The sequence below is a fragment of the Rhinolophus hipposideros genome, assembly GCF_964194185.1.
Source record: "Rhinolophus hipposideros genome assembly, chromosome: 20".
NCBI classification, from domain to species: domain Eukaryota; kingdom Metazoa; phylum Chordata; class Mammalia; order Chiroptera; family Rhinolophidae; genus Rhinolophus; species Rhinolophus hipposideros.
The window spans coordinates 12458533-12600468 of record NC_138066.1 but is presented as its reverse complement, the minus strand read 5'-3'; the positions used below and the strand labels follow the sequence as shown (position 1 = coordinate 12600468).

General features: G+C 44.5%; 6 protein-coding genes and 2 pseudogenes across 16 annotated transcripts; 4 read left to right on the top strand and 4 right to left on the bottom strand.

The window, feature by feature from the left end:
- Positions 1-12670: 12670 nt before the first annotated feature.
- On the top strand, positions 12671-42350 carry SLC13A5 (solute carrier family 13 member 5). 5 transcript variants are annotated; one of them, XM_081028344.1, is made up of 12 exons: positions 12671-13358; positions 17299-17427; positions 17704-17840; positions 20382-20569; positions 21606-21774; positions 23287-23409; positions 28154-28369; positions 28771-28871; positions 29762-29880; positions 31833-31994; positions 35430-35567; positions 36741-42350. In XM_081028344.1, the coding sequence occupies exons 1-12, from the start codon at positions 13257-13259 to the stop codon at positions 36870-36872; spliced, it is 1716 nt and encodes a 571-aa protein (XP_080884470.1). In that variant the 5' UTR covers positions 12671-13256; the 3' UTR covers positions 36873-42350. The 5 variants fall into 5 exon arrangements, with proteins under 5 accessions (XP_080884470.1, XP_080884474.1, XP_080884471.1 ...); XM_081028345.1 differs by lacking the exon at positions 12671-13358 and adding an exon at positions 13390-13512; XM_081028346.1 differs by lacking the exon at positions 12671-13358 and adding an exon at positions 15891-16435.
- Positions 42351-49938: 7588 nt separating this feature from the next.
- LOC308488852 (uncharacterized protein C17orf100) lies at positions 49939-66303 on the bottom strand. The gene is made up of 4 exons (XM_081029077.1): positions 65356-66303; positions 61984-62167; positions 60478-60605; positions 49939-50891 (listed from the first exon to the last, which is right to left on the bottom strand). Exon 1 carries the CDS (start codon positions 66044-66046, stop codon positions 65669-65671), a length of 378 nt encoding a protein of 125 aa, XP_080885203.1. The 5' UTR covers positions 66047-66303; the 3' UTR covers positions 49939-50891; positions 60478-60605; positions 61984-62167; positions 65356-65668.
- Positions 66304-66411: 108 nt separating this feature from the next.
- MED31 (mediator complex subunit 31) lies at positions 66412-74736 on the top strand. Its single transcript, XM_081029078.1, has 4 exons — positions 66412-66544; positions 67388-67465; positions 67806-67902; positions 72219-74736. Exons 1-4 carry the CDS (start codon positions 66517-66519, stop codon positions 72409-72411), a joined length of 396 nt encoding a protein of 131 aa, XP_080885204.1. The 5' UTR covers positions 66412-66516; the 3' UTR covers positions 72412-74736.
- TXNDC17 (thioredoxin domain containing 17) lies at positions 72282-76049 on the bottom strand. Its single transcript, XM_081029076.1, has 4 exons — positions 75571-76049; positions 74937-75018; positions 74437-74512; positions 72282-73809 (listed from the first exon to the last, which is right to left on the bottom strand). Exons 1-4 carry the CDS (start codon positions 75917-75919, stop codon positions 73741-73743), a joined length of 576 nt encoding a protein of 191 aa, XP_080885202.1. The 5' UTR covers positions 75920-76049; the 3' UTR covers positions 72282-73740.
- Positions 76050-76109: 60 nt separating this feature from the next.
- Positions 76110-133792, top strand: KIAA0753. Of its 5 annotated transcripts, none has more exons than XM_081029068.1 (19): positions 76110-76151; positions 81505-81667; positions 88394-89000; positions 91576-91682; positions 92875-92937; positions 94322-94537; positions 96487-96697; positions 107102-107334; positions 108608-108774; positions 110641-110760; positions 111844-111933; positions 112167-112256; positions 114542-114620; positions 115917-116000; positions 118838-119023; positions 120175-120256; positions 123227-123347; positions 123818-124042; positions 132265-133792. In XM_081029068.1, exons 2-19 carry the CDS (start codon positions 81572-81574, stop codon positions 132380-132382), a joined length of 2895 nt encoding a protein of 964 aa, XP_080885194.1. In that variant the 5' UTR covers positions 76110-76151; positions 81505-81571; the 3' UTR covers positions 132383-133792. The 5 variants fall into 5 exon arrangements, with proteins under 5 accessions (XP_080885194.1, XP_080885195.1, XP_080885196.1 ...); XM_081029069.1 differs by lacking the exon at positions 76110-76151 and adding an exon at positions 76512-76650; XM_081029070.1 differs by lacking the exon at positions 76110-76151 and adding an exon at positions 76778-76796.
- On the top strand, positions 76361-80045 carry LOC308488855 (uncharacterized protein). The gene has a single exon (XM_081029079.1). It carries the CDS (start codon positions 76450-76452, stop codon positions 79915-79917), a length of 3468 nt encoding a protein of 1155 aa, XP_080885205.1. The 5' UTR covers positions 76361-76449; the 3' UTR covers positions 79918-80045.
- On the bottom strand, positions 93642-94130 carry LOC308488853 (transcription factor BTF3 homolog 4-like; annotated as a pseudogene). Its single transcript has one exon. The product of its transcript is annotated as a transcription factor BTF3 homolog 4-like (transcript).
- On the bottom strand, positions 102734-103733 carry LOC308489242 (large ribosomal subunit protein eL8-like; annotated as a pseudogene). The gene is made up of 2 exons: positions 103442-103733; positions 102734-103278 (listed from the first exon to the last, which is right to left on the bottom strand). The product of its transcript is annotated as a large ribosomal subunit protein eL8-like (transcript).
- Positions 133793-141936: the final 8144 nt, after the last annotated feature.

The following is a 141936-nucleotide window of genomic DNA, read 5'->3' as shown; positions in this document are numbered from 1 at the left end:
AAATTCCTCTGCTTCCATCTTGAGGTGTTCACAGTGTTGTCTTTCTTATTCATATCCCGCTCCTGTCAAGACTCGCTCACTCCATTCCAGCCACACTGGCCTCTTTGCTGTTCAATGAACTAAAACCATGCACACCTCCACTACAGGTGGGCATTGGTATTAGCTGTTCAATAATGGAAGCCTAGAAGTCTCTTAGCCCAGGAATCAGCTCCTTCACTTCTTTCAGGTTTTTTTCTTAAAAGACACATCTCAGTCAGACCTTTCCAGACCACCCCATAAAACATTTCTGCTCCATTCCATGACATTTCGTATTTTACTTCCATGCTTTGTTCCCCCCCCAATCACCCTATATATTTGATGCATTTTTTTTATATATCTTTTTTTCAACTAAAGTATAGTTCTATAAAGGAAGGCATTTTTGTCTTTTTTGTTCACTACTGTATCTCCAGTGACTAGAACATTGCATAGGACGTGTTAGGCACTCAGCACTTATTAAATGAATGAGTGAATGAATGTATGCTGTCATCAATATCCCACAAGAAGCATCTTTGTTGTTGCATTTCCCTCTCCGCCAAATCAGCTATTCCTCCATCATTCAAAATTGCTTTGCTTTCTTTTCTCTGCCCCTATTTGTACTTGTGCGTTCATACCATTTCTGTATTGTATTTCTATCATTTTAATAGGAGTTGAGGAAGGCACAGAATTAAATACCTGTGTTCAATTCACCATATTTAACCAGAAATCCAAGTTGTTCATCCCGTTTTCACCTTTTACTCAGTATTTTTCTTAGCTTGTTTGGAAGCATTTCATTGTCCTAATAATTTAAATACCGATTTAACCAAAATGTTGATATACTACATTGAGAAGATATGGGGAAGTGAAGGAGAAATGGGTGGTTGCAATGTGGTAGGATTTGTGCAAGAGGTCTGGATACTTACCTTTTATTATAGGACGTCAATAAATAGTTGCTAAAATTGGCAAGTTACGAAATAGCAGTTTAATTATTTTATTTAGAAATGTGGTGATAAATACTGGCAGAAAGTGCTCCTAGTACTGTTGCGAGTATGTGCCTCTGGGGAATGGGAAGAGGTAGGGTAATGCACTTGTTGTTAAAATAATCTGTTTAGTGCTGTTGAATATCTTGCTATAGTTTCTTCTTAGGACCGTCTCAACCCTGTGTAGTGGTACAAAGGGGCAGGGAGAGCAGCAGAGAGAACAGGCTGCCACAATGATGGTCATTAATAGCTAGATTAGAAATGTCATTAGGAGAATGAATTCTGTCATCTTTCATTCTGGGGGCACTTCCATGTAGAGATGCTGATGGGAGAAGCAAGTAAGGCAATGCTGATCAGACTACACTGGCTCATTTTACCCTGACAGTAATCTGTTGCTGGGAAGAAGTACCAGATGTTGCACGTAATCAGGACATTCTAGGGCACGTGGTTGGGAGAACACGCACATTTATACGCAATCCCAAACTCCCCCTCTCTGTCTCCTTCTTTCTCTACCCATACTTCCAGGGGGTCATCTGAACCATCCCCAAGGCAGATGAAAAGTACTGCACATATCAATTCCAAATTACGTTCCTATATCCACTCTTTGGGGATTATAATAAGGGAAATCATTTTAGTGTACTAAGAAACATTCCCTCTGCTTGCACAATTTCCCCTCTGTTGCAATTCTTTCTTGATTATTTTTTCGTAAAATCATGTTCAGGGCACTGAACCAAAAGTTCCTTTTTGGTTGAAATTAAGCAAAACTAGGTTATTTATTATACTTACTCATATCTTGTAAGTGACAGCTAAGGTTTTGTTGATATGTTCTCTGCTGTCCTTGGGTTTTTTCTTTTTTTCTTTTTTTTGGCTAACATTTCTAAGCAGAGACCTCACTTTCTAGGTTCCCTATTTCTATTTTAAATAAAATTTGATCTTTCTATAAACTTTAAGTTTAGTTTTTGACCTAATTCCCTCACTATTTTTATATAAAAAAACATTATTATGAATTTTTTAAAAATATCAAAACTAAAAAAAGAATATCTGTTCATCCGCTACTCAGCTTAAGAAAGAAAATATTAAAAAATAACAGCTGAGGTCTCCTGTGTATCCTAATTCTGTTTCCCTGCCTCCACATATATAACTACTCTCCTGAATTTGGAGTTTATTATTCCCTTGCATAATTTTTAAACATTTGCTACATATGCATGGACCCATAAACAATATGTAATTTTGTTTATGCGTATTGTTAAAATGTACACATATTTTAAATGGAGTTAAAATATTTCTATAGCTTACTACCCCCCACCAGCATTATGTCTTTGAGATTTATCCACATTCAAACATGTAGGTCTAGTTTATTTATTTTAATTGCTGAAAGGTGTCTAATTGTATAACTATGCTCCAAGTTGTTAAACCATTCTCTTGTGAATTAAGATTTATAACTTTCCATTTTTTTGTCATTAGAAATAATATCATAATGAAAAGTCTTCAAAAGAACTGACATTAATATACTCAGAAAGATTTTTTAAAAGATACTTTCTGAAACAAGAAGAGAATGATATAAAAAAGACTATTCAAAAAACAAAAAATTTTAATTAAATTTCCTTTTAATTTAAAAGGCAATTAAAAATGTAATAGCAGAAATTAAAAAAAAAACACAACTCTATAGAAATCTTGGAAAGTAGAGGTGAGAACACTTCCCCAAAATAAAGCAGAAAGACAAACAGAAAGGAAATTAGGAGAGAAATAATAAGAAAATTAGATTATCAGTTCAGGAGATACAACATCCAAATAATAGGAATTCCAGAAAGAGAATAGAGAAATTGGAGAGGAAGAAATAATCAAAGAAATAATTTAGTAAATGTTTCCAGAACTTGCTCAGCACAAGAAAAGTCAACATCGTGATAAAAAAGCATTTAATATGAAATTTCAGAGCAGTGGGAACAGGGGAAAATCCTGTGAATTTCCAGAGAGGATTTCCACAGATTTCCTTTAAAAAAAAAAAACAAAGAGCAAGAATGGATTTAGACTTTTTAATAGTGACACTGGACATTAAAAGACAATAGAGAAATGCCTTTAAATTTATGAGGGAAAAGTGATTTTCAGCATAGAATTCTATATTCAACCAAATTTGATTAAGGATGGAGTAGAATAAAGACATTTTTGATGCTCTGCTGGTTGTCCTGATAAAAAGTGTCTTTTCCTTTTATGAACTGCCCTTGTCTGGTTTTGGTGTTGAGGTTATGTCAATCTCATAAAATAGTACATGTTTCTATTTTCAGGAACAATTGTACATAAGATTGGACTTATCTACTCTTTCAACTTTTTCCTTTGTTTAAAAATGTTCACAATAAGCTGATTGGAGAATAATTAGAGCAAAGGGGAAAATTAGAATCCTCACTCAGCCCAGAGGAATCTGTGATTTGCAGCCAGTCAAGGCCTTTATTACTATTTTGTGACACAAAACTTTGGACCCAGCACTAATTTGGAAAAGGGATCAAAGCTCACATTTTAATTCAGACATCATTTATATACACAGTGATCAAAAGATACTCGTACTTGCCTAACTTAAAAACACACAGTACAGCTTTTCCATCCCTGTGCTGTTTTCTCTTAGTCTTTAACTACTCCACTCCCCCATAATATTCACCATATTTTTACCATAATATGATAACCATCTCTGTATTCATACCCAGCTAAAATAATAAAGCATTTCAGATATAGGTAAAGTCCTCTCTCTAATCACAGGCCTCCTCCCTACCATGTTAAAACTAGACTAAATTTGGTATTTACTTATATTGATATTCTTTATACTTGTACTACTTCATTTGTATCCCTAAGCAAAATGTAGTATTATATGGCATGTTTTAAATTTAGAAACATTAACACACTCTAAGTATTCTTCTGTAACTTATTTCTTTCACCAGATATTGTAAGCTTTCACCAAATACTCAAAAGCTTCATTCATATTTATGTGTATGCCTCTAATTCCTTCATTTTTTATGTTATATAAAAATTTGGCATGAAAATATTCCAATTCATTTATTCATTTTCCTGTTATTGGACGTTTCCAATTTTTTGTTCTTGCAAACACTATTACCATAACTTCCTTTTATACGTCTCCTTGTACATATGTGCAAGAGAAGATTTTTTTTTTAGGGCAGTGATCTTTGAAATTCTTGGCTCATGTGCGCCCTAAGATAATGTTGGAAAGCTTAGGTATCTCTTTCCACATTTTTAAGTTGGCATCTAAAAATTTTTTTCCATAAATTTAATTATTATTTTAACCACATGAATGCTTTATTTGTAAGTTGAAAATGGTTGAATATTAATCATTTCGTATGGTTAAAACTAATAGTTGCAAAGAATGTCATGTCTGGTTATTATAAATATTATTTTAAAAGAAAATAATCACTTTTTAACATGCATCCAATGGAATCTGTGTATCAGAGTAACTTGATACTTGCTATTATATCCACTTAAAAAAATACTCAAACTCTTCCTTAACAGACCAAAATTTTACATACTTTCCCCATGTATCTTATATTTCCATTCTATTTAGCTCATAAAACCTCTCAACATATTTTTCATTTGAAGTCTTCTATTGGCCTTCTAATCTTATTTCTCTGCATAAAAATTTGTGTATCAATTGAAATAGTCATGTTTTCAAGTTTCTTATAACAGACTCTAAGTGTTAACGTTATCTTCTGTTTTGAATTATGACAACAACAATTATTAGTGTACATTTGACCAAAGCAACGTAAATGTAACATAGCTTTTGATAATTATAATACATAAAAAGTAAAATTTGATTGGAAAGGCAACACAATAAGTTGATAGGGATTTTTTGTTGTCAATTATCGAAGGATGAATGCTACTTATATACCTGGATAAAGCAGGATTCAACATTGATTCTATTCTTATTTTCTGTTACAGATGTGAACTCTGAGCAACTTTGTTCATATGAATGAACAGATAGAAATAGAAGATTTTTAAAGATCAGTTTCTTAATTCTATGAACTTTTCCCCAGTTACACCAAATTCACCAAAAATCATGTAATGATTTATCACAGAAAATTATGTTTGCTGTTGTATCAGTTGACAGCTTGATGGGGTCCTCACTCAATTTTGCTGACAGCAAAGAATTGGAAATCACCTAACTCAGAAAAACATTTGTTGCTGAGACTTTTAGGGTTCTTTTTTGGTTCAACTTTCAAAAAGTACACCAAAAAGTCTATTAGGATTTTCAAATGATCATTAAATATATCTTTCATATAGAGGCATTGTTAAAGACCCAACATAATTAGAAAGAATTGGGAAAATGAAAATATTGTTAATTTCAATACATCTGACAGAATAGAAAATGTTCTGTTAATCATGTGCTTTAAACTATACTTGTGTCACAATGTTTGAGCTGCAAATTTAGCTCATTTGGCTTATGGGAAGCATCCTCTATATAACCTAATTGGCAAAGTGAGTCTTTAAAAAATTGTTTTTAATTAACTTTATTGGGGTAACATTGATATATGTACCCCTATGTTCATTGCAGCACTATTCACAATAGCCAAGACGTGGAAACAAACTGTCCTTTGAAGGATGATTGGATAAAGAATATATATATAATGGAATACCACTCAGCCATAAAAAAATATTGCCATTTGTGACACCATGGATGAATCTTGAGAGTATCATGCTAAGTAAAACAAGTCAGATGGAAAAGGACAAGAACCATATAATTTCACTCATCTATGGGGTATAAAACAAAACTCAACAAATTAACAAATAAGCAAAGTCAGTCTTTAATGTTGATTAAAGCGAACTGGCATTTTAAGCAAATTGACCAGGCAGTTGGGAGGTCTGTGGCTGGAGCTGGGCTTCCTGTGACTCTTTAGTCCTGACTTCCTGTTAAACTTTATGGTTCTAACTTCCTCTGTGGGGGTGTGGGGGTGTGTGTGGGGGGGGGGGTTATGAGGGGGGGTGGGGGGGTTTTGGGGGTTGGGGGGATGTATATAAGGGAGCCATCTTGAGAGATCGCTCACTTTTGCACGTTGAGGGTCTTCCGGAAATTTTTTGTTCCCACACTGCTGTGGTGGTTTTTTCTTTTCCCGAATAAACCCTCTTTCTGATGAACTATCTAAAACGTTATTTTTGTCTAATTCACAATGTCAACTTAACCATCCAAATCAGACTTACTTTCTGTCAAAAAAAAGTCCGATCTCAATTTTCCAATTTGCATAGCTATGTTAATTTGCTTCCCTGTAATAACCAGCTCACTTCTGAATTCACGTAACTCAAGTACCCAAGCTCATGTACCTTACATAATTTGATAGTGTTTCCACAACATCACTTTAAAAGATGTAAGTGCCTTGGTCTTAATAATATTTATCATGTGTGGTAGGTCATATTATTTGCACACAATTCCCTCCCCACCTTTGCAATCCTTTCCCGTAGACAGAGTACATTTCCCCACCCCAGGGACTTTGGACTTGGTCATGTGACTTGCTGTGGCTGGCTGGTAGAAGGTGAGCATTGCATGTATGGTATGCTGTACCTGAGCAGAAGCTTTAGAGGTGCTGTAAGGTTCACCAGCCCTCTTGTTCCTACTCTCCACCAGGAGAACAGCATGTCCTGAAGGTGTCTGCTTGCTCAGTCTGGGTTTCAGAATGAGACAGCATGTGAAGCAGAACCACAGTCCAGAATGAGGATGGAGCTGCCCAGGCAACCCACAGCCAGGAGCAGAGTTGCAAAACCACAGACAGACAGCCGACTTGCAGCTGGGAGTAAATATTTATTGTTGCAAGCCTAACCTAGTGAAAACTGACCAATGCTCTCTTTGAATGGCAACATCCAGTACTCTGAGCAAATCAGGCCCTGACTTGTTAGTAACCCAACCTTGTTTACAAATAAAACTGTTCCCAAATTAAAGTGTGCAAACAAATGACGCCAGTCTTGTAACCAATCGTTAGAGCAGACCTATGGTAGAAACACTTAGTACCCTGCCCAAATACGAACAAAAAGACTCAAAAGTATCCAAAGTCCAAGAAATCTATTCAACAGCTGCCTTCCTAGACATCCCTTATTCATATCACAGTTTCAGGGTAATACCCCTTTCTTTGCTACAGTATCAGCCATAAAATATGAACTTGGAGAGGCTGGATTTATCAGTATAAAGTGTATATTTTTATTTACTACAGTTTAAAAATCATTTTTAATTTTAGCATCATAAGGAGTTTTAAAAATAGTACAGAGAGTTCCTATATACCAGTTCTCCAGGTCTCCCCAATACAGCATTCCACATAACCACAGAGCAGTATTCAAAACTGGAAACTGACATTAGTACCAACTCAACTACAGACTTTGTTTAGATTTAATGATTTTTACATGCACAATTTGTGTGTGTATGTGTGTGTCTCTGTGTGTAATTCTACGGAATGTTATCACATGGAGATTAGGGTATCCATCACCACAATTACGATATAAAAATGTTTACTCACTTTTTTATAGTCATAGTCTCCCCCAATCCTAACCCTTGGCAATTACAGGTCTGTTCTGCCTCCCTCTAATTTTTTTCACTTGCAAAATGGTGTATAAATGGAATAATACCGTATGTTGCCTTTTGAGGCTGGCTTTTTTTCACTCAGTATAATGCCTTTGGGATCCCTCCAAGTATGTTCTTTTTTTACTGCTGAGTAGTGTTCTACTCTATGGATGGACTGTATAGTCTGTTTATCTACTCATGTGTTGAACGACATGTGAATTGTTTCTAGCTTGGGGCTATTATAATCAAATTGCTATGAACATTCACATACAGGTTTTTGTATGAACATGAATTTTCATTTCTCTAGAATAAATACCCAGGAGTATGATGATGGGCTGTATGGTAAATGTATGTTGAACTTTATAAGAAACTGTCAAACTGTTTTTCAGAGTATCTGTGCTATTGTCTATTCCCATCACCAATGTATAAGAGATCCAGTTGCTACACAGCCTCATCAGTACTTGGTCAATATTTTTTATTTTAGCCATTCTAGTAGGTGTGCATATGCACACCTGAACAAATTTTCCTGAATAATGAATGTCTTCCCCACTTCATTCCCTCTATGAAGTGCAGTAGTATCTGCTAGGAAATAAATTTAATTGAAGAAATGAACTTGACATTCGACATCTAATTAGCATCAAAAGTATAACAGCTATGAATATTTTTAAGAGTAATCTATGATTTCTTAGTCTTTGCACTAATTTGTATGAGTTTTCCAAAGTTAACTTTGATGATCACGTGAAAATGGTAAGTTTATTTAACTTCTTACTAGTATTCTCATAAAGATTAATTGGTGTAAGTAATCTTGAGAAAGGAGAACAATGATGGAAGAATCACATTTCCTGATTTGAAACATATTACAAAGCTGTAGTAATCAAAACAGTATGGTATTGGTATAAAAACAGACACATAGATCACTGGAACAGAACAGAGAGCCCAGAAATAAATCCACACATGTATGGTCAATTAATATACAACAAAAGAGGAAAGAATATACAACAGGGTAAGGACAGTTTGGCATTGGGAAAACTAGACAGTCACTTATAAAAGAATGAAACAGGACCACTATCTTATGCCATACATAAAATTTAACTCAAAATGGATTAAAGACTTGAATGTTAGACCTGAACCCGTGAAACGCCTAAGAAGAAAACATAGGTGGTAAAACTCCTTGACATTGATCTTAGCAATGATTTTTTTTGGACCTGACTCCAAAGGCAAGGGCAACAAAAGCAAAAATAAACAAATTGGACTACATCAAAAAAGCTTCTGCACAGCAAAGGAAACCCATTAGCAAGTGAAAAGGCAACCTACCGAATGGGAGGAGATATTTGCCAATCATATTTCTGATAAAAAGTCAATATTTATAACATATAAAGAACTCATACAACTCAATAACAACAAGAAAACATCCAATTAAAAAATGAGCAGAGGGTCTGAATAGACATTTTTCCAAAGACGGCATACAGATGGCCAATAGACATGTGAAAAGATGCTCAATGTCACTGATCAGGGAAATGCAAAACAAAACCACCATGAGATACCACCTCACACCTGTCAAAGTGGTTATTATCAAAAAGAAAAATTGTAAGTGTGGGTGAGGATGTGGAGAAAGGGGAACCCTTGTGCACTGTTGGTGGGAATGTAAGTTGGTGCAGTCATTGTGGAAAACAGTATGGATCTTCCTCAAAAAATTATTAAGTAGAAGTATCATAGTGAGCAATTTTAGTTCTGTGTATTTAGCTGAAGAAAATGAAAATACTAATTTGAAAAGATATGTGCGCCCCTATGTTCATTGCAGTATTATTTACAATAGACAAGGTATGGAAACAAGCTAGTGTCTATTGATATAAACATGGAGATAGAAGACAATCTTGCCATTTGTGACAACGTGGATGGAGCTTGAGGATATTATGCTAAGTGAAATAAGGCAGACAGAGGAAGAAAAATACTATAGAATCTCACTTATATGTGGAATTTTTAAAAAATGACTCATAGACACAGAGAACAGATTGCTAGAGGCAAGGGTGGGAGGTTGTGTGAAGTGGGTGAAGGGAGTCAAAAGGTACAAACTTCCAAATAAGTCAAGGGGATGTAACATGGTGACTGCGCAAATACTGAATTGTGTGTTTGAAAGTTGCTAAGAGAGTGGATCTCATAAATTCTCATCACAAGAAACATTTTTTTTTGCAATGTTGATGGATAACTACACTTACTGTGATCATTTCGCAATGTGTACACACAGAAGAATCTGACACTAATGTCATGTTTTAAGCTAATTATATCTCAATAAAAAGCAGGTGTATTTTTAGAGGTGTATTTTTTTAGAGGTTTCGTAAATCGAAGCTTTTGCTCAATCGATGGTTTTGTAAATCAATGACTTTGCTATAGAGATGGCATATTGGACTCAGCACTGATTTGGTTTTTCTTGGATTTTGTGGAGTTGAAAACCTTTCCTATATTTGTATCTTGTCTGGAGTCTGTTTTGTTGAAAAATACATCTGCCACCTTACTGTATCCCAGAGAATTCTCATCTCTATTTTCTTTAACATCCCCATTTTCTATTTATTAGAAATTCATCCATAGGCTGCTAAGTTTTCAAAAATGTAAATTGTACACAACGCTAATTCTGACTAGAAAGTAACAACTACATATTGAAACAGAGGTCAAATTGCTAAAACACATCTAATTAAAAATGTTTATACCAAAAAGTAGACTTTCACTACCTTAGTTCTAAGATGAAAATTCTATTAAATTATTAAGATGAGGATAAGAGTCGCATCACACAATTGCATATTATGTATCATTATAAGTAAAATTCCAAAATAATTTTGGTTTTACATATGTCCCTATTTTCAGTTGGAGACAAGAAATGCCTTGTAATGTTTGGATTCATATTTTTGAGGAATACTATTTTTAAAACCCAATAAATAAAATATAGACTGCACCTTGATGTCAGGTTCCTAAAAGCAGCCCCATCGAGGTAAAATGCTTGATACATAATCCATTTTATGATAAGCTATCAATACAAGATATAAATTGATAGGCTCTTTTTCATTACTTCATTTGTTTTCATGCAATGCAATATGTGGCTAAAATTCTAAGTTATTTGTGAAGTTGGGAGTATGATTAAAAAGCAGAGCATTTCTCTGGTAAATAAATTGGCATGCATAAATTGAACTCTCATTTCAGCTTTTGGGAATAATGACTCGAATTTAAAAAGCAGAAATAACTTTATTAATTTATTACATATCATGATCAAACTTTTCTTCTGTGTTTAACACATTTAGTGAAAGAAAAATGTCTCTACTGCTGAAACCTAATTGGTCCAGCAACTGCCAGTAGGCATCAAAATAGTCTGCGCAATCTCTCTTCTATATCAAGTTTCCACGTAAGCCTGGGTCTATTTCTAGGCTCTTTATTCTGTGTTACTGATCTATTTTTCTATCCTCTTGCCAACATTTAATAATTACATTAATTACTATAATGTCGTGAGTCTTGAATTCTGATAGGCAATTTCCTCCCACTTCTCCAGAAGTGTCTTAACTATTCTTGGCGCCTTGCAAAAGTTTGAATTTTTTGATTTAGCTTGTCAAATAAAAATTCTGTTGGAACTTTAATTAGAATTTAAATGAATTTATAGATGAATTTGAGAGGCACGAATATCTTGACAATGTTCAGTTTTCCTACCTATGAACTTGGTCTAATCTCTACACTTATTTAGCTTTTGTTTGTTGTCGTTGCACTTTAGTCTCTAGTATGCCTGAATTATCTTGGGATTTCTCGCAACAATTTCAGTACTTTCTCATTCATTGGTGATTTTGACTAGCCACCAATGCTGTCTGGCAAATTTTACTTAGCGTTGAAGTCTCAGTTCAAATGCCACCTCCTCCGTGAAGACTTCCGCATTTGCTTTTGAGACTCAGAGTATTTTTGGATTTAATTGCAAAAGCAAGTACTTACTGATTGCTTACTATATGCCAGAGCATTGTGTTAAGCACTCTCTGAGCATTAACTTACATAATCTTTAAAGCAACCTTTTGAAGCCATAGTTGGTGTTATTATATCCATTTATGAAAAAAATAAGCTCAGAGAGGGCAACTTGTCTAAGGCACACAGCCAGGATGCCATAGGGCCAAGCAGTCTGGCTCCAGAGCCCATGTCCTAATTATGTTATACTCCCTTTCAAGCAGTTGTATTATTGTACTGAAATGGTGTACATGCATTCATTCATACGTCCCAGGGAAAACGTTGTTTTGTGTGCACACACTGCATCAGGCACTGTAAAAGGTGCGGGTTGAACATATGGTGTTGAATAAAAGACATTAAATAAAAATTACACCAATGACTATGTAGGCAGATTAGTGCTGAGTGCCCTGGGATGGGGCAGGGGCACCCAGGGTTAGATAATTGAGAATTCCAAAGGGGAGAGGGCATAAGGCAGGAAGGGTCTGGGGGAATATGTGTCCTTAAGTGGAAGTCACAGGAAGAGTCACGAACTTGATTAGGATGTGTTGAGTTTTAGGGCCTGAGGTACACCCAGGTTGGAAAAGGTCGGAAATGTGGGGCTCTGGGACTCCCGCACATGGCTGGGTTGAAGACAGAGGGTGGTAATTACTGAGAAGCAGGCTGTGGTTAAAACTCCGGCAGGGTTAAGAGTCTTCAAAAGAAAGCTGCAGAATAAGAAAACAAGCCGGCAGAGGAGGAGAAGGGAGGAAAGAAAACAGGGACAGATGGCGGTGGCGGTGTCTGCGTCCTTGGACCTCCAGCGCCCAGAACAAGGCTCAGCACAGAACTGGTGCTCAGTGCGCGTTGGCAGGAGTTCTGCCAAATGAATGAACGGCGCTCTGTGTGGTCTGGGTTAAGTCCCTTCCTCGCCGGATCCCCGTTTCCCGCAGTAAAATAGCAGTAGTTGCTTGGGTCGGGCGGGCGGCGGGCGTCTGAGACCCAGCAAAGTCAGAGCCCGTCGGCGGGTTGCGCGGGTGTCCGCTGGGGGGCAGACGGCGCTCAGATGACGGAGGACAGTGGCCTCGCCGCCTCCGCGATTGCCCAGGAGCGCCCGGGAAGCGCTGGGTGGGAGGGGACACGCGCGGGGAAAGGGGTCCTGGGCCCAGAGCAGCGCGGACGCGGCGGAGAAGCCAGGAGCGACCCGGGAGGGGGCGGCCGTCCTGAGGGTGCGGGGCGTGGTCATCACCTCTGCCAGAGACCCCTCCGGGATGCGGGTGCGAGGGGAGGCAGTAACGAGGCGAAAGGGAGCGAGATTCGGGAGCGGGATCCGCAAGACCGAGAGGCCGGTGGGGGCTTTCAGCTGGGACCCCTGCAGGGCCCGGGAAGGGCAGGTGCGCACACGGGAGGCCCGCCTGCCACCGCAGGCAGAATGAATGGCCGCTCGCACCCCGCCTGGCGGCCCCGGCCATGCCTGTGTCCAGGACGGTGGGGAAAGGCTTGCAGAGTCCTGAGGCGCCCGGGCCCCAGCCGCTCCTGGCGGGCCGGTCTCCAGCGCTGGAATCCGCAGGCGCCTCGGGCAGCCGCCGGGGGGCAGAGTTGGGGGTAGGCGCGCCCCACCGACCCCGCCCAGGGGCCGCGCGGAGGCCCCGCCGTGGGGGGGCGGAGTTGCCGCTGCCCCCCCCCCCCGCATCCCCGGGGACTGTGGCCCCTTCTTAAGCCCGCGGAGCCTCTGGCTGCCCCTCACTGGCCTCTCCAGTCGGTCTCCCTCCCGCGCGATGGCCTCGGCACTGAGCTATGTCTCCAAGTTCAAGTCCTTCGCGATCTTGTTCGTCACCCCGCTACTGCTGCTGCCACTCATCATTCTGATGCCCGCCAAGGTCAGTTGCGTCTCCCGGCAGCCCCGTGGACTCCAGGCGCCTGGTCCCAGCAGCGGGCACCGAACCCGGGAGCGCTGAGTTGGAGTGCACAGACTCCCGGGTGGGCACAGCTCTCCTGGGGGCGCGCGCACTTGGGAGCGCCGGGTGCCAGATGGTAGGTGCCCTGTGAAGAATTCCGAGGGGCACGGAGACCCCGAGGCGCACCGACCTTGGGGTTCACAGATCCCAGGGTGCAAGAACGGTCCCAACAAGCACAGAAACGTAGAGGTTAGCTCAGATCTCGGCCACACAGCACATCCATAGGCTCAGCCCAGGGCGCAGAATCTCCCTAGAGTGCATAATCTCATTCCCTCTCCCTCTCACCCACCCTAATACCACCCATGAGGACAGAGAGCCTGGGCGCTCGTCTTTTCCCCCTTCTGGCTCCGGTCTCTTCCATTAGCGATTGGGGACTTCTCAGCTGTAGGTGGCTCGCCGTCAGTTAGGGACCTACAGAAAAAAAATCATCATCTAAGTGGATCCTGAGTGCCGTTCTGCCACTCTCTGGCCCTTCTTTGAGCCTTGCTTTCCCTACCTATGGTCCACATGTCTATGCATCTCTGAAACCTAGGAAGCCACAGCTGAGTCAAAATCCTGCTCCAGCTGAAAAGCAGGTCAGGATTGGCCTGCTTCGCTCACTGCCCTGCTGTGGCTGTGGCAGGAGACAGACATGTTCCCAGGACTCACGCCTTGGGTGGCACCACCCAGGGCTGCAGGGAAGCGGTGTCCCATGCCCTGGCCTCCCACTGCTTCTGGGAGGGAGGCAGAGAATGAATGGCCTTGGCCACGGGGTGGAGGCGGTGCTGGGAGCCCTGGCCCAAGCTGTGCTGGGCTGTGTGAAGCATATTTGGCAGAGGCCCGAGGTCTTTGAAGCCTTTTGTGGCTGCTGGCTGCTCCTTCCTCATTCCCTCTTTCAGCCCTTTCACTCTAAGCCCAGACAGGAAACCCCCGGCTTGCCCCCCACCTCCCAGGCAGGTTTGGCAAACAGGATACTCTAGGGGCAGTCCTGGAGGAGTGGGGTTGTACAAGGGTTTCAGAAAGCCAACTGTATGAGAGAACTGGACTTCCTCTATTCACTCATCGTTGTGATTTTAGCAAAGCCCCTGCGTTTTCTGGGCCTTGATGTTCTCGTCTGTACAATGGGGCAAGGTGGTTTGGTTCTGATATCTTATGGTTTGGGGTGCCCAAAGGAATGATACTGGTTCCTAGGATGTGGAAGGGGGAGGCTGAGAGGAACTTTTGGGTGGGCTGAGCACAGGCCCTGGATGGGCCAAGGACAGCAGATCCAACTGCGATGGCCCTTCAGTTGCCATACCAACTGTGAGCAGCCATACTTCCTCTGTAGAAAGAGATTTGGGGCTGTTATTGTCTGTGAGAGGCAGCCAGGCGGGAGAGCTGTGATTTTGGTTCTGCGGGGGGCAGGGGGAGTGATGTTCCCTGGAATAATTATAGTAGCTTGGCTGAACTTCCTGTTCCAGGAGAGTATGACTGAGACCCCACTCCTACCCTGGCCCCACCCCCACCCCCACGCACATGGATGGTCCTGGGCTGGGACCCCCAACTCAGGGTGTATATACATGTCATTAACCTGACCTGGGAGTGAGGATCGGGTAAGGGAAGAGACGACATCCGTGAAAGTCCTTCCAAAGTCTGCCTTCACGTGCTTTCCCTCCCACTGGGGCAGGTGACTGGGAGCCTGGATGCCTGTCTTGGTGTTTTCTCCCTTTGTGTCTCTGTTTAGTCACCACTGACGAGCTCCCTGACCCTGCCCCCCTACCCCCAAAGCCACATCATTGTGCCAGGACACCCAGAGATATTGGCATGGGGCAGAGCTACGGGGAGGCCAGGGAAAGCTTGGCAGCCTGGCTAGTACTGTCCAAGTGGGGCAGTGACTCCGTGCACGCCACCCTCTGCCGGTGCCCTGGCCCCTCTCCTGCAGGCTTCCTTCTTTTCTTCCTCTCCGCCACCTTGCTGCATTCCTGGCTTCATCTCTGTTCCATTTTTTCTACCCTTTCTCTGAGTGCATTTTTTTAAAAATAGCTTTTTAATGATACGTTTTTTTGTATCATTTATTTTATTAAATTTGTTTTCAAAATCTTATTTTTAAAGTCTGTAAAGTATAAAGTAATAATGAAAATACTCTCAATTGCCATAATTTACTATAATTTTGATGGCCTTCTCTCCAGAAATCAATCTCATCTCTTCTCTTCTCTTCTCTTCTCTTCTCTTCTCTTCTCTTCTCTTCTCTTCTCTTCTCTTCTCTTCTCTTCTCTTCTCTTCTCTTCTCTTCTCTTCTCTTCTCTTCTCTTCTCTTCTCTTCTCTTCTCTTCTCTTCTCTTCTCTTCTCGCCTCGCCTCGCCTCGCCTCGCCTAAGTTTAGATAATAAAAATTCACCGAGCACTTTATGTATGCTATGTGTTAAAAATGGGTACTCTTAAATCCTCAATTTACAGGTGAGGACATGGAACAAGCAGGGGGGCCAGGGTTGGGAGTGAGAGGAGTATTTTATCAGTGACATTGTTGAGGGACCGTTGAAGGCCAGACAATGGCAGACAGTGGACACTGATCAGGTCTGCCTGGTGGCACAGCCTGGGCTTCTACCACACTGTTGTCCTGCCTTGAGTCTGGTGGCTTCAATCAGCATTGATATCTGCAACCCCCAAGCAGGGGACTGGAGACATTTTTTGTTGTCACAACTGGAGAAAGTGCTACTGACATCTCGTGGTGTGGAGGATCCTGCCAAACATCCTACCATAGGACAACCATCCCCACAACACGAAGAATCATCCGAAAATGTCCATCGTGCTGAGGCGGAGAAACACTGTGCTAAACGGGAGGGAGATGTCCTGGGTGCTCATGGGATACAGAAGGAAGATTTATTTTTTATGACTCAGTTCAAACAAAGACTGTCTAAGTCTTCATGCAATGTTTCATGCGTCTAATATGTGCCCTTTGGGTGATGATAAGCAGTGACAGCGTGCAGGTACATCTTCACGGCAGTGCTGTTGTAGCCCCTGCTGTGCTGGCCCATTCCTCTAGTAGGTATTTACTGAGCGTCTCCTAAGTGCCAGGCCTGTGCTGGGTGCTGAGGACAGAGTGAATCCACAAACACTGGCTCTCCCCTCAAGGTGCTCGCTGTTTGGTCGTGGTAGTGGGGAGACCGTCCAGGAAACAAATGATGACAACCCAATGTGCAAATTGCCGAGGGTCTGGGTGGGGAGGAAAACACAGAGGGAGGCCACAGACCCAGTCTGTGGGGGAGGTGGGGACAGGTGCCCAAGGAGAAATGCTGAGCTGAGCCATGGGGGGCGGTGTGTGTAAGAGTAAGAGCTTCGGTTATTGCCAGTGCTCTGGGGTAGCTGGAACTCGGGGTGTAAGTGGGCTAGGAGATGCGTTTGGAGGGGTCTGCAGGGCCTGCTCCATTGCACTAGGTCTCCTAAATCATGCTAAGGCATGTGGGTTTTGTCCTGGAAGCAAGAGGCTTTTAAACAGGGAGTGATATGATCAGATTTACAAAAGAGAAAGAAGGAGCAGCAATGTGGTGTGATACAACTAGAGAGATCAAATTAGAAGATAGTTGTAGCCATCTAGGCAGGAGGAGATGTGGCCTGAGCCAAAGCCGCGGCCGTGGTGGGTGAAGGGGGGAAGGGGAAGAGGCCAGAGAATGAAGGTCTAGAAGCAGTAGGTCTTGGTGACTAGGTTGGGATGAGAGAGAGGGCAGAGTTAATAATAGAGACAGAGAGGTGGTTAATAAAAGGACAGAGAGGTGGTTAATAATGATTATAATAAAAATGCCGATGAAACATTAAACAACCTAGGGACGTGGATATTATTATCCACATTTAACATATGATGAGACTGAGGGCAGCAGCGTGCCGAGGCCTCAGGGCTGTCTCTTCAGTTTGTCAGATGTGCCTACGTCATCATCCTCATGGCCATTTACTGGTGCACAGAAGTCATCCCTCTGGCTGTCACCTCCCTCATGCCTGCCTTGCTCTTCCCACTCTTCAAGATTCTGGACTCCAAGCAGGTGAGCAGACCCAGGGGGTCCTGGTGGATTCCTTTTCCTCCCCTTTGCTCATTCTCCAAGCCCCTCTCTGAGCTGCCGAGGCCCCAGGGGACCAGGTAAGCCCACCATGGATTCTTTTTGGCAGACACACCACTTGACCCTCCATCCCCACGCCAAGCTGTCCATGAAGTCAGCATCTGGTCTGCTTGCCTGTCTCTGGGGACTTGGGTGGCCATGGGCCCAAGCGGTATGTGGCCAAGAGACAACCCTGATGGAGCCTCCCTGTCCCCCCTCCAGGTGTGTGTCCAGTACATGAAAGACACTAACATGCTGTTCCTGGGCGGCCTCATCGTGGCCGTGGCTGTGGAGCGCTGGAACCTGCACAAGAGAATCGCCCTGCGCACGCTCCTCTGGGTGGGGGCCAAGCCTGCACAGTAATTACACCTTCCCTTTCTTGCCACAGGGCTCTCTGTGGGCCCCAGGGCTAGGGAGGAGCTGTAGCAGAAACCGAGCACCCTTAGGTGAGGGCTGGCTGTAGGATTACCTGGGTTTGGCGGGCAGGTGGACCTCTGGGTGGGCATGTGACAATCTTAGCAGGGGATACCAGATGCATGGGCAGTGGTGGGAGCCCGTGGTGACAGCAGTGGGTAAGGGTTCTCTGAATCCAGGGGACACTGGTTAGCAAGGGTCCCTGGATGTTTAGAGGACTTCCTGGAGGAGGGCTGCAGAGTTCCACAGGGAACAAGGTGGGGGGAGGCTGGGTCAAGCCATGCCTGATGGGCATTTGTGGGGAAAGCGAGCCAGAGGGGGTTCAACCACCCAGCTCAGGGGGAAGCAGAAAGGTCATCCTTCCAAAGCTGGCACATCTCGTCCCTCTGTAAGGAAGCTTCTGACTTCATTTCCTCTCATGTCACTTAGGAGCTCAGCTTCTCCCTCCTCTCTCAGATCTCCCCCACCAATCCCACCCACCCATGGAGTTGGCGTAATCAGAATCACCTGGGTATTCTGAGCATCTGCCACGCCCCAGGCATGAATAAGAGTTTATTGATCCCCTCGTTTTACCTCTCACAACTCTTGAGAGTTGGGTATTATTCCTACGACCCATGTTCTGTACACGAGGAATTTGAGATAGAGGTTAAATGATATGCTGACAGTCACTTGGGGAGCATCGCATGAGACGTGGCCCGTATGATGAGGCCTTCCCCTGCCTAGTCAGGAACTCAGGATGCACCTTTGTTTTGAGGCAACGCGCTCCCTAAGTGACGGTGTGTCCCCCACTCGCAGCCCACCCAGCCCAGCCCTGGGAAGGCAGCAGTTCGTTAGTTCAGAGCAAATCCCCCCTGAGATGTCCATGTGTCAGGAAGCGTGTGGGGCCCTGAGCTCGCAGACCCTGGGCTGCCCTCTGAGAGATGTTACCTGGTCCCTTGGTGTCTCAGGCTCCCCTGAGAAGAAAGCTTTTTGACTGGTCTCTGTTACCTTTTATGGTAGCAAGCCCATCCAGTGATTGGTTTGTAGGTCAAATCAAAAGCCATTGCATTTTTCTAGAAATGTGAGACCTCGGGGGCCTCAGAATTCTTGTTCTCAGGATGCTTTGAGTGGCCAGCTTTTCTCCATTAGCAGGTGGGCCTCGTTCTGAGAGTACTGAAGCGTTTTTGCTCCCAAATCCAGGAAGTTCGCACATGCGTCTCTGCTCCTTTCTGCCACCTGGCTTCTTCTCTGAGCTTGGCTTCCAGCTGTCCATGGCACTGCCTGCCCCGAGGGTGACCTTCATGTTGAGGCCCCTTGGTGCCTTGGGACATCATGTCAAAGCCTTATTCATGCAAACTCGGGCTCTTCTCCCAGCCTGGATCCTAGCCTTTGTTCTTACGGGTCCATGAGGCCAACCCACATGGACACCGGCTTGGACGTTGGTGCAATGCAGCCATTAGGCAAATTAGTGGCCATGGGGAGAAGCCTGACTGCAGAGGGCCATGGAGACCGAGAGCAGTTGCTTTCCATCCAGCCAGCCATCCCTCGGTGCCTTCTGTTCCTGGCCTTGTGCTGGGGTGCTTGGAAGCCATGCAGAAAAATCAGACCCTTCCCCTGCTCACCATCTGAGGAAAGAACAGACAAGGAAACAGGTCCTCTGAGGCCAGCCAGTGCTTAGTGTTGAAGGGAGGATGGAGGAGGGTGTGTTCAGCCATGCCTGGTCTGACCGGGAGGGAAGCCACAGAGGAGGGACCTTATCTGACAGGTTTTTGAAGGACACTGAAGAATGTTCTAGGCAGATGGCCGATGTGGGACAGAGGTGGAAGACAGGTGTTACACATGAAGGGAACATGTTTTCTGAATATTGTTTGTTTGATCTGATCCATTGCAGAGTGGAAGGGGTACAAAGTGTGTGTGTGCAGAGAGAGGCAGCGAGGGTAGGGGTGTCGGCCGCTCCCATGAGGGAGATTCCACTTCCCCAGGCTCCACCCAGGCTTGCCCTACCCCTGAAGGCTACTCTGCAAGCCCTTCTGAACTTAGGGGAGAACAGGCTCTGGGGTGGGATGTTGGAGCTACCTGCATGTAGGGCTGCTCCAGCACATCCTTAGGTCACACAAGGGCCAGCTCTTCACATCTGGATGTCTGTGATGCCCCTGCTAGATGGGCCTCCTTAGAACCATGACTGGGGCTGAGAAAGGCCTCTTGGTGACCCTGAGAGCCAGCAGACTAGATATCAGTAATGTCTGTGGGAGAGACGTAGAAAGGAGAAAAGAAGGAAGGAAGTGGAGAAAGGAGGGGAAGAGGGAGGTAGGGAGGTGGGGGAGGGAAGCAGGTACTACAAGTACGATGCTCTCCCGGACTTCCGGGTCTTGAACTGGCCTCAGCACCTTGGCCTTGACCTCTGGCATCCCTGCAGGGGGACCTCGCTCCCGTTGCTCCCTAAAGGCTGGGGAAGGAGGTGGGTGGGGTAGGATTCTCCCGCTCTCCTTTCTGCTCCTCCTCTGCAGGCTGATGCTGGGCTTCATGGGTGTCACAGCCTTTCTCTCCATGTGGATCAGCAACACGGCCACCACAGCCATGATGGTCCCCATTGTGGAGGCCGTGCTGCAGCAGATGGAGGCCACGAGCACAGCCACCGAGGCCGGCCTGGGGGCCCTGGAGCTAGCAGACAAGGGCAAGCCCAGTGAGCTGCCAGGTGAGCCCCTGGCCAGATGCTGCCAGGGTCCACGGTAGCAGCCTTTCCCTCTGTTGCCAAAAAGCTTTGGCCACCTCCCCAACTCCTGGAACCCACTTTTGAACAGACATATAAGAGAAATACTTAGAAAACGCTATTTTCATAAGTTTTAGGGATGTAATTATTGCACAAAAATTAGATCCTTTAGTAGAACTTACAGCAAGTTCCACCGTCAGTTCCCGCCAATCACAGAAATCAGTGCATGATCATTTGATTATTCATTTGGGCATCTTTTGAGCACCTACTGGGTGCCCCTGAACCCTTCCTTTTCTTACTCATCCTCAGGGAGGCCTCCCCTGAACAGTTCAAACCGCTCATCCACTCTCTGCTCCCACAGATATTGGGGTGGTTGTCCCATGTGGCTTCCCCAGTAGGGGCCGAGCTCAGGGAAGTCAGACGGTGCCTGTTTTATTTTCTGCCTTGTTTGCTACACCATCCCCAGGGCGCAGCACAGGGGGGCTTGACCCATGCCGATGGCCTGATGGCCAGACCCTGGGCCTGCTGAGATGATGCCGACACATCCATACTTTGGACCCATGGAGCCCAGTGGGGCAGGGTAATGAGGCCCCACGTGCAGTTCTTCTGACTTGGGGAAGCCACGGGGTGCCACAAACCAGACACTGAGGGAGCTCAGACAAGGAAGAGGTCTTGCCAGAAGGAGAGGACATTTGAGGTGGATTTGGACCCCCCGCCACACACACACACACACACGGAGTGACCAGCTGGAGCAATAGCAAAGAGGCAGGAAAGAAAGGCGTGTGTCTGAAGTTGCTGAATTTGCACAGGGCATCAAGGAGCCTTGAGGAAGCCATGGGAAGGGACTGCGGGAAGACAGATAGGGCCAGACTACAACTTTGGGCTGGAGGCTGAGGAAAACCTGTGGAGGGAGCCAGCATAGCTGGCATGTCCCCATCCTCAGGTCAGCAGCAGAGTGAAGCGTTAGAGCTGAGCCGATGGCCTCCAGGGTGGCTCGGCTCATGGAGCTGTGTCACTACAGGGAGCCAAGTGATTTTTGAAGGCCCTGCTCTGGGGCAGCGGGAGAATTGTGACAGGAAGAGCATGTGCAAAGCCATGACCCTGTGCGTGTGCTACGCCGCCAGCATCGGAGGCACTGCCACCCTGACCGGGACAGGACCCAACGTGGTGCTCCTGGGCCAGATGCATGAGTGAGTCACTGGCCACGCCCTCTGGGGCCCTGGGATTGGAGGGACCGCCCACCTCCCCATCCTCCTCAGCTGGGCCCTGGAGCTGGGGCCTGGCAGAGGTGGGAGCATGTGCCCCCATCAGCCTCTGGGTCCCAGCACTGTTGCAGCTGCTCAGGACCCATCAGGGGTGGGAGCTGATGACCGTCCTCAGACCTGGTTGCTTTCTGTCCTGGGGTAAGTCCCGCCTTTCTTTCCTGGGCTCAGGATTCTCACTTGGACAGGTCAAATGATCAAACTCTACCACTAAAATCATGGGAAAGGACAACGTCGTCCCAGATGTTGGGTCCTTGGTTAAAATTTGGGGAAAACACGCACACCTACAGATGTCCCCCTCAAAGCTGGCTCACCGACCTTGGTTGTAAATGGTGAAGGTCCTTTGCGATTGGGGATCTAGAGATGGTACAAACATTAGAGGTTAGGTCACTCACTTTGTCACCAGCTCATTCAATATAGTTCCTCGGATTGCCCTTGATGTGACCAGTGCCCTTGTGAGGCCCCAAGTAGACCACAGGGGTGGTCTGTGGTCTGGAACTTTCTTTGGCCACAAAGGGACACAGGGCTTGAGGACCCAGTTCTGTGCCTGGCCTTGTGTCGGGTGAGGCTGGCATCACAGAAGTGAGGGAATCCTGGGCCCTGTCCATGGGATATTCATGGTCAGCTGAGGTTAGCAGACACCTGGAGAGTTCTAGGTGGGTCATGTAAATGCATTAATGAACGTAAGTACAAACTGTAGTGGGCACGGAGGGAAGGAACTTAAATATCATGGTGCCTGTCCTGGGCATACAAGAGCCCTGGACAGGTGGGGAGGGCAGCTAGGAGGTGGGAAGGACAGGCCTGGAGCCTGGCTGGGCACACCTGAGATCCAACAAACAGACTATTTTGACCCTGTGACTGTTTTCTGTAATGATAGCCTTACAGTTCTCCCTGGAGTTCCTTTGAGAAAAAAAGGAGCTGTCAGGGCTGAGTGCAGAAAGCTCAGCTTTTACTTTGACACCCTTGGGCTAAAAGGGAGCAGCTCTTAGGAGAGGGAGGCAGAGCCTGCAGTGGAATTGATCTTCCTCCAGCCCCAGACACATCTTCTGGTCCCACCCAGGCAAGCTTTGAGATTTGCTTTCCTACGGGGACCCTTCCTTTGCAGAAGCTCACAGAACGAAGGTTCTGAGGCTCAGTGGACCATCTGAAGCGGTTGGTCAAGTTATGTGTGTATAACGGTGTATTTTTCTGGAGGGAAGGGCCATGACTTGCATGAGATTTTCAGCAGGGTCTGGACCCCTAGGAAGGTCAGTTGGTCACTCCTTAGGCTTGTCTTGTGTGTAGCCATGTTCTGAGGCCCCCCCACCTGATTGGGGATATTACCAGGTGGTGGACTTGGGAGGCTGGACCTCAGGAAGAGGAGGTCCCTGCTCCAGACTGTCTCGTGGGGTCCACTGCTCAGCGTCTGGTAGAGATGTGGACCTGTATTTCTCCCTTCAGATTGTTTCCTGACAGCAAAGATACCGTGAACTTCGCCTCTTGGTTTGGATTTGCCTTCCCCAACATGGTGATAATGCTGCTGCTCGCCTGGTTGTGGCTCCAGTGTATTTATATGGGATTCAAGTAAGTTCGAGCTGCTTCCAGAATAGTGTCTAATCTGCCATGCGCCTGCAGAAGAATCCTCAGACTCAGTAGGCAACTCCACAAAGTTCTTCCTGTCTGGTTCTGACTGTTTCTCCAGCTCCACTACCTGTGTTTACTTTGACACCCTTGAGCCAAAGCGAGCAACTCCTAAGGGTGGGAGGCCACCTCAGGCTGCTCACTGAGCCTTTTCACATGCTGCTCCCTCTTCCTGGAATGCCCTACCTTCCTGCCTTCCAAGCACCTCAGCCTCCCAGGCCAGCTCAAATGCTGCTTCCTCAGGGACACCTTTCCCGACTTTCCCTCACCCCCGTCCTGGAATTCCATCATGGAAGAATTCCTTGCTTCTCCTCTGGGCTGGCCTGGGCACCTCATAGCCCTGTCCCCCAGTACCTGTAGTCACGTTCCAAGGCTGCTTCTGCCCCCGTCCGAGGCAACTCTGGGGCCTGTGGTAAGCCCTCTCTGTCCCTGGCACCCCGCCTGGCTCCTGACCCAGGGAGAAAGAGCAGGTGTGCCATCAACGTGAGTCAAAGCAATTCAAGGGAATCTTGTCCCCATGTGCAAATCGATACTGCTGGACAAACTTCCACTTGGCTGTATGTGTCCATTAGGTCAGGTCACAGCAGACTACTGACAAGGTCCAAACAATCCAAACCCACACCTTTACTGAATGCCCACAATGTTCCCAGTGGTGTGCGGGTTCTGGAAAGTTCACCTTCCTCTTCCCAGCACACTGGCAAGTTCACCAAGAGTCAACCTTGACAGCAGCCAGACTTTGGACAGAAACCATGAGGTGTGCCTGGCACATATCTAAAAAAGCTGTTGTGATTTTAAAAGGCGCAAATTTATCTGTGGCACAAAGGTGACCCTGTCACCCTGGGATGGAAAGGACTTAGCTATGAGCCATGTGCTCTGGGCCCTCGTTCATGGGCAGCTGGAGCCAAATGAAAGACAGGGGCCTAAGTGGCCAGCGCAATGAACTCTCAGAGGTGGGAGGCAAAAGTGCCCGCCCAAACCTGTGAGTTAATGGGGAAAATCGGGCAATCTTGTAAGTTTTCTCCTAGAGGAGGGACTGTTTTGAAAACTGCTAGTAAAAAAATCTCTGTCCATAATCAAAGTAGTCATAGCAACGACATAAGAATAGTCGTAACTATCCCTCACATGCCACAACCCTGTGCAGGCCGCCCGTGAGAGGCAAGCTGCTCCCATGGGCGCTTGGGGCACAGCTTGGTTTTGATCGAAGCTCTTTGCCCTGCTTCTTGCACCTGCTTCAGCACGTCCTCACGTCCATCAGCGGGCCTCAGGAAACCTGCCCCAAACCTTGCAGGCTGCTTGTGGGTGTTGGTGTCTCCTCGTGGGACAACAGTAATAATAATGACCCACGTCTAGCGAGTGCTTATTAAATGTCAGGTAAGATTTGAAATACTCTGCATATGTTGATTAATCTTCATATCAATCTGTGAGGTAGGTACTCTTATTATTCCCAATTTACAGATAAGGCCACTGAGGCAACCAAAGGGGAAATGGTCTATGCAGGGTTGTAAAACTTGGACGTCATGGGACTGACATTTGAATCCAGGCAATTTGGCTCTAGAGCCTGTGCGCGCTGCCCTAGATCCCTGTCTCAGTCAGCCCTGGCTGCCATAGCAAAATGCCACAGATTGGGTGGCTTAGACCACAGGCATTTATTTCTCACAGTTCTGGAAGCTGGAAGTTCAAGATCAAGGTGCCAGCAGATTTGGTTCCTGGTGAGAGCTTTCCTCCCGGCTTGCAGAAGGCCACCTTCTCACTGTGTCCTCACATGGGGGAGAGAGAGAAAGAGAGAGAATGAGCGTTCTAGTGCTTTCCTTTTCGTATAAAGGCACAAGTCTCAATCATGAGGCCCCATGCTCATGACCTCATCTAAACCTAATTTAGGCAAACCTCCTAATAGTGTCACACTGGGGGTTAGGGCTTTGACATAGGAATTTGCAGGGACACAGGTCAGTCCATAACAGCCCCCTCTTGGGAAGGCTGAGGGTTGCTGCCCTTGACTCCCCGGGGCCTAGGTACAGCCGGGTGTCAGAGGTACCAGCTGTAGCCTCCCCCCAGGCTGGGGTTGGCAGGGGCCTAGAGCCCTGAGGCCCACTGAGTTCCCTGGCAGAGCAAGCAGAGGGGATCTGGCCTCGCCCCGTGCCCACAGGACACCACCCGCCTCTAGAAGTGGACACCATGCCCCTGGGAACTCACAGCCAAGGACCTGAGCTGCGGCTCACTCACCTGGCAGAGCCTCCAGCAGCCTGGAGACGTCTGGAGTCTGCCTGTGGTTGGTTCAGGCTTGCCACCCCTCCCACCCCTTCCTGGCACGCTGCTGCAGCTCAGGCGCCCTCACCAGCTAGACGCGTAGGGAGGTGGTGGTGGTGGTGGCGGTGGGGAGGGTGGGGGCGTGGCTCACAGGTAGCCTTGTGTGGACAGCTTTTTACAATCAGCTTGAATGACAGAACAGCAGGAGATGTCGTCCGGCCCAGGGCATGTCCTCCCGTGTACCGGGACGTGCCTCCGTGCCTCCTGGACCACCTCACCTGAAGCAGGGGGAAGCATGTCTGCTGTGCCCTCACTCACGTCCCTTATCTAAATGGTCATGGAGAGCCATGTTAGGGCCATTGCCTTTGGCCTAATCCAGAAAAACTGTGCTTGTCTCTTCCTGAGTTTATGGGTGACCTCCTTGGCCACGTCCAACCAAGGGAGCCACAGACCCTCCAGGACCCCCCAGGACTAATGGAGTATCACTGCTGGCTTATACCCAACTTTCCTAACCAGGCTGATCCCTGGATTAGGGTGGGGGTTCTTCTGGACCCCTGCCACAGCAGGGGCACGTGGGGGCTTAGGGTCCTTCACCTCTCCTTGGCTCTGCAGCACATCACCATGTTGATCGGCATTGTCCTGAAAGCCATTCTGCTGTAGGAGGACACTGGCACCCACCCCAGTCTCAGGCTCCCACAGGCAAACTGGATCCATTTGCCTGCATCTCGTGCCAGCCCAGCAGTCACCAGACGGGATTAACCCAGAGATGAGGATGAAACTGTTTAGCGTAAGAGGGTCCTGAAGGCTTGGCTAGCTGTGGGGGGCCAGCACTGGATAACTGCGTATGCAATGCTGCCCCAGAGTCCACAGCCATTGTGGGGTCAGGACGTGTCACCAACATCAGACGTGGGCTCTGCAGCTGAGAGGACCAGACAGCCTTTATCCTGGGACCCTGAAGTCTCGGGCCCAGCCTCAGAGTCTAGAAAACGACAGCTGGCAGGCAGCAGAGGTGTGCTTGGTAGAACACGGACTCCCATGCCAAGGGGGCGAGGCCACTGCCCACACTGGCAGAGTCACCTCATGCCAGGAGATCATGGAGGGTGTACCCAGAAGGTGACCTTTGGGATGCATGGCCTTGCCCCTTGTCCAGCACGAGATCCTGGCAGGCTGGGCAGAACGGAAGCCCCATAACTGCTGCTTCCTTTCCCAAGCCCTGAGCACCCTGGGAGACTATGTCCTAACATCCTGTGTCCCATGTTTAGGCCCGACCCCCTCACAAGCGTGGCCCTCACCCTTTTACGGGCAGTTCACATCCAGCCCTGGCTTCAGGCTTTGGTGTGTGGCACCCATTCCCACATGCCCTGCCCTCCTATGAAGTCTGTCTTAGGCCCCAGGAAGGACACCCACATCTCTAGGAACCATCCTCTTGGCCTGGCCCACCACCTTCAGGCTGACAGGGACTGGACTATGGATGGAATCCTCAGACAAGTCCTCCAGGCCTGAATCCTGGGCCCCAGTGGCCCCACTTCGTCCCTCCTCATGGCTGAGTTACCCTCCACACCTCCTCCAAGAAGCCCTCCTTCCTGCCCCCTCTTGCCAGAACCCTCCAGAGGAGGTCCTGCAGTGCACCCTGGGTAGGCCGTGTTGGCCAGTGGGCACTGGTCTCTCGGGAGCCCATTCACAAGCAGGGCCAGGGCTGGCTTCCTTTTCCATAGCCATGCCTGCTGCGAGCTCCAGAGTCTCCTGGATCCCAAATTTTACCTCTCCAGCTCCTTGGAATGCAAGCACCCACCCTGCTCCTGCTCCGCCCTGTCTCCTTGTTCCTTGTGTCCTCTTGTGCTGGCATCCCAGGACCGTCAAAGGCAGCTCCAGGCAGCTCAGAAGAGAAAGACTTAGGAAGCATGTGGCAGAGCCCTGGACCCACCTCAAGCCAGCTGCAGAGCGCATGGCCTTCCCCTAGATGACGGGAACAGCGGTCTTCCAGGCGACTGGGCACCTGCTGGGTCACCAGCGGTGGCCTCAGTTCTGCTTATTTCTGCCTCTGATGCTCCCGCCCTCCTCCCCATTCCCGTCCCCATCCGCCCTGTCCTGCTCAGCCTCCAACCTTCCCGTCTGCCATCTCCTTTCTTGTCTCCACTGTCCTGAGGCCACTGGCCACTGGCCACTCCACCTGTGCCATTTCTAGCCTCCTCGGGGAATACTGAGGCACCCGGGGGCATGTGCTGGGCACACATAACAAAGACTTCCCCTCTGTGTCCTGTGAGGTAGGGGAGGCAGAAGACAGAAATGAGGAGCAGGGAAGGGACTTGCTCAATGTCCTTGCAGGTGGCAGGCGGCACCATAAGCCTTTATGCCAAGTTCTGCCGCCCAGTCCGGCTTCCATCCGACCAGCCCCTGACCTAACCAGCTTGCCCTGCCATTCTCTTGTGTTTGCATCCTCTAGTTTTAAAAAGTCCTGGGGCTGCGGGTTGGAGAGGAGGAATAATGAGAAGGCCGCTTACGAGGTGCTGCAGGAGGAGTACAGGAAGCTGGGCCCCTTCTCCTTCGCCGAGGTCAACGTCATGCTCTGCTTCTTCCTGCTGGTCAGCCTGTGGTTCTCCCGGGACCCCGGCTTCATGCCTGGCTGGCTGTCGATCGCCTGGGCTGAGGGCGACACACAGTAAGTCAGTCCTTCTGCAGCGTTCTCCACGGCACTGCTGGGTTCCGTAGTTGAGTTCTGGGCTGTTCTATTGGTTCCACGACTCATTTTTTTCTCACCAATCTTCATGACAAAGCCCCAGATGTATTCCTGTGGCTCCTCCTGCCTCAGCACAGGCTGTGAGAGGCAAGGGAGCTGTTCAGGGTCCTCCAGCGTTGGTGGCAAAGCCAGGCCAAGAATGAAGGTGCCTTGGTTTCCAGCCAGAATTCAATCTACTGCCTGATCTGGGTCTTTGGGGTTCCAGTTTTCATACCCAGCTAAGCCCTTTTCTTCACACAGGAGCATTTAGACTCAGTACAGGTTTGTTGCGTGACAGCCACGGCCACTGAGCTGGCTCATCCTGTGTGCTCTCCCCCACCTAGATATGTCTCCGATGCGACTGTGGCCATCTTCGTGGCCATGTTGCTATTCGTTGTGCCTTCGCAGAAGCCCAAGTTCAACTTCTGCAGCCAGACGGAGGAAGGTAAGGCTCCTGTCCTGGCCTCCCATTTATCAGGGTTGGGACCCTGGCGGCAAAGGCTCTCTGTGGGAGCCCCTGGGCTCAGGAGGGAGAAAATCCCACCCTACTGAAGAGGATTGGCGAGATTACAAAGTCTGGATAGAGGGGGTGATTCAAACCTTCCTTGATATTGTGGAGTGCAAAATCTCTTCTCTTTTGCTTTTGAAAACCCTTGAAATCTTATTAATATCATAACTGGAACAGAAAAATAGTTCCCATTTCCCATAATGTCGTCAGTATTTCTGAGTTTCTCTCTCCCTCCGACACTTTATCAATATGCACACATGATATATGGCTGTAATCAAAACACACAATTTGAATCCTGTTCCTTTGTTGTTTTCGTTTTCGTGGTTTTGCTTGGGGTTCCAAAACTATTTCGTGCTATTGCCGCAGTCTTCAAATTTATTGTTTCTAATAACAGCATTGTATTGCGTCGGGGGACTAGAACCGTTTTCCCGGTGATGGAACACTCTGGCTGTTTTTGAATTTTTCATGATCATAAATTAATGTGTTCATGTGTATAGCTTTTTCTTGGAGGGTGTTTCTTCTTTGGGATACGTTTCTAGGAGTGATGTTGCGGGGATGAAAAGAGTCTGTATGTCTTAATGACTCTTAAATGTGTTGCCAAATTGCTTTTCAAAAAGATTATACCAATTTATAAGGCCACCCGGGGTGTGTAATAGCTTTACCATGTCTTCACCAGCAATGGGTGTAGTAATTATTGTAAATTTTAGCTAATTTACAGATATGAGATGGTACTCATTGTCCTTACAGGCTTTAATTCCCCTTTGTTAGATCTCCTTTGCTTTCAAATGCTGCTCTGTGGATGTGTGTGTTTTATTGTTTCTTTTCAGAAAGGAAAATTCCATTTTATCCCCCTGCACTGCTGAATTGGAAGGTGACTCAGGAGAAAGTTCCCTGGGGCATTGTGCTGCTACTGGGGGGCGGATTTGCTCTGGCAAAAGGATGTGAGGTAACTTCTCTAGCTGTGAGCTGCTCACAGGGTCCCCTTCTTTCACCACGAGGGCGGCCAAAGAACCGTGTCCCTCCAGCTCTGCAACCCTGGGCTGGTTCTACTAACTGTACATTTCTTGAGGACAGGGACTTTGTCTTGTCATGTATAATATGACTAGAAACTCTGCACCACAAGTAGTGCCTGGAATAGAGAAAGTACTCTGAGTGACTGCAGAAATGAGTGAATTTAAGTGACCCTGGTGACCCAAGATAGGCAGAGGACACTGTGAGGTCTCCTTCGGGGTTTGGTAATAAGGATCTTTGCTCTGATTTAGTCTAGGGAAATCTTTCTTTCAAGGCCTTGTGGATATTTTCACCATTACCTTTGTTTGGTTCTCCTCCTTGCTGAACTCTTTGTTGACATGGTTGCCATTTAAAATTTTTTCTCTAGCAAAGTATGTAGCAGTATAGAAGGGGAGGAACAGCTTTTGTGGGGAAACGCCCCAAAATGTAACTTTCTTACCTCCCATCTTCCCTGATAGGAAAGATGAGCTACAGGGAGGGATGAGCCAGATGGATGCTGCTATCCTCTACCCATCCATCTGTCCATCTGTCCATCCATCCAGGAATAGAATGTAATCGATAGGTCTATCTTGTCACTGTTGTTTCCTCAGCATCTAAGACAGAGCCTGGTGCATGGTGGGTGTGTAACTATTTTGTGGGTGAGCAAATCCATCCAGCTAGTCACTTTTCCATCCAGTCATTCATTCATTCATCAAAGATTTCTATTATGTCCATGTGAGGCCACGCTCGGGAATGACAGAGGAGATTGAAATATAGTCCCTGTTCTCGAGGACTTCACAGTCAGGAGAGGGGGACACATATAGAAGAGCATTTCAGGAAGAAGTGACACATGAGTAAAGGAGTAAGTGTGTGGTGTAGAGCCGAAGGACAAGATGAGGCAGGTGAAGCTAACAGAAGCGACTTCACAGAGGGTCTGGAATTCAAGAGAGGGAGTATGGACTTTATTCTGAAGGCAGTGGGCAGCCACGGAAGAGTTGAGGCCCGAGCGTGACGTGGTCAGACCTGCACTTGGGGAACATCACTCTGATGTCTGGAGTAGAGGCGTGGGCAGGGCAGTAGTTGAGGGAGACTCAGTAGACACTCTACAGCCTTCATCTCACTCCATCTCAGAACACTGGACTCCAGGAACCATTCTCTCCTTGAAGCTCCCTTCTCCTTTGGCTCCCAAGACACCATTCTCTCCTGGTTTCCTTTTAACTCTGACTGTTCCTGTTCAGCCTCCTTTGCTGACTTGTCCTCTGTTCTCCCTTAAATATGTGTGTTCCCCAAGGCTCTGTCCTGGGCCTCTTCTCTGTTTACTTTTCACTCTCTTCCTGGACAATCTCTTCTCAGCCCAAAGCACCAAATCCAGATTCCCAATTCCTGGCTCAAATCACTCCCCAGAGCTTCTAGAACTGTGGGAGACTGAGAGGAGACAATGGACATGAGATGTTTGGGGTGACTGATTGGATGGAAGGAATGAGGGGGGCAGAGACCCCCAGGATGACTCCCACTTTTCTAGGTTGGATAGCAGGTCGATGATGAGTCCATTCACTAAGCTGGGGAGCCCAGGGAGAGCAGTAGAATCTGGGCTAGAGAGGATGACTGAAGGTTGGGGTATGCTGAATCTGACATGCTCACAGGACATCTGGATGGAAATTTCTAGAAGGAATATGGATGTTTAAATCTGGATAGTAGACCAGCTGGGCTTGAAATACAGATTTAGGAGACAGTAGAGTGAGGATGGAGATTGAAACGACAGGCATAGATGAGATCACCTATGGCAAATATGCAGAGAATTGGAAGTGGGGGATGAGCTGAGCTCCCTACAGAAAGAGGAGGGTCCCTTCTGGCCCTGGAGGAACTGTAACCTAGTTGCCCTGTGATTGCCCTCCTGGTGCTTCGCAGGTCTCGGGGCTGTCCGAATGGATGGGGAAGCAGATGGAGCCCTTGCACGCTGTGCCCCCAGCAGCTATCACCTTGATCTTGTCCTTGCTTGTTGCTGTGTTCACTGAGTGCACAAGCAACGTGGCCACCACCACCCTGTTCCTGCCCATCTTTGCCTCCATGGTAAGTAACACTGCTGGGGGCAACTGTTAGTGCCCATTTCATAGGAAGCTGTTCACCCGCAACTGTGTTGTAGGACACTAAAGTGGCAGTGAAATCAGGGACCAGAGCCTGACCAGGCTTTGGGGACCTTGGTCTCGCCCTGGCTCTGATAGGATGTGTGGGCCCTTGATGACCCTGGGCCTGCCCTCAGTGCTTTGCTTGTTCTTCTTTGTATCCTCTGTGCTAGCCAAAGCACTAAGCATGAATCAGGTGCTCAAAATTTATTTATAAATGTAACTGACCATTTCTCTAGATGGAGAGACAGGATTTGCAGCAAGGAGGAGTGGACTAATGCCATGGGGGAATGATAGAGGGTCTCTGAATATGTAGCACTGGTGTGCAGAGATGGGGACGCCACTGGCTGGGACCCACCAGGAAGAGGTCTTGGGGAAGATGGGGCTTGGGAATGGTCGTGGGGAGAGGATGTCTGGGAAGATGGAAAGCCCGAGGAAAGGAAATGGGGGGCATGACTGAAAGCTCCCAGAAGCCTTGGGCGGTGAGCCCAGGGATCAGGAATGAGTGTGAGCTGAGCCCAGAGAGGTAGTGGGTCGTGGTGGAGGGGGGATGCTGAGTGCTATGCCAGGCTAAAGAGTTTTGTTCTATGGGCAAGCATGGTTTTGCGTTGGGACTGAGAAGAAAGCAGAGCTTATAGGAAAATCAGCTGTGATGTTTTCTTGGATTTCCATCTGTTATTTATCACATGGGAATACTGACCTCAAGGTGGTACAGGAAGAGCCCTGGGTTTGGAGTCAGAAGACCTGAGTTCAAGTTGTGGGATCCTCGAATGTGTCACTTAAGTTCTTTGCTCCTACACTTGTGCTGAGGGTCGAGTAAGATGAGGGCGATGAAAATCCTCTGTATACTGCAAAATGAGCCTGGGAGAGGTTGTGGTTGTCTCTCTGGAGTTGGGAAACAGACTTACTAAGGACTGAACACAGTGTTGTCGTTTGTAAATTTCCATTTGGCTGCCGGGGTATCCATGTGTTTACAAAACAAACCCAATGGTTTCTCCTTCTAGTCCAAGAGAAGATGAAAAGTGTTAGAAATAGTAAGGTGGCCCATCTCCCCCTCCCCTAAGCAGGCTGCCCAATCCGATGCAGCATGGAACATCTTTTGATGCTGGGTGTGTGGTGAGTCCTTTCCCCACCCCCAGCAAAGGCCTGGCTTTGTCACCTGTAGCCCCAGCAGTGAGCCCTGAGGGCTCCAACCAGAGAAATGGAGGTCTTAACTCAAGGGGGTGGCCAGGCCCTTTGAAAACAAGCTTTTCTAGAACCAGAAACCCCAAATAAGATTTCTCAGTTATCTCCAAGCCCACTCACACTCCTGCCTCAGCACCCACCTGTGGGAAAAGAAAAGGTAGTGACCCTTCCAGCTGGGTCACAGAGCCACATGGCGTGCATACACCATGTATGCCTAAGGCCAGGACAAATGGGGGAACCAGGAAATAGACACTCCCAGAGGGAGTGTAACTGGGTGCAAACTCCCCTCCCCCAATCTACTGCGCCTCTCACATTGTACATATCTGTTACAATTCCATTGACTCCATTCCCTATGCTGTACTCCGTATCCTGTGACTACATATATTAAATTATAGTTGACATTCATTGTTATTCAGCTTCAGCTTCAGATGTACACTGCAGTGGTCAGGCATCTACACTGTCCCTGAAGTGGTCTCCCTAATAAGACAAGTGCCCATCAGACACCCTACAAGCCTTTTAAGAGACCTGTTTACCCACAGGAACCGTAACCTAAAACCTGCTCATATCCTATCACTCAGCAATTTCACGGCTGCAAATATGTCCTAGGAAATCATCAGAGATGCCTATAAGCATATGCAGTTGACACTTGAACAACGCGGGGGTTCGGGGCACAGACCCCTCGCACTGTTGAAAATCCCCGAATAGCTTTGACTCCCCCAGAATTTAACTGCAGTCCCACAGTCCCTGGGGAATTGGTTCCAGGACCTCCCTTGGATAACAAAATCCACAGATGCTCAAGTCCCTTATATAAAATGGCACAGAACAATACATACAGTTGGCTCTCTTCATCCACAGATTCCCAATTATGGCTGGAAAAATGTTTTCAATCCATGGTCGGTTGAATCTGCAGGTGGGAAACCTGGGGATATGTAGGGCTGACTGTATGTTTATTGAAAAAAGTCTGGGTGTAAGTGGACCCACACAGGTCAAACCTGTGTTATCCAATGGTCAATTGTGTTATAAAGATGGACAGTAAAGAATTATTTAGTATAAAATATTTCTATACTATAAAGCTATTAACAATCAGTTTTGAAGAGCGTTTAATAAAATGGGAACGTGTATCATGTTTTAAAGTTGAAAACGTAATACATACATGTGGCTTAAAATGTCTAATACCAAAGAGTATAGATCTTAACCCTCTAGAATCCTCCCTAGAGACTTCTGCTATTAATTTCTTAGGTATCTTTCTGGATGTATTTTACACACACACACACACACACACACACACACACACGCACACATTCTCTCTCTTTTTAAACAAATGATATTAGTCTGTGGTCCTGTTCTGCCTCTTAAATTTTTTAAAAATCTGACTATAGATCTTGGAGTTCTTTCCGTGTTAGCACATAAATCCTACTCCGTTCTTCTTTCCAGCTACCAACTATTCCATTGTTTGCATACACGTATTTTATTTCACCATTCTGCTGTTGATGGCCGTGTAGTCTGTTTCCTGTGTGTTTTGCTATTATAACATCACCGTGAACATCTTTGTATATATGTCTGCCCTCATGTGCATGTAAATCTGCATGCTAGATTATTAATTTTGATAGATATCGACAGACAGTATGAATGACATCATTTATTCAATAAATATTTAATGAGTGTCTGTCTACTCTGTGCTGGGTGCCGTTACATGTGGCTCAATTTTAAGCTGTACAGTAAAAAAGATGGATCCCAAATTCCATGTTTAAAATGATCCCCAAATGTGTACATAAAAACATGCATACATAGAAGCATCCATAGGTGAGAATACATGGTCCCTACCCTCTAGGCTCTCGGTCTGTGGCAGGACGGAGAGATGTATGCACACGTGGGCTGCAGGAACCCGGAAGATTCATTGCAGTCTAAGTGGCCAGCATGGTCTGTGGCACATAGTAGGTGCCCAAGAAATAGATGTTGAATGAATTAGGGGGTTTAGAAAGGCCCCTTGGAGGGATGGCTCTGAACTCAGCCCCTGGAGTCCAGCAGCGTTATCACCCAGAGACATGGCAAAAGGTAGAAAACCCTGAAGGACAAAGGCACAGAGGTGGGAACGTGCACAGTGCATTAGAGGAATGCTTTTCAGAATAATGGTCCCCGGGAGCTTTTGTTTTCCGTATGTGTGACGCTGACGCTGCAGTGCTGTGTTTTCCCCCAGTCACGCTCCATTGGCCTCAATCCACTGTACGTCATGCTCCCCTGTACCCTGAGTGCGTCCTTTGCCTTCATGCTGCCCGTGGCCACTCCGCCTAACGCCATCGTGTTTGCCTATGGACACCTCAAGGTTTCTGACATGGTAACGCAGCCGCTTTTATTTGCTCCTATCAGCTTTGATGCTTTTGCCATGAGCGATGCCCCGTTTATTAATGACGTGTGAAGTCATACAATTTGGGAATACCACCGAACATCCAAACCTATCCTCATTATTTGCACTTAGATGCAGCTTTTCTTCTTTTTTGAAATGATCTCAGATTTCATACTGCTCTGTCTCCCAAAGCTGAGAGGTGGGTTATAGAATCTCCCTCCTGGAGGCGCTCGAGTAGTCAGCAGGGGAGCTCTCGCTGAGCCCTTGGAAGGGGTGAGGGTGGGGGTCCCAGATGGCCAAGAGTGACTTCACAAACTAGCAAGAACCCATGATATGGTCAGGAGGGGCAAGGCAGAGATGTGCGTGGGGTCGGGGTGTGTGGAGGGGTGCTAATGACGGCCAAAGAGATTGTCAGAGGCATCTACAGACGTAGAAGCAGGGAGGGGAAGAGAGGGACCACCGCCTGGGAACAGAAGATGCCTCTTCAGTTCTGCTTTGCTTTGAGGCCTCTGACAGGAGAAGGAGAGCAGATTTGCAGCTCTGGGAGGGGGAGAAGCAAATGCATGAGCAGGGCAGGCCAGAAATGAAGGTCCCTACCTCAGCCTAATCTCGTGTCAGTTATCTCAGAGCCTCTGCTGGGTATCTCTGGGACTCCATGGAACATTCTCGCAAAGAGGGTGGATTCCAGACTGCAAACTCAATTCCAACAGGAATGGTTAACGAGCATGAGGAGGCATCAGAAAGAGCCAGAGGAAGTTCTTGGGAAGCCAGTAGGTGCTGGTGGGGCGGTAAAGGTGCTGGGTGAGCACAGGACCTAGAGTCAGACCCAGTCTCCCCCAGTAACTCCCTGAATGGCAGGTGGGGGGAGGTTTGCCTCACATCGCCTCCCCTCCCAGAGGCCCAGTTTTCCAAATGCTCAAGTGGGAACAGAGGACCCACCATCTGCCTGTTTCCCAGGGATGCTTTGAGCACTGGTGATACTTACTGGGCATGAAGTTGCTTTGTCTGGGGGTGGGGTGAGCACAGAGCATGGCCCAGGGACAGGAGGCCCAGCAAACTAGATTTTGTCTCCTCCTCTGCGAAGACTAAGTGTCTCATTCACCTTGGTTCTGACAGCCCGGCTAACCGAGGATGCTTGCTGACTCTGGCCCTTTGTTTTTCCAGGTGAAAACAGGACTAATGATGAACGTAATTGGAGTCTTCTGTGTATTTCTGGCAGTCAACACTTGGGGACGGGTCATATTTGATTTGGATCATTTCCCGGACTGGGCAAATGTGACACATATTGAGACTTAGGAAGAGCCACAAGACCACAACACAGCCCTGCCCTCCTGAGGATTCCCGAACCTTCTGGCACACCTTATCGCAGAGCTTTGGGGCTCACACCCCAAAGTGACACAATGATGCCCACACCCCATGGAGACCCAGGCCCAGGTCATAGCTGGGGTTGGGCAGCTGGAGGGAAGTGAAGGGAGCCTCCCAAGGGGCTGATGGCATCCATCTTTCCCAGGGGCCTGCCATCATCTCTGGGACACGCAGGCTGCAGAAGTACCAGGATGCAGGCTCCTTCCCCACTCAGCCTCAGACTGGCCCCACACTGGGCTCCGGTATCCACTTGCTTAGTTCCAGAGTCATCTAAATGGGAATCAGATCCCAGCGTGAGAGGTGAGAAAACTACCTTCCAGAGCCCATGCCTCTGTTGCCGATTTGGGGCTGCCTCGGATCACTCCTGTCACTTGGAAGGGACAACCCAGCCCCGGGACAGAACATCTGGTCCTGGGCAGCTTCCCACTGCCGGAGTAAGGGTGGGAATCAGAGCCTCCTGGAACCACAAGGAGCACAGTGCCACCACCAAAGGATGCGGAGTTTGAGTTGGTAACTTATGGACATCACCCACAGCACACCATGGGCGAAACTGCTCCCCTCTTTACCTCGCTCTGTTTTCACTGACAGTTTAGAGCCGTTTCCCATCTTTCCAGTGCACCTCCTTCCACTCCTAGGGCCCTTTGTTGTCTGGGCCAATATTTGCTGGGATACCCTGGCTTGGGCCCTCTGGCACCCTCTTTTCTCCCAGGAAGGTCAGTTGGCTCTTCTGGACGATGCTTTTCCTGCCACCCCACACAGCTGGGATCACACTCCAAGTATGGGCAGCAATGGCTCCTTTGGGGCCTCGGGGTTCCTCCCTTACCTGTAGGCCCAGGGTGGACACAGCAGTTAATCACCAAGAGCAGGGTCCTTTAGAGTTTATTCTGTCCTGCCAGAGTTCAAGCTCTCCCAGGGAAAGCCTTCCCTTCGCTGACTGGCTTTCGCAGTCATGCTGGTGGTGACAGCATTGTTGAGAAGGAGCAGTGCTTGGTGGTCCCTGAACTGACAGCTCCTGCCCATGAGTGAATCTACCTGAAGTTGCTGGAGCAAAGACCCCAGAGTGGCTGTGGGAACCCTCAGAACCCCTCGGAGAGATACATCAGCAACACCTAGGCTTTTGCCCATCAACTCCATTTTCCTTTTGTGGTGCTCTGGAAGAGAGGCAGTAGCAGATACATGAGGTCCATGGATGACATTTTCCAGGGCAGGGGAAAGTATGGGAACCCAAGGGAATCCCCTCGAGGACCGAGCGTGTACCTGGCTCTCTGGGTGGGAGGATTCTTGACTGCCCGTTTACCTCCCATGGAAAGGTGCATTGCACTGTCTCCGGCTTTCTGGGGTGGGGGGCAAGGGCAGGCAGATAAATGGACACTTACTCACTGGCCACCTTCTGTGTGCCAAGCCTCTCTGTACCTGGTGCATTCACTACTTATCTCATTTGACCTCAGCAGCCCCGTGAGATAGGCAGGTGTTATTCTCCTTCTCTGTCTTTCGAGAATACTGAGGCTAGAGGCCAAGTCACGTGTCCAAAGTCACATATCATGTGAGTGGCACTTAGGGTGGCAATCCAGATTTTTGGCCTGCATGTCCACTGCTCCTTCCTCATTAAGGGTCTGGGCCTTATAGGACCTATAGGGAAAAGTGACTGGCCAAGAGAAAGTCCGCCCAAGGCCCTTCCTGCTCAGGGAAAATTGTTAAACAAGAGCCCCTTTTGCTGCCTTCTTTAAGATGGGCTCAGGACAATGTGGGAGCAGACAGGGCTGACGTGTGCCTGAAGAAGCAAAGCATTTGGTTGGAGACAGAAGTACGGAAATGGCTCTCGATACCAACGTCACACCGATGCAGCACTCGGTCACAGCTCTTCACACTGCAGCTGTGGATGTGTGTGCCACAGCCATCTGCGGGTGCCCCAAGGCTTTGCACCGCCTGCTGGGTCCGGTGCCAGCGCTAGGACTGACCCAGAGCAGGACACTCTAAGTGTGGTTGCTAAATAAAGAAGTGATCAGCGTGGTCAATTAGATGCGTCCCTCGTGGTAGTGAGCAAGGTCGGTGAAGGTCATCCAAGGTGGGCACTACAGATGAGTAGGTCTGGCCAGGCTGATGAAGGAGGATGTAATGGGTAGAGGACTCTACCAGACTCCATGGGGTTGAGGGCTGACCAGAAAGCTGGGTGGGGGCTTCCGGGGAGCAGACGCCACAGTTGAGGGGGCTGAGCAAAGGCTGTTAGTATACAACTTCTCTCGAAGTCGGCTGGAGTTGGGCTAACATGTATGGCCAGTGCCAGTCAGGGTTGCTTTTAGCTGCCAGGAAGAGAAAACCCAGCAAACAGTAGTTGAAACCATCAGGACAGTTAATGTCCACTTAACAAGAAGTCTGGAAGTAGACAGCTGCCGGATTTGGTCCAGCCTCTCTCTCAGGCCGTCAAGAACTTGGGCTCTACCCTCTACTCTGCCATCCTGAGGGTGCCTTGCCTTTCTCTATGCTCATGCTCTTCCCTCATACTACATCTACATTGACATTGAAGGCAGGAAGAAGGCAGTGTGGGGTGGGGTGCGGGCCTGCTGGTGCCTGCTTCAGCTTTCCCGTTTATTAGGAAAGCAAAAGCTTTCCCGGAAGCCCCTACAGACTTCCCTTTATGTCTCATTGGCCAGAACTAGTTCATACAGCCACCTTTAGGCCAATCATGAACAAAGGGCAATTGGAATTCTATTGGAATACCATGAGACCAGTTAGGGCCCATCTCTTGGGCTTGGGGGATTGGCCTGTGTTTCCTGAAAGGAAGAGATTTCCACCCACTGCAAAATCTGGGTTCTGGCAGGAAAAAAGAGAGGGGAGCTATTGGGTAGGTGATGACCAGGGACTAGTGTTATGACCCTTTCAGAGGGCTGCCCTTACTCCAGGCTACTTGAGTGGCTATGTTTCCATGGAATGCAGTCGAAATAGGTTTATAGATAGGAAGAGAGTATGGTTGTCTGGTCAAGGGCTCAGTTCTGCTTTTGCTTCTCCTTCTTCCAGGAGACCCACTGGATTGGGAGGCTAACGTCTGACACTGAACAAGTCAGTCCACTTTCTGGCCCTCAGTTTCCATTAGGAAGGGGCTGGACCAGAGGATCTCTAAGGGCCTGGCCCCAGAGTCGTGGAGCCTCTTACCCCACCTGATCCTTCTTCATTTGCTTGGGCCAGATGCAGTCCCCTCCATCCCCCACCCCCGCCCCCATTCTCCATGCTGTCTCATCTTGGAGTCTATTACACAGCCTATATCCGTTCGCATCTGGGTCTCAGATCTTTTCCCCATCTGTATTTTGCCTCTTACGTTTTGTAAAGAGATCCTACCCAAGACCCCTGAGTCCTCTCTTAGTATCTAGAGCAGACATTTGGGCTTGAGGTTAGCTGAACACGTAATCTTGACCAAGACTGCTCTCTCAACTGTTTTGCCAGGGACTTAGGACTCCATAAGGATTCTATGCATTCCAAAGTCAGGCCCCCAGGGTTCTTTACCCTCTGACCCCAGAACTGGGACCCTGAGCTGAGAACTTCCTTAGGGAAAGGCCTGGGCCTCCTTCTCTGTTAGGACCCGTGAACAAGGCATCTCCTGGGACACATTAAGTCCTCGATCCTCCCCACCGTCTCTTGAACACTAACAGAAATAATGGATAGTGAGACTTCTGCTCTGTACTCCCAAGTGGGGAATCATGTCAGTAGCACAAGTCCAATTCTCAAAATAAGTACATTCTTGGTGAAGTCCCTTAAGGGCATGCTCTTGTTTGTGGAAATAAAGACCAAATGCTGGATTGTTTGGTTAAAAACTATACCTGGCAGTCCTATTCTTAGATCAGAACTCTTTTTTCCAAGGTCTCTCTCTCTCTCTCTCTCTCTCTCTCTCTCTCTCTCTCTCTCTCTCTCTCTCTCATCCCACAGCCTCTGAAAAGCTTTGTCTCCCAACCCACCAGGGAAGCTTCCTTTCACGTTAAAAAAAAAAAAAAAAGGAAAAATCCATCAAGATAAACTTTCCACACCATGGGACCAGTTTTTACATTCCTTAACAGAAAGCTTATCGTTTCAGGTTGGAATCCTTGTAATCAGATATTCTGTTTCTTTCCAGTGGTGTCCTGAGCCCGGGCTCAGGTTTTCACTTCCCTGCCCTAGGAACATCTTCCAGGCACTTCCCTGATCCGCTTGTCCAAACACCCACTTCTGTCCTCGGAGACGCAGGCCACCCACTGCTGGCAGTTTGAGAGCAACATTTATGTCCCTGCTTCCAGCTGTCAAGGGTAGAAAAATACTAAACTTCAATCTCAGGGAACCCTATTATCTAATCAAGAAATTTTAACTACTTTTTATATTAAAAAAATAATATGAGCACAGTAAAAGAAATTCCAACAGTACAAAAAAAGTATTGAGACGTGTCCCTCCCACTTAAGATGTAAGGCCTCCATCCCCTTCCAGAAAGACAAGTACTGTCAACAATTCCTTACGTGTCTTTCCAGATATTACACATACATGATCTTATGTGATAGATACATGTCCTCTTTCTTACATATGGGGGCATACTATACACATTTGCTGTCCTTGTTTCCACCCCCCCACCCCAGCCTTCACACCCCTGCTAAAGTTATTTGGAAATCATTCCATTTCAGGACAGGACATATTAAATTTGATTAGGGTGGTTTTTTTGTTTTATTTTTGTTTTTCTCATTCAATAGTTAATTTTGTTTTTAAATTGAGGTAATACTAAATTCAATGAATAGCATAGATTTTAAGTGTACAATTCAATAACTTAGAACTGTGTGCACTGTGTCAGCAATATCCCACTTCCATCTCTTTCCCCCTGAAAGTTCTCCTGCCCGTTCAAGTAACCTGTACATTCTCTAGGCAGCCACTGTTCTGATTTCTGTCACCATGGATGAGTTTGGTCTGTTAAACTTTATATAAATGGAATCCTACAGTATATACTCTTTTGTGTCTGATTTATTTGGCTTTAACAAAATGCTTTTGAAATACATTCCTGTTGTGTGTATCCATTCATTCCTTTTATTATTGTTACTAGGGAGTGTTCCATTGTATGAATATGGCACAATTCGTTTATTCTCCTTTGACAGACATTTGGGTTGTTCCAGTTTGGGGCTATTATGATTAAAGCTGTTATAAAGTTCTCTTTTTGTGGACATATGTTTTCATTTTTCTTGAATGTATGCCTAGGAGTAAGCCTCAGTCTTTTTAAGAGCTGTGTGGCATTTCACTGTAAGTATATATAGTATAAAAAACAAGTTCCTTATTGATGGACATTTAGGTTGTTTCCAGTCTTTTGCTAATACTGTAATAAACACGCCTGTACTTAAATCTTTGTGCTCCTATGTGACGAGAATACTTTCTTGGAATGGCATGTTGGATCGGGGGTATGTATATTTAAATAAGGACAGATATTGCCAAATTGCCTTTCAAAGAGGCAGTGCCAGTATGTGGTCTCAAGAGCTGTGCATGAGACCTTACTCTCACACACCCCTAGCAACTCTGCATAATCAAATTTCTTAATCTTTGCTAATCTGATAGTTGAAAAATTCTATCTCATGATTTTCATTTTCATTAAATTGCAAAGAACATTGAACATTTCCCCACTTATTTATAATCCACTTGTGTATCTTTTTTTGTAAACTCTGTCTTTTTCTCATTTTTTGAGATTTTTTTTTAAAAGGGCTTTTCTTATTTGTTTGTACTAACTCTTTATATATTAAGGAAGTTAGTCATTTATAGTATATGTTAAGATCTGGTGAAGCTAGTTACTGTTTATTCTTTTTAATATTTCCTCCTAGCTATTCTCACATATTTTTCCATAAGAATTTCTGAATCAGCTTCTCTAGATTCAAGAAAAAGCTGGTTGGCATTTACCTCTCTGGCTAGCTCTCCTACTACTGTTTTCTTCTCTCCCAGATTTCTTGACCTCAGCATTATTGGTAATTGGACCAAATAATTCTTTGTTGTAGGGAGCTGTTTGTTGCACTGTGGGATAGTCAGCAGCATCTTGACCTCTAGTCACCAGATGCCAATGGCGTCCCCCCCCCAGTTGTGATAATGAAAGATGTCTCTAGGCATTGCCACATGTCTGAGAAACCACTGACTCACTCTCATCTTGTGACACTGCTCTCCTTAATGTTCCTAGAGCATGCAAAGGACACTCCTGCTCCCTCATTTCCTTTAAATCTCTGCTCAAATGTTACGTCTCAGCCTGTTTTAAATTATAAACCCCCCACCCATCCCCACTCTCTATACTGTCCCTGATTTTTCTCTATTACACATTTCATTTTCTAATATACTACAGAATTTACTCCTTTAGTTCTTTGTCTCTCCTCCATCTTTAAGAGTGTAAGTCCAACGAGGGCAGAGATTTTTATCTGTTTTGTTCACTCTTGTATCTCCTGTGCTTAGAACACACCTCGTACATAGTAGGTGCTCAATAAATATTGAATGAATGAGTCAGAATGGATTTGTAGATTGGGTTAGGTGACAGACGACATCTTTACAATATTTATCTATACAATAAAACGGTGTTTCTCCTTATAGTAAAGCTTTCTTTTATGTCTTCCTGTAAAGTTTTAAAATTTCTTACAAATAAGAAATTGTAATTTTTTTTTTTTTTTTTTTTTTGGTAGGAACCATTTGCCCAGCCTGATTTTTCCTTTCCCGATAAGTGGACTTGGGGAATGAAACTGCCTGACTCACAGGGCTGGGGAATGCGCTACCAGCAGGATGCCAGGCCCCAGGGACTTCCCTGGCAGGGTGACTGGGGCTGCGGTGATGTCTGGAGGCCCTCTGCTCCGCATCACCCAACCCAGAGCTCTTCCTCAGTCTCCTAGGAGGGCTTTGGCCTTGGCTGATGGTGCTTCCTAGGCGACCATCCCCACCCTTCTCCCCGAGGGGCTCTAGCCACGAAACATTGAAGAGACACTGCTGAGGACAGTCTCGCTGTGAGGCCTCTGCAGAGAACCAAATGCTCATCTATGAGCTCTCTTGTGGGACAGGTGACAAGCTGGGTGACTGTACGTTTCGTGGCCAGTTCCCTAGCCTGATGGGAGGGGCCTGTGCCAGGGTCCAGTCTGTTTAGTGGAGTAGGTTGTAGGAAGAGAGACCTTTCCTTGGCAGGGTCTGAGAAGATGGAGCACGAGTATCCTGCCATGCCTCCATTTCCTCCAACCCTTCCTGATGGGCCCCTGCTCCTCACCCTTCAATGGACTCCTGTCCAGGCCTGAACTGTGGGAGTGGTGGGGAGACCCGAGGCACAGCCCAGGTCTGGACCCTCCTCCCTGGGTGTGGGCCTGTCATGCAGGGACTCAGCTCCCACTCCCTGCACAAGAACGCAGGATATGGTGAGGCCAAAAAGGAACACCCACGGAGCCACAGATAGGGGAGTCATACTGCTATGGTCTCGCTGGCAGCTGGGTTGGAGACACAGGAAGCAGGAGCCACAGGATCTGCAACCCGCTGTCCACTTCTCTCTGCCAACCAACCTCACTTGCTAACTGCAATCAGCTCTTGCTAGCTCAGCCACCATCTTCTTACTAGGCCCCATTTGCTGCTAGTGTAGCCACAGACAGTTATATTAGTGGCCAATGGCTCACTGGTTACAGCTGATGGCCAACTAGCCACAGCTGATGGCCATCCAATCACAGTTGATGGCCATTTACTACCCGAGGGAGCACCTTTCCATGTGAGGGCGAGAGCCTGGAAACTGCACTCCTGGCTCTGTCTCCACAGGCTCCTTGCCTGTGAAATGGGCACAATAACCCTTCTGAGGTTCTGAGAACTCTGGGCTGGCCACACATTGGGCACTTTGGGAAGGGGGCCGCTCTGATCTCATCAGCCCTGGGTGCTGCTCCCCGGTGTCTCCGTGTCGGCAGTGAAGATGGCTGTCAGGACCACGTGAGCCCCAGGTCCACCCCGAGGTCACCTTGACTGTGCCCTACGCCGCCTCCATGTGGGTCTGAAACGGTGATCTAGTGACACCCAGGGAAGGAATAAGACCTTTAGAAACACGGAACTGCAAAGAGATATGGGGCCGTCTCCTCTTGGGTAAGTCAACATAAAATGAGCTACGCCAGCGAGGGGAGATCACAGGCAGTGACTGTTGGTGTACAAAGTGCTGTGTGGTGTCCTGCTTTACACTCTGCCTGGGACCTCTGTCGGGGGGCTCCCAGCAGCCCTGCTCAGAGCCCAGAGCTGGGAGACCTGGGAGGCAGGTCTGGGCTGTTTCAGAGGCTTGGCCAGGGGCCCTGCAGCCTGCAGAGAGGCTGGGAGGCAGGCCCTTGGGGGGCTGTGGCAGTGTCCCGTGGTTCGCCACTTCACATTTATAGCTACAGTGCTTCTCAGTTTACTGTCCCTGCGGTGGGAGGCCTGGCTCTCTGGAAACCACAGCTGTGGTTAGTTGGGTGCCTGCCTGAGTGCTGAGCTGTGAGAGGGAGGCTCAGAAGTTTCCCCGGACGCTGAAGCCCAGCCCCCACCTCGGGCTTGCCCTGGTCTCTTCCTAGAATCTGGTTCCAGGCTAGAGGGAGCTGCCAGGATATGGAGGGTCCCCTGGCGCCCCTCTGCCTGTTGGCCTTGCCAAACAGCGGGCGCTCCTTTAGGCCCCAGTGGACTCTGGGACAAGGGAGCTGATGGAGGAGGGGAGGATGAGCTGTGAAACTAGAGAAGGGGCTCACTAACCAGGGCTGGGTTGCCTGGAGCTTGATACTTGGTGAGCACACAGGAAGCATGGAGCTGCTGCTCTCCACTCCGAATTCCTTACTCTGCGGGGTTTCACACATAGTCCCACTGCCAGAGTGGCTGGCCTTGTGCTTCCCCTGCCTCATGGAGTGGTGCTCGGCAGACAGAGCAGCAGGTGTGTCTCCATTTAGCCAGGGGGGGCAGTGAGGCTGGGAGAGGTTAGGGAGCTGAAGCCAGCACCAGGACCGCGTGCCTGACTCCAAAGCCCCATTCTGTTCACTGCACCATGGGGACCCCAAGTTTTGTCTGAACTAGGGAGCAGGGTCCTACTGGCTTGACAGAGACCTGGGAGGAGCAGGGCCTGGCTCCTGTGCACCCGGTGCCAATCTGCCCTGCTCTGGCTCAGCGAAGGGGTCATCCAGTCACTGACTGACTCCCTGCCCTGCCTTCCCCAACCTGGGCCCAAGGGCCCTGACTCTGACCTGCTCTTTGGAAACTCTGGGATTAGAAGGGCAGGTCAGGGAGGGAGGGAGTCTGGGGCCAGGCAGGAGACAGGCCTCTGGGGCATCTGGAAACTCACACCCTGCAATCAAGGGAAACCCCAGAGAGCAAACAGGGCAGGGGATGGGAGCAGGTAGGGCCATGATTACCGGGTGGGGTGTGGAGGGGACACGTGGGAGGGCAGGGCCCACCTTGGGAAGGTGAGGTGGGAGGGCAGCTACCTAAAAATGGAGCTGATTTTCATATAAATAGAACACCTATTGGGTGTGTTCCTTTTTCAAAGTTAGGATTTATTTCAGTGTTCCCTTCCTCAGCAAACACTCCTGGCATGCCAGCCTGTGGTGGTTTCAGCTTAGTGACCAGGGCAACTGGCTGGTTCTGGGCACGGGTGCCCTTGGTCTGGGTTTCTGAAGCCAAGAGCAATTCAATTCTACAGTTACTGACTGCAGCTGGATGTTTGGTCTGCGCTGACAGATGGGGTCCCGGGGAAGAATCTGGTCCTGTCCTGCCCTCCAGGGTATAAATAATCCTCCTACAGATTGTTCGGAGGGGACAGGGTTAACTCAGTCTGGGTCAATCAGGAAAGGCTCCCAGGGTCTATTGTAAGCAGAGTTTCCAAGGATGAATACAACTTTTCCAGAGTCTCCCTTTTTCTTGGAACAAACAGTTAAGGACCTATTGTGTTTTCCCGAAAACAAGACCTAGCGGGACCATCAGCTCTAATGTGTCTTTTAGAGCAAAAATTAATATAAGACCCAGTATTATGTTATTATTATATTATATTATATAAGAGCAGGTGTTATATAAGACCCGGTCTTATAGTAAAATAAGACCGGGTATTTTATATTATATTATATTACATTATATTATATTATATTATTATATTATATTATACTATACTATATTATACAAGACCAGTCTTATATTAATTTTTGCTCCAAAAGACGCATTAGAGCTGATTGTCCGGCTAGGTCTTATTTTCGGGGAAACATGGTAAGTGCCAGGTGTCAAACTAGTAACAGAGAGACAGGACATAGGTCCTGAGAAGTTTAGTAGGAGAGTCATGTGAATGGTGAAAACGTCTTAAATGTTAAAATAGAAGTGTGTGCAAGCTGCATCAGAGGCCAGAGGAGGGAACCATCCATTCTTTGTGGGGACATGAGATCAAGGGTCTGCACGGGAAGCTGGCTGGTTTGTCCTGGGGAGTTGAAGCAGTGGGGTTGCGCTGATAGGTACTGGGATTGGGCTTTCATAGGCCCAAGTGCTTAGCAAGTTGCCCATGGGCATGGGCCCACCAAGCAGACGCCAGAAGTGGGACTGGTGGTTTTAGGCCAGTTGTCTGTGGGTGAGCTGTGTGCCCTGCGCACCTTTGGACAAGTGGGTTCTAGCTCCCACTCCTTCATGTATGAACTGGGTGGCCTTGAACCCCATATTCACCTCGCCGAGCTCCATTTGCTCACGCCTGAAGTGGAAATCATGATAACACGAGTCACACCTTCTTGGCAGCGTGATAAGAGTAAAGGAGAGGAAGTATGTGAAGGGTCTCCTGCATTTTATTGATAAATGGGAGCTGTTCTGTCTTCCCTGTGGGGCTCTCAGGTGGCAGCATGAGGTGTGGGAGAGCCACGTGGAGGAAGGGGAAGTGGAGCTCCAGAGCTGTGAGCAGGGGCCCAATCCCACTCTTGCTCTGGCAGGGGCATCTTTGTGGGACTGATAGGTGGTGTTCTCTGGTGGATCCCAGCACAGGGAAGGGTGCAGCCCAGTGTCCACCGGGGTGGGGAGCAGGGGGCTACATTGCCCGGGCCTGGTTAGTCACGGGGGCCGTCTGTGCAAGCCTGGCTCCTTTGTGCTCCTTTGTCTTTTACTCCTCTTTTCTGGATGAGGCCCCTTTGGGCAATGCCAGCCTGTCTGTGACAACTACGCCCAACAGCCAGGGCTTGGCCCACCTGACTCCAGGATGCCGGTTAGTTGGGGAGAGCAACATTCATGCGTCTTCTGAGTGCAGAGGCTCTGAGTGGGCCTGATGGAGGGAGTCTGGCCTGCTCTGAGGATGACGTTCCCCTCAGCTCTCCAGGCCCCAGGCTCAGGAGGGCAAAGTGGTAGCACCCTAATCGCTCACAAGCATCAGTGGTCTTCTCGAAAGCCCAGTGCTGACTTGGTCTTCATGCAGGCTGCCCGGGGAGGGGCTCCAACAAGACGGGCCTTGTGAAAGGCCTGTTACCTGCCAGTGCTCGGCATCCAAAATAGAATCTTGAGCAGCAGCAAGGCCTTTAATTCAATGTGTCCCAGCAGCAGGTCGGTGTGGGGATAACTATGATCTGACCGGTCTTGAGCTATAATTACGGAGTCAGAATAAAAAATTACAGGCATTGTGTGGGCTTGTTTTAAATATAACGTAATCCATACTGTCCTCTCTCTTATTTGCTGGATTTGAGGTGGAGTCTTTGGCAGTTGGCAGGAGTTTGGCCTGACGTGTAGCAGATAAAAATGACCCTTGGCCCAGGGAAAAGGACACGGTGGGAGGCCTCCCCAGACCCCTAATGTTCCCGGCTGCCCACAGCCCACAACCACACACACACACACAACCACACACACACAACCACACACACACACAACCACACACACACACAACCACGCACACACACACAACCACACACACACACAACCACACACACACACACAACCACACACACATACACAAACCACACACACACAGCCACACATACACACAACCACACACATACACAAACACACACACACACAACCACACACACACACAACCACACACACACACAACCACACACACACACAACCACACACACGCATGCGCCTGCATCTGTGCAATTCTCTTCATTGTTCACATTATCTGCATGTCTCATCTCCCCGACTGGTCTCCCTGTCTCCAGCCTCCCCATTACAAGTCCACCAGAAACATCTTTGTATCAACACAGTCTTGGCACTTAAAGACCCATTCATGATGCCCTTCTGTCTATAGAAGGTAAATCCAAACTCCAAGTTCCTTCGTGCCAGGCCCCCGGACCACCTTTCACATCCTGTCTGGGAACAGCAGCTATAAGACAGAGGTGAAGGACAAAGGCCCTGAGGTCTGACTGCGTGCGATCAAACTCAGGCCCCTCGTCCTGCGAGCTGAGTGTGGGCCTGGGCAGGTTACCCCATCTGTGTGCTGTAGCTCCTCCACTGCTGTCCATCGTAAGGATGGAATGAGGTGGCATACTCTTAGAGTGACTCTAGGCATGTCCCTTTTCCTCACCAAGTCTCAGTTTACCTATTAGAAGGAAGCAATAGACTCATTGCTTTAAATCAGTAAATGTTTTTTTAAATGATATATTTTTGCTGTAGTTGGGTGTGGTCAGATGGGCATGCGTTAGTTCAACCTCCCAGAAAGCAAAACAGAAAATGCATATATAAAGTCTTAAAACATGTTTATACCCTATGAATAGGAATATAACCCAAGGGAAAAAAATCAAATTGTGGACAAAGATTGATATTGAAAAAATATTTACTTTTGTGTGTTTTTATGCTCTTGAAAAATTGAAAACATAAATGCCCAGCATTTGGGGAACAGGAAGTGTTTACATTGTGTCCATTCAAAACACTCTCATGTCATCGTTAAAAGGGATGATGAAGAACATTTCATTATGTTGAAAATGCTTATAATCTAATTTGAAGTGAATAAAGCAGATACAAAATTACATACCATATTGTATGATCTCAGCGTTAATAAAAATATACACAACCGTAGGAAAACAGTTGAGATGGAAATGTAACAGCCGTTATCTTTGGTGAATTTATAGGATTATATTTTCCTCTTTATTGTTTTCAGTATTTTCCAAATATTTTCGAATGGGCATGTACCACTTATACAACAATAATTTTTAAAAGAGCTGAATGTTAAAAATGGTAAATAAAATGAGAGGGTAGAACTTGACGTCTGAGTTCCCACCTGGCTTTCCACGATCGCTAACTGTAAAGGGCTAGGGTCTGAGAGGCGGCAGCAGAAACCCAAATTCTCAAGACCCGCCTTCCTCAGTGACGAGCAGCAGCATGTCCAGTGTCTGGATTCAGCAATCCATCAACCGTGGGGCTCCCAAGTGCATCCGTGCAGACTTCCCTGGAGGTCAGCTGCCTTTCTGATGTCTTTCTGAAATTTCCCAAGTGCTCCAGAACCTTCGATGCCTTCCAACCTTCAGCTGGAAGTGAAACAGTGACCCTGTCCCTGCCACACCACGGAGTGTTGGTGTGCCCCTACCCATCTGGGGTCAAGCAGGTTTTCCACCCAAGAAGATAATCTCTTTCTGCCACTTTAGACCAGGGGCTGACTGGAGCAGGAAGACAGGCTGAACTGCTGTCATCAGTGTAGACCCCTCTGCTCTCTACTCATCTGGACTTTGGGGACCCCATTCACCGGCCCTGCAGACCATTCGTGCCCAATTGCTGGGACATGCAGGTCCCTCTGGCAAGTTCATTTGTCCTGAGGGTGGAGCGCCTGGAACACTTCGTTGGAGGAGGTGACTGAGGGAGAGCCGGTTACTTCTGGCTGTTTCTCAGGAGGTCAGCCCAGATGAGGCCACCTGGAGAGATGAAAGGGGCTCCTGATGAGCCGTCCCATGTGGAAGTAAGGGCCCTGTCTGCGCTCAGCTCAGCGGAGGAAGGAGCCCTTCCAGGCCGGAGTGTCTGGGTGTAATTGGCAACTTGTCCGGTCCTGTCCAGGACCTCCACGAGCCAGCCACGTGCCTGCCCAGTTAGAAACCAGAGAAAGACAGGGATCAGAAGCTGAAAGACCGAGACAGCCAGACAGGCTTACCGAGAGAGAGCAAGGACGGCCGACAGCAAGAGGCAGGGCAACCGAGAGACAGACTGAGATGCAGTGTTGCCCTGCAGGCAACATCACCGAGAGTGAACGCCAGGGAGGAGACCAGCACCTAGAACACGCTGCTCCTGGCTGTGATCAGGGAAGCGCACATTAGAGTAGCCTGACTGCCACTTTACACCTACTAAATTAGTGCACATTAACACAAGGATAACATCTCCTGCTGCCGGGGTTGTGGTAAAACCAGCTTAAACACACTGCCAGTAGCCCTGGAAATTAGCGCAGTGTTTGTTTTGAGGACGAAATTGGGCAATACAGCCCCAGGGCTATGAAAACGTTCATCTCTTTTGACGTGGTAATTCCACTCCTGGGAAAAGAGAAATAATTCAACAGAAAAATGACAGGTTTATACACAAAAGATGATGAGTGCAGTGCTGTCCGTTAGGTCCAACATGCTACAGGATGGCACCAGGAATAGGGAATGTGAAGACTCAATAACAACATATCCTTATGATATGTGCAAATAAGCAGGGGAAAAAAACTGTCCGAAAATTAATAATTACGTAAAACAGCCGCCTGGATGCCCGAGCAGCCCCACCCTCGTGGGTGAACAGCGATCCTTGCCTCCCGCTGGCCAGACAGACACGTCTGTCTTCCCAAGGGTCCTGCCCGCCGCTCCCTGTCTGGAGCTCTCTAACCAAGAAGGCTAATCCGCAGACCTCAGACTGGTGGAGAGACAGTCTCAGCTAAGCCTTCCCACCTGGCCAGCTCATTCTGGTAGCCCCAGGGGGTCTGGAGGATGCTGGCTGTGTCACTGTCATGTCACGCCTCAAGAAGCCCAACCAGAACAGATAAAGTGGAATTGGGTTCTCATTTAAGAAAAAGAATAAAGTGATGTTTCTGGTTCTGAAGTGTCTTGCTATTTGCAAGCACAGCAATTGGTTTAAGCCAACTCAGGTCTGGACTTCCATCTGGAGCATCTCGGGGTGAAGGGAATTTAGCACAGACTGATGAAAAGAGAAGGAGGAATCGTGGGGTCACCCTGCCCGGCTTGCCCCAGCACCCGGAGGCACTGATCTGATTCTGAGCTCGAATCATCCAGTTCTGTCTTCCCCTCACTCCTAGTGGCCATCCCAGAAGCCAGCAATGAGTGAGAACCCAGTAAATCGTGGATGAATGAAAAGGAGGAGAAGGGGAAAAGACCACGTAGTACAGGAATGAGCATGTGTCACCAAACAATTCTGTCGTTATTCAAAGCCCGTCTGGCTTTCCAAATGTGCCCTCAGTGATGCTCCAGATAAGCTACATCCCTGTGCCTGCCCTGCTTACTGCCAGGTGATGCCCTGTCTTACAGAAGCTCAGAACATTCACTGACCATGCCAGTGTCCAGACAAACCTAATCTTGTTCCTTCGGTCCATGACTAGTTACTGAACGCAAAGAGGCTTTATCCATAGTCCCTGCCCTTGAGGCGCTTTCAATCTCATGGAAGAGACACGAGTAAATGAGAAGGAATAATTTAAGAAGCAATCACATGGGTGCTGTGAAAAGAAATTTCAGAGGTGGGGAACGAGAACATCCAGGAAGTGGGCTCAGGGTGGGGTGGAGGTGGAAATGGAGCACAGCCATGAGGACAGGCAGGGTTTCACCTGTCAGAAGGCACATCAGAGGGCCAGAGGCAAGGGCAAAAGTCCCCTGTGGTCTCTCCCAGCTTCTCATCTGTGACCTAGCCAATGACCTTGGCTTAGTGCCAATCTTGCCCAGCCTGATGCAGAAACCGCAGTGGTGATCTCAGCCTGAATCCAAACTGCTGAGGTCCTGAAATGCATCTTGACCATTCGTTCATGCATTCCTTCATTTGCTCGTACCACAAACATTTACTGCACGCCTGCTCTGTGCTAGGCACTGTGATAGGTTTGGGGGGATATAGTGACAAAAAAAGTCAAGGTCCTTGCCCTTCCAGTGGGGAAAACAGACAACAAGCAACCAATAAAATAAATTCACACTAGAAAAATATAAAATCAGGGTGGGGGGATTAGAGTGACGAAGGTAGGGGAGCAGGAGGGGGTATTTAATCAGTACAATCAATAGCTGATTTAACATCTAAATGATGTGAAGAGGCAAACTATAAAAAATCTGGGGAAGAGCATTCTAGGCAGCACACATGGAAAGTGCAAAGGCCCTGAGGCAGGAATAAACGTGGCATATTTAAGGATTAGCATGAAGGCCAGCAAGGTGCAAAAGGACTCGGGGGTGAGGAAGGGGTGGTAGGAGATGAGAGCAGAGAGGCAGCAGGGAGCCAGGCTTCATCATGATGCCGGCTCTTGGGCTCCGGGGAATTACAGCATGCTTTGTGTCACAGCCAGGCTCCTGCCTTGAGTTAAAGCTCTCGGTACTGGATCTAGGCCCTGCACACTAATATGCTTGACTGGGTGCTGGTACAACCACACCCTCACCCAAAGTGCCCTCTGGGTCAGACGGGGACAATGGACAAGCGACACCTGGTGTGCCATCCTTACAGCTTCTTTGGTTTCACCCACTCCCATTCCTATGCTCTCCTCCTCCCGTTCTTGTAGGGAGTGGTGCTGGAGTTCCAGCATATCTTGCAAGTGTCATGGGAAGTATGCTGTGCAGGAGTGAGCACGAGCAGGATGTGGCTGGAGCAGAGTGCCGAGAGGGGCCTTGTGGTAGATGATGCCAGAAAACTGAAAGCCAGGCTGAGCACAGTGGAGAGAGGTGCAGAAGCATGGGAAACGCTTGAGGAAGGGAGGAAAGAGTGACATGATTGAGAAACGTTAATTTTGGTGACATTTTGGAGATGGATCAGAAGAGAGGCATGGAGACCAGGCAGAGAGATAGTAAGATTTTGAACTAGGGCAATGCCCATGGGTTGGTTGCAAGCGGCCAAGCAGATGGACCCACTGGACAGACTTGTATCGGGGTGGGGGTGGTAATTGTGAGAAAGAAGTCAAAGATAACCGCGATTTCTACCAGGCAAGTGGGCAGACAACATTTCACTGAGGAACAGCAGGTGGAGGTGAGAGTCATGGTGGGGAGGAGGGGACGGGAGGCAGATGAGCCAGTTTGGGACACTGAATAGATGATGAATCTAGGCCATCAAGGAAAAGTGTCCAGGCCATGAACACCTGGTGTCTGCTGCTCAGGAGAGAGGTCTGGGTGGGACGGACAGCAGCAAGCAGGCAGCAGCTGGCACTGTGAAATGCTGGGGTAGGGTGAGCAAAATGAGCAAAGAAGGCTGGGGCAAGAATTCTGGGGCCTACGGACATTTGCTGGGTTTGGGGTTGGCGGGGGTAGGATGTAGTGAAAGGAGACTGGGCCAGAGTGCAGGCTCATGGACCACCCATAGAGGGAAAATGTCAAGGAGAGGATGGTTCCCAGTGTCAAATACCACAGAAGGGTCAGGGAGGATGGGGCTGACAAGGAGCAGGAAGAGACAGTGGGAAGGACAGATTTGGTGCAGCTGGGCTGCAAGGGGGCGGAAAGACTCTCAGGCTGGGGAACTTGAAGCAGTGCATGCAGATAGCTCTTTGAGGAAGCCTGGGACAGGATAAGATGAACCACAGCTTAGGGGTGCGGTGGCGTGAGGAAAAGGGAGTCCGGTTTGGGAACAGGGGAGATGAAACATTTTGGTTGATTTAGGCAAGAGAGCAAGGCTTCTTTCCTCTTCTTGCCCCGCTCAAACCTCAGGCTTCCTGGGACTGTCCAGGCCCTCCTCTCCAACAGGCATCTCTTCCCAAGTGGTTGTCCGGCCTCCATCTGTCCTGGCTCAGGGAGATGGTACACCCCACTGGGTGGCAGGCAGGCAGCCTAGTTCATCATGGAATTAGATTAACTATTAGAAAAGCTTTCCTTGGAGATACGATACAGATGTGGCAGTGTTGGGATTTCAATCGGGCTGGGCTTTCTGTTTGTCTGTAGATCTTATAATACATTTCAAAAATTCTTCCTTCTATTGAGCCCCCGTGCGTCTCCTTGTAGACTGTTACCCTCTGATTCTAGTTCTGCTCTTGAGGCTTCCTCTGACCGACAGCCCTTCAGATAGCAGACGGAAGCCATGCCCACCTTATCTTCCTGACGTGGGCTTGAATGTCCCCTGCTCCTGTGATGGTCTCCAGGATTTCTCCGGAACACACTGCACCTTCACTATCCTTTGAAATAGATAAACTACTAGACTAACAGACACCTATTTCTCTTGGACCCACAGAAGCTAGTGGGTAAGAGCACAAGTGGTTAAGAGCCAGCCTGGGTTTGCATTCTGGCTCGCTTCCTCCTAGCTGGTACCCTGAGTAAGTCACTTAACTTCTCTCTGCCCCCGAGACCTCACCTACCTCATCTAGCTGTGAAGAATGCATGACTTAGAAAGGATAGAGTGCTTCGAAGAGTGTCAAGGGGAGAGTGAGTGCTCAATGCATGTTCACTGCTCTCAGGTATCAGAGCTCCTTTTGGAGGGGACTATGAAACACGAGAGTCCTCCCTAAATCAATGTGGACAGGTCACCTGAAGACGCTTTGATTTTCTAAGATGAACTTATGGGCCCAATCCTGAATCATAGGACCTCGGTCGGAGAAAAACAAGACACCTGAAGCATCCACCCCCCCACCCCCCTCCCCGGGGTGTTTTGGAAGTCCAGAGACAAGAATCCAATCTGTGGATGGAGAATGTAAAATGGCTGCAGCAAAGCCATCTGGAGAGTGCCTCTCTCATAGAAGCTGTCACTCCTGCAGGCCAAGGAGCCGGGTTTTCTGTTAACTGTCAGTCACCTCAGGCCTGACTTCAGGCCTCTGCCTTGCTTGGCACTCGCCTAGGTTTCTGCTCATCCAAGGATCAGCCTTTGCGGCCGTGCAGGGATTGCCTGACCTCTGCTGTCCACTCCCTGTCATGGCACAAACTTAAAGGCGGTCAGTGACTGGCTTGGGTGGGGGGGCGGTGGCTGTAGTAGGAAATACTTTTCAGATATACATTTTTTCCCCATCTTTTTTGACAGTGACTCCCAACATTAATATATTGGGGTGGGGGGAGGGGGGTTCGTGAGGCCCGGAGAACTGAATTCACTTATCTGAGGTCTAATTTCTCAGTCCCTGGGAAGAAATGTGTTGTCTAGTCACAGGAGGGGAAAAAGGAAACAAAGGAAGTCTATCTCTAGGCTGTCCCTGGCCCTATAATATGCTAAGTCTATTGGTCTTAACCATCTTCGGAGAGAAGCCCCACCCCCAAATGTCACCAGAGTCTGGGGATCAGTATAGTTATCTTGGCAGAGACATTTGAAGACCTTCATAGGTTTTAGACGTCCTCATCTTTGGAGAGCCTGACCCCTGTCATAGCATGAATATTACCACTTGTCCAATTGGCACTTACTAATTTCAATTTTGTTGTTCTCTTTTTGTAATTTGAAGCCTTCAACCATTTTTGCAGGCCTTTAAAAAGTTCCCAGTTCCTACGTTTATAGCCTATTGTGCCTAATGGATGAATTGGGCTTGGGTCTGGTAAAGGAGTCGGATCAATGAAGACACACCAAAGAGCAATTTCACTACGTAAACCCTCTTTCCTTGGGGGAATGTGTTCAGGCCACTGCCAACTAAAATGCATGTTTCCGGGGCTGAAATCTTTGCTATCCTGATAGGCCGGTGGGGGCAGTGCCACTCAGGTACTGTGTGATTGACAAGCTGTTCTCACTCTGGGCTTCAGTTTCCACATTAAGTAAAACAAAGGGATTAGACTAGATTGATGATTTTCAAAGATTTTATTTTAACACTGTGGCACTTTTACAAATGAAATGTCACTATCAGGCAATATGAGCTCTCCGATGGACAATGCTCTGATCAGCCCTCTGAATCAAACAGATAAGAAGGTAAGCTTGTGAAGACATCTAGGAGAATCCCCCCTAGATGTCTGTAAAGATATCGAGGATTCCTGCAGAGAAGGGCAGGCTTCACGACCCCTGAAATTCCCAAGGCCTAGATCAGACCTCAGCTCTAAAGAACAGCACAGCATTTTCCAAACCCCCTTGACAGTGGTGCACAGTAAAAAAAAAAAAATAATAATAAAGCTTACGTCAAGCTGGAATACACATGTTCTGAAACACAGTGTTCACGAAACATACCTTTATACTGTAAAAGAAAATACTGTCCCATACTTGGGATGGATCGGGGACATTTAGAGAATATAATCTACAAACCTATTTTTCAGAATCAACTATATTTCTGATAAAATGCTTAAGCAATTTTCTGATGAATTTTCATGGGAATAAGACCTCTGTAAACCCAGCTGTCTTATGAACGCAGCTAATGTCAACTTTGGGGGGGCACCCAACAGCCTTCAGCTGTCTTTCAATAAATCTAATTAACCAGCACTTTTTCCCTTGTATCCAGTCTAACAATGGTTATCTAACCATTGTCTTTTCCTATTCAATATCCGTACTAACAGATACTTGTTGAATTGTCCGAGTAGAAGTCTATGCCCTTGCTATGAGATTGTAATAAAAACATTGTTGACAGTGGGTTATAACTAAATGGCCTGAAGCTTTTCCCTTCCTCTTCTCCATTCATTCCTTAAGGGTGTGATGCACTCCGATATTTTCTGTTCTATTCTGTTTTTTAAAAATGCTGACTGACCCACTAAATTGATTTCATCAGTCTTTAATGGTTTTGACTGGAAGCTTAAAAACCATCAGACTAGCACTCCTGGAACTATGTTTTGAAACTTAAAAAAAAATATAATGAAAACTTTAAAAAGGGAGCGAGGCACAAACTTTGAGACTATGTTTGCAATGCAAACGAAAATTTGTGTTCAGCATATTGAAAGGACTCATAAACATCAAGAAGAAAAAGACAAGAAAAAAGAAAAATGAGCAAAGGATATGAACAGGCAATCTCAGAAAACAAAGGTAATAAGCATATTATTATTACTAGTAGGATGCCCTGACGCACTGGTAGACAGGAAAAGGAAGAGAATGGAGTTATTAAAACTGAGAAACTTAGAGGAGGAACCCCAGAGCCCTGAAACTCCTATCTCAGAGAAGGGGTTTCGTCAGCCAGCCGGTACTAGTGTTCTGAAGTGGGCTACAGGAGAGCTGCTTTTTCAAATATCACAAAATTGCAGGTGGATTCCACTGCTGCCAGGTGAAGTGCTGCTGGTGGGACGCTCCTGAGGCAGGAATCACAGAAAGCAGACAGGAAGGTCCCGCCCCTCCAGCCCAGATGGAGCCCTCTAGTGCCCCTTATTGACAGAGTGCAACGTGGGCCGGGGGGTGAAACAGAAATGCGGTTTGTGGAGTCACAGCATCAGCCAGAAAGTGGAATATAGAAGAAGGATTTGGAGTCAAGGGACAAACACAACTGCCACAGCCGGTTATATTGGCTAACGAACTTCCACACAAGAAAAAAAGAAGTTGTTTCTAACACAATGCAACTATGCTTCACAGAAAGAAAGATGTTATTACCATCTTCCCCAAAAGGGACAGAAAGTCCCAACAATCATTGTATCCCCTCTCTGGGAGACAGTTACACTATCCATCTCTGGTCTATAATTCCATATTCAGCCAGAGAGACACCTGACTATTCTGTTATCTAAAGATTAAATTGTAAAGTTAATGCCCAATGAAACATATTCATTAAAGAGGCAGTTTCCTGCCAGGGTGGAGTAACAGGGATTGAATTCACCATTCTGTTTGAGATAACTGAAAACAAACAAACAAAAAGACAAACAAAAACTACTGGATAGTATTTATGACAGATTAAACATTGCAGATAAAAGATTAGTGAACGTAAAGACATAGCAATAGACATTATCCAGTGAAATACAGAGAAAAAAAGAGACTAAAAACAATAGAATCAATGAGCTGTGGGACAGCATTAAATGGCCTAATGTACCTTTAATTGGAATCCATGAGGATAGTGTGGCAGAAAAAATATTTCAAGAAATAAGAGCCAAACAATTTCTAAACTTGATGAAAACTATAAAACCACAGATCCAAAAAACACAGTGAACCCCAAGTACAAGAAACATGAGGAAAACTACATAAAGGCACCTCATAATCCCATTGCTTAAAACTAATGATAATGAAGACACATTAAAAGTCATAGAGAAGTCTTTGTACAGAGGAACAAAGATTAGTAGGACAGAGCAAGGTTTCTAGTTGAAAATAATGCAAATCAGAATGCAGTGAAATAACACTATTAAAGTACGGGAAGAAAAAGAAAATAAGAATTCTTTACCCAGGAAAAACATCTATTAAAAAAGAGGGCAAAATCTAGACTTTTTCGGACATATGAAAATGGAAAGAATTCATCTCCACTAGAAAGAAATGATTAAAGCAGTTCTTTAAGTAGAAGGAAAATGCTACTAGACGGAAGTCTGGATCTACATAAAGATAAGAAAAGCACCAAAATGCTAATTATGCAAGGAAATATAAAGAGTTTTTAAAAGTTATTATTTAAATTTCTTAAAGAAATTTAAGCTAATCAACTGTTTAAAGCAAATATGTTACCAGTGTACTGTGGGTTTATAACATACGTACAAGTAAGATGTATCACAATAATAGCAAAAAGGCCAGGAAAAATGGAAGTACACTTGTTGTAAGGTTCTTACACTCTACATCAAGTGAAGGTCGAATATGGTAAGTTAAAAATGTGTACTATAAATCCTAATGAGACTACTAATATAAAATGAAAGAGTAACCGCCAACAAAGGAGATGAAATGGAATAATTAAAAATACTAATACAAAAGAAAAAGGAAACAAGGGGAACAACGACCAGAGAGAACAAACAGAAAACAAACAGCTAGGTGGCAGATTTAAGTCCAACTCTATCAATAATTACAGGAAATATAAATTGTCAAAACATTCCCATATTAGCAGAAATTATTAAGTTGGATTAAAAAAACCACCAACTATATGATACGATAGATCCATTTTAGATATAAAGATACAAATAGGTTGAAAGTAAAAGGGTAGAACAAGGTGCACCATCTTAACAGTAATCAAAAGAAAGCTGGGGCAGCTATGTTAACATCAAATAAAATAGATTTTGCAGCAAAGAGTATTATCAGGGCTAAAGAAGGTAATTTATTATGATAAAGAGGCCAATTTATCAAGCAGCATGATGAGGCTAAAAGTTTATGCATCTAATAACAGAGCTTCAAAATACAGAGGGTACCCAAGAAATGTATACACATTTTAAGAAAAACTGTATTAAAATCACGCTGATGGTAACCACTTTGCGCACCTCTTGTAATTGCAGAAGTCAATTGTGACTAGTAGTCATCTTTTGTTATCGGTATATGTTGAATATTATCATTTTAATATAGTTTTTTTTGCTTTCTTAAAACGTGTATACATTTTTTTGGCACCCTCAGTAGTGATGAGATGTTTTTGGAGCCTCACAGGAATGAGTGCTCTATACAATTGCATATAAAAGTTATTTCTTTCTTCCTGTTCTGTTAAGTATTATCTACTATGTTCACTGTAAATTGAACTTAAGGACGCTATACATACCTTTCTTGGGCTATTAAAAGAAACCATCCTGGGAGGCAGTAAATAGTGGTTCCAAGAACCTTTGCTCTTGGTAAGTTCCTTTTGGCTTCTATGGACTTCAGTTTTTCCATCTGTACCATGAAGATCAACTGTTTTGAAAAAAAAAGTTTTAAGCTGTGAATTCTTTCTCTAGCCTAAGCGCATGTGGAACCCATATAAGCATGCGGAGCTCTGTAGAAGCTGGGTATGCAGGGCTTGGGTAGTCGTACTAGCCAGACTGGGATGGGAGCAACAGCAAGGATGCGGAACCGGGAATCCTGGAAGAGCTACGTGAGGACTTGAGCCAAAACCTCCCTGGTTGGGCTCTTAATTCTCCTCATGGCTTGTGTGACCTGGGGAAATGTTGTCACGCAGCTGCCTGCCCGTCTGTCCCCTCGTGCCTACCCCTAAAAAGAAAGCAGGGTCTGTGAGACTGTTCCTTTCAGGGACTTTGCTTCACCTTTGTGCTTACACCTTATGTCTCCTTGCTTGGCCCCAAAGGGTGGCTGGCTAGCCAATAATGGGTAAGATTCCTCAAGAGAGGAATGACCTAAGACAGGCACAGTCGTGTGGGGACCATCAGGAAAATTCACGGGGTTGACAGAGGTGGGCATAGACCCCCACTTCCCCCCATCTAAGGAGAGCCTCTGCCTCTGAGGCTGTATTCCCACAACCGGCTTGGGAAGTGATTCTAGATGGGATGACATCAGTTCTCCATCTCAGCAAGTTTCAGCGTAAAGGTTTTGTCCCCTGGGGAGGTACAAACAGCAATTACTAATACATCACAGGACTTTCGGCAGGCAAGGGTGATAGGTTTGAACCAGTTTTCTGGTATGGTGTATGAGACTCACAGACCCTAGAAAAAACAATGTTACTTCCTTGTCTGTGCAACAATAAAAGCCACAAGGTGGCCCGATTCCGGGCTCTCAGTCCTTTGAGGCCGTGAGACCCTTGGCCACTGTTTCAAAACTTTCTTGAGTTCTGTTTCTTTCTGAACCCTTTGCGACCCCTTCTCATTCTCTCACTGCCTGGACGCTGGACGCGACGGGGAAAGATTATCCTATTAACAGCATTCTTTCTTTTCAAGTTATTTCAATACAACTGGTAGCAAATAGATGTGATGAATTTTGTCAGCTGCCCTCAGTTTATATATAAATGAGTGGATGGATTATGAAGAAAATGACAGATGCTGACTTGTACTTATTTTTCAACCTCACCTGATTGGCAACAACGGAAGGCAAGCCACAACTATTTCTTAGCTCAACAAATCCAAGGGATAAGCAGGTGGAGCCGTTACTGGATTTCATGGCTGGCAAGGGAGGCTTAGCATTGTTGTTTGCTCTTTATTGTGCACGTGTACGTGGCATCATATCCCATGTCACAGACACAACAGCACCGAGCTCCTTTGGAGCTTCCAGAAGCAGACAGTGTGGAGAGGAGGCTGACACACAGTATGAGCAGCAGACACTTATAACACGCAGCAGGTACCTTAAAAATGATGACAGATACAAGCTTCTGTAACCCGTGATCATGTTAAAGCTGTAGGATCTGATGTGTAAAACAGTGTGCATAGCAAATATCTTGTCCCATCCTTTTCTTCATGTCTCTTGTCTTTTCTTTGACACTTTCTTGCTCTGTGTCTTCCTTTTGGGATTTCAGTTTTGAAACAGGGCTACATGAAATTGGGAGGAAGAAACTTCGGTAAAACCCTTCTTATGAAACAAGGATAACAAAAAGAAGCTACCAGAATCTTATATCCTTCAACGTCATCTAGAAACCCAGTGTTTGGCTTTTTCACAGTCACCCACCAACCAGTCTTACAGGTGCGAAGAAGAGGGGTTGAAGTAGTTAATGCAGAAAAGTCTAGAAGGATATATTCCAAGTTGCCGACATTATTTCCAGAGGATGGAAATGGAATGATGACAAATTACTAAATTTTTCTTTGCACACCTTTGAATTATTTCATTTGTGACATGAAGCACATAGCACTTTTGTAACAAAGACAACAATGAACATTGTCAAAGAAAAGCAACGACTTTGTTCATTTAAAAAACACTGTTGAAGAGAGTGTTTGTATATAATGCACACGGTCTATCACATGAAAAAGAATTAGTAAGCTCACCAAAGACCCAAATTCCGAAGTCTAATTATTAGTTGCTAGCGGAAGTTTTATGAGGTGGAAGCATGACGGTAGCCTCTGGGGTTCTGTAACATTCATTCCGCTGGCCTGAGCCCCTATTGTGCTGGGCAACCCAGTGTACTCTCTCCTGCAATTAAATGAAGAAATGTGGGTATGGACTTAGCATAGTACAGCGCCTGGAAACAGCAAGCACCCTACCTCACAATGAGGTCCCACAGAATCAAGGTCATTTACATGCTGCTAGATGGGACTGGTTTCCTCCCGGGGTAAACATCACACAAATTACTGAAAACAGAGACGTAAGGTCTCCTCAAAAAGCAGTATATTCGTCTCCTCTGAGAGCTCCTGCCCTGACATCTGACAGACATTGCTACCTCTAAACCTCTCCCATAGCATAACCCTGCTATTACTAGTGGGGTGTTCCCCGCAATGGACCATGCTTCAGCTTTCTAAGCTGCTAGAAGCTTCAAGGTTTTCAGCCTTGGTACTACTAACATTTTGGACCCAGTGATTCTTTGTTGTCAGAGGCTGGGTAGGGGATAACCTATGCATTGTAGGATGTTTAGCGGCATCTCTGGCCTCTACCCACTAGATGCCAGTAGCATCCAACACCTACAGTTGTGACAAAAATATCTTCAGCCATTGCCAAATGTCCCCTGCAAGGCAAAACTGACCCCAGGTGAGAACCACTGTAATAGATCAGTTCAGTCATTCTTCAGCCATCCCGTAAGAACCTGGGGCTAGGATACACATTAAAATCCATGCACCCCCGCACCCTCCAAAAAAATACCCCAAAACTTGAACTGTCGAACCTTTATTTTGAGACCTACTTCCCAGGAGCAGTGTAATGTTTACTGTGAAAGTCAAGTTCTCTGAAACATCTAACATTTTAGTGCAAACTTTCTCATGTATTGGTGGCTACCAGATGACTACAGGCAAAGAAACATTAGGTAGGTCAAGCCAGGCCCTGTGGGGAAGAGACCGAGGGAAGAAGTGTTCAGCCAGCTGGTCTCCCTAAAGGACAAGATCTCAAATTCATTCATGCAGCACAGAATGAGTGAGACAGATTGGCAGATGGTAGTCCCTCAGTCCCATGGCTTTAAATATCATCTCTGTATTGATGGCCCCACATTTTCATTTCCAATCCTCACCTCTCTCACAGTAGTCAGCGTCTTGCATTGAACTGCCCCTCAGTGTCTCTATTTGGGTATTGTACAGGCATCTCAAACTCAGCATGGCCAAAACAGAACTGATTTTCCTTCCGCAACCTGGTCTCCTCCTAGTATTTCTTATAAATGGCCATCCCACCACCATACACCAAACTGCTCAACCAAAACTCAGAAGTCATCCTTGATTCTTCTATTCCTCTTTCCCTCACCTCCATATTCATCAGTCATGTCAGCTCTGCCTCTAACCCCATCCCTAATCTGCCTTCTTTTCTCTAGCTCCACTTCTACAACTCCGATATGAGCCACTGTCATTTCTTACGAGACCATGGCGTTCGATTCCTAACTAGCTCTCGTTTCCTCTCTTGGCCCCTCCATCAGGGTTTCTCAATCTCAAACTACTGACATTTTGGGCTAAGTAATTGTTTGGTGTGTGTATGGCGGGGAGAGGGGGGTGTGCTGTCTTGTGAACTATAAGCTGTTTAGCAGCATGCGTAGTCTCCAACTACCAGATGCCAGTCGCAAACCTTCCTCCCACCCCTGCCACCAAATTGTGACACACAAAAATGTCTCTAGACATTGCCAGGGGGCAAAACCACCCATAATGGAGAACCATGGTCCTACATCCTACACACTGAAGCCAGGATATTTTGAAAATATAAATTGCATCATGTCACTCCCCAGCGGAAAACCTTCCAAAGTCTTTCCATTGACCTTAGAATAAAACCCAAGCTCCTTACCGTGGCTTACAACATGTCTCTGAACTGGCCCCTACCTACTTCTCTCACATCCTCTCTTCCATACCATGCTGTCCCTCCCTAAGCTCCAGCCACACTGACCTCCTTTCTTTCCTTGAACATTCCAAGCTTGCTCCCATCCACTCTTTGCACTTGCTGTTCCCTCTGCCTAGAATGCACTCTTCCTAGATCTTTGCATGGCCCACTCTTGACCCACACAAATTTCAGCTCAAATGATACTTCGTCAGCAAGGCTATCCCTGATCACCCTACCCAAAGAAACCCCTTCTCTATCCCTATTCTCTATCCCATTACCCATTTATTTGCTTTATAGTGTTAATCAGAAAACTGTCATTTTGTCATTTGTTGTTTGCCTCTTCACCAGAGTGTAAGCTCCTCAAGAGCCGGGCTCTGTCTCCCTTGTTCACTGCCACAGCCCAAGTGCTAGAATACCATCTGGGATAGAGTACGTACTCAATAATTATTCCTCCGTTCCAGCTCCTCAAATTTTAGGTCGTTTCCCCTTTAAGATTATTCTTGATTGTTGATGTTGTTGACTTTCATTTTTAACTACACTTGACCTATTTTAAAAAGTGTGTGGCTGGGGGTACCATGTACAGAGCTTAGTATAAAGAAAATGCTCATTTTCAAACATAAACACAGGCCAATTAATTAATTAATTAATTGATGTAAGTCTGTTCCTTGCCCCTCAAGTTTATAGCAGCCGTAGAATCATTCCACTGGTTATCGTTTCAGTTTGCTCCCTGTGCCTAGGTTTGAGGCAGTGGTTGTTCAGGGGCTATGAATCTCAAACTCACCTGGCTGAGGTTCAAACAGCCTCTTTGTCCATCAACTCAATTTATACAGCATCATGGGCCTGAAAACGTTGTGTGCGGGCTTCCAGTTACAATAGCTGCCTGGATCAGAGGTAGGATGGTCCAAGGTGCAGCATGGGCCATAAATGTTGGCTGAGTCCGGATACCGAAGCTTGGCTGCTGCTTACATTGATTTATGGGGCTGTTTCCATGAACTCAAAGATGATTGGTTCACCTGGCAGCTGGGTGGCTGCAAACTGGACGCAATTCCGTCCCGGTGGAGGGCCGTGGCTTTTCAGGACCCCTCGGAAGCATTTCATCTGGCCATTTTTACCTTCTGGCTGGCTGCCGGCTTGTCCTGCCGGCTCGGGCTCTCCACGCGATGCACAGAGGTCTCTACCCGCCGGGACGAGGCCCTGACGTGGCGGGAGGACGTTTCCGTGCGCTGCGAGGAGATTTCCACGTGCTGGGAGGACACCTCGAGGACGTGAGGGACCCGCTTCCCAGAGGCGGACAGGGAAGGCCCTTCGCTGCGGCGCTGGGAGGTCTCCACCTGCCGGGAGGACGTGCGCACCTGCCGGGAGGAAGTCTCCACGCGGTGGGACGAGGTCTCCACGCGGTGAGTCGATGTCTCCTTATAGCGAGTGGTCTTCACCTGGGGCGAAGCGGGCTTTCCCCGAAGGGGTGAGGCCATTCTACCGGTGTAACGGGGCCAAACAGGTCTCGGGAGCCCCCACAGCCCAATGTACCAGGCAGGCTAGCCTCTGGGTTACGTCACGGGGCAAGGGATGACGTCACAATGGCGTGTTATGTCACCGCGGACACAAGGGTGGACGAGAGTGCCCCGACACGACGACGTGAAGGCACAGGAGTTCCAAGGAGGCTGGACCCCCCCTTCCAAATGCGGGGCCCTGCTCACAAGCGCTTCCTTGGCCACAGCATCTTGTCCTCGCCGGCCGGGAGCCCGCGAGGGCGGGGCCGGGGCTGACCCCGGGCCGGCGAGGTGGGCGGAGCCTCCCGCCGCCCGGCCGGGCTGTGCCCGCCCCCGCATCCCACACTGCCCTGCGACAGGAAGGCGGAGCCGCGTTTTCCGGAACTTCCTCCGCTCCGCGGCTCCGACCGTTGCCGTGTCGGGCTGGTGGCGTTTCGGCGTCTTTGCTTGTGATGGCCGCAGCTGTCGCCATGGAGACAGGTCAGTAGCTCTCTGAACCGCGAGTTTTCGCGAAGAGAGCGATGTCGGGCCCAGACATCTATCTCCTCCGGCTTCCCCGGACTGCTCGCAGGCCTGACTCCCGGCGGGGCACGCGTTCGGACCCGGGGGCGCGAGGGCTCTTCCAGCGTCTGGAAAGGCGCAGGTGGTGCGGCCTTTTCAGGGTCAGATTTGTGCGCAGGCCTTTTTCCCCTCACGTGCTAATCAAAACAGCGATCCCGCGGGCTTTCTGGCCCGGGCAAGACCGACCGAGAGGGGTCCAATCTTGAACCGTCTCCGTTTGTTTTCTGCCTCCAGCGAACTGCAGAAGCTGGAAATACGTCCACACGGTTGTGTATTTTTCTGCCACTGACGCTTCCCACAAATGCACACGCTCCGTGATCTTGCAACAACCCCACCTCTGTTTCAGCTTGGATTCTAAACGTTTTCCGGGTTGATTGGGCATCCCCTTGGCTTGTGCTCAATCCCGTAGCAGTGGTCGTAACGCGTTATTAAAATAGAAGAAGGCACGGTTATTACCACTTAAACCGCAGTGATCACTACGTAGTGGCTCGCAGGAGGTAAACAGCCTGCCTCCTGTGTCGCTTGTTTTCTTTGATGACATCTCTTTAACCGTAGAGAAAGTTCTTACTCCTTATAATCAGGGCTTCGCTTTTCTTCACCTCCTAAGAAAGGTTTATCCCCTCCCACACCCAGGGGAGGGAAGAACGATCACCTGTCCTCTACGTGGAAGTGTATCTCAGCATCGGTCCGGCTTCTTTCCACCAATCAGTGTTCTATACAGTGACCTCCATTTGGGATGATTTTTGCTATCTTCTCTCCTAGATGATGCTGGAAATCGACTTCGGTTTCAGTTGGAGTTGGAATTTGTGCAGTGTCTAGCCAACCCAAATTACCTTAACTGTAAGTTGTTGAGCACCTCAGCGAATTGAGTAATGATTTCTGACACAACAGTTGCAATTCATAGTAGTGTCTACTTTTATACATTCTCAATTGAATGGACTTACTGCTACTTATACTGGTGTATATATATACTACATATATGTGTGTGTATATGTGTGTGTGTGTATATATATATACATATATATATATATTTGAAGAAAATTGGACTTGTTTTTTGAATTTAGTGTGTGTTGATGGTGGGGATGTTAAATAAGTGAATTATTTATGTTAGGAGTTACAAATCAGTAGTCCAAGGATTGGTTTGCTCTACAGATGTATTTTTTTTTTTTATGCCTTTCAGTTCTTGCCCAGAGAGGTTACTTCAAAGACAAAGCTTTTGTTAATTATCTTAAGTACTTGCTTTACTGGAAAGAACCAGAATATGCCAAGTATCTAAAGTAAGTTTAATTTTTATAGTCCTAAATATGTATATACCTTATTATACTCCAAAACACTGCTGTTTAACAGACTTCTTAGTTTCACACTGGAAAAAATATATTTTGAATGTCTCCACTTCTTTTAGTTGCCACCGCCTTACAAGACACACTCATCCCTAACTTGAATTACTGCAGTAATCTACTCACTGGTTATCTCTGCTTCCACTCTTACCTTCCCCCCTCCACACCGTCCTCAGCTAAACAAAGGAAAATAATTTAATACACAGAAGCCATATTGATCTCTTAAAAATGTAAATCACAACATGGTATTTTCTTGCTGAGACTCTTTCAATGATTTCCCATTGTATGCAGAATAAAATCCAGTCTCTTAAGCTAAAGTTCTACATGATACGGCTTTTTTATCTGACGTTATCTTGTACCATTCATCCCTTCTCACTGGTTTTCTGACCCCAAAGAATCCAAATTCTATAAATGAAAGGAGATAGCCATGGGCTGAAAATTAAAGAATGTAGAAAGAGGTAATTGTAAGGAAGGTTTTGTGCAGAAGGTAGCCTTACCTGTGTCTTAATAGCTACTATTCTTTTTTTAGGGCCTTCTAAATGCCAAGTACTGTACTAATTTAAAACACACACACACACACATGCACAATTCAGGTTGTGCAACAGATGCTATCATTTTAAGGGGTACTAAATTGCAAGAAGCATGTTAATCACAAACCTGCTTTTAATGGTAAAAAATATTTGAATTATTTGAACCTCTGCTTTGTTTTAACTAGGTAGTCAGAAAGCAGTCGTGAAACTTTTTGTCTTTTTCTTTTCTACACAAACACAAGTTTGAGAGGAAAATGTTTCATATTTGTACTTTGTCCTGGTCAATTTTCTGATCTGTGTCTAATAGCTGAGTCACAAAGCCCACATCCTCCTACTGCCTGTAGGACCCTTTGTACCTTACTGGCTCTTTATAAACAACCACTTACTATCTAGAGAAAAGACTTTTATTAGATTGCAACATGTATGTATGTAGACTTAGAGACTCAGCGTTGGACACTGAGTCTTTAGTCTTAGACACCATCAAGTTCACACACAGCACTGCTGAGATGATCGTCTACACTGTGGTTAGGTTTCCAGTGAGCACATATTGCTCTGTTCAGGGACAGCCAATTCCATTATTAGTTAAATGCTACAAAGTTCTTCTTTATATTGTGATACAATATACCTCCATGTAGCTTCAACCTGTGTTCCCAGTTTTGTCCCTGAATCTAGAACCAGTCCATGCCCTATGGAGACAATGGCCTTTCAGATATTTAAATTCAATAGAGGCTGCAGGTTAACTTCTGTGGCATATCATTCAGTCTGCACAAGGTTTTTATTTTAATAATTGCCAGCATTTAAAGATTGCAGTTTCATATAATAATCCAGATTTCCAGCTATTCTTTGAAATCTGGAAAAGCTGGTAACTCCAGGTCTTTCTTGCAAATCAAGAAATGGCTAGAGCTGAGAGGAGCAACTGACTTTTCTAGACACTTTCCACCATTTGACCTGCTTCACTAACAGCCAGTATCTGCACTACAATGTCTCTTACATTTCTTTTTCTCAACTACCTTTAGTCCTTTCTCATCTGCCCTCCTTTGGATATTTTGCAATTGTGCCTTATGTTATTCAGCCAAGAACAAAACACAGGCCTTCAGATGTAAGGGTACAGTGGGCCAAAAAGCATTTTTTTCTTCATACAGACATTATACTTCTATTAGTTCAACTTAAGTTTACATTACCTTTTTTGGGTGGTGGGTGGGAGGCAAAGATTCACATTGTTGACTTGGTGGGAGCTTTATGTGAACTAAAATTTTTCAGTTATTTCCATTAATACTAATAATTGAGTTCGCCATTTATATTTGTTCACTTTTTAAAAATCTAAATGCAGGACTTTCTTTTTGTACCTCATATTGTTAATTCTATAATTGTAGCCTATCAAAATATAATTTCTTGTGTCATTTAATGTATTCTGAGCATTGTCTTCTATAAGTTTGATAAATGCTCACTGTATCTAAATTCCCATTATTGACTAAATGCTACTTCAGACCATTCTCTTGGTTGTCACATTATTTTACAAATGAAGAAACTAAACCTTAGAGAAGTTAAGTACCTTGTTCAAGGCCACCCAGCTGGTGAATGGAAGAGCTGGTATTCAGACCCTTTTTAATTACCAGTGCCCTCATGAAAAGGAAATAGCCAGGGTAGGTGTGAGTAGGGCATTCCAGGCTCAGCTACCCACAATTACAAGTCACCGTGAGTCGTTGGAGTGGAGATAGCAAACCTGTAATGTGGTATTGGGCCCTGCTGTTCAATGAGGTCCTTAGTGCTGGTGTCACCTGGGAGCTTATTAGAAATGCAGAGCTCAGGCCCGACCCCAGACCTACTAAATAGAATCTGCATTTTAAGAAGTGAGTCATGTGTATTAAAATTTGAGAAGCACTGCTGTAGTCATTGTTTTCCAAACTTTAGTCACTTGTACAATTTTGGCTCTGTGTACTTCCTGTGTGGTTTAATGTTTAATTGACTCATTTAAATTTGGTCTTTTCTATATGAAATAATTTCACATACAAAACAGCTTGGAAAAATAGCAAAGAGAATTCCCGACAAAATAGCTTGGAAAAATAGTACAGAGAATTCCCGTATATTCTTCACCCCGATATTCTAAATGTTAACATCTTATATAACCATAGTACAATGATCAAAATCAGAACATTAACATTAATATCAACCTTTATTATCTAATCTCATTATCAGCTCTCATTCAAATTTTGCCAGCTGTCTCACTAATGTTCTGTTTGGTACAGTATCAAGTTTAGGCTCACATGCTACATTTTGTCATGTCTTCTTAGTCTCCGTTGACCTGAGTTCCTTAGTCTTTTTTTTTTTTTTTTCCCATGACTATGACACAGAAGTGATCTTGTATCCTTCTAGGGTACATTAGGAGTAATAGGAAGTCAGTTTACCCACCACTGGTGATGTTAATTTTGATCATTTGGTTGAGGTGGTGGCTGCATTTTCTCCACATCAGGTTACTGTTGTTTTGTTTCGTATTGAATAAGTATCTTATAAGGAAATACTTTGAAACTATGTAAATATCTTGTTTTATTATAATGTTTACCCACTAATTTTAGCATCTATTGAAGATACTTGCCTTAAAGAATTTTAACTATGGTGAGTTTCTAATTACATCATTCTTTCTATATTTATTAGTTGGAATTCCGTTGTAAGGAACATTCCCTCGTTCCTGATTCATTTATTTAAAAACTTGTTTCAGTATGGACTCTTGGATTCTTTTTATTTTGTGGATTATAATTGTGTATTTTCTTGCTCTAGTGATTCCAGATAATGGCCATTCAGTGCCCCTTCAAATTGGCTCCTGACTACTGTAAACATACCTTCATCATAATTTTTTGAGCACTTTTTTTGGACACTACATAATATTCCAGACTTATTTTATACTTTCCTTGCCTTAGCCCTAGAATCAGCCATTTTTCCAAGGTATCCTGGAAAACATTTGAAATCCACGATCTGGGCACTAAGTGTGCTCAGTGGTACCAGTCTCATTGCTTCTAGGCCCTCTCAGCACACAGTTAGGAATTCTATGTCTGTGTGTGTGTATTTCTGTATCTGTCTATATATTAAAAGTTGTAAGTTCATACTGATATTTTCAATTCCAGCTCAATAACTGGGTTCATTCTCACCTTCTCCTTTATCTGTCTCTTTTTCTAATAGCCAGAGATTTGGCTGTCTTTATCCATAGTACATTTACTTACATATTTGTTCAATCTTAGAGAATACGTAATTTTAGAATTGGTATATCCCCGTGGAAATCTAGAGTACAATATTTGTGCATAGTTCTTTCTGAAATTGACTTTTAGAATACAAATTGTCTTTTTATCCTTAATGATGGAAAACCAATAGTTAACAATTAAACACATAATTACTAAAATTAAAATGTTCATGTTCCTTATCTTGGAAACCACCAGAATAGAATAGCACGATTTGCCCCCAAATGTTGACTCCGCTTACCAGTTACTGTGTGGTCTTGGGCAAGGTACTTAATATTTCAGAACTTTTCTCACTTTTGACAATTTTGCTTAATGCTGACTTTTGATTATTAGCTTCTTTGCCTAAGCAGGAAAAAACAAACTTTGTACTACCCAAGTGTACTAAGTTGATGTTATAGAAGTGGTAGGGTATAAAATCATTTTTGAGTAACTGACACAGAGCTTGGCATTATTGACTTAAATTATGTCGATCATTAACTTATAAACTTAAACCCAGGTACCCTCAGTGTTTACACATGTTAGAACTGCTCCAATATGAACACTTCCGCAAGGAGCTGGTGAATGCTCAGTGTGCGAAATTTATTGACGAGCAGCAAATTCTGCACTGGCAGCACTATTCCCGGAAGCGGATGCGCCTTCAGCAAGCCCTGGCAGAGCAGCAACAGCAAAATAACACATCAGGAAAATGAAAAGCTGGATCCAGACCAGGCTCTTAAGACATGTATATATTGCTTTTGTACAGTGAAGACAAAAAGACTTCTACTACCTTTATTGTGGCAGCACCTAAAACCTTTAGTGTGCTATTTAATCCAATTAACTTTTTATTGTTAATAGATTACTGTTGAATCAAAACCATTTCTGCTTTGATTTACCTGTGGATTTTTAAGTTGTTATTAGTATTTGTAACACATTCAATTGAATAGGAACAGCAATGTTAGGTGCTTTAGATCTGTTTAAAGAGGCAGTGGGGATGGGGCAAGGGACGGGCCACCAAATATCCCGAATTCAACCTAATGTTCCTGGTGTACAGTAGGGCCTAGGGCAAGTCCATGGGGAACCTTACTGTCCCTCAGATCAGCTACGCTACCCTCTTACTACAGAACGAGAGGAATGGAGTCGGTGACCTCTCTAAATGAGAGCACAAGACCTGCATAGTTTCTTAAATTCTGCAGGAGAGGAGAACATACCTATATCACTATTTGCATTGCAAGCGAGTTTTATGGAAGAATCATTGGTATGTTGCTGACCTAGTGATGGCAGGACGATTGGTTGTTAACTACTAATTGGACTCTTGACCTTAGATTAGAACAACGATGAGGAGCCTCAAATACTTGTGCTTGTTTGGGAAAGCTAACATTTTATTTGGCAGGTTCCACAAGCCAGTTCCTGCTTTAAGTGTTTAGTTGCATTCTCATTTTATTCTCAGAATAATCCTTGTTCTTATAAGAGGAAACTAAGGTTTAGAAAGGTGAAGTAACTTGCCTGTGGTTACACAGCTAGTAAATGTTAATCAGTGACTGACTCACGAGCTAGAGTCCTTCCCACCACTAGGTTATATAGTCTCTGGCCTCTGCCACCCACCTCATCCCAAGTAGGAAAGCACATTCAGAGTTGTAAAACAAAACTGCCTGCATGGAGCAGAGGCTGGATTAGATGTGACGTGCTTTCCTTCAGTGGCAGGTTAAATTCTAAAGCCGAAGATGTTTAAGAAATAACAGTTCTTTGTAAATTCATGGAATTTGAGGTAAAAGTTCCTAACTCCTTTAGAGATTTGGAAGCTGTCTGATTTCTATTACCTCCAGTAATACATTCATTTGTGCTAATACTGCCACTCCTGAAGACTTATTTTACCTATCTTAGAGGGTTCATGAGCATTTTAATACAGCACTCTATTGTTTAGACATAGTAATTGTTTTACATAATTATTTATTTATTGCTAACACGAATTCAAAGCAAGTATGCAGTTTCTTTTAGACTAGAGCAAATCAGGAAATCAAGACAATTGCTATCATCAAATCTTAATCTTCAGAGAACAACATCTCCACAAGGTTGGCCTGAAGACACTCAGATTCTACCAGTTTTTGAGGCTGTAAGAGAAGAACAGTCAAACTGTAACCCACAACAAAAAAAATGTTATTAGGAGAGGATAGAGTTCTCCTTTGAATGACACAAACCTTGGAACAGAGAAATTACGCCATTCAGGAATTATCAACCAGTTGCAACAAGTTTTAGGAAATAGTTAAGATTTTTGCTTTAAGATGAATCACTTCGCTCTAAATGTAGAGACTAAAACAGGAAACGGCAAGCCTAATGCCAACCCCCTTCCCCTCATCTCTAATTTAGAATCTCAGTGCCATGACTAAACTAGAAGAGGTGCCCTTTCTTTTCAACCAGAATTATGGATTAAATGGAAAACCACCACTGATACCAGTGTTTTAAGAAATTATCTGTAAACCAACTTTCTTGAACAGTGTTTATAAAATTTTAAATTAAGAATAGCTTTTAAAAAGCATGAAAAAGATGTAATATTTAGATATTTGCATTATTAATAGTTTATTGGGATTGGCCACGGGATGAACAGATGTACTCTGAACAGGAATGTGATGTGATGTTTGCGATGGAATATCAAGACCTTTTCAAATTTGAATCCAGAACAAGCTAAAAGTTCTGACAGGGTGAATTGTAGCCCCAACACATTAAAGAAAGATACTCACAGTTCCATATTTAAGTAGTGTAGGCACTGCAGTTAGTTTTAAATGTTTTCTGAAGTCATTATTTGGATCTTTCCAGCTATTTCGAAAAGAAACAGTGATCATGAAACACATTTACTTGGTTTCTTACGTTTTGTTTATTAATATTTTACATATCCCTAAATTTAGTCTTTTAGCTACTGTTTTTGTTGTAAACATAAAAAAAATCCCGAGGACTGACTTATCTACTCCCCCAAATAAAATTTTTCATTTAAAGTGTGATCAAGATATAAAATAAATGTAAAGACAATTAAGTTATGAACTAACACCACCCAAATTCATTGAATTAGCCTTACCTAAGGCAAATAGCTGAACATTCAAAATTTTCATTTGTATTTAATGTCTTATCATTGCTGGACTTATCTGCTTACCTTAGAAGGTAGAACCTGAGTCCCAAGGTCCTTCCCGACTAAGTTTGCAAGAGTCTAGTTCACGTTTGAGAAACAGTGCACACTGCTACTTACTAAGGTTTTTCTCCTACTTGGCAGTAGATGAACACACATCCTTCAGAAACATGCTTTAGCCCCTCTCGGACGACTGGTTCAGCTTTCAAAAAGTAGATATAAAATAATCACACATCAACTGTACAATCAGGCAGAGAAACAGTGCTCCTCTACCCTCCCCTCAGTGTCGCCAGGAACTCAGACTTTAACCTACACTTAACAGAGATTAACAGAAGTCAGGTATTCTTTGATTTGAGAGCCACTTTAGGGGTAAAGGACTAAGTCCCAGTCCTGATTTGTCGCCACGCCACAGCGCCCATAGCAATGGAAGGCATAGATATTTGCTGACATCCAAAGGAGACCAATTCACGTCTCCTGTAAGACATTAATCATACTGGGGACGTGAAAAGTTTTAAAGGACTGGATTCCAAGATTATATGGGTCGAATGGTAGGAAGAGCACTCGGGGCGGGGAAGGACTTCACAGCAGGAGAGAAGGGAACAAGGTAGGTGAAGGAGGCAGGATGACAGCTCTGATCGCCCTGCAGATCTCCGGGGGCAAGACTCCCTCTGCCTCTCCCCAACCCCGCTCTCCGCCATAGCCTCGGCCTTCCCGTCCTGTCCTCCGGGCGGCAGCCCCCGAATCCCGGCCTCACCCTGCACGCAGTCGGGGCACCAGCTTTTCCCTTCGGCGTCCTTAGAACCGGTAAAGTAGGCGAAAATGGTCTTGCCTTTGTGCAGCTCCACAGCCCGGCTGAAGTCCTCGAAACCGAACACACTCACCTCCTGGTAGCCGGCCATCGGGAGAGCGGGCCGCGGAGCCTGTGGGTCTCCCTCCGCTGCGGGGCCCCACGTGGGGCGGGGCGAAGCTGTTTCCGGGCGGTGTGAGCGGGGCGGGGCCGAGAGGATCCCCCCCGGCGGGGAGGTGCTACGGGAGCCTCTGAAGGCCAGGCCTCCTCCGTACCGTCGTTCTGCTCGCCGCCGATCTCTCGGTGCTGGCTCCATTGCGAAACCCAGGCTTCTGGCCTGATCTGTTCTGGGCCCCAGCCCCGTGTACAGTGGCGGCAAAACCTCCCGCCGTGCAGCCCCTGGACCCTTCGCTGGTTTAGGATCCCTAACGGCTCCCAAGCCGCCCTGCGCCGGTTGCTATGGCGACTAGGCGAGCGGCCGGAAGCGAGGCCTAATTGGGACCCCCCCCCCGCCCACTTCCCAGTGGCCGCGCCCTGCCTTAGGCCAGGTGGGCTCGGGCCGGAGCTGGGGGGATTCTGGGAAGCTGCGTTAGGAGTCGTGGACCTGGGGGAGAGGAGACCCTGACCCGGGGCAGATCCTGCCGCTCGTCGCCCCCAATTACCTATTCTCTTGCCTAGGCTTTGGGGGGGGCGTGCGGGGCTGGGCGGGGGTGGGGGGCTGGGCGGGCATAAGGCTACGAGGTTGGAGCTGAGTGTGTGAGTGCGTGTGTGGAGCAGCCTTGGGGACGAAGTGTTAAGAAAAGGGCCCCGGGGCTGCGTGGGGAAGACGGGACTCGCCCCCGAGCTATGAGCAGGGCGGCTGGCCGCGGGGCCTTGCCCAGGCTGCGCAGGGGCGAGCGCGGGGCAGAGATGCCGGGCCGCGGCGTGGGGCCCAGCAGGTCGGGCCGCGGAGGTCGGCGGCCGTGGGGGAAGAGGCGGGCTGGAGGGACGTCCCGAGGCCGTGGATCTAGTCGCCGGGCGAGGTCCTCGGTGTGGGGGACGCGCTGTGTGAGTGCAGAAAGGCTGCAGGACGGTCGGCAGCCATGGGGGAGAAGACGAGCGGCCGAGACGGCTGAGGCCGAAGGGGCGAGCGAGGCTTCGGAGACGCCTGGCCCTGCAGGCTCCATGGAGGCTGCAGGGGACCCTGGGGCTGTGTGGGTGAACGGGGCCGTGGGGGAGCCCCAGGTGGTGGGGCCTGCCGGGTCTGCGTGGGCGACTGGCGCTGGGGAGGGCGAGGAGGAGGCATTTTCTTGGAGTCCTCGGGGCTGTGAGAGGAAAGGCCGTCCAGGATCTATGGGGCACGAGAGTATTCTGGAGCTGTGGCTGAAGGTGCAGGCCATGAGGGCAGCGTCAGGATGTGGGGAAGGAAGCAGAGTCGAGCTCCATCCTGTGCCTGCAGGAGAAGGGCCAGTTGAAAGGGGAATACCTGGCCGGCCTTCGTGGATACAGACCAGCCGAGGTGGCCTCACAGGGCCGTGGGTGAAAGGACAGGCCAGGACAGTCCCCCAGGCCTCAGGACTATCTGCAGCGGCTGACGTAGGGCCGGATTGTCAGAGGCCCTCCCGCTCGTGTGGGCAGGGGCAGGCAGTGAGGGTGCGTCCTGTGGGCGTGCTTGGGACTGTGGAGACAAGGTCTGGGATTGCGCCACACCTGCCGGGGAGAGGACGCGCGGAGGGGGTGCCTGGAGCTGTGGAGGAGATAGGTTATGGCGCTGCCCCAGGCCCGTGGCCAAAGGCACCAACTATGGGACTTCCTGGGGCCATGGTGTGGCCTGAGGCCGTGGAGGTCCCCAGAGCTGTGGAGGGGGGGAGAGGCTTTGGGGGTGCACCAGGTCTGTGGGAGAGGGGTCTGTCAGTGCAGGTGCCTGGGGCTCTGGCACAAGAGGCAGTGTGTGGGGATACCCTAGGCGTGTGGGGCAGGGCACAGGCTATGGGGGTGCCTGATGCCGTGCGGGTGTCCAGAGCTGTGGAGGAGGGAACTCCAGGCTTGTGGCGGAGGAGACAAGCTCCGGAGGACGTAGGCCCTAGGGGTATCCCTGGCCTGTGGGGCACTGGGCAGCCGGTAGGAGTGCCTTGTTCTCCTGAAGAAGAAACTAGACATGGCGGTGACCCAGGATTCAGTGAAAGGGGACAGGCTGTGTGGGTAGACACAGTCTCTGGAGGTGACCGAGGGTCATGGGAAGCAGCAGAGACTGCAGAGGTGTCTAGTCCTGATGAGCAGAAGGCAGGTCCTGAGGTGGCTCCAGGCCTGTGGGGTGTAGGACAGGCTATGGGAGTACCTAGGGCTTTGGCGAAGGAGACAGGCTGTGGGAATGTCCCGGGTGTGTGGGGAACAGAACAGCCTGTGGCGGTACCCCAGGCTGGGGTGGTACTGGGAGCCGTGGGCGAACATGGGCAGTATGATGGCATCTCAGGCTTGTGGGACAGGCAGCAGGCTGTGGGGGTACCTTTGGCTGATGCAGTGCCAGGGGCTATGGGGGAGGAGACATGCTGTGGGAATGTCCTGAGTCTGTGGGAAAGGAGGCAGGCTATGGGGGAGCAAGAGGCTGTGGTACCCACAGCTTTAGGGGTCTGTGGGTCTGTGGATCAAGAGACTGGCTATGAGGATAGTTCCTGTTTGTGCAGGAGGAGACAAGCTGTGGGCTTGCCGGAGACAGTGGGGGTGTCCGAGGCATCTGGCATGCCCAAGCACAGGTGTGCTCCAGCCACAGGGCTACCTGCAGCTATGGATGTGCCTGGGTCTGGGAGGGTGCCTGCTGCTGTGTGGGTGTCTGGCCCCATGTGTCCGGAAAGCAGCTCTAGTGATATCTTGAACCTGTGGGAAAGAGTGCAGACTGCCAGAATACCCGTGGCTTCAGGGGTAGCTGTGTCCCCCGAAGAGCTGTGGCCTGTGAGAGAGGAGGCTGGCTCTTCGGCTTTTCCAGGATCATGGGGAAGGAGACAGGGTATTGAGGTTCCCATGACTGACAGGGTTTCCATGGCTTCTGAGGTACCTGGGCTTGTGGGGGAGGAGACTGGCTCTGGGGGTGTCACACGATCGTGGAAAAGGAGACAGAGTGCCAGGGTTCCTGTGGCTGCTGAAGTGTCCACGGCTTCGAGGGTACCTGGTCCTCTGGGAGTGGAGACTGGCTCTGGGGTTTTCTCACACTTGCCAGGAAGGAGACAGGCTCCCGGAGTAGCTGTGACTGCAGGGGTGCCCGTGGCTCCCAGGCCTGTGTGGGAGGAGCCTGGTTCTGGAGGTGTCTCAGGCTTGTGGGGACAGACAGAGACAGTGCAAGTGTTTGCAGCTGCCAAGGGTCCCACAAGAAGGGTGATGCCCCCCCCTGCCAGGGTGCCTGGGCCTAGAAGGGAAAAGACGGGTCCTGGGGGCATCTCGGGCTTGTCGGGAGGGAAACAGACGGCGGGGGTACCCATGGCTGTGGGGCTGTGCACAGCCACGGGGGTGCCTGGGTCTGAGGGAGACGAGACACTCTCCGGGAGTCTCTTGGGCTTATCGGACAGAAGACACACTGCTGAGATGCCCGTGGCCGCTAGAGTTGCCATGGCTGTGGGAGCACCTACAGCTGCTGGGGTTCCTGTGCCCACGGTGGGTGACCCTAACTCTGGGGATGTCCCCGGTGTATGGGGAAGGAGACCGGCAGCTGAGGGGCCTCCTGCACCCAGGGCTCCAGGACCCGTGGACAGGGAGACTGGCTCTGAAGGTGTGTCAGGCGTGTGGGGCAGCAGACCCGAGGGAGTAGTCCCTGAGGCTGTGAGGGTACCTCTGTCTTTGGGGGTGCTTGCCGCAGTGGGAGTTCCCATGGCGGGGCGTGTGCCTGCTGCCGTGTGGGTGACTGGGTCTACTGGAGAAGAGGCGAACACTGCTGTCTCGGGCCTCACAGTGGTGCGGAGACCGTCCACAGAGGGCCCAGGGGCTTCAGAGCAGGAGACAGGAGGGAGAGGTGTCCTGGGGCTAGCAAGGAGGAACCTGGCCGCAGGTCTGTCTTACACCTGTGGGCGTGGGGACAGGTTATGGAGCTGCCCAAGGTCTGTGGGGGAAGAAACAGACTATCAGAATGTGCCGGGATTCTCAGGGACAGGGACGGCTCCAGGGGTGAACGAAGCCGTGGAAGGGCCTCCCGTTTCAAGGGAGGAAACAGGCCTTGAGCATTTCAGGGGTCACCTGCAGCAGAGCAGCAGGAGACAGACGGGAGGGGTGTCTGGAATCAGAGTGGGGGGGAACAACTTGGGAGAAAATTGTGTGGGGGAGGACAGATTGAGGGGGGCATTCCAATAGTATGTATAGGGAACAAATTGGAGGGATCCTGGGACTCTTTGGGAGGGAACAGTTTGGGGGGAGATTTGTCCTGAGTTGTGGATGAAGGTACAAGCCGTCAGGGTGTCTCAGGATGGGGGAGAGAGGTCCTTTGTGGACAGGTCCCACAGTATGTGGTGTAACAAGTTGGGTGGATTCCTGGAACAATGGGAAAAGGACAGGTTGCAAAGAGACGTGTCCCAGGACTTTGTACAGGGGAACAGTTTGGGGGTGGGGTGTCCCTGGACTGTGTGTGTGTGTGTGTGTGTGTGTGTGTGTGTGTGTGTGTGTGTTCAGTGTCACTTAAGGTATCTTAGAACTGTGGGGATCACCTAGTTTTCCCCCCCGTGGAGAACGGATTATTAGGCCTTTGGCATCCTAGGGGATGTGTTGACCACATAAATGTTGCAGACGCCCCCCAGGCTCCTTCCTTCTGTGGCTCCAGCCCCTGAGCTGTGCTGATAACCAAGCCAGTCGATGGCCTCGCTCATGTGCCTCCTCCCATCTTCGGTTTTGATCATGTCTCCACAGCCTTAGAACTAAGGAATCTTTTACAACTGCCTTTATATTCCTTCAGATGTATCTGTCTTTAAGCAAATCCAACCTACAAACGTTGGGCTTATTCAACAGCTTAAATTAAAACCTGAATTTCCCAATTGATTTACTATGGGATTCTTTCAGAGAACAAGTTCCCCAGTACATTTAACACTAGTTAGTTTATGGAAAAAATCAGCTTAATTCCATAAAGACTGAGTTAAATGGTCCACTATGCTCAAAGCACTGTGTTGTGGGAAATAGCAGAGAAGAGCAAGACAAGGCCTAACTTACCCTCAAGGAACCTTGTCTAGCTGGGAAGATGGGACATATGCCTGTGAAATAGGTAAATAACGACCTGACACAAGTGTGTGATCAACACGGGATGAGTACAGGGATAATAAAGTATATCAGGAGGCATTCAGAATGGGGAAAGGCAGTGATAAGACTATACCCCATAGTGGCTCACACGATGCTGTCATATGTTATATTTCACTGTGTATAGGATGGAGGGAAGATGAAATTGAAGATTTAGAGAGGTCATTCCACTAGTTAATGGCAGATCCTGGCATAAATCTAGATGCTCGGATCCTGCAGGTTTACTTCGAGCCATTCGGTGATGTCCTTTGGAGCTACCTAGTAAAGTATAACTGCTCTTTGACAAGTGGTTAGGACTTCTGGATGTAGACTGTCCGTAAAACTGCCGAACTGGGAAGTGCTTATTTACCAGGACAGTGCCCTGTTTGGGAAACAGTGTCTTACTGGAGACTCTTGAGATTTGAAATTTAGAATGAAAAGGGCTCAAAAGATTTGTTGTTAAAATAGTGTGTCCCCCTATTCTCGGGAATTTCAAAAGTGGAGTTGCTTTTGTGAATGGAAGAATCTCATTCCGTTCCTTAAGCACCTGCTCTTTAGTAGGAGGTCGCTGTGGGCGACTTGTAGAGTATTGTTTCATGAGCATGCCACTGTGTTTTACGTATTCTTTCCCTTTGTGTGAAGATGCTTGGTGTGAAAGTAGCTTTTTTTTCATTTTAGGCAATGGTTTTAGGGAAGAACTGTCGGCTGAGGACTAGGCTTTCACTGTTGTTCTGTGCTGTCTGACATGGTGGGACCAGGCAGACAAGCTTCAGCCTGTGTTCATCTAGCATCCAGTGTCCAGCTAGATGGGAGGAGTGACCCCACGAGACTCCAGACCCAGGTAGTTTTGCTTTTTTTCTTCATATTTTATTCTGAAACGTTTTAAACATGAATGTTGAAAGAAAAGGACAACGAACACCTTTTAACCCTACTTCTCGTTTCAACAGTTGTAACAATTTTTCCTGTTTTTTTCTATCTGCCCATCTCTAAAATGTTTGCAGAACCATTTTGAAGTAAGTTGCAGATATCATGACACTTCACTTCTAAATATTTTAGAATACTGATTCTAAAAATAAACTCTCCTACTTAATCATAATACCATTGTCACACTTAAGAAATGGACCAAAACTTTTTTCCAATATTACCTAACTAGTCTTTACTGAATCAATTGTCCCAAGATGTTTTTACTTCCAACATTGTTTTATGAAAATCTTCAAACGTACAGCAAAGTTGAATTTCACCGTGAACACCTAGATTCCAATACTATTTCACTATATTTAATTATATATCTATTCCTCTAGAATCCATTCATTTATCTTATTTTTTGACCTACATCAAAGTAAATTGCAGACACAAGTATCTATTTCAGCATGCATATTATATCCTATAATTCATTCTTTTTACCTTTGTATCTTTTGATGTAAATTTTATATCTGAAATGAATACATTGAAATGTCTATATCTTGCACATTTGCTGAGTTTTGACAAATGTATACACATGTGTAACCTGTACTTCTTTCAAGATACGGACCATTTCCATTACTCCAGAAGGTCCTCTTCTGTCCCTTCCCAATCAATCCCTACCTTGTTCTCCAGAGGCAACCACTTTCAGATTTTTTTTTCCCCACCACAAACCAGTTTGTTCTAGAACTCATATAAATGGAATCATATACCATGTACTCTTTTGTAGAGGGCTTCTTTCATTGGTTAGAATGTTTTTAAGATTCATCCATGTGTTACATGTATCAATAGTTTGTTACTTTTTAATACTGAGTAGTATTCATAGTGGGAATGTACCTACAGATGGTTTATCCATTCTGCAATTGATGGATACCTGGGCTGTTTCTAGTTTGGGTTATTATAAATGAAGCTGCTATGAATATTCTTGTACAAATCTTTTTGTAAACATGTTTTCATTTCTCTTAGGTAAATACCTGGGAGTAAAAGCTCTGGGTGTGAGGGGTAGGTGTATGTTTAAATTTTAACAAACCAACAGAGCTTTTTCCAAAATGGTTTTATCCTTTTACATTCCTACCAACAGTAAAGGAGAGTTCCTCCAGTTCCTCCACATCTTTGCCAATATTTAGTGTTTCTTTTAAAAATTATAGCCATTCTGTACATTATGCTATGGAGGATTAGTCTGCTATAAAAAAGAGTGACAGCTTACCATTTGTAACAACATGGATGGACCTAGAGGGTATTATGCTAAGTGAAATTAGTCAGACTGGGAAAGACAGATACCATACGATCTCACTTACATGTGGAATCGAAAGAACAGAATAAACGCGCAAAACGGAAATAGACTCATAGATACAGAGAACAAACTGATAAACCACTAGTAACCACTAGATGGGAAGGGGGTTGGGGGCTGGGTGAGAAAGGTCAAGGGATTAGGAAATACAAATTGGCAGTCACGGGGATGTAAAGAACAATAGGGGGAATATAGCCAATAATATTGTAAAAACTGTATGGTGTTAGATGGGTACTAGACTAATCGGGGGATCACTTCATAAATCTTATAAATGTCTAACTGCTATGCTGCACACCTGAAACTAATATAAACTTATATTGAATGTCAGCTATAATTTTAAAAAAACAGTCATGGGATATAAAGTACAGCATAGGGAATATAGTCAATAACGTTGTAATAACTATGCACAGTGTCCGATGGGTAATAGACTTATTGGAGTTATTACTTTGTGAGGTATATAAATGTCTAATCAGTATATTTTATATACCTGAAACTAATAAAAAAGATATGCCACAGAAAAGAGGTAGTTTTATTGTACATGGAATAAGTTAATGTTTTAAATACAAGGAATTTTTAATACTGGGGGTACCAAAAAAGTGGACTCTTTGGTCACCGTTTCTCAAGCAGTAGTTCACCGTAATCAGAAGTGTCTGGACGCTGATGGTAACCACTCTGAGTACCTGTTGTAATTGTAGAAGTCAAAGGTGACTTGTATTCATCTTTTCTTTATCAGTATATATGGAGTATTACAATTTTAGTAGTTTTTCCCTTTCTTAAAATGTATATATACATTTTTTTGGCACCATCTGTATATGTTTGTATGTTGCAAAATGAGTGTTTAAACAAAGTTTTAATAAATTGCAAAAAAAAAAGTTATAGCCATTCTGGTGGATGTGGTTTACAAAGAAATTTTTGTTTTTAATTTGACATAATTTCAGGCTAACAGAAGAGTTGCAAGAATGGTACACTGAATTTCTGGAAACTCTTCTCCCAGATTCCCCAAATATTAACATTTTATTACACCCTCCTACCTACCTTCCCTCCCTCCTCCCCTCTCTTCCATGCTTTTTCTCTCTACATACACACACACACACACACACACACACAATTTCTAAACTGGTTAAGATTAAGTTGCAGACACGATGCCCTTTTATTCCTAAATACTTGTATGTATATTTACTAAAAATAAGAATTTCCCTTACATAATCATACTACAGTGATCAAAATCAGGAAATTACATTAAAATAATGCTATCCTGACCTTACTTTTGCTAATCTACTGACCTTACTGAAATTTTGTTAGTTATCCCCAAAAACGTCCTTTGTAGCAAAAGAAAACCCAAGATTGTGTTTCTTTAGTTTCCTTTAATTTGAACAGTTTCTGAGCCTGTATTTGTATTTTGTGACATTTTTGAAAAATACACGCCAGTTATTTGAGGATTTTTCTTTCAATTTTGGTTTGTTTGACATTTTCTCCGAATTAAATGCAGGTTCTACACTTAATGGTGGGAAAATCACTGATGTGATGCTGAGTTCTCAGTGTGTCATATCTGGAGATACATGCTGTCAATTAGTCCCATTATTGGCAGTGTTAACTTGAATCATTTGATTAAGGTGGTGCCTGCCAAGTTTTCTGTTGTACAGTTACTCTTTTGCCTTTTGTAATTGAAGATATCTCTCTTGAGATTATGTTAATATCTTTTTGCTCTGCAGACTTTCATCTACTAGTTTTAGCATTCATTGATGATTTGCCTTAATCAATTTATTATGATGGTTGGCAAATGATGAGTTAATTATTTATGTATTTGTTTGTTTATATCAGAGCAGACTTCTGCATAGAATCTTAACTTTATGCAGTAGGTTATAATCCTTTACCCTCATTGTTTATTTTTATGTTCAAATACATATTTTGATGTTCAGATGGTCTCTGACTGGGCCTACAAGAGCCACTTCAAGCTGACTCCAGTCTCTCTTTCACATGTTTTCATCAGTCTTTGACTACTTTTTGGTATAAAAAGATATTCTGGGCTTAGCATATTTTTTCTCTGTCCCAGGCCTGGAATCAGCCATTTATCCAAGGAGACTTTTTCCCTTTAGCGCAGGGGTGTCCAAACTGCAGCCCACGGGCCAACTGCTGCCCATGATCCATTGTTAATAGGCCCACAGCAAGTTCCAAAAACATATTTAGTTTACTTAAATAAACCAGGTGAGGCAATACGTACTTCAGCTCGAGTGAGTGGCCCGGCTGTTTGTGTGTTTTACTGCATGTGGTCATTGGTGAAAAACGTTGAAAAAAGTTTGGGCACCTCTGCTTTAGTGGATAATGGAATTAGAAATCAATATCTGGGTGCTAGATATGCTCATTGATTCTCAGATATCATTGTTTCTAGGCCCTGTCAGGGGACATAACTGGCAAATAGATGTATGTACTTGTGTGCCCATACATACATTCATATCCACACTCATATCTGTATCCCTCCCTCTCTCTCCTTTCCCTTCTCTCTCTTTCTCCATTCTTCCCTCCCTTTCTATGTATCTGTCTGTCTATCTGCCCATTTGTCTGAGTTCACACAGGTATCTCCAATTCCAATCCAACACTTGCCATATTTCTAACTCCCGTACTCAACAGTGTGAAACGTACTCAACAGTGTGAAACCTCGCTCCAGTTATCCACAATGTATTTACTTATTTGCACAATCCTAGAGTGTACAAAAATGTTTCAGAAGTTTGCTCCATGCCTCTGCAAAAGAGAAGCCTACAAATTAGAATTTACTATTTGTTTAGAGTCCTTTTTATCTTTAGCCTGTATGAGGTCATATGGTCCAAATGCTATGTTCAAAAATTAATTGGGTTAATTGTTTTAACCTTCACTTTTTAGTGTGGTTCTGTTATTCATTTGAAATTCAGTTTGGTTTGTTGGTTTCTGTTAGTATTCATTTTCAGGGCTTTCCTTCATCCTTAATTTTATTTATTCCCTCCCTCCTTCCTTCTCTTCTTCCCTTCTTTTCTCCCTTCCTTCCTATCTCTCTAGTATATGTGAAACCTTAACATGGTTCCAAATATACCTGTACAAAAAGGTATATTCAGAGAAGGGTTATCCCCTCTCCCATTCCCTCTATCCTTTCCACCCAATTCCTACCCACACCCTATATATACCTGATCATAATAGTCTCTGGTTTTTTTTCCTGTGTTTCTTTTTGCACAAATGATCAGATGCATGTACATTTTCTCATGAAATATTTCTCTGCTTTTCTGAAGGGTAGTATATTACAGATACTCTTTTTGCACTTTGCTCTTTTCACTGCGCAACATATCTGAGCAATCCCTCCACGTCAGTTCACAGAGAAATTCATAGAGATGGTCCTCATTCTTTTGTTTACATTTTCACAGTATTCCTTTGTGTGGACATAGCAAACTTTATTCAGTCATTCTCTTACATGGGCATTTAGGTTGATTCTAGTACTTTGCAATTGTAAACAATATAGCAGTGAGTAATCTGTGCGTAGGTACTGATGGAAGTGTATCTTCAGAAAAATTCCCAGAAGTGAGACGGCTGGGATACTTAGTAAACATATATGTAATTTCGTTAGATACTAGCAAGTTCCCCTCCCTAAGGTTGTATCAATTTGCATTCCCACCAGCACTCTATCAGAGTGTCTGTTTTCCCACAGCCTCGCCAACAGCATGTGTGGTCATACCTTTCAATTTTGCTAATCTGTTGCTATTTCAGTGTTTTTTTTAGATTGTATTTCATGAGATCAACCAACTTTTTATGTGTCTTAGGGCCATGTTGATGTATATTTTTGGTAAATTGTCTATTCATGTGTTTTTCCCACTTTCTATTTAGTTCTGATCTTTTTTTCACCTTAATTTTTAAGATTTCCTTGTATGTAGGGAACCCTTTGTAGTCACAAATATTTTTCTTCCAGTTTTCATTTCTTTTTTGACTTTGTGGTGTTTTTTTAACCATAGAAAACAGGTAGCAGTTTTTTTTTATAATTATTTTATTGTAGTAAAATCTATCACTTTTTTCTTTTATTGCACATGGATTTTGAGTCATAGTTAGAAAGCCTTTCCCTACAGGTTAAAGAGGAATTCATGCATATTTTTTTCTAGTACTTTCATCAAACCACCCAGGTAATTTAGGTTGTTTTTATTAATATTTTGGGGGAAAAGACTTTCTCCACATAAGGCTGTAAGTTTCCAATGTTGTTCATCAGTCTGTACACCCTTCAGATGGTAACTGTTTTATTTTTCTGTCTCATAACCTCTACTAACAACTTTTTTTCTAAAATACTTTTCTGAAGTTTTACCACAATGGGTTTATTTTAAATACACTCTTCACACACGTGATTATATAAAATACTTTATTGTGAGCGTTGGGGTGGGGGGGCATTCCTTAGATAAAGGCATCACAGCACACGCTTCATTAGTTCATCCGTTGACAGACCCAAAGCTATAGAATTGTTTGTTGCATTTGACCTAGTAATCCCAGAACAGATAGTTTATCCCACGGAAATAGTTTGAAAAGAGGAAAGAAAAAAATAAATGCATGGCGATATTAATTGAAATAATATTTCAATTAGTGGAAAAACTGGAACAATCTAAATGTTTAATAGCAAATTATAGTTAGGTTAAGCATGAAAAGGCCATTAATTGGATTTTGGAAATGTAATAATGAAAATGAAAACTGGGAATTTGGAAACATGCCTATCTTTGCTAAGTGAAAAAAATGAATCAAAACTATGATTGGAACAGAAACTTAAGCCTGCATAAGACGGTGTAAGTGGACTGTTTAGAGCAAGATGAACTGAGGTGCAGGAAAAAAGATGTGGTCCAACCACCAGATGAAAAATCTCAGCAAGACCCGAAGAAGTTTTATAAATGGCCTAGGTCCTATGTCGCTGTGTGGTGTATCTGGGAGCAGCTTTTAAGCATGTTTGTAATGGAATGTATTGGTCACTTGATGGAAGCTGATATTTTGAAATAGGACAGAAGTCCATCTCCGGGGTGTTGGGGAACTTACTGGTTGCTGCTTGAAGCTTTCTGGGTTGATGTTTAGAGGAAGATCCTGGTATGCTATTAGTAAACGGAAGGATAATACTGTGGGTCTGAGTGATCGTAGGATAGATAGAACCAGGAGTATGTGATGTATTCAGGGGTGTATGAGAGTGGCTGATTTAACAAAAGAGAAATATACGTCTTAGCACTAATAATTGTGTGGGTGAAATTTTAGAAACTGGATTGTAGACATATACCAACTATGCAATATGTTGTTTTTCTAATGAGCGCTTACTTTTATTTATTTTTTTTAAAGAACCAGCTGCAGTTTAATAAGAATGTTCCTACACATTCAAGCAATTTGGCAATCCGCTATTCTTGCCCACATGCAATCAGAATTGAAAAACTGAAGCACTCGTACAATGAGTCGTACCATTGTAAAGATTTGGATTTTAGAGATGGTCCTGACCTAAGCAGTTCTGTTTCATTTTCTGTCATATCGGAAGAGAGACTTAGCTATGCTGTCCATCTAGCCAAAAGAGATGTGAAACGAAGACAATTGGAAGAACATATAAAAGCGCATCATCTCAGAAGTCAGCCCCAAATCCCTCAGAGATGTGGACACACTGACCGTCAAGTATCAGACCATAGGGTGGAAAGGAAGGAGTCGAAGAGTCAAGAAGTCTGTCATTGCAGCCACCAGCCATCCAAAGTGGAAACTTCCAGCTCAGGTGCCAAGGTATACCTGTACACATCTCATCCAGGACAGTCAGATCTGACCGTGCCGAATTTGCCGACCACCCATGATGCAGAACTTCAGCCGCCTGCCAGGACAGGTGACCACAAAAGCCTCCTAGAAGTTCAGCGACTCCAGAAAGAATTGAGCAGTTGTATTCATAAAATTGAAGAAGTAACTATAAAAGGTGAGAACAATTGGATTGTTCACTTTGAAGAGATGCCACGAGAGTGGGATAGTTCAAATATTAGACTGATGTAAAAGTAATGGCGGTTCAAAAGGTTAACAATTGCAAAAAGCACAATTACCTTTGCACCAACCTCATACATTCCTTTGTGACCCCTGCCCCCATCAGATTTCACTCCCTCCTTCTGTCACTAGAGGGAGCACTCATGACCAGACAACTGGGCTTTGAGTTTGACTAATGTCTTTTTTTCTGAAGACTTTGCTCTGCGCTAGCCCCTCTTTCAGAGGCACATGATAGCTCCTTTCCCATACGCTGCACTTGGTAATTGACCAACCTGGGGCCCAACCTAGCAGTTGGGGTACCTGCTGTCTGAACCTTAGGTCTTCTGGCACCAGAGTGCAAATTGTCCTGTAATGTTTTGCTTCTTTATCCAGAAGTCCTTTTGACAAAATTATTTTTAACTTGTTCAGAAAAGAGCGTAGTATATGTATATTACAGAGGAAAGCAGTTCTAATTTAGGCAACGTTTAGATGAATACACAGCAGTGACAGGGAGGTGGTGGGTATGTGTAAAATCTGATGACAGATTAGAAAGGAAGGTGTGCAATTACCATATACTGTTTTCTGCAACTCTTCAGTGTTCTCTCTGCCTACCCTTGTGCTTCCCGAGAGAATAGAGGATTGGTTCCTCGTGGAGAATTTAGGGTTACCATAGCTAACAAGCAGGGGATCAAGCCCAGCTGAGAATGCAAGGAGTAGGGAGTTGAGCATCCCAAGGAACTACCATGCTAGGATAGTGCATAGTCTGTAATGGCCTTTTGCATTTTGAAATTAATTTATATACGCATACGTACATATCTGCATGTTACATGAAGAAGTTAGGTGCCTTACAATAATACCTGTGGTTGAACAAGATAGAACAAACATGTAAGTGAGGATATTGCAGCACAGGAAAAAATAAGGAAAGGAAAACTCAAATTTATTAGGGATGGACTACAGATTTGTTTTTGAGCTTTCTCGCAGCCAGCTAAAGGGGAAAATGTGATCAGTTGCAGAATTTACGAAGTCTAAAACAGAAAAAACAATTGTGGAAGGAAAACAATTATTGCACATAGTATTCAGGTCAGAAAAAATGTCTACTGCGGGTCTTCATAAAGTGTATGTTGTGTAATATGAACAATTCGAAAACGTTCCTGTGTCGGATACCAGGAGCGTCATGCTTGTTTCTTGTAGCATTCCTCACTGTCTGTCTGTGGCAGGCTTTGGCAGAAGCCTTGCTCCCAGGGGAACAAAGCTACGGGGCCCACTGCTCTGATCATGTGGCCAGCTACGGGGGGAACCTTTAGAGCAGAGCTCCCCAAACTCCGGGGTTGCGTGTCTTTTAGTTTTGTTTTGGTTAAAAATGCCAATCTGTCACAAATCAGTACTTTCTAGACTATCATAAAAGTGTCACGAAAAATGGCATATTGCTATAAAAACCTGTAAATGCATACAGTTGATTTCTGCACTTAGCTTGTCGTGGACTGGTAATAGTTTGCGATGGCCCCTTTCTGCAGCCCACCCTTTCAGTAGCCCCCAAATACCCAATTGTGCTTTCCCCGCGCTGCTCTGCAGACTGGTTGCATCAGAACCATCTGTGAGGTGAGCAGTTAAAACCGTGCCTGGGCCTGCTACCACTGATCCTCGTATGAGTATGTGAGTTGGAGTCTCTCCATGTTGCGCAGCCCCAACAAGAGACAGAAGCGGTTTGGCTTGTAGGCCCCTCAGACAGCATCTGTGCCCACAACTCCTGAGTTCAAATTTCTGATTTCTTCAAAACTATTTTCATTAGTTGAGTTTTCAATGAGTAAATATTGGAGATCTGAATTTATAAAATACACCTATACTAATAAAGCACTGCTTTCATCGGACTTCTATGTTGGAGTTTTACATAAGAATTCATTTTGTGTAAACCTATGTGAAGACCACTGAATGGGAGGAATGGATTGGTTGCATATCCCTCAGGCAATCTGCCAGAAACAATTTCTTTGAACTAATCTTTTGACAATGTGGTGTATTTTCTGTGTAAACGAGGTTCTGCTTCCTGACAAATCTATAAAGTCTTTGGACATTCATATAATCTTAATACGCTGGAGAAAGGATTTCTCTTTTGGATTCAAGATAAGAAAGTGTAAAAGAAATCTTGCTAAACATAAAAATAGGACAATAAAGGGTTTTTGAAAACATAGAAAGCACGACAGATTTTGGCTCAATATAAAGAATTCTAAAATAGCAAGAGGTGCTTCACAGTAGACTAGGCTGTCCTGTGGGGTTTGGTTCAGGGAATTCCTGCAAAGAAGGGAGCTCGACCTAGTGAATGTCTTCGTGTCCCTTCCATCTCTGAGTCAGTACCCAGCCCCACTCATTCCTGATTTCGTGACTGCTGACAAATGACATGTATTGTTAGGATAGCCTCATTTTTTTACCTTACTAAAATAGAGGTCTTCAACTTTATTATCTGTTTGAGTAATTGACATTTTTCTAAGTTTATGTATTTGGTTTATAATCCACTTTTTTTGGGGGGGGGGTATTTTTAGATAGAATGGAAGAAACCTTGGATCCAGAGGAGCAGCGGCGAGTCCGTGTCCGGAGGCAGGAACAAGCCGTTCGTTCTGCCCGAACACTCTATGTCCTCCAGCAGCAGGTACGGAAAGCAGGGGGGTCCGTGCAGCACATTTAGCCTTGGGTATTACATCCTCAGAGAGGTCCAGTTTTCCTTTTGTCTCAGGATTATTAGCACCAAAGTATCCTATGAATTCTGATGTGTTTGTGAGACTCAATTTCCTGAACACGCAAATGTTCTTTTTCTTTTTGTCATCTGCCTTTATGTGCGTTTGTGTATTACCGATCTGTGCTGAAATTCTTTAAATAGTGGTTTTCAACTCTTTGGTGTCAGAGAATCTACTAAAAGCCACGGGTCCTTTCCCCAGAACAAATGTTTATACAGCACATATTTTTGCAGATGAAGTCAAGGGGATCAGTTACCCTAAAACCCTTGGTCCCCAGTTAGGAACATTAGTCTTAGAAGAAAGGTCTTAGAAGACCTTGTTAGTTTTCCCATCTGTCTCGCGTTTATAATTTACTAGAAGCTTAGTAATGGTAAATGATTTGATTATCTTTATTAAATAGTAAAGAATGAAGACCATGTTAAGGGTCTTTCAGGGCACATTTAGAGGCTGATAAACAGACATTTATATTGTTTACATTACAAGTAGATTTTTAAAAATGCTTGTTCTAACTTTAATGCCTTACTCATTAGTAAGTCTTTAACTCATTTCTGGTTACTGAAGTCACATGTTGGCCTTATCTCTTGAACCCAAAACTGGACCTTTACATTTAAAAGAAAATGCCTGAGTTGGATTTTGTTCTGTATTTCTTTGGGGGGTTTTGCTTCAGTCCTTACTCTACATTGCTACCATAGAGATTGTTGTAAAGCTCGCATCTTACCATGTCAGACCTCTGCTTAAAAGACTTCAGTTGGCTGCTCTGTAACACAGAGGATGAAAGCTAAACCCTTTGGCGTGGCACTGAAGACTTCATGATGTGGCTCTCCTACCTTTCCAGAGTCACCTCCACCTTCACTCCTTCATGCTAAATTCCTATTGCGTTGGGGACCAACGGATAGAAGGTGAACACTGTCCTTCATTCACCATCCCCGATTGGAAACCAGTAACTCTTTTTAGGTTCATGAATGAAGAGCCTTGTCTCATTTTCAAGTGACTTGAGTTGATAATGGTTATATTTGGACAAGACAAGCTTTGTTCATTTCAAAGGATAAGTGGGAAAAGATCAGTGGAAAGGTATGAAGTTTTCGTTTTTCCCCCTTCACAAAACAGGTTAAAGAAATCCAGGAAGAATTGGATAAATTGAGTCCACATAAAATTAAACACACTAAGAAGGTATGATACAATTTAATTACGATTAATACTTATTATTCATAAATTAGATTTCCAGTGTTTTGTTAGTATTTTGTGTGTGTTCTCATCACTAATACTGTCTTAAGTGCTTATAGAAACCTATTAGTGAGGGCATGGGCAGCTTAAGTATTCTGAATTTGGGGTCACCTTCCAAGGAACAGGGTCTGAAAGTAGGTTTTCATTCTTGCTGCTCGTGTAAGAAACAGAATAACAAAGAGAAGACTTTGTCATTAGAAAAACTTTAAACTTCATAATTCCCTTTACTATGAAAACATTTTCACAATGGAAATAGTTCGATATAGAAAGAAAATAGACTGTAAATATTCTTTCCCCCCCAAATGTAAAGATTTGTTTTCTTTCTATTGGGGGAAGGAGGAGGATAAATGGAACTGTTTTCCAATTTGCTCTCCACTGTATACACACATATCCACACGCATGCATGAACATAAACACACCAAAAATACCCCAACAAAAAAACAAAAAGCCACGAATCAAAAATCAAAACACCCTCAAATTGCCCCAATACTTTGTATTTTGACCGAAAAAATAGATCCTGGGAAGAAGTGCAAAATGCGAAATCAAATGACCAAAAATTGCTGAACAAACCCCATTATTAATATACAAAATATTTCTATTACTGAACTAGTAACAGTTGATGTGCTCTGTGTCTGTAAAACTTTGGAACCACATAGCTGATCTGTTAAATCTAGTCCATGCCAGCTTCCAAAAACCAGAAGAGATTTTAGTTAGCTTTATTTTTGGATGCCTCATCAGAATTTTCTACGAGATATGGAACATCATCATCCTCCTCTTCAATATTTTCTGGTTTTGGTGCTTTGCTCTTCCAACACTTGCCAAGGGAACTGTTCAGCTAACTTCCTAAGAGTTGTTAAGCTGTGAGCACCAAGTCGATTTAATATTCCAGGAAGCATTTCTGCGATTGGTTTGGCCTCTGCATGACCAGTAAGTGCAAAGTTGTTAGCAGAAAGGCAAGCTTGGACTTCGGGATTGTTGAAATGAAGGACTGTCCCATCATTCATCATATTCACCTCTTCAATACCAGCTACGTTATTCACAGCCAGGTTTTTTTAGAGAACTCTCAAGATTTTTGTCATCAGCTGTAGCTGTTCCGTGTACCACCTTCTTTCTGAGAGCTGTACCCTTGCCCCCTAGCTGGACCTGAGCCTAAAGTTTGGCTCACTTTTCTTGATTCATGCTGTTCGTAAATCTGAAGCAGGGAGGGTCCTCCAACACCAGCACGCAGCAAGAACAAGATGGCTGCCTCCTGTAAATATTCTTGGGGGTTGGGTTCATGTCAAGAAGTTCTGAATATTGAAATAACTTCTCACATTTCATTTATTGCCAGTCATGGGCAATGTCCAGGCTGGCAGCTGCCCATCGTGGAGCCATTCGGGCCTTACAGATGTTTGTGACTCAGTTTACTGACCAAGGGGAGCACTCAGTTTCTGCTCGGTGTAGGGAGCTGGGCAGCCTTATCCGCCAGCTGTCACTCTGTTCTGCCAAGCTGAATGCTGATTCTTCTGTCCCGGATGTGGTGATAGATATCCTGCAACAAATTGAGGTATGAAATTGACTCTAACTTTTGTTAGAAGTGCATTGTTTCCAAGCAGGGAAGTCATGTTTATCACCTCCAAGTTTCATTGGGATTTATGCAGACTACAAGACAGAGAGAGCTGCTGCACCTAGTAAATGAAAGCTTTAGGAGGGCAAAAGAAGCACTTCATTTTCATTTTATTGTTTTTACAGTCCAGTCTGTAACATTGTATTTCACTTCTTTGGGAATTGGTGGCTAAAACATACAATACCTCTTAGCCAGGTCCTTTAATTAAATACAATTTTCCATTCTCTGATCGTGCCATTTAATAAAGAATTTATTAGCATAGGAAAGGAAAAGTGAAGCACTCTTAGATTAGTGCTTTGATTAGAATATCTGCATAGTCTAGATAGATTTCTTGAAAAGAAGAGACAAAGATATATGGAAGCAGAGCCTCAAGTCTCGTGATATGACTAGAGACTTATGGAAATCACAACTGACATGTACTAGTCAGGAATGAATAGTGCTCTTAGTTCTTATTGGTAACAAAGACAGCAGAAACAATATACCCTTAAATCTTTATAGTTCTCTGAAGTTCACAGAGTGCTACCACATTTTCCCATTTCATCTTTACTGCAGTGCTGTGATTTGCAGTAGGTTTTATTACCACTGTTTTACAGATAAAATTTTAAAAAGCAAAGGTCAGAGAGATGACACAGTTACTTCTCTTGAGAGCTGGGAATTAAATTCCTATCTTCTGACTCCCACACCACTCTCATTTTCACTGTACCACACATTGTCATCCACCAATTAAAAGACGACCTTTATGTTAGTGTGACATAGTAAACTGTTAGCTGTAGAAGGAAGGTGCTATAGTGGAGAGAATTGTGGACTCACTGACATACCAGTTCTACCATTAACAAGCCCTTGGTGGTCTGTAAGTCCCCTTCTACTTTTACAGTTTCCTTATCCAGCACATCGTATGTTTGTGATTTGTACTGGTTACATTCGTGTATATAGAACTCACTATCAGGAATGGTATTGTCAAATGCAGACCTTTAGATAGTATATCAAGTCATGTGATGCTTTTTAAACTTATCCATAAGAAAACTTATTGGCCAAAATGATTTCATTTAGAGGGCATAGCTCCATAATCCTAGAAAGGATTTGAAGAGATTTCTACCCTTCCCCAAATTTTGAACAAGAGTCCCTTAACATAAGATTTCTTAAACATAATGTTTATCTCTCCTACTTTTGAAAATATTCAGTATTGCAAAAAATTTATTCTTTCTTCTTGTACTGCAGCATCTCATAAGTTGTGATTTTCGCATTGTCTTACTGTCATCTGAACTAAATCTCCCTGGCCGTGTTCACTTGTCCTTAATTTGTACTGACCAGATGGAGACCAAGCCCTTGCTGCCTGGTAATGAGTAATTGGGTATTTATTAGAGGATATTCCTCCTTTAGAAAGGGGGGACACAGATCTCCTACCGTTAGTACAGGAGTGACCAAAGCCATTGGACTTGCAAAGTTTCCTATAGTTTATAAAAATGTATATTAAATGTAGTCTGCCCACTTAAAGTAGTATTTGAGTTTATGAGGTTTTCATTAAGAATTAAAATGCTTTTAAAGCATGAAGGATTATATTCTGAAGACTATGGTAAGTGCCTAAAATAGTGACCCTTAATTTTAGGATTTGGATGCCTTTAAAACTAGTCATATTCTTTATGTTTTTCGCTGTTGGTTTTAGTGAGCTAAATGTGTAAAAGAACATGCAGAATTCCTTTTATTAATTAATTAGATAGCCTAAATAATAAAGTTTTAAAATTAAATCCAGCAATATTTCATTAACCATTGGAAATAGCCATTTAATAACACATTTCTCTAGAGTCCTCATTTTCAGTTTTGTGATTAAAAGTCAGACTTTTTAATCACTAAGAGTTAAACTAAGAGAATAATTGACTGTTTTATGGCAGGCTTTGGAATCCCTCCTGGAAAAGAAACTGTCACCAAAAAAGGTGAAGAAATGTTTCACTGAAGTTCGGAGTGGATTTCCTGTCGGTAGCCAAAGGGCCCTAGAGAGACAGCGAAGCGCATCGCCAAAGAACGAGAGGAGACGCCTTGTAGCAAAGGAGATATTTCCACAGGCAACAAGACGACCTTCCGTGGCAAAGAAGCTTCTTGCTGGTATGTGTCTTAAAGTGTTTCTTGCAAGGTATTTCATTCTTTAGAATTACCTGTACTGTAACATTTGCAACACTGAGGAGAAAGTGAGGATTTAAAACCTAGTCCACAATAGGTGTCCTTGAGCGAGGATAAGTGAATAGTCACCAAGATGTTTTCTCAGGCTGGAGGCTGGAGTATTTATTCTTCCATAGAGGAGGATGAAAAAGTAAATTCCGTTTTCCTACATCATAGCATTTGGGCTACCCAAAGTAAGTTCCCACAGAGGAGAAAGTTAGAGACCCCCCCACCCCCTGCCTTTAAAGTTTATTTTCATTTTAATGATATATGCATATACACACACATTTGATATTTATGTGTTTTTTTGACATAGGTAATACATTTTTGTTATTTCAGGAAGTGGAATTGCTTGCTTATGTGGTGTGCACTTTTAAACAGATACTGTCGACTTGCCCTTGAAAATGGGCATACAGTTATGTTCTGTTAGCAGTGACCATCCGTATATATTTTCTCATATCCTTGCCAACTGCTTTATATAATGAAATTAAAAAATGTTTCTAATGTCTCAGCAGAAAATGGTATCTTACTGCTTTATATTGCATTCCCCTGATTTCCAGTGAGGAAGATTTTGTTCCTCTCATGTGTTCCTTATCCATGTTTCTTTCCTCTTCTGCAATTTGTCTATTTATAGCCTTTGCCCTCTCCCTGCCCTCTTTTGCTTATGGATATATAGAAGTTATTTTATATATTCTGGACCTTAATTCTTTTTTGTTTACATATATTACAAATATTCTCTTAGTTGCTTAGTTTTGAAATTTGTTGATACGTTTTCTGGTATAGAAACTTAATTTCGTAGGCAAAATCATCATTCTTTCTTATATATTTTAATATTGCGTGAAGCAGTTCTTCCCTCTTTGTTCTTCTTTTTCAAAATTTTGCTGATGGAGATTGCGTATCTTCAGAGGAATTTAAAATGAGCTTGTCAAGTTCTATGAAAAATGATGTCTAGATTTTGATGGGTATTACACTGAGTTCATAGATTAATTGGGAGAGAAATGACATCTTTACAATATGAAGCTGTCTCATCAATTTATTCATGCCCTTTTTCCATTCCTGTAGTTGAATTTTATAATTTTCTGCATATAAGAATTCCTGACATAGGAATACATAGGAATTCCTAAATTTCTCGTTAGGTTTATTTCCAGTTTTTATATTTTATGGTTTTTGTTGCTATTGTGAGATCTTCTTTTTATTACATTTTGAAATTGGTTATTGCTACTTTGAGGAGAGCTGTTGGATTTGCACATTGCTCTTATATCTGGCAGCTTGCTGAAGTCTTTAATTTGTTATGATAAAGTATACATTTGGACATTTCCAAAATTGGGATATATTCTTGAATTGATGCTACCTTACAGTTAATTGGAAATATTTCAAAAATTTTCTATTGGTACATAAAATAATATGTCTTACACTTGATGTTTTAGAGTTGATGAAATACGAAATTTTGTTAGTTAATTCTTTTGTATTTTTCCAGATAGATGAGATTACTTACGAATAAGTAAAGTTTTGCCTCTCTATTTGCAATTTTTATGCTTTTTCTCTTTTCTCTTTCTGTTTTATTTAATGGGTTTTAATTCAGAATAATACTGAGTAATAGTTAGGTATAATGGTGGACATCACTTCCTCCCCAGATTTAATGGAAATGCTTCTTCCTATATAATGCTCACTGTTGGTTTTGGCAGATCTGAATATGAAATTAAGAAAATTTTCTTCTGTTCCTGTTTTGCTAAGAGATTTCCTTTTCCTCTCCTTTTTTCTTTTTCTCAGTTAAACTGACAAGAGGTATATATATGTATTGATAGTGTTTTAAAATAGTTTTAAATTTTTAATACTGATTTTTTTTTACTATGCTATTTATACCAGAGTTTGGCTTAATCCAGTAAACCAGTGGAATATACATAGAAAAATACACACGATATAAACTTACGGCTCAATTAATTCTCAGAAAACAAACATCTGTTCAATCACTGCTCAATTCAAGAAATAGAACGTTATGACCACTAAGAAATCCCCCCGTACCCTCTTTCAATCTCTACCCCCTACCTCCTTCCCCAGATTAACCGTTACTCGGATTTTTAATGCCATACTTTCGTTTTGCCTGATTTGGAACTTTATAAAAATAGAATTACGTAATTAGGTATTTTCTTGGGACTGGCTTCTTTCACTTAACACTTTGTGAGATTCATCTATTCTGTTTGTGTAACTGTGATTTGTTTATGTTCATTACTGCATTCCATTGTAGAATATATCACAATTTATTCAGTTGTTTTAATTATTGAATTTTTTCCATATTTGGGCAATTATGAAGAAAACTGCTATGATTTATTGTTCTTATATATGTCTTTTGGTACATGTGTACATGTGTCTCTTTTGAGTATATTCTCAGGAGTATAATTGGTATGTCACAGGGTATGTGTTTGTTCAACTGTAGTAGGTGAAGATTTTTTAAAGTAGTTTTATTATTTTACATTCCAGCCAACAATGTATGAGAACAGTTGCTACACATACTTGTCAACACTTATTATGATTAGTCTTTTAAATTGTAGCCACCTGGTTGGTGCTTAAGGCTGTCATTGAGGTTTTAATTTACAATTTTCTGGATGAGTGATGGTGTGAGTACTTTTTCATATATTTATAGGCCATTTATTTACGTGTCTTCCTTTGTGAAATGCCAGTTCAAGTCTCTTACCCACTCCTCCCTCCCTCGTCTCTTTCTATCTTTCACTTTCTCTTTCCCTTCCTTCCTCTCTCTCCTTTACTTTTTATTGATTGTAGGAGTTCTTTGTAGGGGTATTCTGCATAAGGAACCTTTCTGTTATCTGTATGGTAAATATCTTAATAAAAATATGATGTAGTTTGCTTTTAAATGTTGCAGTGGTGTCTTTTGATGAACAGATTCTTAATTATACTGTAATCCAGTGTAGCAGTCTTTTCTGCTTTTTGTTTTTGTATCTTTTTTTTTTGTATCCTGTTTAAGAAGCTTTTCCCTATGCCAAAGTTAGGAAGACAGTTTTCTATGTTATTTCCTAGAAAAAAGTTTCATTTTCTTCCACGTACATATCCAGTTGAGCTAGCACTATTTGTGGAAATGTTTAATTTTCCCCCAAAATGCCACTTTTGCATAAAGCAACTATCCACATACTGGGGGTGCCAAAAAAATGTATACAAGTGGCCACTTTGGTCAGTGTTGCTCAAGCAGTAGTTCACCATAATCAAAAGTGTCTCGATGCTGATGGTAACCACTTTGAGCACCTCTTGTAATTGCAGAAGTCAAATGTGACTTGTGTTCACCTTTTGTTGTTGGTATATACTGAGTATTACAATTTTAATATAGTTTTCCTTTCTTAAAATGTGTATACATTTTTTTGGCACCCTCCGTATGTGTGGGTCAGTTTCTTGGACCCCTGATCCCTTCCATTGATCTAATTGTTGGTTCTTATGCTGGTGTACACTATCTTAATTATTCTAAGCATTGATATGTGGAATAGCTTTGCCACCTGTTCTTCTTCCAGAATATCTTGGCTAACCTTGACCCTTGGTACTTCCATAGAAATTTTAGAATCAGAATTTATCAATTTCCATCCCCCCAACCCCCACCCCTGAAAACAACAAAAAACAGCCTATTGGAATTTTGATGAGGAGTTGATATTTTTACAACATTGAATTCCCCAGCCCTCAAACATGGTGTATCCCTCCATTTATTTAGGTTGTCTTTAAATATTCTCAGCAATTTATTTTCTGTGTGTGTGTGTGTGTGTGTGTGTGTGTGTGTGTGTGTTTGTGTGTATGTGGTTTTGTTCGTGTTTAATTTATCCTTTGGTATTGCTATTTTCAATACTCTTGTAAATGATGTCTCTTTAAAAATTTAATTTTTAATGTATATTGCTGATGTATAGACATACAATTGATCTTGTATATTGGTCTTATACCTAGCAACCTTGCTAAACTAATTTATTTCTAATAATTTATCTAGATTATTTGTGTTTTGCTATGTATATAATCATCTCACCTACAAATAATCATTGGTTGATTTCCTCCTTTGCAATCTTTATTTCTTTTTCTTCTATAGTTTTCTGGTTTAATTTACTTGATCTATAGATGACTAATATAAAGGTATGTTAGTCTCTTATGATACTTGAGACTTCCTTAATTTCTCACTGTATTTTTATTCATTTTTGTTTTGTATATTTTGGAATTGTGCTGTTAGATGCATAAGAGTTCCTGACTATTCATTTTTTTGGTGGATTTTATATGTTATTATTATTAAATATTTCTTTGTCTTTTTTAATGTTACTGACTTGAATTATGTTTTGTTTGGTATTAATATTGCTTCATCTACCTAACTTGTTTGACATTCACTTAGAATAACATTTTCCATTCCTTTATGTTCAGTCTTCTTTTGCTGTTTTATTTTAAGAAAGTCTTAAATAGTTTATTGTTGATGTCTTTAAACCTGATGTAGAGTTCTGTGTTTAACGTACATTTGCTGAGATTGATACATTTGAACCTCTTCCTGCCTTATTTTATGTTTGTCATTTGCCAAGTTTTTTTCCTTTGTTGTAATTTACTATATTAATGAAGGTTTTCTTGTTTCGTTTTGTTTCCTCTACTGATTTGACAGTTATACATCAGTCCAGTTTTCATTTGATTTATTTCTCAATCTGCCACTAATTTTGTGCAGCCTTAATAGTTTAATGCAGCACCTCTAACATGAATGTAACAAAGCCTAATTTACTGGATTACTGTTACAGGTTTATCCACTATAACGTGATACTTCGTTTGTTGGCAGTTAGAACTAGTATAGTGTCTGCCTTTGCCAGCCTTTCCCTTCAGGACCAGTATTATGTCTATTTGCTGTGATGCCCTCCGTGACCAGTCCGGCACATAGTTAGGCCCTTAAGTGAGAGACTCTACCAAGAGGTGTGATTGAATAAGAAAAGGCTTTTGAGCAGCAAATCATGGTAGTTTGAGTTCTGGTGTTGGGGACTGACTTATACTCTGGAGGAAATGTGGAGAACTTTCTATGCCTGCACATAGAGATGTGTTTCCTAAATGAGTTAGGAGATTAGATGTGCCCATAACTGATTAGTGAAAAATGAGGACCAGCTTCAGAGAGAAGTTGGAAACCCTGCTAATCTAAAACTCACCTTAGAAACAATAAGAAAGCAGGAAGATAGACCACCCTGGGACCAGGGTGACCTCACTTCTAGTCTCGGCTCTGCTAGTTTGTGATCCTGGATTAATGACTTCATCTCTCGAAACCTCAATTTTTTTCATCTGTAGAATGGGGATGATAGTCCTTATGCTGTGTGACTGACTTTGCTGTTGTAAGTAGCAAATTACATAATTACTAAGTGCTATTAATGTAGGGTGTTGTTTCATAATAATATATCAAATTATAAAGAAAAGCTAGATTATATCAGGCATATTCTGAGAAAACAAATCTTTGGTAGCCATTTAAACATGAGTTTTGTCAATTTTTTAAAAAGTAAAGCTTCTTTATGTGGTCATAAAGAAATAAGTTTCAGTTATTTGGAAAATGCATTTATGTGGAACAACTCTATCCTCCCTGACAGGGCAGGATAAATGGTTCTAGCCCTGGACCAAAGTCACAAGATGTGGCTCTGCTGCTTACTCTTTGTGACCTTGCGGAAAACACTTCACTGTTATTTCTTCATCTGAAAAATTGTACTGGTCATTGTCCTGCCTGCTCTGTGTGTCATGGTGAGGCTCCAATGTGAATGTGAATTATGTCATAAACTGAAAAAAGTTTTGTGCAGATGTGAGAGATAATAATCATTGTTATTGTCTGTGTTACAAATCGGGGTGTAGTTAGATATAGTTAGCCTCTTTGCAAATTTAATAATTTAATATATCCTCCCGCCTCCCCGTATGTAGTAGCCCTCCTTTTCTTTCTTTTTTTTTTTTTTGAAGGAGAGTTTTTATTATTTTTATGTACAGAAAATGCACAGTGTACACTCATCCCAGTTTGGTGGCCAGTTCTTTAGCCTTTGCCTTTTCCAGCCTGGCAATGCGAGCCACTGATTCGGTCCCAGGACATTGCCTCCCCAGTGACAGCAGATCTCACCGTATCTGTCATTGTAATTGGTCCCGATAGCTTCTGCTCGCTTAGCCAGCGTTCCTTTGTTTTCCGAGTTAACCTGTGTGAAGGTGACAGTGTGTAGGTCTTCCTGTGTACTAGACGCTCCAGCCTGGCCTTGCCCTTGATAATGTAGTAGGGAACCCCGTCTTACAGCACAGGGCAGGCAGGAAGACAGCCGGCTGGATGGGATCCGTGTCCTGTGCAGTCACCACCAGCTGAGCCTTCTTGTTCTCCACTGAAGTGGTGACAGTATTAGGCCTTGCTCAAAGGACAGGCGGCTTCTTGGTAGGGACGTCCTCTTTGCCGGAGGTTTTTTCTCAGCCCGAGCCAACAATCTCTGCTTCTTCTCTTGCTTTGTCTCTGGGCTGTACTTGTTGGCCAGATTAGCCTGATGACTACCCTCTTTCCCCAAAGATAAGACCTAGCCGGACCATCAGTTCTAATGCATCTTTTGGAGCAAAAATTAATATACAACCCGGTCTTATATTATGTAAGACCTGGTCTTATTTTACTGTAAGACCGGGTTGTATATTAATTTTTGCTCCAAAAGACGCATTAGAGCTGATGGTCCGGCTAGGTCTAACTTTCAGGGAAACACGGTTAGCTGTGTGGTGGTACAAGGCCTGGTTGAGCTGGTTAATGGCAGGAGGCACTTTCAGGCGCTGATAGAGAATAGCTCTTTGCTGCTGTAGCCGAAAGTACCGGGGTCATTTGACAAAGTGAGTGAAGTCCCTTTTGGGCTGGATGTCCTGTCTGATGCCAAAATTCTTGGGCCTTTTCTCAAATGAGATTTATCACTTTCTTGGCCTCTTGTTTCTTCATGACAGCAGGGCCCTGTGCCACCTTCTTCCCATTAGCCTCCTTCCCTTTTGGCATCTTGGGCAGCAAGAGGAGAGAGCTGTCCCGCTTATTTTTATTTATTTTATTTGTGTTTTAATTCTTACCCTTATTATCTCGATTTGAGAAGATTGCATTTTCTGTTTCTGTTTTAGATGTCACTCTACCTAATTTGTCCATTCTGACTTCCTAAAGTCTCCTCTTCCCTACCCCTCACCCTCAAGAAGTCATAGGGAGCTACAAGGGTGGAAAACCGTCTCTCTGCCCTTTTCAGTTGGGATGTATGTGTGAGCCTAATTAGATCTTATGATTGATGTAATTATTGGCTGGTGAGTTTCTGTAGTGGCTTCTGAAATGTTCTTGGAATGGTTGATGGCTCTAGTGTAACTTGTCATATGTAAGGACGGTGGCTCCCTCCCCACCACTAGCAAAGTCCGCAGATTCAGCTGCCCTGGACCTTGTTCTGCATTTACATGTTGATTTATGCAAATCATAACTGAAAAGGCGTCAGGGCCTAGAGGTCCGAGTTGGCTTGCTATATGTAACCTTGGGGGGTTAAATAAATTGTAGACCGAGGATTTAATCATAGTGTTCTTTCCAATTTATGTTTCCTTGCTGTGTAACTAACTTCCCTGGCCTTGACAAGTGCCAGATGAAAGACGTGATTCAGGGGATCTGAATCTGGCTCTTGACCTGCTGCTGTTAGAACAATCCGAATATAATTTCCCTTCCGTTATGAACCATTTAAAACATACAGAAAAAGAATGAAAATAGTAAACACCTATGTATCCACTACCAGATTTAACAAATTTTAGCATTTTTGCTTTATTTGCTTCAGAATTTTTTTTAGAAATAAAATATGACAGGTATAACTGAAGTTTCTTTTGTATTTCTCTCCCCATTCCATTCCCCTCCAGCCCTCCCCGAGGTTATAATATGGACCTGTTCTGTTTTTATACTTGTACTGCCCATGTATCTAGCCATAGGCAGTGCACAGTATTGTCTCAGATGCTGTACATTTCATGTAAGTGATATCTTACAGTAAGTCTCATTCTACAGTTTGCTTCCCCACCTATGTGTGTAAGCCTTGTTCATATTGATACGTGAATTCTAATTTATTCATCTAGCTGTTGTATAGGTTTCCTGTATATGAAAATACCATCCTTTATTTTTAGCTCTTAGCTGATGGACATTTGGGCTGTTTCTAGTTTTTGCTTTTATAAACAGTGTGCAGTATATACAGAGGGTGCCAAAAAAATGTATACACGTTTTAAGAAAGGAAAAAACTGTATTAAGCTTGCAAGGCTCAACAGATACTGATAGCAAAAGATGAATACAAGTCACTTTTGACTTCTGCAATTACAAGAGGTGCTCAAAGTGGTTACCGTCAGCATCCAGACACTTCTGATTACAGCGAACTATTGCTTGAGCAACGTTGACCAAAGTGGCCACTTGTACACATTTTTTTTGGCACCCTCTGTATATCCTTGCTCTTGTATTCTGGTGTACACATATGAGACTTCCTCTAGGCTGAGTTTGTCCTAGACGGGAAACTTGTGGGTTGCAGTGTGGGCGAGTCTTCAGCTTTTCTAGAGCAATCAAGTTGCTCTCCCAAGTGGTTGAGCCAGTTCACTGCTGTACTAGGAGCTTGTGAGTGCACTTGTTTTTCCACATCCTTGTTTATACTTGGTATTTCACATTAAAAATTCTCCCCCAATCTGGTGGATGTAAAATTGTACCTTACTGTTTTAATTTGGATTTTTTTGATCACTGGTGATCACCTTTTCAATGTCTTTATTGACAGTTCAGCTTTTCTCTCTAAATTGCTAGTTTCTATTGTTTGCTTACTTCTTTGTTGGATTGTTTATTTTTCTGAATAGATTTGTAGCTGTTCTTTGTGTTTTCTGGATGTTAATCCTATGTTAATTATGCATTGCAGATATCTACTTGCAAACTCTGGCTTGTCTGTTGACTTGACGGTGTCTTTTTGTCAAAAGGAAGTTGTAGCTTAGTGTAATTAGATTTAAATATATTAATATTATATTTGAGTTTAAGAAAGCCTTTTCTGCCCTGATATTGTCAAGGTATTCTTTCTATACTTTCTTCTAAGAGCTTTCAAGTTTTCCTTTACTCAGGTCTTTGTTCCATTTAGAATTTAAGTGTTCAGTGTGAGGCAAGGATCCTGTTTTATTTTGTTACCTGTGGATAGGAATAGTCCCGGCCGTTGAACAAGCAATTCACACTCACTGATGTGTCATGCTGCTATTGTCATACCCGTTTTGCTTCATTGGTCTCTGCCTGTTCCTGCTTCATTCACTCCCACATTGCTTTAATTATTACAGCTTTATAATGAACACTGTATCTCTGGTAGAATGAGACTCCCACCCCTGTCCCGCTCCCCACTTTCTTGTTTTTCACAATTATTTGGCCTATTTTAGGATTTTACTCTTCATAAAAATTTTCGGATCAGCCTGTTTAGATCCACACACAAAAAATAACCATACTGGGATTTTTATTGAATTTGCATTTGAAATTATAGGTTACTTTGGGGAGAACTGATGTCTTTCCAGTTTCATTCATGAAAATAATTTATTCTTTTAATCTTCTTTCATGTCCTTTAAAAATACCTTTAATTTTTATGTAAAAGTCTTGTATCTCTTTCATTAGATTTCTTCCTTAGTGCCTTATAGTTCTTGTTGCCAGTGTTTTAGGGTAATTTTTTTTCTCTTACATATTCTCTGGTTATTTTGATATGTGGGAATGATACTAATTTACGTACGTTATTCTTCTTTTATCCAGAGACATTGCTGGACTCTTTTTAATTGTAATTTATTTGTAGATTTCTTTTGGATTTTCTATATGGAAAGCATTATCTCATCTTCAAATAAAGACAGCTTTATTTCCTTTCCCATTGCTAGTTGACTGTCATGTATGGAGTTCAGACTTTATTCTGTACCAAATTAGAAGCCATCAAAGTTTTCGAGAAGTGATATTTACATGTTTACATTTTAGAAAACAATTCTGGTAGCCTGGTGAAAGTATGGTTGATGATAAAGAAGGGGTCAGTTAGGAGATGGTATTACTATAGTCACAAGATATTGCAAGCCTGACCTTGGGTAGTGGCAGAAAGACAAGAAGGGCAGAGATACGTATAAGAGCAACTTTAGAATTAGGGTCAAAGGGACCAGGTGAATGAGTAAATGTGGGAGGTGACCCTTAGATTTCTGCTTGTAGAAGTGTGATAGTCATAGGATGAGGAGCAGCTTTAGTGACAAACCAACTCAGTTCTTAACAGGGCTTAGATAGATAGATACTTGGAGAGTATCTGTTGGTAGGTAGATAATCATTCTCACCGACTTGATTTAAATACATTTCCCTCAGCTTGCCCTTCTGAAATCTCCACATAGATAAGTATCAACCTGATAAAGAGCTTCCAGTGACCCAGAAGTTGGAGAATGAGTTTGATACGTTAGATGCGCATATGCTTCCGGAAGAAGCTCCATCTACTCAAGACCAAAATGCAAGCTTCAAAGAAGAGGCATTAACTCTGACCAAAACAAATACCATGGAAAAGAAGCCTGTGACTGAGCAGGTGCCATTTAGGAAGAAACGTACTCTGGCATCGGCAAGACTACAGCAAGTATGAAAACGCTTCTTTCTTTTGGCCCATTTGTATTGACCTGACATTGTCCAAGGTCACAGAGACTAGTAAGAAGTGGAGCCAGGATTTGAGTTCTCAGGCATTTGAATGCCAGAGCGCTTAAGTCCAAATATCTAAATTAAGCTAACTTAGCTGGGCTCTAGGTTGTTTATATTTTTTAACAAAAAATAGCAATTTTTGCTAGAACAGGGTGTTCTTTCTTGTGCTGACTTGGTAAGACCCTAACTAATTTGATACCAATGTCCTAATCCGGCAAGCTGTTTTAAAATTCAGGTTTTTTCTGCTTCTGATTTGGAAGTGTGACATGTAAGAGGATTAAGATTTGGCGCCTGCTAAAGGTAAATATTAATAAATAATAACCACTCAATATTAAAAGGCATCCTACGGTCAGTATTTTTTAATATGGCTTTGGGAGCCAACTGGCTTGAAACTATATTCTATTTTAAGCTTTTATATAAAATTGAACTTAAAGCCCTACCAGGGGCCAGAAGACTGCCTCCTGGTCTAAATATCCTGAATAATGTGGTTACTGCCACTTGATGACGCGATCCAGGGGCTTCTGTAGCAAGCTGAGACATTGTCAGGTGACCCCGGAAAAAGGATGTTTAGCAGTTAACACCAGTTACTGATCGTGGGTTTGCGTCACGTCTTTCTTCCTTTTCACACAGACTCTTACGGGGAGGTGGGGGTGGGTCAGTGGGAAGTCAGGATTGAGTCTATGAATTCAGCTTGGGGCACTTCTCTAGAGACGGCTTCGTTCTCTGTAGTATTTTAAAGTAGCCTGATTCATTCCGTTTACGTGGCATATGTCTCTCTCCTTCATCATCATTCTCTTCTTATATTAATCTATGTCATCTTCTAGAAACTATGAATCTTCTATAAACCCATTTTATAGGTGAGAAACCTGAGGCTCAGTGAGGTTAAAAGCTTTTTAACCAAGAATGTTTTACAGTTTACCTCTTTTGTTTATTTGTTTGTTTAGGAAAAAATATAAAAATATATTTTACATAAAAAGATGGCAAAGTCAGGGGTCCCAATTTTATACCTCCTTTACTCCACCCTGCCTCAACCATGGTTGTGTCAGTATAATTTACACCCTCCCCCAATTTTCTACCACAGTGCTTTCCAGCTTGGTTTTTGCTGAATGGATTCATGAATAGCGTAGGGGCACTTGAAGCTTCAGTAAGTCAGGGGATAAAACCAATTTCTTTGATGTCCATTTGACTTTATAATTCATGTTTATCTCTCACAGGGATTCCACAAAGCTGAAAAAAGTAGATCAACCCAATCTCACAGCAAAAGCAGGTTGCAACGGACAACAGTCTCATCCAGATTAAAAATGAATCCACAGCCTGTGAAAGACAGTAGGGCTCCTTGGATACCTCCAAACCCCACCTCCCCATCAGCCTCTCCTAAATGGTATGTCACGTCCAAGGGGCCATTTGGGTATGTGATTTAATTTTCCCTCCACAGGTCAAAGGTGACCTACTGTTTAGAGCAAATAAAGCAACAGCCTTGGTTCCCATGAAACAGAAAAGCTTCTTTGGGTAATACATGGGACATTTTTGTCTTAAAGCCCGTTGGTTCCCTTTTCCTGTCCGACTCTGGGCAGAGTAACTTGCGATGAGCCTCCCCGACATCGTGTGGACATATTCGTCACGTGGAGGGTCATGGGCTTCCCTCCACCCAATAGATTCTAGTCACTTGAGGCCAGGAACTGTGCCTTCCGTATGTCTAAATGTTTAATGCCTGACCCTTAGTATATCTTTGTAGGCATTCAGTAAATCTTCGCCGAATGAATACTTTAAAGTAATCCTAATTCCAAGTGAAGATAATTATGAATTATAAAACCATACAAATCTCATAGATACTTGCCTGACTGCAAGGGACAGTTAGGACAATGCTGACGTTATTGCCGTGTCATCCGCATTCATAGCACGCGGAGAATGAGGAGCTGCCATTCCACAGAGCGAGACAGGGTCTTGTCCTCCAGGGGCAGCGGGGTCCTGTTAGGTGGAAATAGTCTTTGGGGGAATTGGTTAAAAATAAAGGGGAGCTTGTTTACCATAGGACAGTACTTCTTGCAAGCACAGTGGGAAGGACCAGCAGGTAGGACAGTAAAAGGAAGGCAGCGGAAAGCAGTAATATGGGGAGAAAAGCGAGTGGAAAGGGATCCGTCCTTTGGGAGGCTGGCAGAAAACAGGGTAAGAAGCCTGGTACAATGGATTCCCCTTAAGACGGAATGATTCTGAATGAATGGTTCTGCTTGTCTATCAGCCTTCCCTCTAGTGTTGAAGAAACCACGTCTAGAAAATTGAATGTCTCGCTTATCTAGCAGACCTGGGACTAATATCAGGTCTTCTGATTTCATAATGTGCTTTTTCGTTTATCTGCTCTAAATTCTGTATTTTTATATATGTGTTAGTATAGATGGTGAATTCAGTTGGTAAGCTTATAAACATATCAATTAATTTATGTGTCTATTGCAAGCTAAAAATATGCAGTGGATTGTCTTCTAAAGTGTACCGTGTTTCCCGGAAAATAAGATCTAGCCGGACAATCAGCTCTAATGTGTCTTTTGGAACAAAAATTAATAGAAGACCTGGTCTTATTTTACTATAGTATAAGACTGGGAATATAACACAATACCACACCACACCACACCACATAAATAATTAATATAATATAATTATAGTAACATGATATGATATATAATGTAATATAATATTAACTAACATAGTAAATGTAATATAGTAAATATAACATAATGTAATACCAGGTCTTATATTAATTTTTGCTCCAAAAGACACATTAGAGCTGATTGTGTCCGGCTAGGTCTTATTTTCGGGGAAACATGGTATGTGTGGTGGGTGGGGGAGGGGGGCGGACAAGGCTTCTAGCTCAGTGCTGTGTTAGGCCTCGTAAAGGTACAGAATTGCTCTGTAATATGGAATGTAATTAATGACCCAAATCTGTATATTATAACAGAGTTTTGTTGAAGTTCACTCATCATTCTGTAATTGACAGGTTTTTTTTGTTTGTTTGTTTTTTTCCATGTAAAATAATGATTGCTCCCACGAAGCAAAGGCAAAAGTCTCGCCTTTAACCCTGAGCCTGAATCCTGGAGGAGCTCGCCCTTCCTCACACTTGTTTCCACTTCAGGGCCCCATGCTGGGGATCAGCATTCCTTTAATGCTCTTCTCTTCTCTGAGATGGCCCCTTCTGATGAGTCATTGGGTATGAAGTGAATGGTTTTATAAAGGCATGCTTTTCTGTTTTTTGCAGTGCTGCATGGTTAAAGGTGAATTCCAGCTCCAAAGATGTCACAAAAGAGCAGTCTGTCCAGCAAGAAGATCCACGAGAGCAAGGTCAATTGAGAGGTGCTGTTGAGCAAGAAGCAGCTAGGTTTGTGCTGGTGTTTTTCAAATCTTCGAAAATCTAAGGGCCCCTTTCACGTAGATTCTAAAGTAAACTCTTTCTTCTCTTCCCTATGAATAAAGTTGGTTACTTAAAATGTCAGTTACTAACCTTTTCTGTCAAACTATGCAGCTTAGACAGTGAACCCCTCTTTATTCCTTCTTATGTTATTTATTAAAAAATTATGTGTGTCAGTTGCCTACCACTTACTTGTTTTGCATATGACGCAGTTGTGAGCTCTATGGAGACTTTATTAAAAGGCGCTAAAAAGACAGAATCCCAACGCCTGCTTGTCTACAGTCAGTAGGGAGGACGTGTCACAAGCTATAATTTAAGATAGAACATGGTATGCACCCTAAAAACTAAAGGGTTAAGAACTGAGAGATTTGAGAATGGGGACGGGATACTTCTTGCTGTAGAGATCCAGGGTTCATGGAGGGAGATGGACAATGAATTAGGACTTGAAGAACAGGCCTTAAATGGGGAGTGATGACGTAGGTGAGAACATTCCTTAAGAAGACAGCAGTGAAAACAGGTCTCTGCATTTGTTTGGCTGAAATTGTTCTTGCAATTATAGGAAAGCAAAAATGAAAATGGGCCATGAAATAATTTGATAATATTCACATATCCTAAGCTCAAAGAATCAAAGCCCTTCCACACACAGTCAAGTTGTTTGGAGTTAGCTTTTCCTTTCCGTTTTTATTTGACTTCACTCTGCCTTTATGGCTGTCCCGGGAGTCCATTTCTTTGTCTAAACTTGTAGCCACAGCAACAGCTTTATTTTTATAGTCAAACAAAAAATCCAAAGTCCACTGATGGCTCGTTTTCTTGACAATATTCGTGGGCAGTTTTCTGTTGCTCTACCCACTAGCTAAGAGCACGTTTGCACAGAAATGTCTTTTTACACAGAACGTTACATGGAGAACGTACAGAAATGTTGCGTTACCTCCTGGGTTCTTTATGGAGCCAAGATTGGCGTTCTGGGGGACCCTGACTTCCAGTTAGTTTCTGTGGTGATGGCACCCTGCAGGTCGAGGCAGAATTGGTCTGACTCTTTGTACTGTCTGCTAGACTTGCTTGGCTTGATGCCGAAACTTCCAAAAGATTGAAGGAACTTGAAGAATTAAAAGCTGAAGAGATGGACAAAATGCAAAAACAGAGGTAAATATCTATTTCTGAGGTAGAGAAAGAGAAAGCAGGCCTGGTCTATATCTATCTATTTTGACAACTAATTGAGATTGTTTAGAGATGTAGGCACACTCTTTATTGGCTGCCTGCCTGCTTAGAAGACTGAAGTCACCTAAGAATCCTATAGTGGAGCCAAGATAAGAGCCCCTACGGAGTCCTGGCTGCTTTGAGGAGAGTTAGGGTGACTGTTTTGTACTATCCTCCAGGCTCGATTGGCTCGATGCTGAAACTTCCAGAAGAAAAAAGGAATTGAATAAACTCAAAACTGAAGAAGTGGATAGACTTCACAACTTGAGGTATGTGTTTGCTTTTGAGGAAGAATGCTTGCCTATTCTAATTGGTCTGGATAGTTTTATCAACCAAGAAGGACTGTTTAGGCCTAACCTCACTGAATGAATGAATGAGTGAATGAATGAATGAATGAACACCTGCATGCCTACGTGTGTTTTATGCAGTATTTTTGCTAGGAAATGCTTGTTTTGTGTGGAGTTTGAATGATAACTGAAGAAACATCTACAATTTGGGGCAAGTTGTCTCTGAAAGATGAATCTTATATCTGTTTGTTTATGTTGCCCTCAAAGGTGCTTTTCTCTTGGCCCTGTAGAAGGTTATTGTGCATGTCTGCTCATATGAGTGAATGCACAGAAATGTCTTTTTAATTTAAATGTAGCCTAAGGTTTTTGAATAGGTTGCCTTTTTCCATTTGCCCCCTAAGAGTGTTACCCCCTAACTATACGCATAAAGGAGTTTGTGAGAAGATTTAGTTGATGCAGCTGCTCCTTCAAGTGGCTCATTTTTCTAGCTCTGATAATAATTCACCTGAAGTCAAATGAACAGAGTTCTCATTGCAACAGCTGTGCGTTCTGTCACCAGTCAGGATAGAGCGTTCATTCCCAGACTGGAAGGGCTGTGGCTGTATCGTTCAAGGGCCAAGATTTTTGTTTGTTTTTGTCTATAGTTAACATTTCAAGTCATACAATCACAGCATCTGAGGATTTGAAGGATCTTTTTCTGCAGCTGATGCTTCCAGCCCCTCTGGCCTATCTCCATGCAGTAACTGTCCAGCATATTCACACACAGCCTCTGTGACGGGATGGCCAGCCACTACCATTCGGGGCAGCCCCTTCCTTAGTTATCAGTAGCAATTAGAAGGCATCACCTTAGATTGTTCTGGAATTGGATTCCCTACGACTCCTACTCACTTGTCCTTTGGACCATATAAAGAAAATGTAATCCTCTGTACCCCAGTTATCCCTTTGAGTATTTTTTATTTGAAAAATCATGCATGTAGAAGAACATACTAAAGGCACACATAGAATCCAAAATATGACAAAATGAATACCCGTGCATCACCACCCCAAACCAAGAAACAGACCATCACCCCTCCTCTAAAAGCTCCCACGTGTTCCTCCTCAGTTGCATTCTCATCGTCCCCCCCAGAGCTAACAACTGTCTTCATTCTGTCCTGTGAATCTTTTCATTACCCTTATTCATAAATCCATCACCTACAACTGAGAGGCAAGCACAAGCTCAGCTAAACAAGCAGAGAGCAGTGCTGCTGGTACTAGGTGAAGATTCCCAGGGCCACGTAGGCTGAACAGAGTCTGGCTCAGAGTCTGCCCTGAGCTTCCCTGAGAGTTTTTAGGCACCCACCTCAGGAAGTCAATGGGCACGGTCACGAGTGAGTCTCTGCACATATCGGCCTTACCACCTTTGGGGCCTCTGCAAGTGAACCAGGTACACTGGCATGTTCTGGAAGAAACCTGGTCAGGGGAACAGTGGGCTGCCCTGTATAGTTCATTCCACTTTATTGTTGAGTAGTATTCCATTGTATGAATATCCCACAGTCTATCCATCCATTCTCTGTGAATTAACATGTGGGTTGTTTTCCATCTTTAGTTAGTATGGGAGTTCCTTTACGGTTGTTTCCCATCCCAGCTGATATTTGGTATTGTCCATATTTTTAATTTGAGCCATTCTGGTGAGAGTGTGTTTGTATCTTGTTTGGTTTTAATTTGCATTTTCTTGTGCTGTTTAAGTCAACAGTGCAAATTGTGGGGGTTCTCAGTTTTTCTCATTACTGGCCAAGAATTCAAATTTCTCAGGTCAGCTAAGTTGGTTATTTTGTCGTGTTTTCCAGGACCATTTTTTCCCCTTCTTTTTGTGGGTTTATGTCTATCTCTGTTATTGTGGGGTTTGCGGCGGGAACAAAATTAGTTTCATTTGTTCAGTCTTCTACCCTGTTGAGGCAGCCATTATTCTTTTAAAATGCGCTGAGAGCTTAACGTACTTCTTCAGATGTTATCTGAACCCTAGTCCTCAAAGTGGGGTCCAGGGCCAGAGGTTTTGCATCATCGGGGAGCTTGTTGGGAATGCAGAATCTCAAGCCTCACACAGACCAACTGAATCAGAATCTGCATTTCAACAAGATCCCCAGAGGACTTGTATGGCCATTAAAATGAGGGAAGCATTGTGGGTTTATACTCATTTGATTGTCCTTCACCTGGAGTGGTAAATAAATAATGCAAAATAGGATAATTTCTTGCTTTCAATTTTAATTTTCAATTTTATTTCTAAATAGTGATTCTGCCACCCAGTTAGCAGACAAGGTAGAGAAGGCAGTTCTGGAGCATTTGAAGCCTCTCCTGGCAAAGGCTCAGGTAATGTAGTTCCTCTCATTTGCTTGCCTTCTGGAAGTTCTAGAATAAAAAGAGTTGCTCTAGAGGTCACGCTGACCCCTTATAGGGCTAAGTGTCTGGCAGCTGGAGGCTGCAGTGCTTCTTGTGCAGTATGGGAAGCGTGCTGTGTGGGCACCTGCAGACCACCACACATTCGTGGTATGCCTTCCGGTGTGGCTTAGGGGTAAAGCCCAGGGGAGAAGACAGGAAGGTCCCACTTTTGAGATAGGTGAGATTTAGTTTGGGGAATGAGTTTAGGTTGCAATTTCCATTCTTAATCAAATAGGTCTGTTGGTGATGCTAATGTCGAATTAACTGCTTCCACTCGAATCCTGTGCTCTTCACCTCAGTGGTTTGGAATGGTTGGCTCTGTTTTTCTTTTTTAATTAAATTTATTGGGGTGACAATTGTTAGTAAATTTACATAGATTTCAGGTGTACAATTCTGTATTACATCGTCTATAAATCCCATTGTGTGTTCACCACCCAGAGTCAGTTCTCCTTCCATCACCATATATTTGATCCCCTTTACTCTCATCACCCACCCCTTACCCTCTGGTAACCACTAAATTATTGTCTGTGTCTATGAGTTTTTGTTTCTCATTTGTTTACTGATATGTGGTATATAAACCAAAAAGAACAAGGCTCTGTTTTTCGAAAGGAGAGAGATCTTAGGACAGTGTCTGTGCACAAACCAGTACTTTTCTGAAGATGAAATTGCATACAGGGTGACCAGCAGGTTGTGTCATCTTCCTATAAGCAGTAAGCTGAATGCTGTGGCCAGACCCTGTATATCCACCCTGTAAACAGAATGAATAGATGAGGCCACGTAGAATATTATCGTCTTAAATGGAGCAAAGGACGTTCTGGTTTCCTGGATAGGTCACTGAATTTCTGTATTTCTAGTTTAAGAAATATTAAATTATTATTAGGGTTTATGGAAATCTCAGGAAAATAGAACTAGGAAGGCTCTTAGAGATCAAATCAACCTCCTCATTTTATCAATGAGGAAACTGTAGAACAGAGAGATGGAGTAATTGCATCAAAACACACAGCTACTGGGACTATGTTTACAAAGTTGAGGGAAGAAAGGGGGCAGAAAGCCAAGATGAACATGTGGCATTTAATTTCATGGTGACAAAGTGCTTTGAATTGCTGCAACAAACCTCATGTAACTAAAGCTGATGCACACACAAGTTATTCTGGTAGCAGAATTCATTTGTACTAATATGGGTTGTACATTGTTATAATTCACGAACATGCTTGTCTGTTTTGATAGAGAGTCAATTCTTCTTTGGAAGCAGATACTCATTTGAAGGGTCGGCCGTCAGTGAACACAGCGACAGCCCAGCCTGCAGAGGAGGTGTGTGTTGTGTGGTATGGGTATTACAGACTGACACTGGTGTGATTACGGGGTAACGTCTTCGGGTGTAAGGACAATGATGTGCAGAGTGCTGTGCAAACACGAGATTATCCTACTCCAGAAGGCTGGAAGTTATTTTTTACATTTGGTATGTTAATTCTTACAGTGTATATTTAGCACTATGACTTAGATCAGCCTTGCAAACAGCTCAACAGAAATCTCTAGAGCCGCAGGTTTTTGTCGGCGGCTATTTTCCTCTCCTCCTGATGACAGAATGTGGGTGCCCTGCGTGACCCTGAATGTTGATGGCCTGCGGCAGAAGAATAGCTGTCCTCATTTCCTTTTATTCAGCCTAGTTTTGCTCATTACCGGCCTAATTTCCTTTATGCTTAGGGCCTCATATTTATTGTTAAGCAAGCATGTTTTCAGAACCCGATAATGACCGATATCTAGCCTAGCAGAGAGAAAAGGTAGCGCAGGAAAAAAATGATAGCATTTAAGGGAAATAAACCCAACCTGTTCTGTGGTTGTCCGCCTTTGTGCCCCTCCTCTGGAGGACTGTGGTTCACGTGTGCGGGAATGTTCCCAGCCTCCCGGAGCTGTGAGTGGCAGGTGCCAGTTGCATCATCCACTGCGTCTTTGCGGAGGTTGGAAAGAGGTTACTGCTTTACGTGCTCAGAGCACGTGTGACGGTTTGAGTTAGAAGGAAGCTCCACCAGCCCAGTGACCTTAGGACAGGAAGAAACCTTTGGAACAGGAAGATTTTGCGAGAAAGTATCCCTATTCTTACGATTTAGCAGTATTTTAGCTGCAGCCTATTTGCATAATCTTTGTGTTTATAAGTGTACGGTACCAATATCTTGGGACAGAATCTCATATGAGGTGAGGTTTCTAACACTACGTTCTGCTCTTACACATCGGGTGTGCTGTGGCTTGGTGTTTTGTGCAGCACAGCCACTGAAGAATTCTTTCCTAGCAAAGTAATGAGACTCACATCTAACCGAGGGAGGTGACTCTGTGTCGCATTTTATGTGAAAGAAAAATGAAATGATTGTGTTGTCAGAGAAGTAGACATGTTTGAATGTTATTAAGAATGATCAGCCTTCTATATAAGAATTCTACTGTAGGCATTAATTAGTCTTTAATACAGTTTATTGAAAAAGAAAAGTAACTCTGTCCAGTATTTAGTATTCCGGGATGCTCTTAAACATCAGGCAGCACCATCAAGAGTTAATGTTTACACATAACTGAATAAAAACAAACAAAAAACCTAATCAACCTTGGCATGATGAAGTGAAAAGAATGATTTTTGCTATGTTAACTTAAAAAAAGAGCTGTGTGACCCTGAATGCAAATACTTGGAATTCTCCTTTCTAAAATGGAGAAGGCATGTGCTGTACTTTACAAGTAAAATACAACTCTCAGTAGATTACTTGTAGACAAGACAATCTCTCAAACCAGGGCAAAGCTCTCAGAAGGTACCGTTATAAAATATTTATCTCTTGCTGCTGCAGTTGTCATTAGCTGAACTTACAAATGAAATATATTTTTCCAAAATGTTTTGTTTTTAGTTGTTATATATTCACATAGCTAACAAATTTCAAACAATTCCTAAAAAGTATAATATAAAAAGTTATATCTCCCCACAAACACATACCATATGTTGTTCTGTACCCAGCTTTTTTCTTTATATTTTGGTGATCTTTCCCTGTCAGCATATTGAGACCTTCCTTGTCTTTTCTAATGGTACACAGTGTTCTTGATTATCCATTCTTTATAGATGAAAACTATTACACATTCAAATGCACACATCTTAATTAACTAGACCTGTATTATTGGTTTACTTGTCTCTAGATTTTTTAATAATTTTATTGTATTGGTTATTCAACTAAGTTTTATTTCTTTAACTTTGATTAAGGTTGGACATGTCTTCATATCTTTATTGGTCAGTCATATATTTTCTTCTGTGAGTTCTTAAGAGGTTTTAAAATTGGCTATGGCAATAACCATTCATTGAGTGTCTTACTTTTTGCCAGCCACTGTGCCTAAGTGTCCCAATATGCAAGTGCTCATGTAATCCTTACAACTCTGAACTATAAGATAATTATTTCCATACCACAAATGAGAGGATTGAGGCCCAGGGAGGTTAAGTGAACTTGCCTATGTTGCAGGCTTAGCCGTGGGCAGAACCAGAATTTGGTCCCAGAAATGTCTCATTCCAAAGCCTGGTATCATTTCACCAGCAGATATTGTTTGCAAAAGCCTCTTTCGGAGCAGATTCTAGACATATATTAAAATCATATATAGATGTGTATATTAGAATAAAAAGAAGTACAACGCATGTGAAAATGCTTTGCAAGGTATAAAGTGCTTTGTGCATGTCAAGAATATGGTATCAAGAAAGGCTGGTGAAGCTCTACCAGGTTCTAGGTCGAGCAAAGACAGGTTCAAGCAAAGACAAAGAATCATGCACTTTGTGATGTCATGGACAAGATGTTTTTACAAAAGCATTGAGCCAAAGAAGAATAGATACATCCTCTGGAGTCTGTGATATGTAAAATATTGTTCTGAGTTGAGCACAAGGATCACATTTGCTTTACCAACTGGCAAAACGGGTATTAACAATAGTTCACATGGACAGTAATGGTATTACTTGGTTATTAATGCTACCATTTGAATGACTGTGGTAAAAATTGCACTGATGTGATTGCTTTTGATATTTACTGACCTAAGAGAAGTTTGATTTAATGTAGAAACGCTGCCACTTGAACTATTAATCTCTTAAGTTCCTCTGGTGTCTTTGTGTTGCCTTTCCATTCCCCTCCCTTGTTTTGTAGACTACCGCTGTTGATTGTGAATCCAACAATGTTCGGCAGCTGGATAATTCTTTAGAAGATTCCTCTCGTGAGTTCTGGGCTATGACTCAGTCCAAGATCTTGGAGCCTGATGCCTTCGCCACTTTGGGGGACAGCAAGGACAGCCCGTATCTGGAGACCATGATGATCCGAATGGAGGAAATGGAGGTAAGGAAGGCCTGAGGCTGCCAGCTCCAGTTGGCCTCTGGGGGCAGGCCTCTGCTGAGGTGGAGCATAAGCAGCTCCTCCTCGCACTTAGGTAGCTTTAGTACTTCAGAATCACACGGTCCTGCCTTTGAATGCTAACTCAACTGCCAGCGGAGTGTAGGACCTTGGCAAAGTCACTTAGCCTCTCTAATAAGTAGGGTGTTTTTAAAGATGAAATGAGGCATGAAGTATCAGCACACTGCCTGACAACTCAGGAAGTGATCATTATTCATATTCCCTGGTATCACTGATACATGATCGGAAAAACACCAGGACCGTCCGTCCATCGAATTCCTCATCCCTCAGCTCGTCAGTGCTGTTTAGTCGCCTCTTCTACCCCACTAGCATGTGATCCTGACAAATCACAGATAAGTTTACCTTTTAATTCTCCTGGTACTACTTTAGGATGTTTTTCTCAGAGTTTTCGATCTCAGAAGTTACCCCGCTCAACCCTTGTTCAGAGCAGAAAATTGAGACCCAGTAATGGAGTGATGTGGCCAAAGTCACAAAACAGTTCCTGCCAGAGGTAGGGTGAGAACCCAGGTCTCCAACTCCCAATTCAGCATTTTTATTTAGTTTTTAATGGCACCATGATTACATCTCATTTTTGGCTTTGCTGCTAAATAAAATATTATAAAGAAGACAATTTTTTTGTTGCTGTTTGAAAATTTAAAGATTTATCCTAGTCTTGTAACTGATTTCCCCTTGTTGGGAGTAACTGTTGAGACGCGAAGTGTCGGAAATGGTGGTCTCTAACCACCTGTGGCCATTTAAGTGTGAATTAACATTAAACAAACTACTCACATTTCAAGTGGTCAGTAGTTTGTGGCTGCTGTATTGGACGTGGCAAATATAGAACATTTCCGTCATCCCAGCAAGTTCTCATGGGCAGTGCTCGTCTCAATTAGATTAACTAGATTAATCGCTTCATTTTATTTTAGACCTCACCTCATAAGCTGATCACTTCCTAGCCTGGCAGATGCCCATTTCTGGCAATTGTGTCTGCATCAAACATATCTGCTGAACTGTTACGTTCTTACTAGCTCTGGTTTGTAATGAAACTAATTTTTCTCATAAATTAAACTTTTTTTTTTTTTTTTTTTTTTTTTAAGAAATACCAGGAGACAGTTCGCCAAAGATATAATAAAATCATTTATACTGATCTTCATCTTTGGATGCAGGAAGAAAAAAATGGTGAGTGTTCCCTTCCACTGTTTTCCCAGATACTATATTCTGAAAAATTTTCAAACATACAGAAAAGTTGAAAAAAATTCTCCAGTAGACACCCATATGCCCACCTTCTAGATTCAATTAACATGTTGCTGTATTTGCTTTATCATACATCTATTTATCCTCTATCCATCCATTAATGTTTTTTATTTTTGGATGCCTTTTAAAGTTAGTTACAGACATTAGTACACGTCATCCTAAACATTTCAATATTTATATTAGCAACTAGAGTTTAATATTTATTTATGGCTCTTTTTCCTTTTGAAATAAAATTTACATATAATAAAATGCACAAATCTTAACTGTGTCATTCGATGGGATTGGATAAACAGATGCACCTTTGTTACCCAAACTCCTTTCAAAATATGGGCAATGTCATCCCCTTAGAAGGTTCCCTATGCTCCTTCCCAGTCAGGTCTCCACCACCCAGGCAACCGCTGTGCTTTTTTTCCACTATAGATTAGTTTTGCCTGTTCTAGAATTTCATATAAATGAAATCAAACATGCATGGACACTTGTCTAAGGCTTCTTTCATGTAGCATGATGTTTTGTAGGTTTATCTATGTTACTTATTTCCTATTGCCACTGGAACAAATTTCAGTTTATAACACAAATTTGGTGGTTTAAAACACAGGTTTATTCTCTTACAGTTCCGCAGGTGTGAAGTCTGAAGTGAGTCTTAAAAGGGCTAAAATTGAGGTGTTGGCAGCGTCGAAGGCGGCCTGCTGCCCTTGCCTTGTAGCCGTACGACTGCAGGCTCTGCTGCAGTTGTCACGTTGCCTCCTCTTCTGCAGCCACATCTTCCCATGACACTTTGGTCACATTGAGGGCTCACCCCAACAGTCCAGGATACTCTCCTATCTCAAGATCCTTAACGTAAAAGTCCCTCTGGCCAGGGAGGGGAACATTCGAAGTTTCCAGGGATTAGAAGGTGGACACCTGGGGCCCCCCCGTGCAGCCTGCCATGCTGTAGAAGCAGTGCATTTCTTCTCAGGGCTCATTTTGGTCCCCTAATGGGTCACCATTTGTTCTCGTACCATTTGTTGAAAAGACTTCCCTTTTCTCCTCCACTTTGAAAAATTTATATGTATGCATTTTGACTGCAGTTGCTAGGCTGCTATCACAATTTTGGCTGGGAAGTGTTATTCAAATTCTGTTTGAGTCATGCTTAAGTAACTATGTTACTCAATGAAAGGAGAATAGAATATGGTTAAACATTACCTCTAAGGGAATTTAAGTACAATGAGTAGTAAGGGATGTAAAGGAAATTATGGGTATAGAAGGTTTGTAACAGCAGCCGATGTCGCATATAATTTTTTTTAAATATGAGTTTGGGGTGTTGCCTTAGGAAAAGTATTCTCCACATCAAATTTTGACAGAAGGATGAACCACCTAAACACAATACTAATTTGTTCCTTTTATGTTTTCTGTAAGTTTCAAGCACTATTCTATGCTCATGTTTGTTCCGTCGTCCCTCCAACACCGCTGCAGCTCCCACAATCATCTTCATACGCGTATAACAGGCAAACACACCCTTCGTCAAGGCCTGACTCACACGATCCTACTTGTGCCGGGTTTGCGGTGCTTTTCCTGGTGTTCCTACACCGGAGCTTGGCTGAGGACTCCCTCCTTGCCTGCGAACTCCCATAGACTCCTGGCCTGCCCTACCATGTGTAGAGCTGTTTGTAGAGGGGTCTTATCTTTCCCAGCGAGGCCACAGATTCTTTGAGGCCAGAGAGTTTGTCATATTCAGTTGTGTCCCCCACTGCACCTACCATGGGCCCAGCACAAGGAGGACCCTTCCAATCATGGCTCAGTGAATCACTGGGCGTCGCGGCATCTTTTGTGTGGAAGCAGAGGAAAGGAAAGGGTAGAAGGCGGCTTGTTTCACTGACGGTTTGGCCGTTGGCTACAAAGTTAGGTTGCATCATGCAAAGGACGGTCTTACCTAGAACTCAGGGCTCTTTTCTTTAAGGGCAGTTTGAATTATTAGTCACTGTCCGTGACTCTGCATAAAGCCTAGGTACATATTGAAAAGGAGCTCTTTGGAACACTAAGAACTGCAGTGGATTTTTGGACACTTTAATTCTAGACTCATGAAATCATAATAACAACCCTATGCTTCTAGTTGTTCTGATTGTATGTTCAATTGCAACCCATAACCAAATTTAAAGTGATTTTTTGAATTGTGAAGTGTCTAATCTATATCTCTGTAGCCTCTCTTTCTGTGAACAATTGAAAATTGATTGTACTCTCAGTAATATTTGTATAAAAGCTGACTTATGCAGTATTTCTGACAGAAAGAAATCATAAGCATATAAATGAGTCAGAGAAAGTTATTTGACTTAGAGATGCTCTTTACCTAAGAGAAGGACCATTTTTTTCCTACACTTGAAATGCATTTAAAATTATAAATAATCCAAAACTCAAAAGAGCTGTCAAGCCTGCAAGGTATAGTTAATAAGTTAATATTTTGACTATCAGCATGCAGATTTCCAGCAATGCCCGTAGACAAATTAAGTCAGCTAATTAAGTGTTCAGGTATAAATGGTTTTCTTCTTTCTCCCTAATCAAACCATTTAAAGGTTAAAAAACAAACCCAACTGCTTAAAAGACTCCTTCAGTGGGTGGCTGGATCCCGATGGAACCCACACAGCCAGGGGCCTTCACAGACCTCTTCAGGGAGTCTCCCTCAGGGGCCAGCAGGGGCTTCAAAAGTTTGTTATTTCTCAAAACTGATTCCTCATTGGTTTGTTTCTTTGTAACTTTTAAATTCACCTCTTCATTTAAAATAAGCGTTTTTTCTCACTGCTCCCTAAACCTGTTATGCTTAAGAGGTGTGCATGTGACTTCCTCACAGGTACGGGCCAGTACAGCGCTGAGATATACACTGACTTCTTTATATGCAATCATTTTATGCCTCTTCTTTTCTAGACCACAAAATCCCAGCGGTAAATGAAAGGCCCCTCTCTCCTCATCCAATCAGGATCACAAAGATAACAGCTAACAAAGACCCAGACGTGAACATCGTGTTAGAAAGGCCCTGGGATGGCAAGTAAGTGGGGGCAGGCTCTGATCTCACTGCAGTTGGTTGCCTTTGACGGTGTTGAATTTTGTGTTCCTTCAATTCCTACAAGTCCAAGAGAAATTCTTCTGAGCAAGATCTTGCCAAACTCCAAAATGACTCGGTAAAACAGTGTGTTTGTAAGATGGGCACAGAGTATATTGCACCTTAAGGGGCTTCATTTTTACAGTTGAAAGCATCACATTGGCACACGCGGTTGTGCTGATAATTACCGCAAGATTTGCTATAAATTCTTTTGTCTACGGGGCAGGAATTCCTACCATGTAGAGGGTTAGTCCAGGGAAAAGGGGAAAGTGATTGGTGATAAGAGGTTGAGTTTTGTTTGGCGTGAGAACGAAAAAGGAAGCCTTTGGTTACCAAACCATCAGTGTGAATGAGCAGTTTACCCTCGATGATTACAGATGATTTTGAATGTTTTCATAATTTTTATTTGCTCTCAGTTCGCTGGATGAAAATGGAGGAACAGAGGAGAAATCGGAGAAAAGAGAGGCTCCCCTCCTGCCCCTTTCAGAGGCTCCTCAGCAGAGACAGGGGTGCGTTGCCCTCTCCGTCCCTCCCGGAATGCGGTCCAGCATTGGTGACTACTGCGGCCGTTTTGAGCAGTACCTCCGGATGGTGTCTCATGAGGCCGTGGGCTCCTTCAATCCTTGGCTGATTGGTGAAAGGTCAGTGAAGTGTGACGTGCCTCTGGTTAGGAACCAAGTGCCAAATGTTACCTGACGGAAGGGCTGGAGAAAAGACTGGCCGAAGTCTTGTGCTGGGCTTTCAGACCCTGGAGCTCGTTTCAGTGGTTGCTTTTGGGCTACTGGCCAGGTTTCTCTGCGGACTACCTTTGTTCAGGTAGAGGAGACTGTAAAACAGCCTGGGTGGTGCCACCTGAAGGAGTGTTCTACAGCCTCCCCTTCACAGGCAGAAGCCCAGTATTCAAGTCAGGGAGGATTTCCTGTTGCTGTTACGGAGGGCTATGTCCACCAACGACCACGAAGTTTACTGGGCCAGGAGCAGTGGTGTGGTGAAATCTTCACGGTTGGGACAAACGCACGACCTTGGGACTTGGCCACATCTTCTTTAACCCTTCTCCTTCCGAGGGTCACCCCCCTGAGAAAAGTCGTTTTGTGGAGTCGTAAAACACAATCCTACTGCTACCAAATTTTTGAAGCATGGATAACCTTTTTTTATGTAGTTAGTTGAAAAATATGTATAAATTCATTCTTTTTAAATAGGGCCCAAATTTAAATTCCTTATAGGTATCACTTTATTACGAACATGTAAATATTTTTCATCCCTGAGCCAACAGTATACTGTGATTCCATTTCTTTCTTGAACAAGTTTTAAACACATTCCAGGAGTTAATAATTGCCTCTTTTTTATTTGGTTATTCTTTCATATGTTTATTCTTTCCCCACACATTAGCCAACACCTCTCAATGTAATTTTCCCCTTGATCAGGTAGATACTATCAGTTAATTCCTGTTTCTCACCGCCACCCCTACTCTTTCCCCTGAGACCCGAGTCTCTCCTATCCATCTGGCCCAGCAGCTTTCTAGATCTGCGTGTGGCTTTTGCCCTGGGTCTTCCTTCTTCACCTCCCTGGGTGTTAGGTTACCTCCTTCCCGTGTTAGAATCCCTATTTTCTCGTGCCTTTATCTCCCTCTTTCTTGGTTTACTCTCTTATTTTAATGGAGTATATCCTGCTTTGTATATTGGAGGAAATGTCTTGAGACTTACATGTTCGAAAGTGTCTTTGTTCTATCTTCATACTTGACTGATGATTTGACTGGGTTTAAAATTATGGGTTTATTACTTCCAAAGAATATATACCTGCCTTCATTTGCAGGGGTAAAGGAGGGATTGTCACTTAGCTGCCAGGAGCAGGGGTGGAGACCTATCAATCTAGTTGCTTGTTCTGCAAATTTTCAACCCGTGCCCTCATTTCCTACCCCATGCCTCACTCCACTTTCACGATTCTCCGTACTCTTACTTCCTGAGTCTTTCGGATGTTTTGTGCAACAAACCAGCTTGCTTTTCCTTGGCGTCTTTCTCTGCAGACTCTTAGGTTGCGTCTCCCTCTTTGCTGCTGAATCTCTTCTGTGTGCTTTTCATCTCCTGAAAATCTTGGACATTTCTCATCTATTTTTGTCTTTTTCACCTTGTAGATTTATGTATGCATTTATCTATTTCCTTGCGTTTTAGTGGAGGTTTGGGTAAGATCGGACGTAATCGCTTATGTTCAGTCCTTCAGCTATAACCTAAACTCCTGAGCCTTCTCTTTATATAAAGCGCCCTTCGAAGTATACGAGACCTTTTGTTCTGGTTGATTGAGATACACCTTTATTTTGTGGGAGAAGATAATAGGCAAACTTGACTTGCTTCAGTGTGTGAACACGGAGTCTTGCAGCACGCTCACTTGTTTTCCCTGTTTAGATGGGTTAGGCTCACTGGCATATTGGGAAATCCAAAAACAAGCTAAGGAAGGTAAACTGTCCCTTGTACATTCTTACCACTTGATAAATGATACATTTTGTTCCTAGTTGTTTTGTTGATGTAGGGAAAGCTTTCTCAGCCTACAAGGAATAATAGGTTAAAGTGTGGAAGACAGAGCTGCTAAAATATGCCTGAGTTTTTACAAATGTTCTCTTCCTCTGCTATCCTTTGGTCCTCACATGACAGTGCATCTGAATTTTCTAGCTTTGTTTTTGATCTCTCTTGTTTTTGTTTCTGATTTGAGTGTTTTAAAGGGAGAGCTGTATTGATTAGATCTTGAAAAATTGTCCTAAGACAGTTGAATTCATGTAATAGCCTTTTGTGTGGGGAGAGGCTTTTTTTTTCTTTTAATGTCTCCATTTCTCCTTACACCTGAGGAAAAGCACTGTTCCATTGATCAAAGGGAGCAGATGATATAAACTGGATGTAATAAAAAGAGAGATTGTGAAAGGAAAGGCTTAAGGTAATGCTGTGGAAAACAAATTTGTAAGGATTCCAGGTTTGAAAAACAAATCAAGAGGCTTCTGGTTGAGAAAGACATTGAACATATGTATTTATCTGTATCCCTGTGTAATGATATGTCACTAAAAGAAGAAATAAAAGGCATGAACCTGTAAGTGACAGCAAACAAAAATTTTGGAAGCCATAAAGCAGTTAGACAAATAGCAAATTTAGTAGACCAGAGTGTCAAGTGCCTCACGAGGGTGAAGCCAGGAACCAAGCTGATTTATGTAAAGGAATATTGGTAAGACTCAGAAGGAGAAGCACCAGATGCTTGTAAGGCATGGGTACAGGTGAGGTAGAAATGGGGCCTTGGGTGAAATTCACGTTCTTGAATATAGCACAGAGGTAAGATGAGCAGACATTTGACGAAAGCCATGAGAGACTCATGGCCTCTCACAACTGAGAAAAGGAACTCTGAGGAAGCCAAGGCAGTGCAGGAAGGGAGAATAAAACATTAAAACAAACTGAAATTAATATTGTCAGAGAAAATAAATGGAGCTATTATACCATGAAACAAGAACAGGACACTATAAAAAAGAAACTTTTAAAGAATAAAACAAAAGTTCTTAGAACTTAAAAATATGATGACTAAAATAAATTCACTAGGAAGATTCAAAGAAAATAGTCAGATCTCTCAGGTAGTAGAATAAAAAGAAACCAGGAGATAGATAATAGAAAAGATTTTAAAAACTACAGGATTATTCTAGGAGATCCAGTGTCTAAATCAGCTCTGGCTGTCACAACAAATACCATAGGCTAAGTGGTTTCAACAGCAGAAATTTGTATCTTACAAGTCTGGTGCCTGGGAAGTCTAAGCTCAAGGTGCCAGCATGTCTGGGGAGGGCCTGCTTCCTGGTTGGCAGGAAGCCATTTTCTCACCATATTATTACATGGCTGACAAGAGAGATCAGCTCTCTTGTGTCTCTTTTACAAGGGCACTAATCCCATTTGTGAGGGTTCCACCCTCATGACCTAATTACCTCCCAAAGGTCCCACCTCCAAATACCATCACATGGGGGATTAAGCTTTAAGGTATGAATTTAGGGGGTGTGGGGGGACACACACACATTTTTTAGTTCATAGCATACACATCTGAAGAATAGGAGTTCTAGAATGTGAGAACAAGGTAAAAGGAGGAATGGGAAATTATCAAAGAAATACTGTAAGAAAAATTTCTAGAAGACTGTGAGTCTCTAAATTGAAAGAGTTCATCAGTTGTCCACTGTAAGTTCATGAAGTGAATAAATAAATAGAACAGAACACACCATGACACATCATTATGAAAAGGAAATCTGAGCATCCCAATGAAAGGAAAAGATGACAGAAGGTTCCAGAGAGTTCAAACTGGGCATATTCAAATAATCAGAGTGAGAATGGCATATTGTTTCCAGTAGCAACACTGCTAGAAGATATTAGAGCACACTTCCAAAATTTGACCTAGAATTCTGTGCTCAGTTAAATTATCAATTAAATACAAGGGTAAAATGAAGACATTTTTAGATATGCAATGTATCCAAAAATCTGGTTCCCCTGTACTGTTTGCCAGTAAGCTGCTGGGGGGTGCATGCAGGATTTAGGAAAGGAAGACAGGATTTAGGAAACTTAGACTCCAACGTGGAACTTCCAGAAAAATGGCAAAAGCTATTTGCAAGAGAATTTTTCAGTGAGCATAGATAGAAAGCAACTAGTCCAGATTGGAGTAGGAGGACGGAGGACTCCAGGAGGAATGGCTCCCAGAGAGGGAAGGCAGGGAAGGAAGATTAATAATGAGGAGAAAACAGATACATTATTTAATGTGTGTGAATGTGTTGGGAATACCTTGGTATTTCATATTACGATGATTTCATAGTACAGAAGAATTAGTGATAGGAATAAAGAACGCAAAGCAAATATAAAAACAAGGTAATCCCTTCTGTTTCTTAAATGACGCACATGGTAATTGGGACCACTTCTTCCACTGAGGATAACTCTTTATAGAAAAGCTAGATTAAAAATAAAACATACATGCTGGAAGGCATCAGAAAGTTAACTAGGTAATGGAGAATAACTGGGGCAGGATCCTGGAGAAGACAGAGACCCAAAGAAGACAGAAGACAGAGACTCTTCTTGTCTGGTGCTGGAGTCTCATTTCCGCAGGGAGATAGTGGCATTTTGGTCGGCCTTTTCAGGTCAGAGGCCAGAGGTGGGAATTCAGGGCTTGCTGTGATGGGGGAGTTGCCTTGGTGAACTTGCCTCACTTTTGATTGTGACCCTGAGGGTGGCACTCTGGAAGTCAGGGTGACTGGATGCCAGTAGACCCTCTAAGGACTGTTCTCCGCTCCAGGTTATCTCAGTTCCTGAAATTAGATTGTGGTGATTCTAGATCATTGCCCCCCCAGGCACTAGGCAGAAGCAAACATAAGTTTTCTCTCAAAGCATATAACATCATCTTAGAACTTAAAGTATTCCTAGAATTTTCAAATACAATGGCTGCTATATGGTGAAAAATAACCAGGCAACAGCAAGATATGACAGTAAGAAGAACAGACTCACAGCAGCTCCAAATGTTAGACCTGTCAGACACAGATATTAGAATAACGGTGCTGTTGTGTTCATAGAGATACAAGACACAATTTGGAATTTTGGCAGAGAACTGGGAACCAAGCTAAATCCAAATGAACATTCTAGAACTTAAAAATATAGTTTCTGAAATGAGGGATTCATTGGATGGGCTTAATAGCAAATTAGACACATTAAAAGAAGAAACTAGACACTTGGGACATAGGACCAAATAAAATATCCGGAGTGATGCATGGAGACACAAAAAAGATGAAAGTAAAGAAGAGAGGGTAAAGAGTCAAGGTCTAATATAATACATATGTGGCTGGCGTCTCAGAAGGAGAGGAGAGAGAATGAGTCAGAAACAACATTCAAAGATAATGGCTGATAACTTTCCTAAAATAACGAAAGACATTAATCCATAAACTCAAGAAGCTCTAATTGCCCCGAGCAAGAAAAATAAAATAAATCCATACAAAGGCATATCATAGTATTGTGGAAAAAATCAAAGATAAAGAGAAAATTTTAAAATCAGCTAGAGGAAGAAAAAAAGAGAAACAGAAACAATGGAAGCTGGTAGAACTGGTATATCTTTTAAAGTTCTAAAAGAAAAGAACTACTCCAGAGTTCTAAACCTAGTTGAAATATATTTCAAGAAGGATGGTAAGAGGTTCCAAACAAAGTTGAGAGAATTTGTTACCAGTAGACCTTCACAATGGGAAATATTAAAACAATATTTTTTAGGCAGAGCAAAAACAGTCACAGATGAAAGGTCAAAAATATAGGAAGAATTGTTTAGAAGGTCAATATGTAGGTAAATGAATATTGACTGTAAAAAACAAGAAATGGATGTCTTCTGGGTGTGTGTGTAAAACACAGAAACAATGGCATGTAAGTCAGGAAGATGATAGAGTTGGTATTCTGAGGTCCTAGCATTGTCTGGGAAAATGGTAGGAATATCAGTTCACGCTAGATTTTAAATCAGGGATTCTTGTTGTAATCTAGGGTGGCCACTGAAAGAATAGGAGAAGAGTGTGTAACAGCCAAGTTAATAGCAAAAAAAGAATGTAATGAAAATTCAGAAAATCCAAAAGAAGGCAAGGAAGAAGAGAGAACAAACAAATAAAAAATACTTAGTGTTTTAGTAGTAGAAGCTCAAATATATCAACTGTATTAAATGAAAGAGAACTATACATGCCATTTCAAAGACAAAAGATTGTCAGAATAACCAAACAGCTGGGATGGGAGGGGATAGAAGGGACAGGAAAAGCGGGTGAGTGACACTTACCTGCATTTACCTTTTTTGTACAATTCTGACTTTTGGAACCATGTTCATGTTTCCTCTACATCCCTCCAAATCAACAGGGATGGGGGGAATTGGAATACAAACAGATCCGTAACTGTATTTCCAATAAATAACATAATCATGCTAAAGGGAGCAGGGACAGATAAGAACTAGTCTAAGTAACTTTTGAACATGATACAATGACTCTGTGCCCTTTGGCGAAAGGCAGAAAGAATGTAAACACATACTAGAAGCTGGTAAGTAAGTAGCTTTCTTTTACTCGATGGCATTGGTTAACAATTCTAAAACTACTTTATATTTTAGGATTGATCAAATATGTAAGCATATTATGACTAATGAGAACCAGGTTTCTGTGGGAAGGCTAGAATGAATCCTCAGTGCTGAATTGGGTCTGGGGGTATTATGAACTTCCGCTTTTTTATATAGACATAGCGTGGGGGGGTTGTGTCTGTGTGTCTGAGTCTATCTGCCGAGAGGGCCTGGAGGCAGTGAGCACGCTTAGTACCCAGACCTTGGTTTCTAAGTACTATTTTCCATGAAAAGGTAACCAGGGCTTTTTGGAGAAATGGCTGATTCCGAGACAAGGGCTGGGAAGATGTCAGATGAGCCTGAAACATCATGTTGTTCCAGGAAGGAAATGCTCAGAGAATGATGGGGACATGGCAGGAGGACCCGGGAGCCAGCTTGTAGGGGCTCCTACTGGCCTATCTGGGACATTTTGCCTATCAAACTAAGTCATAATAGTAATGGATTATAAACTACTGAATAAAATAAGAATCTGTAAGGCCAAACCTGTGTGAGGAAGGGAGGGAGGGAGGGAGGGAGGGAGTGAATGAGTGAATGAGTGAATGAATGAATATGTGAGTAAAGGAGAAGGGAAGGCTCTTCATTACAGTAAAATGCCGACTATTAAATGGAGAAGGAATGATGGAATTAGAAAATCCGTGTTGGCAACCCTGTAATAATTGATGCAACAAGTTTGATGAGAAGCAGGATATTTACAGTCTCACAGTATCTCTCCACTGTATATTTATTAATTACAAAGGGAAAACAGGAACTTTACAAAGGGAGAAACCTGGCCGACATCACTGTACCCAAGTGATAAAAGTTAACCTCTTCAGTTGTAAGACAGAAGCACTGAGGAGATACGCGATCCTTCTGTGGCATTTGTTCCAAAAATGGAAAACCTGAATCTGACCAGGAGGAAGCATCAGACAAACCCAAACTGAGGGACATTCTACAAAAAAAAGGCCTTTACTCTGTAAAAAAAAAATAAGGTCGTGAAAGACAAAAACTGATGAACGATTCCAGATTAAAGGACACTAAAGAGACATGACAGCTAAATGCGACATGGGTTGAATCCTGGGCTAGAAAAAGTTTTCTTCTAAAGGACATTATTTGGACAGTTGGCAAGATTTGAAAAAGGTCTATGGGTAAGATTAGGTAGTAATAGTATTGTATCGATGTTAATGCCAAGATTTTTATAATTATCATGGTTATTTAAGAGGATGTTCTTGTTTTTAGAAAATGTACACTGAAGTACCTGAGGGATATCAAGTCTGCAACTTACTCTCAAATAGTTTGGAAAAAAGTTGTGTGTGCATGTGGGGTGGGGGTGGAGAGAGAGAGAGAGAGAGAGAGAACGAGAACCAGAACACAAACGTCGAGTCTCTTGCCTCCTGTCCCATAAAGAAGGCACGCACACATCCCCTCTGTGAGGCACTTAGGCAGCTGACAGCAGGGCATCTGGACCTGGGCTGTGTCACAACGAGTTAGTTCTGGTCACCTCTGGTTTCAGCCATCTCAAGGGGGAGTTCCATCCCGTGTATAGTGAAAGCGCTTCCCTCCAGCCTGACGTTGGGATCTAAGCGTCTCCTAATAGCTAGGAGAGCAAGGCCTCTCACCTTTTCTTCTTCAAAAGTATCTTGGCTATTCTTGGCCTTTTGAATTTCCGTTTAAATCTTAGAATTGACTTGGTAGGTTCCTCAGCTGAGTAAAAGAATGGCTCCCGTATTGAGCTACTTACCTTTCTGTAGCTGTGTTGTTTGTCTTCCAGCTTTTCAGATGAGCTGGTTGATGAAGCGCTGGGAGCCGTGGCTGCGGAACTTCAGGACATGTGTGAAGATTATGCAGAAGCAGTCTTCACCTCAGAATTCTTAGAGGCTGCTACGTGAAGGCTCTCCAAGATGGGGGCCCCTCATGTCCCACTGGAGAAGGGACAGCACCACACTTTGTTTCCAGGCCTCAGGAAGTCTTTATCTTCAGCTCTACACCCAGGCCAAGAAGGTGCTGACTCCTGCAAGGAAGGAAATCCTTACCTAAGGTCATCCTTACTGCGTTTTCTCACCCCCACAGCAATGGCTCTGGTCCTTTGTGATGGACAGTGTGTTGCATTTATCAGTCTCCAGGAAACACGGATTATGACAATATAATATTTACTGAATGTATAATTTTCCTATTGAAATATGTTCATTCCACTGCCTCAGTATGGTGACCAGAATGTTTTGAAAGGTAATAGGTATATTTCATAGAAGGATTCAAGTTGCTGTTGAACCCACGGGTGGCATTAACACCAACAATAGTGCAGTTACTCCCTGGTCCCATCATCTGGCTCATGTTGCCATCTTTGGCAATTTCCTGTCAGGACAGCCGTCCCACAGTGGGTTATGGACTCGTGGGGAGCACAGGGTTTGGTTTTGCTGCCAAACCTCTGCTCTGCTGCAGCTCATTAAAAACAGGAACCCACAACAATAAGCACACATTTCTCTCATGTTCACTTCCTCGGTGGCTTTTCACATTTAGAGTTCCTGAGTCTTTTATTGCCACGGCTTGATGTATTCCGGTATACAAAACTTTTTCTGAATTCAGAGGAAGCTTGAGGACATCGGGAGTGGGCCGGGCCTTCTCTTGTGCCTAGTTGAAGGTACAGAGCTCACTTCCATCTCTGGTGAAGTCAGAAGTTCCTGCATTTCCACACCACACAGGACCCTGGTGTGGGAGGAAGAACCTGTCTGGGTGGTATGAAGACCTCTGTGTCTCTCCAGAGAAAGGAAGAAACTTAAGAACCATGAGAGCTTGGTCGTTGAACATCTCCTAAGTCCTATTTTACCAAGAGAAAAGCCTCCGTGTTTTCAGAAACTCTGAATTCAGAAAAAGAAAAGCAATGTGCGTAAGCCCACTGCCTGGGAAAAGGTTCCCTCGATGTTTTGCCTGCGGCTTGGTGAAAGAATTGTGAAGGATGATGTGAGACGCACCTGACGGGATAATGTGAATCTTTTTTATAACGTGTAGTGTCGTCATCTGGGATTTTTCTCTGAAGTACAAGAATTTCAGGTGATAATTTAAGCTGCTTGATCCCACTTATTTGTACAAAATTGATTTTCGTTTAATGTTAATGTTTTCCTGCTTAATTTTATGTAACCTCAGAATTAAAAAGGCATCAAGGGAAATTAAAGGTCTTTAATTTGAGGAGTTAAAATGTGTACACTTGACTTGATAGGCGCATCCGTCATTGATAGCTTAAAGTAATTTGTGTGGCGGTTTTTACTGTGCTGATTTTTAAAATAAACTCAGTATTTTAAAGTACGTACGTGTCTGTTTGAAATAATTTGCATCTCCTTTTTCTCCACAAAGTGAAATGTCATTTACAGAAACCACTGAGAATACTGTTATATTTGATATGAACATAGTGGATTATTTGCCTCCCCCGACCCCCGGAAGGAAATAAATGGTAATAAAAGCCAGCGTTTATTGAGCGCATGCTATGTACCAGGCTTTGCTCTAGGTGCTTCCCATGTATTAATTGATTTAATCCTCACATCATCTGTGTGAGTTGGCTACCATTATTAGTCCTATTTTATAGATGAATAAAAGGAGTCAATAGAAAGGGGAAATTATTTGCTCAAACCAACCAACCTATATTCAGTGATGCCACGATCGTGGACTCACTTATTCCCATAAAGACAACGGTCACAGTTTTGGAGAATTCACGCAAGTACATTCTCCTGCCCGCCTCCGCATCTAGGGTCTGCCTCACAGCCCCAAAGACGCGGGAGGTTGAATGCTTCAAATATAAATTGTCCTGTCGGTAGCCTTGCGCTATCCCAGACCTCTAGAATTTGGGTTCTTCATGAACACAGCCTGATTGTGTGGGGGTCACTCTCTAAGCCCCTTCAGTTTTCTCCTCACCTGTTCATGTATCATTTTCAGAAACAGGCGTCGAGTGTAGCATTTCCGTGTTACTTAGGCTTCCCAATTTCAGAGATGCTGAAATTCGTAAATATGTCTTTCGCCCTCCCCACTGCTCTGTCCAGCTTCGCAGTCCTGGTCACGTGGGGTTTTTACTAGTTTACATGCTTGCCTCTAGTTCATGTAGCTCCTGGAGGGCAAGGCCTCTGCCTCGCATGTAGCTAGTGCTCGGTAAATTCTTTTGAATGAACGAAAGAAGGAAGGCATACTTTTTCTTAGGAGGGTTTTGGTACAGGGCTCCATCACGTCTCTGGACAGTCCGCACAAATTTGTGCTGACCTCTTGTGACGTGCTGTGGGCTGCCACCCACGGAGAACTTCACGTCCCTCTCCCAGGCCCTGATGCAGTCGGAATTCCAGCTCAGAACCCCAGGAACTTGTTTTCCTTCTAAACAAGGGGGTACGCCTCCCGTCCTCACGCTACCCGTGGCCCTGAGTGCCTTGGTCAGCGAACTGCAGAGTGGGTGTGTGGGCCAGCGGGACGTGGAGCGGCCTGGGACTGGAGAAGAGGATGGAGAGGTGAATGGGACCATCTCTGCGGTGGTCCCTTCTCCCTCTGCCTGTCGGTGCTGGGCCAGGGAAGAGGCGGTCAGAGGAGAGATGGTGATGGGAGAGTCTGGTCCTCACCTCTGTTGCTCACAGTTCCTGCTGCCCTGAAGGTAAGGGGGAGTGGGCGGGTGGAAGGAGTGCCTGAAGGAGGCATATACTGCTGTGATGGGTATCGTGGGCATCGCTGGGTCTGGAAGGCAGGAGTAAGCATCTGAGTGAAGCCCCCAGGGCCAACAGGAAAGGAAGGGGCTCTAGACTGAGTCGGAAAGGGTTCCGTCTTCTCCGCGGCGTAGTGTAGGCTTCCTTAACTCGGGTATGTTTCTGAGAGAGGGATGACAGTTCCCTCAAAACCTGTGAATGAGGAGTGTCTGTGCCACCACGTCACCCTGCTGTGGTCATCGCCCTGTAGAAGGGCCAGTTGCTGAGAGAGCTCGTAGTTCTTTGCGCTCTTGAAAAACCAGCAGAAAGGCAGCAGCCTGCATGCCTGGTATCTTCCTAAATGTTGGCCTTCTCATTCGGCCCTGTTGGTTCAAGAGCAGAGATCTGGGATCTGTGTGGACACGGGCATGTTTATGAGATGGTTGAGCTCAATGGCATGGTCTGGGTTAAAAGGGCTTCCACAAGACATCCTGAGTGCTTCCTGTCAGGCTTCAGTAAGGGCCCCAGAAAATCCCAGATTGGGACCCCAGGCCCGCTGTCAGGCCCACATGAACTCAGTCAACCGATCCGTCATTGTGGGCCCCAGCCCAACCCAGAGCACACCATTCTGATAACCAGACTATCCCAGACTACTGATGGGTTCTGTGATCGGGCCTTCCCTTCACGCTGTAGCTCTAATACTACTGTGTTTCCCCCCGAATAAGAGCAGGTCTTATATTGCATTTTGCTCCAAGAGACGCATTAGGGCTTATGTTCAGGGGCTGTCCTGAAAAATCGTGCTAGGGTTTATTTTCCGGTTAGGTCTTATTTTCGGGGAAACACGGTAGGTATTTCCCTTGCCAGCCTACCCAGGGCCCAGTTCCTGTAATACTGGGCTCTGCTTTGCTCTCACCAGTCTTCACATGGCCTAAAATATAGCTTCTGACCCTCAGCCTGGGCACGGAGCCCTGAAACTGCACCTGCCCTCCTAGATGTACTCCCTTTATCTGCTGCACTCCCTAGGGTCCCCTTGGTTGTTTCCATGCTCCATCTGCCTAGTAACTCATCTATTTTTCTTGAACCAACCCTGCTACCTTGTCCCATTTTTCCTGACTGGCTTTTCATGTGTTCTGCCTGACTTTTTGCTGCGGCCTGTAACCGAGTGCATCCATCTGTTCCTGCTACCTAATCTGCTTTCACCTCCAGCTCTCTCCCCGCCAGCAGGTGTGTCCAGAGGATACGCTCACCATGTCCTGCTGCCATGAAATAAGTAAGACATCTTCACTTCCATCCTTCCCTAAGGCCTGGCTCAGCGTGGGGTCTGCCATGGGGGCTATTCCCCTCCCATTCCTCCGTGGAGCCAGGAAAAGCCATTCAGCTCTCCTGGCGTCCATTGTCTCTTCTGGCCACTGCTGTACTCTCGTCATAGTGTGGTTTCTCCCCTTGGGAAGTCCAGGCCATCCATACATGCCATCCCTTGGCCCCTCTCTCTGTCCATTCCAATACCTTAAAGCCCTTTGGAGAAAACCTTAAAAGATCTAGTAGTTTCTGGAGCATTCTTACACCCAAAGATGCTTAACTCCTGCATGTCAGCAGCCAGCTGCTAATCAGCCCCCAGACACTCACTGTCCGTCCTCCCCTCTTGTCACAGCCTTCGCTTCCCCAGGTGTTATGGGCCCTTTGCTTTCATTGCACCTCTCCATCCCTGTCTTCTGCTCTCCATCTTGGGGTCTCTTCCCTCACTTTCCTCCCACCCTCCCCTACCCCAGCCAGACCTCACTGCCTCCCTCCTGGACCTAGTCATGCATTTCCCTTCTGCTGTGCTCAGCTCCCTCGAATCTCCCACCCACACACCCTTCCTCTGTCTTCACTCGGTCTTGGTGAGGTCAGCCTGAGCCCTCGCACTGGTGGGCTGCAGAATCCTGCAAAAGGACTCGGTGCCGATGCTGAGAAGCCCACTGCACGCTGCTGTTGCCCGCTGGGTGGGCCCCCCAGGACCCAAATCTGTCTCTTCCCATGTCTGGCAACCTGCTCGGGAATGGGAGAACTCCAGGGAGGCGTCTGGCTCTGACATACTGTGATCAGAGGGGCAGGAACATTAAGGTCCCGGGTGGATGTGTGGGCTCTGCCATCTACCCCACAGCCCTGGGGCTCCCTAAGCCTGGGCTGAATCGACCCAGGAAGCCCCCAGCAGACCATTCCCTCGGGAGCTCACAGGAGGCTAGAGTCCTCCTGTGAGGAGTCCAGGAGTCCTGGAGTCCAGGCTGGGGAAATAAAGCTGGCCACTGGACCCCATGCAGCCACCTTCCTTTCTGGCCCCTAGACAGCTCCTGGGAGAGAGTCCAATCTCCAGGGCCAGGCTTAGGAGGAGAGGTGGTTAACCACAATTGTCCAACAATCATTTTTATAGAGTTACATCTAGAAAGGTTAGGTGAATAAACATCATCCCACATATACTCAGCACTTTACAAAATGCCTTTGAATATATTCTCTTCTCTCTTGATGTCATTTTAACCACCCTGCTTTGTGTACTGGCAGTAATTCAGGCTAGTTAAGAATGTGAGCCACAAGTTAAAATCCCATGTGACCCCCCCATGGCTCAGTTTTCCAATCTGTGAAATGGGCAATAGCAGTAGTTCCCACCCAGGGTTATTGTGAGGATTAAGGGAGATAATCCACACAAACACCTAGAATAGCACCTGGCAGATAGTATGTGCTCAGGAAATGTTAACTATTAGGTTTGTCACTAAGAACTTTGTAAAAGGGAACCTATGGCTTGTTCTCACGGCCTTAGTTCTGAAGTGCTTTCCTTCTTCTTCCTCCTGTTGTGTAATCTTCTGCTTATGCATAATCCCGTCCCTCCTTGCCTTGCCCTTCAAGATGAGTACTTGGCAACACTTTTTCTTGCCATGCCATTGGCTGCCCTGCCAATGGTCCCACGTCTGGTTCCCCACTCCAGATGGTTTTCCTGGGCTGTCTCACATACATGTCCCTTTTGGCCACGGGACTAAGTGCACTGGGCACAGTGCTCCTGCAAGCTTGCTCTGGGGCTTCCAGCGCCACTAGAACTTTCTGAACGGGACCACACCCTTATGGGGCAGGCAGTATGAATAGCCTCATTTTACAGCTGAAGAAATTGAGGTCTCCAGAAGTTAAGAGACTGGCTCAGGGTCTTACAGACACACAATGACAGAACCAAAACTCAATCTGCATCTTTTGACTTCAAGCCTAGTATCCTTTCCATTCGGTGACGCGATTTTATCTTTCTCTCAAGTGGATGATTCTTAGATGGTCTAGAAAATCTTAGTAGATGTCACCTGTAAGTGCACTGTCCGGTTTTTAACCTTTGCTATGGTCCTGCTCCACGCCAGGCACTCTGCTTACTTCTGGGCATACAGGTGACTAAGATGAGTTTCCTACCTTCCTCACACAGCCCAGCACAGCGCCGCAGCTACCCAGAGCCGAGCTGCTGCATGCACACGAGTTTGCAGGCACGCCCCTCATCCCCTGCACTCCTGTTACGGCCGGGCCCTGATGAGAAAGCAGCCCACAGAGGAACACCAATGATCCACTGCTTGAGTGCTGACTGTAGTAAGTACTTCGTTTACATGATCGCATCTGGCTCGCACACTAACGCTGAAATAGAGATTGTTAACCCATTTTATAGAGGAAACTGAAGCCCAGTGATACGGAGATTTACCCAACGAGAACATAGTTGTCACCAGGTATGACGGCACATTTTGGCCCTTCCCAGTGTACTGCAGTGGCGTCTCTGGGCCCTGGCATTCAGCCTGCCAGTCTCGCCCTCCCAGAACCTCCTGCCAGGGGCTGGGGCCGTGCCCTGAAGGAACGAATCAGCCACAGCCACTTCACACTGCTCTGAAGGCTCCCCTGTGTCCTTGCCTCCTGTGCCAGGGCCATGTGCTGAACTGGACATGCTTGTACCAGCCTTTATTTGGGCAGTACCTGGGCGTACTGTGCTTGCCCAGTTCCACAGATGCCCTCCTGATGCCTCCAGGTCAGCCGTGGTGGCAAAGCCAGTGTCCCCAGCCCTCCATTCTAGTTCCTTCCTCCTCCTCCTTAAAGGCACCGTTCTCAGAAAGGCCCTCCCCATGGTGGCACACTGGCACCAGCAGCCCCTGCCTGACAGTTTTCCATTTAGCAACCACAGCAGAAAGAAGCCCTTCAGCCCCAGCAGGCCTAGAAAATGCTCCTTGGTTACTGCTCATTGATCTGGTTGGCCCAAGCCCAACCCTGACCTAAACTCTGTGCTCTGATTGGTCAGATCTGTGTCACACACCCACCCCTGGCAAAGGGGATAGATCTGCATCTCAACCACATGGATTGAACATGGAAAACCGAGGCCCTGTTACCTGGAGCAGTGGGAGTTGATGCTGGACAGGCAAAGCCTGCCGGGGCACACTGCGCACAGTAGCATGTCTCCCTAAGGCTGGGTAATGAGACACACTGCATTTGAATTAGCATTCATGTAAGGTTCACTCCATGCTAGGAAAGTGCAGAGATAGTGACGGCACAGACCCTTCACTAAGGCAGAATGAAAACGAAGGAGAGATACACAGGAAAACAGCATCTGGTGACCACCAGATGTGCCTTATAAGGTCTGATTCATTCTCACTGAGTGAGGGTTTCAGTTGTGGCCGTCTTCATGGAGGAGGTGGCATTTGAGTTCGACCTTGAAAGATAAGTGAGACTCTGATGAGTCAAGAAGGGAAGAAGGACCCTCCAGGCAAAGGGAGCCACACAGATGAGGCCAGAAATCTTGAAAGGGGAGGGTGTGTGTGAACAGAATGCCATTAGGCTAAGGTGCTGAAGGGTTTAGCTAGAGCTGAGACAACCCCACCACCATCTCAGTCCCAATACAGGTGAAAAGGAGAGCATCTGTGTAGGAGACTGAGTGTGTCTGAGGCAGAGAGGAGTGATCTCTACAGCTCATGACTCTCTCTCTCGACCAAGAAATTTTGATTGGCTTCAAGAAGATGGCCTTCACCAGTGTCACGCAGGGGACCCTGCTCGCTGCGCCATTTGTCGTGCAGGGTCTCAGCTCCCACTCCCCGCCCAAGAACGCAGGACACGGTAAGGCCAAAAAGGAACACCCATGGAGCCATAAGTAGGGGAGTCAAACCAATATATTCTCGCTGGCGGCTGGGCTGGAGACACAGGAAGCAGGATCTACATAATCTGCCTAACAGCAGTCCGCGCTTGCCAGCCACCATCTTCTTGCTAGCCCCCATTCCTTCCTCTGCTAGCGTAGCCACAGCCGTTATATTAGTGGCCAATGGCCTACGGGTTACAGCTGACGGCCAACTAGCCACAGCTGCTGGCATCTGATCACAGTTGATGGCCATTTACTACCCGAGCCAGCACCTTTCTATGTGAGGCCGAGAGCCTGGAAACTGTTTTTTGGGGTTTTGTCCCCACAACCAGGGATACACAGTTTTTCCCTCCCGCAACCACCCTTCCTTCCCTTGAAAGCATGATTTGCCCCAAATTGCCTTGCTCAAACTTCCTTATCTTTATTCTGTTTCTAAATGGGGGGAGTCTATGGGGAGCCCCAGGTCCCTGCCAAATGCTCCATCTGTAATCAATCCCGCCGCTGAAATCCAATCCGTTAAAAATTCCAGTCTCACAAGTAAATGTGCTGAAAGGTCTGCAGGGACATGCTTTTATAGTGAATGAGAAACAGAATTGCTGCCCAAACTATTGAATCGAGAACAATGGGTAACTGACGGAGGTGCGTCCAAGAGGGGCAAATACTGAAGCCTGAGCAGCTGTGGTGGGGTGGAGGAGCCCGGCCAGCTCTGGGCCTGAACGCATGCCCCCTTGGTCAGCTCGGTATCATCCTCAGCCTGGCCTCCTTGCTTTTATGAGCGCTTGGTAATGGATTTTATATCCGCTCAGTGTGACAGAGGAGTCTTGGCAGTCTTCAAAGACTTGCAGAATCTCCTCTGGGCCCTCCAATGAGATGCTGGCAGTCTTTGTCAGTCAGCCGCGTAGGTGGCTCTCCAGCCAGCATTTACTTTAGCGTCAAAAAGAAATCCCAGGAATGTTTAAAACAGACGTGGGGTCTTTGTGAGGACAATCTCGGAGGCCTTAGGGTGTCGGCCTTTCTGCCAGGGTTGATCCTACCGTCCTTGTCTCCGCAGGGAAGCCAAGCCTGGAATACCAGTTCCTCATTCCATGCTGGGGCCTGTGACCCATGGAGAGCACAGCTGCAGCCCTGTGACCTGTGGCATGTGTGACAGAAGGCCGCCTGGCTGTGGGAGGGGACAGGGATACGGGCTTGGCTCTGCCAAAGCATTTAATTAACTCAGATAATCGTTCACAGCTTTAGACACCAACAAGCCCCAGACTCCCCACCCTCACTTAGGGGGCTTGTTTCCTGTCCACACAAAATAGGAGTTCTTGCTGCTTCGAAGAGTCAAGACCTCTTTAAAATCTGGAAAAAGGTATGGATTCTTTCCGTAGTAAACATACACACATACACATATACACACATATATACACCTATATACATATACACATGCACACATCTATACACATGTATACACATACACACATACACACACCTATACACATACGCACATATATGTATACGCACACATGCTCACACACTTGCAGTTTCACATTCAGGTGTAGGGGCCTCACAATTCTTAGGTCCAGCAGGCCTGGGCACCGGGTGAAAGAACCCTGAGCTGAAGGATTCTGGGGCCCAGCCCTGGCCCCTGTCATACTACCTGAAGTAGGCTATGTACATAGCAGTGTCTCCCTCACAA

Coding starts and splice junctions, on each gene's coding strand:
- SLC13A5 (XM_081028344.1), top strand. CDS start 13,257: ATGGCCTCGGCACTGAGCTATGTCTCCAAGTTCAAGTCCTTCGCGATC. Junction 17,841..20,381: donor GTGGGGGCCAAGCCTGCACA/GTAATTACACCT, acceptor CCTCCTCTGCAG/GCTGATGCTGGGCTTCATGG. Junction 35,568..36,740: donor ACCTCAAGGTTTCTGACATG/GTAACGCAGCCG, acceptor TTGTTTTTCCAG/GTGAAAACAGGACTAATGAT.
- LOC308488852 (XM_081029077.1), bottom strand. CDS start 66,046: ATGGCCTCACCCCTTCGGGGAAAGCCCGCTTCGCCCCAGGTGAAGACC.
- LOC308488855 (XM_081029079.1), top strand. CDS start 76,450: ATGAGCAGGGCGGCTGGCCGCGGGGCCTTGCCCAGGCTGCGCAGGGGC.
- TXNDC17 (XM_081029076.1), bottom strand. CDS start 75,919: ATGGAGCCAGCACCGAGAGATCGGCGGCGAGCAGAACGACGGTACGGA. Junction 75,019..75,570: donor GTGCCCCGACTGCGTGCAGG/GTGAGGCCGGGA, acceptor ACTTTTTGAAAG/CTGAACCAGTCGTCCGAGAG. Junction 74,513..74,936: donor CAAGTAGGAGAAAAACCTTA/GTAAGTAGCAGT, acceptor TTTTCGAAATAG/CTGGAAAGATCCAAATAATG.
- MED31 (XM_081029078.1), top strand. CDS start 66,517: ATGGCCGCAGCTGTCGCCATGGAGACAG. Junction 66,545..67,387: donor AGCTGTCGCCATGGAGACAG/GTCAGTAGCTCT, acceptor CTTCTCTCCTAG/ATGATGCTGGAAATCGACTT. Junction 67,903..72,218: donor GAATATGCCAAGTATCTAAA/GTAAGTTTAATT, acceptor ACTTAAACCCAG/GTACCCTCAGTGTTTACACA.
- KIAA0753 (XM_081029068.1), top strand. CDS start 81,572: ATGGTGGGACCAGGCAGACAAGCTTCAGCCTGTGTTCATCTAGCATCC. Junction 94,538..96,486: donor ATATCCTGCAACAAATTGAG/GTATGAAATTGA, acceptor GTTTTATGGCAG/GCTTTGGAATCCCTCCTGGA. Junction 119,024..120,174: donor TCCGAATGGAGGAAATGGAG/GTAAGGAAGGCC, acceptor TTTTTTTTTAAG/AAATACCAGGAGACAGTTCG.